Raw genomic sequence first — 120,747 nt, 5'->3', positions numbered from 1 at the left:
GTCAACCATGAATCCACTTCAGCATCATACACACAGTAAGAATATAAAATAACACAATGTTTATCAATGGCAGATGATGGGATTATGAATTTAATGTGATCTGATATACAGTACCAGTCAAAAGTTTGGACACACCTACTCATTCCATTGTAGAATAATAGTGAAGACATCAAAACTATAAAATAACAAGTGGAATCTTATAAAATATATTTTGATTTGGTTAACACTTTTTTGGTTACTCCATGTGTTATTTCATAGTTGCGATGTCTTCACTATTATTCTACAACATAGAAAATAGTAAAAATAAAGATGAACCCTTGAAGGAATAGGTGTGTCCAAACTTTTGACTGGTACTGTAGATTAGATTATAAATCAAACATGAATGTAATCACGGAGAGAATTTGCAGAGATGATCCCATGCACTTTTGACTAAATACTCCGGAGTCAGTTACCATGTGGAGGATGACAAGGAACACACACATGCTTATTACCAGTTGGCCAGATACTGGTTAGAGTAAGAGAGACCTATTGAACTTGCTCCATATGTGGATATGTTTGACTTGATAGAAGGCACCATCTAGTGGCTGTTACATAGCATTTATCCTTCTGCCCAGTCATGAGTTGTATGTAGGATCCACAGATCATTTTGCCATTAGGCCACACAAGCTATCACAATGGAGCTTATTTTTTGTCTCAGACTCGTATCTAGCCTAAGGATGACTCAAAATGTGAACACTAGGAAATGAATTCACAATCTATCACAATTTAGGAGGTCCTGTGTGGCTAAATTGGTAAGAGCATACTGCCAGCAGTGCCAAGGGGGTGGGTTTGATTTCCGCGAGGTGCTACACCCACCCATATGGAAAAAAATGATGCACTCAGTTGCTTTGGATAAAAGTGTATGCTAAATGGATTTCATATTAACAGAACTCTCAGCAAATCACTGGCTGTTGACAGACATGTTCAGCCTAACGAAACACATAAAACATACCAGTCAACAGTTTGGGCACACCTACTCATTCAAGGGTTTTTCTTTATTTTTACTATTTTCTACATTGTAGAATAATAGTGAAGACATCAACACTATGAAATAACACATATGGAATCATGTAGTAACCAAAAAAGTGTTAAATAAATCAAAATATATTTTATATTCTTCAAAGTAGCCTCCCTTTGCCTTGATGACAGCTTTGCACACTCTTGGCATTCTCTCAACCAGCTTCACCTGGAATGCTTTTCCAAAAGTCTTGAAGGAGTTCCCATATATGCTGAGCACTTGTTGGCTCAATACAAATTTGGCCCGCAGTTGAATCTAGTTGTTGATCTCTGATGTAAGCAAAAGAAAAGTGAAATTATAGGATGGGCAACTGGCGACTCCCTTTTGTAGGCCTGTGGATCACTCCCCCCCCCCCCCCCCCCCCCCCATCACAGCAGCCGCCTCCCCCTTCAGAGTTAGAATAGTAGAATACACAAGGTCCAATTTCGAAATTTGGTTGTGCATCAGCAGTGTTTCTCTTATGTCAGTCTGACAGTCACTCAATTAGCCCATCAGCTAAAATGTTTTAGATTGGCAAATTAGTCTAGCTATCGGCGCTTGTAGTAATCATGGTCGATTTACCGACCAGGATGACCCCATTCATCTTGTTAGTCACTCTCACTCAGATATCATATTAAAAAATGCAAACATTTCTCTCCACCCTATGGCAAAATGTGTAGAATTGCAGGAAAATAGCTGTAAAACTGCTAATCTTTCTTTCTGCCCCATGATTAAATTTGTAGAATTGCATGAAATTAGTTATACAATTGCAAAATATTCTATAAGTTTTTAGCAAAATGTGTCGAATTGCAGCACTTTCTTTAAAACTGCAACATTTTCTCTATGTCCCATGGCAAAATGTGTAGAATTGCAGCAAACTTGCTTTACTACTGCAACATTTTCTCTATGCTGTCAAGAGCAGGGCCGCTAAAATGTTTTACCATAAGGTGGGGGGGCCCCCAAACAAAATGTTGCTTAGGTCCCCTAAAAGGGTACTTACATTTTTTCTGACTATATGTGTTGGTATGGATGTGGATACGCAGACCCGTGAGCTACTGCGTCCCCTCAGGATGAGCTCAGATTTTTTGTGGCCCCCAACCCCATCCCAGTTGCCCATCCTGTTTTAAACTAAGACAACTGCTCAGAGAAAGAGATTTTGTTTAACAAGTAATACTTTTTTCAATTCAAAAAGGTAGGAGTCAAAATTATTGTCACCCATGTTTTCAATACCTCACCTTGCGAGGATAACGGCACTGACCTTTTTTTATCAAATGTTTTATGAGTTGGAGAACACATTGGGAGGGATTTTAGACCATCAGTGGTGGGTTTGGTGTCAAAATGAGAACGCAAAATAATTGCATATCTACTGTAAAATATGGTGGTGGATATTTGATGTTATGGGGCTATTTTGCTTCCACTGGTCCTAGGGCCCCCACTGGTCAATGGCATCATGAACTTTACTCAGTACCAGGACATTTTAACCAGGACATTTTAACACCTTGTTGCCTCTGCCAAGAGGCTGAAACTTGGCCACAGGTGGATCTTCCAGAAAGACAAAAACCCCAAGCGCACATCAAAATCCACAAAGAAATGGTTAATTGGCCACAAAATCAACAATTTGCAATGGCCATCCCAAAGAGCAAAAACCTGAGTATGCCCATGATAAATATACAAAATCGTATTTAAAAGTATATTGGGATTATTTTAGATACATTTAATGTGTTCAATGTCAATTGTATTGGTATTTTATGATGTATTTATTTTTTGTACTTAAGTACAGTTGAAGTCGGAAGTTTACATACACTTAGGTTGGAGTCATTTAAACAGCTTGGCCTTTAAACAGCTTGGAAAATTCCAGAAGATGATGTCATGGCTTTAGATGCTTCTGATAGGCCAATTGACATCATTTGAGTCAATTGGAGGTGTACCTGTGGATGTATTTGAAGGCCTACCTTAAAACTCAGTGCCTCTTTGCTTGACATCATGGGAAAATCAAAAGAAATCAGCCAAGATCTCAGAAAAACATTGTAGACCTCCACAAGTCTGGTTCATCCTTGGGAGCAATTTCCAAACACCTAAAGGGACCACGTTCATCTGTACAAACAATAGTACGCAAGAATAAACACCATGGGACCACACAGCCGTCATACCGCTCAGGAAGGAGACGTGTTCTGTCTTCTGGAGATGAACGTGCTTTGGTGCAAACAGTGCAAATCAATCTCAGAACAACAGCAAAGGTCCTTGTGAAGATGCTGGGGGAAACAGGTACAAAAGTATCTATATCCACAGTAAAACGAGTCCTATATCGACATAACCTGAAAGGCCGCTCAGCAAGGAAGAAGCCACTGCTCCAGAACCGCCATAAAAAAAAGCCAGACTACGGTTTGCAACTGCACATGGGGCCAAAGATCGTACTTTTTGGAGAAATGTCCTCTGGTCTGATGAAACAAATATATAACTGTTTGGCCATAATGACCATCGTTATGTTTGGAGCTAAAAGGGGGAGGCTTGCAAGCCGAAGAACACCATCCCAACCGTGAAGCACGGGGGTGGCATTTGGAAAGGCACACACCTGTCTGTATAAAGTCCATTTTAGAATAAGGCTGTAACGTAACAAAATGTGGAAAAAGTCAAGAGGTCTGAATACTTTCCGAATGCACTGTATATGATACCTGTGCACCAGTGGCATTACACACTTTAGTTGTTCACAGTACAGTAATAAATTAACATTTCATTGTAATGTGTAATTAAAAGTACAATATTATTCAATTTGAAAACTTACATCAAAATATTTGAATAAGCTAAATATTAGCACAATATAATATTTCAATATATCAAAACTTCAGCTGCAGAAAAGGATGCTGGGTAATATGCCCAAAACAATGCACATGCGTTTTTGAAAGTATACTTGAAATATATTTTGTGGATATTTAAGTTAAATATACTTTTTTATACTTTTTTCTTGAGATATAAAAAAGTATACTCTCAGGAAGCATGTTCCTCAGCTGTGGATGTTTCCTTGTGTTGAATAGACAATCGTTATAATTGTCAACTTTTTCTGCACTCTTCTGAACAGGAATTCAGAAAGAACTTCAAAACTCCTCATTGGCACTGAAACTACAGTGCCTTGCATACGTATTCATACCCCTCTTCACATTTTATTGTTACAAAGTGGGATTAAAATAGATTTAATTGTAAAACAAATTGTCAGCAATCTACACAAAATACTCTGTAGTTTCAAAGTGGAATATTTTTTACAAATATTTGGAAATATTGAATAGAAATTAAATAACTAAAATATAGTCGTTGCATAAGTATTCAGCTCCCTGAATGTTAGAAACACCTTTGGCAGCGATGACAGCGGTGAGTATTCTTGGGTAAGTCTATAAGAGCTTTACACACCTGGATTGTGCAGTATTAGCCAATTATTCTTTGATTAAACAGCAATTTTCAAGTCTTGCTATAGATTTTAAAGAGATTGAAGACAAAGCTGTTACTTGGCCACTCAGGAACATTCACTGTCTTCTTGGTAAGCAATTCCAGTGTAGATTTGGCCTTGTGTTGTAGGTTATTACCCAGCTGAAAAGTGAATTCCTCTATCAGTGTCTGATGTAAAGCAGACTAAAGCAAGTCTTCCCCTACGATTTTGCCTGTGCTTAGCTCCATCCCAATTATTTTAATTGTGAAAAACTCCCCAAATCTACACTGGAGTTGCTTATCAAGAATGTGAATGTTCCTTAGTGGCCAAGTAACAATTTTGACTTCAAGCTCTTTAAAATCTATAGCAAGACTTGAAAATTGCTGTCTAACCATGATCCCCAACAACTTGACAGAGCTTGAACAATTATGAAAAGAATAATGGGCTAATACTGCACAATCCAGGAGTGTAAAGCTCTTATAGCATACCCATACCATGATGCAGCCACCACCATGCTTGAAAATAAGTAGGCAATTACTCAGTGATGTGTAGGCCAGTAGCTTACCACCCTGCATCCCACTGCTGGCTTGCTTCTGAAGCTATGCAGGGTTGTCCTGGTCAGTCCCTGGATGGGAGACCAGTTGGTGTTGGAGGGCCAGTATGAGGCACCCTTTCCTCTGGTCTATAAACATATCCCACTGCTCCAGGGCAATGATAGGGGACATTGCCCTGTGTAGGGTGCTGTCTTTTGGATGGGATGTTAAATGGGTGTCCAGACTCTTTGTGGTCACTAAAGATCCCATGGCACTTATTGTAAGAGTAGGAGTGTTAACCCCGGTGTCCTGGCTAAATTCCCAATCTGTCTCTCATACCATCATGGTCACCTAATCATCTCCAGCTTACAATTGACTCATTCATCCTCCCTCCTCTCCCCTGTAACCATTCCCCAGGTTGTTGCTGTAAATGAGAATGTGTTCTCAGTTAACTTACCTGGTAAAATAAGGGTTAAATAAAATGTGTTGTGTTGGATTTGCCCCAAACATAAGACTTTGCATTTAGGCCAAAAAGTGTATTCATTTGTTGTGTTTTTTCCCCCAGTATTACTTTAGTGCCTTGTTGCATACAAGGTGTATGTTTTGGAATATTTGTATTCTGTATATTTGTATTCTTTTCACTCTATCATTTAAGTCATTATTGTAGAGACATTACAATGTTGTTGATCCATCCTCAGTTTTCTCCCATCACAGCCATTGTACTCTAACTGTTTTAAAATCACCAATGGCCTGATGATAACATCCCTGAGCAGTTTCATATCTTTGATGTGTCTGGGAGGTTTAATACATAATCCACAGCCTACTGTAATTATTAACTTGACAATGCTTAAAGAGATGCTCAATGTCTGATACAACAAATGTTGTATGAATGGGGTACAGAGGAAGGGTTAGTCATTCAAGAATGATGTCAACTACTATTATTTCACACAGAGTGAGTCCATGTAACATATTTCTTTTTACTTTTTCTTCCACTTTGACATTACAGAGTATTTGGAGTTCATTGTTGACAAAATATGACAATTAAATTAATTTGAATCCCACTTTCTAACACAATACAGTGTGAAGAAATCCAGGGGGAAAAATACTTCTGCAAGTTACTGTACACTTATAGTGTACTTGATCACTCTCAAGCAGTTTTTTGTTGTTGTTTTTTTTTGTTTTTTTTAAATCGACACTTCAACTTAAAAACAACTCCAAGTGTATTTTGAATGAATATATTAAATTACAATTAAAGTGTTTGAAATGAAGTACAGTTTTAATGAGTGTCTAAGTTTAATGATAGTGAACATATAGTATACTTAGACTGAAAAACAATTCATTTAAAGTACACTTTTAATAAGTGTATTGAAGTGTGATGATAGCATATTTATAGTGTACTAAAAGACTGAAATAACAATGAATATAAAGTACACTTTTAATAAGTGTGTTGAAGTGTAATGATAGTATATTTATAGTATACTTAAGATATAAAGTACATTTTGTATTTGAAGTACAGTATATTAATATAATTGTTTTATATATTTAAGTATACTTATAATTAAAATATTTCACTTGGGATCTCTGGACTTGAAACCCATTGAAAACCTATGGTTTGAATTGAAGAGGGCAGTCTATTTCTCGCAGACAAAGGAGATCAAGGATCTAGAAGGATTCTGTATGAAGGAATGCTGTTAAGATCCCTCCAGATGTGTTCTCCAACGTATAAAAGATTTTAGAAAAAAAGTATTGTTAAAAAAAATCTCTTACTTTGAGCAATTGTATTAGTTTAAAATAATATAATTTCCCCATTTATTTGAGCATAGCTCAGTATTTTAAGTATTTATTCCATACAGTCATTTTTGCTCATTTTTATCAAGGCTGTTAATAATGTCAGACCCCACTGTATATATACAAATTTAAAAACACTCACTGATAAAATTTCATTTGATTATTTTCCCGCCTCCTAAACAACTTAACTCTCCACCGAAAATGTTGAATACATAATTATTGATTTATTTTACTGAAAATGTGTTAATTATGGAATAGCACTGAATAACTTGAATTACTGTTTTGTGATTATGAAATACATCTACCACCATTTGTTCAAGACACCTGCTACCCTAGAAAAGGAAAGTGTTACATACTGTAGTGACTCATATGCATCACAGTGTGTGTTTGAAGCTGATTTTTGGACCACGGTCGGAGAATTACTGGGCAGTTTAAATTCAATGAACTGACAGTGGTTTTGGGAGTTCAATTGTAGTTTCAATAAAGATTTTAAAACCTTAACATCTGATGTTGTGAGAGATAATGTCATCTCAATTTAACATGAGAGCCCCAACTATACTTTTGTTCTTTTCTGTGTGAAATAACTACGTGAAACTTACTTTTACTGCATAGTGTGGGATCCTATTGCCAACCCATGTCCACTGTGGATGGTAGTGCAGTATTTTGAATTGAAACCCCTGTGTCATCAGTATTACTGTGCCTTACCCAGAGCTTTAATAGTTTTGTATTTTCAGCAGATTCCCTAAAACACAAAACTCATCCCATGTGATTGGTTGTGGCTCAGCATGCTCTATTGTGCCCCGGGGCCGTTTGTTCGCCTGGTTTCCGACACACAAACAAAACTTTCCTGCCAGCCTGGGCAATATTGGGCTCCGGAGTGCTTTGACGTCCCCCTTGTAATATTGGAATCTCTGACTTTTTCTCTAAAGGGATAATAAAGGTAAGTTATTACTTAGCCGAGTGGTGTGGGTAAAATGTGATGTCATGTGTTTTGATATAATGTACAGTAGGTGACTTATAGATCATATTTCTTCATAGAAAAACAGAGAGAACAGAAGAGAGAGGACAGAAAACAGATGACAGAAGAGAGAGGACAGAAGAGAAACAGATCAGTCATGTCAGGGTAAATACAGTATATCAAAGCTAAAACTACACTACCGTTCAAAAGTTTGGGGTCACTTAGAAATGTTCTTGTTTTTGAAAGAAAAGCAATTTTTTTTGTCCATTAAAATAACATCAAATTGATCAGAAATACAGTGTAGACATTGTTAATGTTGTAAATGACTATTGTAGCCGGAAACGGCAGATTTTGAATGGAATATCTACATAGGCGTACAGAGGCCCATTATCAGCAACCATCACTCCTGTGTTCCAATGGCACGTTGTGTTAGCTAATCCAAGTTTAAAAGCTAATTTATCATTAGAAAACCCTTTTGCAATTATGTTAGCACAGCTGAAAACTGTTGTTCTTATTAAACAAGCAATAAAACTGGTCTTCTTTAAACTGGCAGCTTCATTAAATAGTACCCGCAAAACACCAGTCTCAACGTCAACAGTGAAGAGGCGACTCCGGAATGCTGGCCTTCTAGGCAGAGTTGCTAAGAAAAAGCCATATCTCAGACTGGCCAATAAAAATAAAAGATTAAGATGGGCAAAAAAACACAAGACACTAGACAGAGGAACTCAGCCTAGAAGGTCAACATCCCGGAGTCGACTCTTCACTGTTGACGTTGAGACTTGCGTTTTGCGGGTACTATTTAATGAAGCTGCCAGTTGAGGACTTGTGAGGCGTCTGTTTCTCAAACTAGACACTCTAATGTACTTGTCCTCTTGCTCAGTTGTGCACCAGGGCCTCCCACTCCTCTTTCTATTCTGGTTAGAGCCAGTTTGTGCTGTTCTGTGAAGGGAGTAGCACACAGCGTTGTACGAGATCTTCAGTTTCTTGGCAATCAATTTCTCACATGGAATAGCCTTAATTTCTCAGAACAAGAATAAACTGATGAGTTTCAGAAGAAAGTTCTTTGTTTCTAGCCATTATGAGCCTGTAATCGAACCCACAAATGTTGATGCTCCAGGTACTCAACTAGTCTAAAGAAGGACAGTTTTATTGCTTCTTTAATAAGAACAACAGTTTTCAACTGTGCTATCATAATTGCAAAAGGGTTTTCTAATGATCAATTAGCCTTTTAAAATGATCAACTTGGATTAGCTAACACAACGGGCCATTGGAACGCAGGAGTGATGGTTGCTGATAATGGGCCTCTGTACACCTATGTAGATATTCCATAAAAAATCTGCCGTTTCCAGCTACAATAGTCATTTGCAACATTAACAATGTCTACACTGTATTTCTGATCAACTTGATGTTATCTTAAATGGACAAAAAAATTGCTTTTCTTTCAATAACAAGGATGTTTCTACGTGACCCCAAACTTTTGAACGATAGTGTATATAATGGCCATTTGAAAAGACCTTGCTCTAACAAACTGTCTAAAAGCAGTAGGCCTATGGTAAAACAAGTGGAATATGAATGTATACCTTGTAAGATTATTCTTTGAAAAAATATAATTGATTCAATGTTAAAACGGTCTGTAATGTCCATCCAGATCCTTTCAACTATTAGAAGCAAACAATGTACTTTATGTTGTGTTACTCTATGCTGTATTCACCAGCCATGAGATGTAATTGTATAGAGATGCTTCAATGTCCCTGACAATTGTGTTGTAGGCTAACTGTCTCCTCTGTGTATGTCAGTGTGCTTGGCAGGATGTACAGCTTCATGGGCGGTGGGTTGTTCTGCGCTGGAGTCGGGAACATACTCCTTATTATCTCCACAGCAACCGATTACTGGATGCAGTACCGTCAATCCAACAACTATATGCATCAGGGCCTGTGGCGCTACTGTGTGCCTGGGAAATGCATGACACACACAGATAGCATTGGTAAGCGCAACATGTCCCATTTGTCATCAAACGTACTGTAAGTGAACGAAAGGTCTTTATGAGGTCCTGTTCCATGCTGTGAATATCTAGAGTAAAAAGGTATTTCAACAAAGGAATCAGCTCCTTTTATTTGAGCAGGTTTAGTTGGGAGTAAATCACCATAATTCAACATTTGGTGCCAAATATAGAATATTGTGTACATTTACATTTAAGTCATTTAGCAGACGCTCTTATCCAGAGCGACTTACAAATTGGAGTGTAGTAAGTAAATGTTCAGTGATGTCACATCTGAGTAAAGTGTGAAATGTAATTCAGTACTATGGACAGGAATGCCACTAATAATAGTAGTAGTAGTGCTTATTGGGTAAGTAGTACCTGCACTGGGTCTCAGCCTTGTGCCCTCTGTCACCAGCGTACTGGGATGCCACCCGTGCCTTTATGATCCTCTCCCTGCTGGCCTGCTTCATTGGCATCGTGATCGGCGTCATGGCCTTCATACGCTCCTCCTCCTTCAGTGGGTTTGACAAGACTTTTGCTGCCGGCATCCTCTTCTTCATCTCCTGTAAGTATCTCCTCCTTGTCATTTGTCCCTGTAACTCTATCAAGCATAGAAATACAATAAATTACATATTTATATGCTATCAAGTCTCTGTTGATGGATGTGATGAAAGAAATAAGCAGCATTTGATTGACTACTCTCCACAGGCTTCTTTGTGCTGCTGGCGATGGCTGTGTACACTGGGGTGACGGTGAATTACTACGGGAAACGATACGGGAATTGGCGCTTCTCCTGGTCCTACATCATGGGTTGGGTAGCCGTGGTCCTCACCTTCTTCTCAGGTAGGATAATGTGGTTCTGCCTATAGAGCTAAAAGGGCTTAATTTACTATTGTACATCCCAAATGGCACCCTATTCCCATTAGTGCACTACTTTTGATCAAGGCCTGTTCAAAAGTAGTGCACTATATAAGGAGTAGGCTGCCATTTGAGATGCATCCTACGGCTCAGTCCAACAAGATTAATTTGAAGAAAAACATTTTTGACATCAGTGGATAATCCAGTGGACAGTATACAGTATGCCCAGGAACTGAATGTTAATCTCTTCCTATTTTCTTTTACAGGCATCTTCTACATGTGTGCCTACAGGATGCATGAATGCCCGAGAAACTCCAACTCCCGCTGATCTGACAAAAACACACACAGTTCACACCTGGGTTTACACACCTAACTACGTAATTCCCTGTTTACCAGGCCACTATTGAATAAGCATAATAAAAAGGGTCAAACCAATTGTCTGTTTATTCTCCTTTCTATTGAGTGGTATTCATCTGTTTGATAATAAAGAATATGCACCACATTTATAATTTTGAAAGTTTTTTTAAAGCTGCAATATGTAACTTTTTTGGGTGACCTGACCAAATTCAAATGGAAATGTGAGTTATAGATCAGTCATTATTGAAAGTTTAAGTGGTAAATATGTTCTATGTGCACCATTCTATGCTTCCCATTCTTAACCTTTCTAGGACACACGTTCCGCTAGCAGAACCCCCCCACAACATTCCGCTGAAAAGGCAGCGCGGGAAATTCAGAAATATATATTTTTGAAATATGTAGCTTTCACACATTAACAAGTCCAATACAGCAAATGAAAGATAAACATCTTGTTAATCTACCCATCGTGTCCGATTTAAAAAAAAAATGCTTTACAGCGAAAACACAACATACGATTATGTTAGATCACCACCAAGTTCAAAAAACACACAGCCATTTTCCCAGCCAAAGATAGGAGTCACAAAAACAGAAATAGATATAAAATTAATCACTAACCTTTGATGATCTTCATCAGATGATACTCATAGGATATCATGTTACACGATACATGTATTTTTTGTTCGATAATGTGCATATTTATATCCAAAAATCTTAGTTTACATTGGCGCCATGTTCAGAAATGCCTCCAAAATATCCGGAGAAATTGCAGAGAGCAACATCTAATAACAGAAATACTCATCATACACTTTGATGAAAGATACATGTTTTACATATAATTAAAGATACACTTGTTCTTAATGCAACCGCTGTGTCAGATTTCAAAAAAACTTTACGGAAAAAGCACACCATGCAATAATCTGAGACGGCGCTCAGATAAAAACAACATTTCTCCGCCATGTTGGAGTCAACAGATATACGAAATTACATCATAAATATTCCCTTACCTTTGATAATCTTCATCAGAATGCACTCCCAGGAATCCTCGTTCGACAATAAATTGTTGTTTTGTTCGATAATGTCAATTATATATGTCCAAGTAGCTACTTTTGCTAGCGCGTTTAGTACACATATCCAAACGCTCATGCAAGTCACGCATAACGTCGGACGAAAACTTCAAAAAGTTATATCACAGGTCGAATAAACTTGTCTAAGTAGAGAATCAATCTTCAGGATGTTGTTATCATATATATCCAATAACGTTCCAACCGGAGCATTCCTTCGTGTCTGTAGAAGTAATGGAACACAAGGCGACATCATGTGGAATGCGCATGACCAGGAACTGGCAATCTGCCAGACCACTGACTCATTCCCCTCTCATCCGGCCCCACAACACAGTATAAACTTCATTCAACGTTCTACCGACTGTTGACATCTAGTGGAAGGCGTAGGAAGTGCAAACAAATCCATATCTTTAAAAAAAAAGGAGGACCAAGGCACTCCTCATATAATTAATTAAAATGCCTTTATTAGTATGGCATGTTCAATAGAAACAAAGTTTTTTTTAAAACAAATCCATATCTTCCTGGGATTTGAATAGGCGAGGAGTTGAAAAACAACCAGCCTCAGAATTTCCACTTCCTGTTTGGAAGTTTGCCTGCCATATGAGTTCTATTATACTCAGACATAATTCAAGCGGTTTTAGAAACTTCAGAGTGTTTTCTATCCAATAGTAATAATAATATGCATATATTAGCATCTGGGACAGAGTAGGAGGCAGTTCAATTTGGGCACGCTATTCATCCAAAGTGAAAATGCTGCCCCCTAGCTTCATTTTTGTGTCTTTTACTTTCAGTTTTGTACACCAGCTTCAAAACAACTAAAAATACAATATTTGTGGTTATAGAAAATATATTTCACAGTGGTTTAGATTGTACAATGATTCTATACACTATACGTGCTTTTTTTACAAAATTAAATTAGGTGAACTATTATAATTTTTGCAACCAGGAAATGGCGGAGCTATTTCTGCATAGAGCAGCTTTAACATTTAAATTAAACCCTGATTGTCATCAAGACTGTCACAGGAGTCGAAATTAAAGAAGAGTCTGGTAGAAGAATGTGAATTCAAGAGATTTTATTTTTTAAGAGTTACCTTTAGCCAAGAGCGCAGTGCAAAGGCAAAAACATTTTGCAGTCACAGAATGCGACTGGTGAAAAACATGCTCTGTATAGTAACCATTCACTGGCTAAACTGAAAACGTTTTACAATAGGTAGAACAGTGCCCATGAAAAAGACTCAATCCATGGTTGCTTTCAGCATAAAAAGATGAATGACCAAAATAAACAAAAAGTAGTCAATGCAGATTCTGAAAATAAAGGTTTAGCCCATTCCAAGCCATAGAATGTGGACCACTATTTAGCAATATCCAATCAAGAGTAAAATAATACTAAATGGTTTAGTCGACTTCCTCAATTGTTGGTCCAGAGGATCCACCTCCTCCGGGTGCGGCACCACCAGCCCCGGGCATCCCCCCGGGCATCCCCCCGGGCATCCCCCCAGCACCCTGGTACAGCTTGGTGATGATGGGGTTACAGACCTTCTCCAGCTCCTTCTGGTGGTGCTCAAACTCCTCCTTCTCTGCAGACTACAAGGAGAAAGGAAGAGATAGCAAAGAGAGAGTGTTCCAACCTTGTTTAACCACCAGACATTTGTTTAATCAAATTACAATGAGGTGAGGGACTCAGAGTGCTATACTTGACTTTAGATATGAACATCAACCCACTCCATTCTGGTTGAAGGACCCAGAGCCCGTACTGTACCTGGTTCTTGTCCAGCCAGCTGATGACCTCATTGCATTTGTCCAGGATCTTCTGTTTGTCCTCGTCGCTGAGCTTGCCCTTGAGCTTCTCGTCCTCCACGGTGGACTTCATGTTGAAGGCGTATGACTCCAGGCCATTCTTGGACGCCACCTTGTCCCTCTGGACGTCGTCCGCAGCTTTGTACTGCTCAGCCTCCTGGACCATGCGCTCTATGTCCTCCTTACTCAGACGACCTGTGGAGAGAGGGGCAGACAATGAGATGGAAGCTTTGTTACCAAGCATTGTTAGAGAGGACATGCCTATTTAAAATGTTGTGCATACTTTACAATGGCATAGTGTTTAAAGCTACATTCTGGGATCCAGATGTTCAAGAATCAATGGGTAAATCAAGAATTGAAATGAACATTGAACAGATTTCCAGATCCCAGACCATAGCTTATGGTTGGACTTTTATATATAATATAAAAGTCCATATATATATATATTTAAATAAATGTATTAATAAATAAACAAAAAATAAGCTTGTTTAACTCCTTTTTTTGTAAACAATGTGATCGTAAACAAACACTGTATAGCCTCAAAACATGTTTAAAACTATATTTTAACATCATGGGATGGTCAGTCCTTGCATCCATAGCTATGTCTATACATTTGAGAGTGGTTGCATTTTTCCAGCCCCATCCCTCACCTTTTGCCCCAAAACAGTGTCAGGGTGCATGTTTTGTTATTGTTTGAACTGCCGATTTCCCCTTTAACTGTAAGAACTAGTAAGTGTACCTTTGTCATTGGTGATGGTGATCTTATTCTCCTTGCCGGTGCTCTTGTCAGCGGCGGACACGTTCATGATGCCGTTGGCGTCAATGTCAAAGGTCACCTCGATCTGAGGCACACCCCGGGGGGCTGGTGGAATCCCACACAACTCAAACTTCCCCAGTAGGTTGTTGTCTTTGGTCATGGCTCTTTCCCCCTCATATACCTGAGGACAGGACACAGACACACATTCAGGTCAACATTAAAGTGGATACATTCAAAGTCTCATCTTAAGTAAACACTAACAAATAAATGACCATGTAGGTCAAGACTGGTTCAGATCAGGATTCAGCACAAATTTAAAGTTAAATCTCAACTAGAGTATATGATAACATTTTGACACCGATGGACACAATCCATTGAGGTACCTAAGAATGAGTCATAGTACGTCCCCCTCACCTGAATGAGCACCCCAGGCTGGTTGTCTGAGTATGTGGTGAAGGTCTGCGTCTGCTTGGTGGGGATGGTGGTGTTCCTCTTGATGAGCACGGTCATGACCCCTCCAGCCGTCTCAATGCCCAGGGACAGTGGCGTGACGTCCAGCAGCAGCAGGTCCTGCACGTTCTCAGACTTGTCTCCGGACAAGATGGCTGCCTGGACAGCTGTCAACAGGCACAGGGGTTGTCACTCATTCTTAAACCATCAAAGCATTTACAATTCCCTTATCCATATTCGGGCCTCTCTGGATGAAGGTTTGGGAAGGCAAAACAGGAAAAGACACAGCTGACTCGAGGGGTTTACTGGGCAAAGATAGAAAAATAAAGAGCCTCACCTGCACCATAGGCAACAGCCTCATCAGGGTTGATGCTCTTGTTGAGCTCCTTCCCATTGAAGAAGTCCTGCAGCAACTTTTGGATCTTGGGGATGCGTGTGGAGCCTCCCACCAGGACGATGTCGTGAACCTGGGCCTTGTCCATCTTGGCATCCCTCAGAGACTTCTCCACGGGGTCCAGGGTGCCTCTGAACAGGTCAGCGTTCAGCTCCTCAAAGCGAGCCCTGGTGATGGAGGTGTAGAAGTCGACGCCCTCATACAGAGAGTCAATCTCAATGCTGGCCTGGGTACTGGAGGACAGAGTGCGCTTGGCACGTTCACAGGCGGTGCGCAGACGACGCACGGCCCTCTTGTTATCGCTGATATCCTTCTTGTATTTGCGCTTGAACTCAGAGATGAAGTGGTTGACCATGCGGTTGTCGAAGTCCTCTCCTCCAAGATGGGTGTCTCCGGCCGTGGACTTCACCTCAAAGATCCCGTCTTCGATGGTCAGGATAGACACATCAAATGTACCGCCGCCTAGGTCGAAGATTAGGACGTTTCTCTCCACTCCCACCTAAAATGATTATAAATGTTTTTAAACGCCTGTTAAATATGCATTTTTGTGAAATTTGTCTCCCAAAACATTTGGTCAACAGGCCTCAGGTATGCATTATAGTTCTAAGTATAGTTGTAGTGTTGATAAACATATATACATTAACCTTCTTGTCCAGGCCATAGGCGATAGCAGCAGCGGTTGGCTCATTGATGATGCGGAGTACGTTGAGACCTGAGATAGTCCCTGCGTCTTTGGTGGCCTGGCGCTGAGAGTCGTTGAAGTAAGCTGGCACAGTGACCACTGCATTGGTTATAGTCTGCAAGAGGAAAGATTCAGTATACACAAATTAGTAATGCTTCACTGGACAAGACAATCTTAATTTTTTGGAATGTGTTAGAAAAATGCATTTCTATTTTGTTAAACCATTAGGTAACACCCCAAACACCATAACATGCGTTGCTATGAAGACAGAGTGATAGGCATGCTCACCTTGCCCAGGTAGGCCTCTGCAATCTCCTTCATCTTGACCAGCACCATGGAGGAGATCTCCTCTGGATAGAAGGCCTTGGTCTCTCCCTTGTACTCCACTTGGACCTTGGGCCGTGTCGAGTCGTTGATCACTGTAAACGGCCAGAGTTTCATGTCTGCCTGGACGACACTGTCGTCAAACTTCCGCCCTATCAGCCGCTTAGCATCTGGGAGAAGATAAGGGGGTAAACATGAGTTAATGCCACAGATGGAGAGACTATGTAAAGTACATCTTATATACCGTACATGTTATTTAATCAATTTCTCTAAGTTAATTTCTTACCAAAAACTGTGTTTGTGGGGTTCATGGCCACTTGGTTTTTGGCTGCGTCCCCAATCAGCCTTTCTGTGTCTGTGAAGGCGACATAACTGGGTGTGGTCCTGTTTCCCTGGTCGTTGGCTATGATCTCCACTTTGCCATGCTGGAACACACCCACACAGGAGTAGGTGGTGCCCAGGTCAATGCCAACTGCTGGTCCCTTTGACATGGTGTCTGAAAATGAAGAGAGATAACAAAACAAACTGTGTGGTTGAAATAATATGAAACGATAGATGTTTTTCTGTCGTCACACGATATATATCGTCATATCGCCCAGCACTACTGTGTGGTATGAACTCGTTGACTTGAGTTATCCTGAGGGTAGACTGTAGGGGACAACTCTATACAAACTGGTCAAGTTGGGTCTATTTTAGTATAGACCCGTGACACACGATGCTATTTTCTGAAAAGTTCATACAATAGTAGCCACAACAGAGCCCCATCTGATTTGATCCCCACACCTGTCTTTTCTTTGGGTTGCCTGTTTTGCATGTTATTTTGGCATTAATATGTCACATATTAGTTTGCAGACAATGTAAAAAAAAAAAAAAAAAAATGAATAGAATAAAATCATTGAGTTAATAAAGCCTCAATACAAACATGGTCTCTTTTTTGCTTCCTTGAGTAAGGCAGCTCCAAAATGCAGGTGTATCAGCCTAGCTCAGTGCTTTCTGTGTTGGTGGGGCAGCCAGCGGAAAATACAGAGTATAGGGGTTGGTAATGTTCTCTAGTTGCGCTGTGATTGGCTCAGTGTTCTTTCACTCATGGGGACACTACAGTACATCACTGCCAAATCTAAGGGTAGAGCTAGAAAATTCAAGCCCCTTGGGTGCTGCCATAGAGTTACATTAGAAGTGCCCATCCAAGAAGGCTCAAGGTTATTGGCCACAGATAAATTTACTTCATGTTTTATCTGCAGTAGCTTTGATTCATGTCAACACCATACTTTCAAAATCTTAGCTAGCAGTCATATTCATGAATCAAGTCGACAATCTATTGGCAAATACTTTTAATTCCTTGTCATATGAAGAGAAATATTGAAGAGAAATTATAGATAAAACGTATCGGTGCTCATCGGCCATTGGACAAACATTACACAACAAGTTGGAAATTGCAAATTCAACAATGTGTGGTTTGGAAGGAATCAGTGGCTAACTGAAAGCATTGCAAAGCAATCCCTAGCCTGCTATTCAGTGGAGTGGGTGTGTGATCCATATTCTGTGTTTAAGGGTCTCTTTCCCAAGCTTAAAATGATAAACATCCAACATTGGCCATGCTGTTAGTGAAGCATGATTTGTGCCGTGCTCCAAACAACTTGACTTGGAACTGGGAAATCTGACTTCAGCGAGTTCAAGACAACTGGGAACTTGGGGAAAAAACAAGCTCCGACTGGGAAAATACATTTTGAACGGTCATCCAACGCGGAATTTTAAGCAGGGAACTCGGGCCTCTTTCTAGAGCTACATCCTGAAGATCACTGACGTCATCATGATTCAACCTTTTTTTTTTTCTGAGTTCCCAGTTGTCTTGAAAACACCATAAATCCAGAGAATGTCAGACTTTGATGACAAAATTTGCCCACAAAAGGACCGGAACGCCACCTTCCTGTACAAGTGAGCACAACAAGGGGAGTCGAAAAATGTCTTGTATGCTGCTGCATAAATGATGCAATATGCCAGGTAGATATGTATACTGTAGCCAATAAAGTAATATTTAGTGTATGTTGTGTAGTAAGCTGTTAGTAGCCCATGTGCCTCACCCTAATAATTTGGTATATTTTCCCCTCTTAATTTCACCTAATGTTCTGACTTGGTGAACATTTAGCCTATAAACTGTTTTAGAGAAATGTAATCATTGAATGTCGTAAGAGCTTTCATTGTCTGCTTATATGCCCGTTATTTATCCTACGGTTCTGACTTGGTGTACAGGGAGAACACTGTAAGAACAATTCTGTCACTGTACATTTCAAAAGTGCTGAACAAAATTATTGACTACATCCGTCCTAGCTCGCTCATTAATGTCTTAATCGAAATTACGGATTGTCGTCCCCTTATGCCATAGTTTGTACATCTCAATTGCCAGTAGAAACCACTTTTTTTTTTAAAGCAAGTCAGCCTTATCAGCTATGTTTTTTTATTTTTAAGGCAGTAAATGAGGCTAAATTAACTGTTTCGCTGCCAGACAAGGCTCCGCTGATAGCCAGGTGTAGCAGTGGTAAGGTGTTGGGACTGCTGTTGGGACAGCTTTATGTGGGCACTGCTATAGTACAATTCATGTATTGTTTAGTGTTGTGTAGTGGCTTTGCTGGCATGCATCCCCCACATTTTTGGGATTGACATACATAACTTTGTTACAAATAAAACAGGACAGGTTGTACAATTTAATGGTTATGATCTGATTTATTTCAGAAATTCTGACATTGATAAAATGTAGTGTATTTATTTCAACTGCTAGGAATATTTGGTGCATTTCATATTCAAATGCTAATGGTCTAATTCAAAACCTAACTTTTTTCACTTTATAAATTAATTTAAACAATATGGCACTACTTTAAGTGAAAAAACAAAATTCTAACTTGAATTCTTAATGAATACGTTTTGTTTGCTTAGCATCCCTGGCAATGTAAATAGTTTGTATGTATGCATGCATGCATGCATGCTTGTTTACATGTGACTATTAATCTTTTGTTTGTTGATATTCGTTTGTTAATAAATAAAATAACAAAAACATCTCTAGCTTAATTTTAACTGAATAGCTAAAGCAACTCCATGCTTATTATCACTTTAACCAAATGAACATGGATAGAACACGTCATGGAAGCCATTCCTCCCTATCACCTATTTAAATATAAAACAACATTTTGCCGGGAGTTTGTCACAGTGGACTCGCCCCTGCGCTACCGCGGTGTGTTGGGAAATTGCTGGAACATTCCGTTCAGCTTCATCATCATCATCCAGTATTGCCAGCCAACTCACGTAGTCTAGACTAGGTAGGGTTTCCATTAAAATAAGTTTCACACGCAATTATTAAAACTAACATTTAACCAGCGCATTAAGCAACATCGATCGAACAAGCCAATGGTTCAACTGTATAATGTTGGAAGGCAAACCCAGCTCTTCACACAACGTTAGCTAGCCTAACAAGAGAGCGTCCCTTTAAACAGCTAGCAAGCAAACTGATATATCCGATGATGTAATCGTTGAAACTATTGATTCATTAGAAAATAATGTAACCACTTTGAACCTGAATCTGGGTTTACAGGAGAAGTTGAATATGGCGATTATCCTACAGGAGACGTTGAATTTTGGAGAATAGCCTAACTTACTGTTCGTAATTTCCAACAACTATAATGCTGATATTCAACAACTTCCATTTCAAAATGCTTACCTTATTAAATATTACAAATCAGCCTGAAAATGTCGCTTCACCCTGATTAGTACAGAAGGACTCCTCGCAGAAGCTGACCGGGCTGGTGATTTCCGCCGAACAGTCTAGAACAAACGGAGCGATGTAGCTAGCCAATCAACTGCCAACAGTTGCTTCATCGCGAGCTCAAATGAACCAATTAAAATATTTCCACAGTAGATAAGTTAGTTGCTACAGTGTTTCCTATTTTTAGAGAAACAGTGTTGGACCGTTCCACAATTTGAGCAGTGTAACTTGTTGAGAAAACCCCCAGTTTTATTTCACCTAATTATAACATTCTGTCATTAAGTTCACATGTTCAACTTAATGAAAAAAAAAAATCCCTTCTCAAGAGCAATTTTTTATTATTATACTATAGCAAGTGCCTAATAAAGCAACAAGGTTGACTGTAAATCAGCCATAAATCCCCTTGTGACAGGGGGAATGGAAGCTTGTGTGTCACATGGAGGCGCAGTTAGTTGAATGCAAGCCCAATTCAGCTTTTTTCATCTAAAAATCAAATCATTTCTGGGTAACAATTAAGTACCCTACTGTGACTGTTTTCCATTTAAAAGGTCAAAAAGAAAATAGCTTTTTAGAAAAGAGCAATTTCTCAAGCAAGAATTTAGATGGGACTGTCTAGGAGTGGTCTGAGTGGGGAGGGGGAAACTGAAAAAAAACTGTTACTGGCAGAGAGGTTTGGAACCCTCTTTCTTATTGGTCTAACATCTAACTTACTGTCTGGTGACGTCAGGCAGGCCAAAACTTCATCCCACCTAAGCAATTTCATAGTGTTATTCCAACCTCATGGAGTGGATATACAGTACCAGTCAAAAGTTTGGACACACCTACTCATTCCAGGGTTATTTTTTATTGTTACTATTTTCTCCATTGTAGAATAATAGTGAAGACATCAAAACAATGTATGTAGTAACCAAAAAAGTGTCAAAAAAATCTAAATATATTTTATATTTGAGATCCTTCAAAGTAGCCACCTTTTGCCTTGATGATGGCAGGTAGCCTAGTGGTTGGGGCGGCAGGTAGCCTAGTAGTTATGAGCATTTGGCCAGTCACTGAAAGGTTGATAGATCGAATCCCTGAGCTGACAAGGTAAAAATCTGTTGTTCTGCCCCTGAACAAGGCAGTTAATCTTCTGTTCCTAGGCCATCATAGCCAGCCGCATACCACACTGCTGGCTTGCTTCTGAAGCTAAGCAGGGTTGGTCCTGGTCAGTCCCTGGATGGGAGACCAGATGCTGCTGGAAGTGGTGTTGGAGGGCCAGTAGGAGGCACTCTTTCCACTGGTCTAAAAAATATCCCAATGACCCAGGGCAGTGATTGGGAACACTGCCCTGTGTATGGTGCTGTCTTCTGGATGGGATGTTAAATGGGTGTCCTGACTCTCTGAGGTCATTAGAGAGTCAGGCACTTAGTGGGATTTTTTTGTGTCTGTGAAATGCTTTTATGTGCAAATATTGATATTGAAGTAAACTTGGAGTCACGCGATGACATGTTGTGTGGTCCTCCCACTACGACTAATCTGGAAAGCCTACAGCAGTTGTTTGTGCTTGGATGAAATTTAACAGGTGAACTAGAGTACACGAGATGAGAGCAGAGAACACGTTCTTGCTTTGTCTCCTCTCCTGCCATCTGCTTGTATCAAGTGTATATGTCCCTGCTCCCATGGGAGGTGTGAAGTATAGCTTACTGGCACAGGGGAGCTACAGCTCACAGTACAGTAGCCTAGGCATTGTTGTACTGTGGGAGAGATACGTTCCTTGATAAAGGACAGCTCAGCAGAAACCCTGACATAACCCTGTGAGTCAGATGGGGGAGCGAGACACACACACAGAGAGAGAGAGAGACTCACTTTATGAAAGAAGGTTGGGATTTAGCTAAAGAGGTTGCCTCACTGAACAATTACTGCCAATTGGCCTTTGTGTCTGGACTGGAACAGGTTGTTAGAGAAAGGGAAGAGTTCCATTATCAGAAAAATAATGTAAGATACATGATGGTGGCAGTCCTATATATGTGTTGTTGTTTATGGTTCTTATGTAATGGTAAAAGCATCTCTAGGCCTACAGTAAACAACACCAATGGTGTGCCTTGGAGAAAAATAGATGTTTAGACAGCAAAGGTGAGATCAAAACTGGCATTTATCGTTGGATACCACTAGAGTAATTTAGCATGCGTTTTTATTGGGCTGTACTAATACAGGTTGTAGTAGTGCTGTCTCTGGGGGATCCAGGAAACTCCCTTTCATGTTGGGGTGCCACACAAAATACCCTGGCTCTCTCTTCAATAGGTGTGTCTTTTATTCCTGAACAGGGAGAGAATTGAAAGATTTTCTACATCCAATTTAGATGCCTGGCTGAGGCGCCTAACAGCCAAACCTGATACATTATGAATGCCATGCTGACACGTTTATCACCGTACAAAAACAATGGCAACAGAATATCTGACGACATCACATTGTACACCCTCCGTCTGCTGATCCCAGGGATCAAGAGCATAATTATAGTAATCATTGTAGTGTCAAATGTACTTAATATATACTTGAATTGAATGTGCTTATTACATTATGTCTGAGACTATTCATTATGTAGTCCTTACATAACACCATTAATGGCTATTCACACCTTTATAATAACACCTTCCATCCCACCTACCTTCACGTCTCCCTATCCCAAGGACAGTATGTGCTTGGTGTGGACTTGATTGTAACTCAATTGAAACAGGTAGAAAATTACTTGAATTATGTCATCAAGTTGTTCCTCGAGCACTGATCTCATCCTGTGGTAGTCTATCTCAGATGCACAACTCTGTTGAAGTACATTTGCTATAATCAACACAAAATCATACAATTACTGTCAGAGGATATGTAATGAAATTGTCTTACTTTAAAGTGCATCTGTGTCCTTCACATCACCCCATGTTGATAAATCACTTTTAGTCTTGCATTCTAAAGCAACATTGTAGGTATGTCTACTGACAGAGATCATTGCTAAAATATAAAAAATGTATAAAAAATACTTGATAATTGAAGTATATAGCAATGTTGAAAATACAACAACATGCAGTACTGAGATGTTTCTGAACATCCATATCTCATGTTACTATGTCTTTTGTATGGGATATTCACTCTCACGCCCCTCTGCTCCTCAGGAGGCCAGTATAAATATAGGGAGCTGGAGACAGAGATAAAGACAAAGTAAGATGAACACCTACAGGTGAGTCTTTGACAACATCTTTTTTTAGCCATTTCACTGGAATGTCATCAACCAGAATACATATTTGCTTATTTTCTTAATAATAGATGCATACAAATGTGTGCTTTAATTAGTGCACAAATGTAAGAAGTGTGCTTGTCTTTAATCTATCAATGCAAGATTATTCCGTATAATCTATAATTTCCTGTTTATTTGTGATTTTGTAATTGGCTAGCTTTTTCAGAAGGGGATTGTGAGTTTATGGACAAAGTCATATCGATGTGTGATGTTTTTTCAGATAATGCCTTGGTCCTCATTGTGGTGTGTCTTGTACTTGCAGACTGAGAACAATGTGGCTGCCCCTGCTTGTGTGCCAGCTTTGCCTGTTTCTGCGGAGTGAGGCCCAGACACCCAGCACTTTTTGCAACATGCACTCAACATTCAGACCACCAGGTTAGTGAATACACTGCTCAGCTGGTACAAGTACTTCCATCCCCTCTTATTTCAACAGAGGTTAGGGTGATGATAAAACAACGTTTTCACACACATCAACGTCACCAAAATGTCAGGTAATTACTATTATAGTATTACAATATTACTATTGTACCACATTGTGCGCTATTCCTTTGTCTTATCTAATGGTTCATATCTCTGGTCTTTCCCAGTGAACTCGGACATCACAGTGACCTGTGGTACTGAGGTTATGGAGTTGATTATCTTGTTATGCCCAGTCTACTTTGGTGGATACAACAAAACCCTGATGGCCCTCAACACACAGTTTATCCTCCCCGAGTGCCATGGAACACCTGACTGGAATATTGACCCTCCAATCCTGAAATTCAATCTGTCAATAACTGCTGATGCTGTGGCTCTGCTCCAACACATTCAGGGTAAATCAATTACAGGAATGTATTTACCTGCTTGGTTAATTATGGTGAGAGAAAATTAGTATTTTATTCTTCGAATTGCCACCTATTGTTCTAAGCTGGGTATTTTGAATCTCTTTGTCTTGACTCCAGATAACCAATGAAGTTGGTACTGGGTTATTTTCTGACTTCTCAAATGTCCAGTTTGTTAATATATCTGGCACCATCAACTCGCTGGACACCAGTGCATCTATTGTCACCTACCGCCGGCAGATCATCTACATGTTCTCCTGTCGCTACCCTCTGCAGTATCTGGTCAACAGCAGTAAAGTCACAGTGTGAGTCTTTAAATGAATCACCTACTCTACTGTAACTCCCACTATAATTCTGCATAATTTTGTCTAATGTCTCAAACAGCCTGTTCATTACATGCTGACCAGACCGGACACGTCGCGTGCGCGAGTTGCAAAATAAATTTAGAAATCCATGTTATTCAATTATTGCACCCACACTGCTCGCGCGCGCCAACAAGTGTCTGCGATGCCAAGGGCTAAAATAGAAGTCAGTTCTATTTCTGACGCAGATCGCCCTGCAAGTCCTGCCTCTCCCATCTCCTCATTGGTTTATAGAAGCAGGTACCCACGTGCCATCTCCTCATTGGTTATACTCAAGTGGGAGATTGAAAGACTAAATGTTTTGCCGGTTGTCGTGGTAAAAGTGTAGATGCCAATCACCATATGAGTTCAAAGATGAAAAAGCCTGGAAGGAGGAGAGATGACTAGAAACCATTCGGTTGGCCGTTTTATGTGTGGATTAATTGTCGGAGTAGAAGACCTTGTGCATTTCAGGTAAAATAACAACTCAATGTTTATATCCCAGGACAAATTAGCTAGCAACAGCAAGCTAGCTAAATAGGACAAATTAGCTAGCAAGTGCAAGCTAACTAGCTAAATTGCCATACATGTTTAATTCTTTTCGACCTGTCCCCAAATTAATGTAATCGGTTCAGAGTTTGTTTTGATATTTTAACCTGTGTGTCGTGATCGCTTTTGGTGTAGGGGGACAAAATAAAATTATGCACAATAGCGCACGGGCGCAGCCAGTTTGGGTTCGGTGTTATTGAGTGTAAACCATGTAGGGTAAGTGTCACTGTAACATTCCCTGTAACATTCAGATCGGGTGTGAGTCTTGCAGTGAGGGACAATGACGGCAGCTTTGTCAGTACACTGAGCATGTGGCTCTACAGTGTAAGTGTCTACCTTCAGCACATTACTCCCAGAAGTACACAGTGCACTTCTATAGGATATGAAGCAATTGTGTTGTGCTTATAATAGACTGGTGTTTTGCTGTGAAACAGGACACTGACTACACTCAGCAACTCATTGTCCCAGAGAATGGAATAAATCTGAAGACCAGAATCTTTGTGGGGGTGAAAGCCACCAGTCTAACAGAGAGGTAGGACTATAGACGTTGAGCCTTTTGTAAAGTACCGTACTGCAAAACATACAATTTCTCACAAATAAAAAACAAATATATTTAAGAAAAAAAGTGCTGTAGCTATACTGCATTCTAGAATCTGTCCCTCTGTTCCTCTCTAAAGGTTCCACGTTCTGCTTGACCGATGCTATGCAACAACAAGTCCCGTTCCCAACAACAGCACCTACTATGACCTCTTTGTTGGGTGAGTCAGTATTATTCACCCAGTTTAATTTCTATAGATTTATAATAACTCTAACTGAAACTGAAGCATTTTTGGTTTCTGGTCACGCCTAATGTGTGTATGTGTACAGTATGTGTATGACTCATATCTCTTATCTCATCAAAGGTGTACACGTGATAGAAAAACCAGGGTTGAGTTGAACGGAGCGTCTCAGAATGCACACTTCTCCTTTGAGGCCTTCCGTTTCATTGAACACAAGAACATGACCATCTCCACTTTCTACCTGCACTGTGTCACCCGACTCTGTGAGGTGTCCTCCTGCTCGTCCTTACTGCCCGTAAGCATCAACAATTAGAAAATAACACACAGGTCACTGCCTTCACTCATAGAAACAAAACTAAACATTTTACAATAGTACACAGTGGCGGTCACATTCACAATATTGCCCTTGCTCTCTCTCGACATCCGGTTTGTCTACAACAACGTTCAAAGATTCCAGTTTAACACCTGTTTCCCAGACTATATTGCCCTCTGTTCTGAAGAACCCTAATTTATGAGACAACCCTATGATATTCTAAGCATATCCAACTGAATAGATAAATGTTTCAAACCAATAGGAAATGAAAAATGACTTCCTGTCTGAACTCTGCCTGTTTGATCCCAGAACTGTTCAGGTTCCTCCAGGAGAAAGAGAGAAGCCCAGGGATTGTGGCCAACGACCAGGCCACAATCTCCTCCGGACCCATCAAGACCAAAGTGGACGACGGTGCGGCCATACTGTACCAGTGGTGTGATATGATAGCAGACATTAATGATATATCAGATGTGAATTAATGACACTTGATGAGGGTGAAATTGATTAGTCATCTCATTGCTTATACAGAATGAGTAATTAAATGTATTGTAATGTAAGTCACTTCATTCTTGACCATCTTATTCTGTTTCCATCTCCTACAGGTCTTCCAACAGCTTCATAATGTAAGAAATTCTTCCAAGCTACCCTTGATAATCACAGTCATCAAAGCCTATGCCTTTCAATAAAATAAAAAAATGCACCCATTGGCTACAGTATGTTGATATATCCCTACTCTCTGCCCCTCCAACAGTCTCATTCCAGTCCCAGAGAAGCCCAATGGGCCATGTGGCTGTCAGTACTGCGGTGCTGGTTGTCATTTGTCTCTCCATGGCCCTGTTCATTGGTCTTTTGCTGAGGAGGAGAAGGTTATCCATCCTCCAATGAGATTTGGTCTAGGACCAGGGAAACACTCAGTGGGGTACTTTACATCCCCAGAGCATGTAGACAGCTGTTATGAAGACACAATACAGTGGCAGGTAAAATGGGAAAAGGATGGTTAGTTCTCAATTTATGAGTAAAGGATGGTTAGTTCTCAATTCATGAGTAAAGGATCGTTAGTTCTCAATTCATGAGTAAAGGATAGTTAGTTCTTAGTTCATAAGTAAATTATGGTTAGTTTTCAATTCATTTGTAAAGGATGGTTAGTTCTCAATTCATGAGTAAAGGATGGTTAGTTCTCAATTCATGAGTAAAGGATGGTTAGTTTTAAATTCATGAGTAAAGGATGGTTAGTTCTCAGTTCATAAGCAAAGAATGGTTAGTTCTCAGTTCATAAGTAAAGGATGGTTAGTTCTCAGTTCGTATGTAAAGAATGGTTAGTTCTCAGTTCGTAAGTAAAGGATGGTTAGTTCTCAGTTCATGAGTAAAGGATGGTTAGTTCTCAGTTCATGGATTACAATGTTATACACGTTAGTGAGAAAGTATTAAGCAACATTTCATGCATAATGTTACAGAAACATAGCATTTTATAATTGTAAGAAAGTGACAGCAGGGTACTAGAGGTAATCATCTTCTACACACCTAAATGTATAGTTCATAAATACGGCACGTACAGATTTTTTGTATGAATCTTTTGTATGATAGCTGACTAATTGTCAGAGTAAATTCTGTATGATAGCTAAAGGCCAGAGCAAATGTTGTATGCACTTGCTTGACAGATGTGTATTAAAGTACACAACAAAAATATAAACGCAACATGTAAAATGTTGGTCCCATGTTTCATGAGCTGAAATAGAAAATCCCAGAAATGTTCCATACGCACAAAAGCTTATTTCTCTCAAATGTTTTGTACAAATTTGTTTAAATCCCTGTTAATGAGCATTTCTCCTTTGCTAAAATAATCCATCCACCTGACAGGTGTGGTATATCAAGATGCTGATTAAACAGCATGATCATTACATAGGTGCACCTTGTGCTCGGGACAATAAAAAGTCACTCTAAAATATGCAGTTTTGTCACACAATACAATGCCACATATGTCTCAAGTTTTGAGGCAGCGTGCGATTGGCATGCTGACTGCAGGAATGTCCACTAGAGCTGTTTGCCAGAGAATTTAATTCATTTGCCAGAGAATTTGGTAGTACGTCCAACCAGCCTCACAACCGCAGACCATGTGTAACTGTAGCGTGGTTCGTTCTGCGTTGTGTACTTTTAACTAGGACGCTGCCACAACTGAAGGTCTGCTAGTTGAATTATTTTTATTTGCCCTGCACACGAAGAGACAACACACATTATGTTAACCCTTGGTGCAGTCCTAGCTCTCAGGCACCTTGCTAGCCGAAGGTCAGGCAAAAGAGTGCCAAAAGGAAATAACAGGTGCTGCGTGCACACATTCGATGCACAACAGCACACCATACAATGCAAGTAAAATGATACAGAACATAATTCGGACAAAATAAAAGACATACCTGCACACGAAGAGACAACACACATTATGTTAACCCTTGGTGCAGTCCTAGCTCTCAGGCACCTGCGCTAGCACATGGACACTCACTCAAACACTGTCCCAAGTACTCACAAGTTACAATAGATACCCTAGTTAGCGAGCTTTGTGAAACTTGTTAACATAAATCTTTATATTATCCACATTGTAACAAACTTATGGTTGCATAACAGTACATTGTGTAACATTATGACGGTTTTATATTAAACAATTTCGGAGCCAACGACAACATACCTTGCTAGCCGAAGTGTCACGAATCCCGTTTCCTGAGTCTGTTTTTTGCCTGTGTTCTGTTCTGGAGTGTTTTTTCCGGTGTCCTGGAACGCACCCTGTCTGGTTGCCGGGCGATTTAGCTAGTTGGGAGATCTCAGATTACCCGCACCTGTATCCCATCAGCTATCTGCACACCTGGTCTTGATCATCATCTCTCCTCTTCATAAGCCCGGACCTGACATCCATTCCCTGCCGGATCGTTAGCCATGAACAGTATGTTGTGCCAGCGTATCAGCCTCCAGCTTGATAGAATTTGTTTTGTTGTTTTGTACGTCTTGCTTGCCTTAAACTTACCTCCGTTTGTTCTGTCTTCAGTTATTCACCCGGATCACTTACCCCATTCCTGCCTGGTCGTCGGAGGCTTCCGCTACTCCCTTGGACCCACCTATTCACTCCCATCAACTCACCACTGCTGCCCGCTACGCCACCTGGATATTTCTACCCCTTCATATTCACTTGTAAATAAATACTCACCTTCTTCCTACTCTCCTTGTCCTGGTCTGCTTCTGGGTTCGATTTTGAAAGAACGTGACAGAACGATCCGGCCAAGGATGAACCCAGCGGACCTGGACTCCGTTTGCCATGCCGTTACCCAGCAGGGGAAGATATTGGAACAACACAACACGGCGCTACAGGAGATAGCGGGTTCAGTCCGGAACTTATCTGCTAGCTTGACGAATATCCAGGATCAGCTCAGTTTGCCGGCGGGACATCCACCACCTGTTTCACCCATCTCACCTGCCGATTCTGGAGAGGTTTCCTTCCGTGAGCCCAAGGTTCCGACGCCTGATAAGTACGAGGGGGATTTCGGAAGATGCCGTTCATTTCTTATGCAGTGTGGCTTAGTTTTTGATCTACAGCCCTACTCTTACGCCACAGATAAGGCTAGGATAGCTTTCGTGATTGAACTGCTGCGTGGTAGAGCTCTGGAATGGGTTTCAGCCGTTTGGGAACGACAGTACACCTGCATGGCTTCATACCAGGAGTTCACGGCGGAGATGAGAAAGCTTTTTGACCATCCAGTCCGAGGTAAGGACGCAGCTAAACGTTTGTTCACTCTTCGCCAAGGAGCTCGCAGTGTGGCAGACTTTATGATCGAATTCAGGACATTGGCTGTGGAGAGTGGTTGGAATGAGGAGTCACTACAAGCGGCTTTTTACCAGGGGTTGTCGGAGCAACTCAAGGACGAGCTGATATCCTATCCAGAGCCTAGTGACCTAGACAGCTTGGTCACTTTATCTATTCGGGTAGATAATAGAGTCCGAGAGAGGAGGGAGAAGCAGTGGGGCCCGTCCAATCAATCAGCAACTCGGTTACCATTCGGTTCAGGAAATGGACCAGAACGTGTTGATCATGATTCCCCACACGGGATTAGTGGAGGGGTCTTGCCACCAGATCCTGAACCAATGCAAGTGGGGCGACACGGGCTAACTAAGGAGGAGCGCCAACGTAGACGTGAGACCAACAGCTGCCTCTACTGTGGTAGCTCGGGACATTACATCTCCGCTTGTCCACAGCGCCCGTTAAACTGCCCGGCTCGCTAGTTTTGGGAGGAATTTTTGCGAGCCAGTTTCAACCTCTCAAGAACCCTGTCAGACCCTGTTTTCCTGCGACCCTTATGAATAAAGATCAGAGCTTAGAGATGAACGCTTTTATCGATTCAGGTGCCGATGGCAGCTTTATTGATGCCGACTTGGTGGAACAGCTGGGGCTTTCCAAGGAGCAATTGCCGGAAGCCATTGAAGCAACCACTCTGAACGGCAGTAGTCTGGCACGGATCACTATGAGGACTGAACCGGTTAAGATGTTGTTGTCGGGGAATCATTCAGAGTTTATCTCCTTCCTCATTCTGTCCTCGCCCCATGTTCCTCTGGTTCTTGGTTACCCCTGGCTGAAGGAACACAATCCCTCGTTTGATTGGGTGACGGGTAAGGTAACTAGTTGGAGCATTGAGTGTCATGCTAACTGCCTTAGGACTGCCTGTTCTCCTGCTGTTCCCAGTCAGGTCAGTGACTCTGCTCCTCCTGATTTGTCCCTGGTTCCAGAAACATATCACGAGTTGGGTGAAGTATTCAGTAAGCAGAAGGCTCTGTCCCTTCCTCCCCACCGACCTTATGACTGTGCGATTAATCTGTTCCCTGGAGCTGCCTTTCCCAAGGGACGGTTATACAGTATCTCTCGACCTGAACGTGAAGCCTTGGAGACCTACATCAAGGAATCTCTAGCTGCAGGTCTCATTCGCCCCTCGTCATCACCTCTGGGAGCAGGATTCTTTTTTGTGAGTAAGAAGGATGGCTCTCTTCGACCATGTATTGATTATCGGGGGTTGAATGATATTACGGTCAAGAACAAGTATCCCCTGCCCTTGATGAGCTCTGCTTTCGAGTCTTTACAGGGTGCTACGGTTTTTACGAAGCTTGACCTACGTAATGCTTATCATTTGGTTCGGATCAAAGAGGGGGACGAGTGGTTGACTGGGTTCAATACTCCTATGGGACATTTCGAGTACCAGGTGATGCCGTTTGGACTGACCAACGCTCCTGCTGTGTTCCAAAGTATGGTGAATGATGTTCTGAGAGATATGATTGGTATTTTTGTGTTCGTTTACCTGGATGATATCCTCATCTTCTCGAGGGAGCTTTCTAGCCACGTCCAGCATGTCAAGCAGGTCCTGCAGCGGTTATTGGAGAACCGTCTGTTCGTGAAGGCTGAGAAGTGTGATTTTCACGCCCACACGACGTCCTTCCTCGGGTACATCATCTCCAGGGGAGAGATCATGATGGACCAAGAGAAGGTTCGGGCGGTTCGGGATTGGGCCCAGCCCGGTACGAGATTGCAGCTCCAGAGATTCCTGGGGTTTGCGAACTTCTATCGGAGGTTTATCCGTGATTACAGCCGGGTGGCCGTCCCTTTAACTGCCCTGACGTCTTGCACCAGAGATTTCTGTTGGACTCCTGAGGCAGACCGAGCATTTCTGGACTTGAAGAGCCGATTCACCAACGCCCCGATTCTCTCTCAACCTGACACTTCCCGTCAGTTTGTTGTTGAGGTGGACGCGTCTGATGTGGGGGTGGGCGCCATCCTGTCCCAGCGTAGCTCCACTGACGGTAAACTCCATCCCTGCGCCTTCTACTCTTGTCGTCTTTCTCCAGCTGAAAGAAACTACGATGTGGGTAACCGGGAGCTTCTCGCTGTGAAGCTTGCCTTGGAGGAGTGGCGTCACTGGTTGGAGGGAGCGGAGCAACCGTTTGTGGTCTGGACTGACCACAAGAATCTGGCTTACGTGCAATCGGCTAAACGTCTCAACTCCCGTCAGGCCAGGTGGGCTTTGTTTTTTGGACGCTTCAATTTTTCCCTGACGTTCCGACCTGGGTCGAAGAACGGGAAGGCGGACGCCCTGTCCCGGATGTTCTCCAAGACGGAGGAGAGTGGGGCCAAGACTGAGACGATTCTTCCCCAGAATGTTGTCGTGGGAGCCGTTACATGGAGGATTGAGGAGGATGTGATGGCGGCCCTTCAGACGCAGCCCGGGCCCGGTAACGGTCCACCCGGTCGGTTGTTCGTGCCTGAGTCGGTCCGTTCTGCTGTCCTTCAGTGGGCCCACGCCAGCAAGATAGCTTGTCACCCTGGCGTTGCTCGGACTATGGCGCTACTGCGCAGACGATTTTGGTGGCCTGCCATGGGAGAAGATACCCGGGGGTTTGTTGCCGCTTGTCCTGTTTGTGCGCAGAATAAGAGTACCAATCGGCCCAGCTCTGGGCTTCTTCACCCCCTACCTATTCCCCGGCGACCTTGGTCGCATCTGGCCCTGGACTTTGTCACGGGGTTGCCCTCTTCTGTTGGTAACACGGTTATTCTGACCATTGTGGACAGATTCAGCAAGTTTTTGCTCACTTTGTCCCCCTCTCCAAGCTGCCTTCTGCCACTGAGATGTCCGAGATCCTGGTTAGGGAGGTTTTCAGGGTCCACGGGTTGCCCTGTGACATTGTTTCTGACCGTGGTCCTCAGTTTACCTCTGCTGTCTGGAGATCCTTCTGTTTGGCCATTGGAGCTACAGTCAGTCTCACTTCTGGATTTCACCCCCAATCTAATGGTCAGGCGGAGAGAGCCAACCAGAAGATGGAGTCCACGCTGCGCTGTCTTGTTTCCTCTGATCCCACCTCTTGGTCCTCTCAATTACCCTGGGTCGAGTATGCCCATAATACTCTCCCTTCATCTGCTACTGGGATGTCTCCCTTCCAGTGCCTGTACGGTTACCAACCTCCCTTGTTTCCTTCTCAGGAGAGGGATCTCTCGGTTCCCTCTGTCCAGACCCACATTCGTCGTTGCCACCGGACCTGGCATAGGGCCAGGAAGGCTCTCCTTAGAGTTTCTGACCGGTATCAGATCCAGGCGAATCGTCGCCGTATTCCTGCCCCCGCTTATACGGTCGGAGATAAGGTTTGGTTGGCTACACGGGATCTTCCTCTACGGACTGAGTCGAGGAAACTGTCACCGAAGTTCATTGGTCCGTTTGTAGTGGAGAGAATCATTAATCCTGTTGTGGTCCGACTCAAGTTGCCTGCAACACTTAGAGTACATCCCACCTTTCATGTCTCCTGCCTCAAGCCGGTTCTCCTCAGTCCTCTGTTGCCCCCTCCTCCTCGTCCTCCTCCTCCTCCTCGGATGATCGGAGGTGGTCCTGTCTACACGGTGCGCCGCATCATGGACTCAAGACGGCGGGGTCGAGGGTTCCAGTATCTAGTGGATTGGGAAGGATATGGTCCAGAGGAGAGGAGTTGGATTCCTCGGCGTCAGATCCTTGACGCTGACCTGCTTTGTGACTTCTACCGCCTCCACCCTGGCGCTCCGGGTAGTCCGCCCGGTGGCGTTCGTCGGAGGGGGGGTACTGTCACGAATCCCGTTTCCTGAGTCTGTTTTTTGCCTGTGTTCTGTTCTGGAGTGTTTTTTCCGGTGTCCTGGAACGCACCCTGTCTGGTTGCCGGGCGATTTAGCTAGTTGGGAGATCTCAGATTACCCGCACCTGTATCCCATCAGCTATCTGCACACCTGGTCTTGATCATCATCTCTCCTCTTCATAAGCCCGGACCTGACATCCATTCCCTGCCGGATCGTTAGCCATGAACAGTATGTTGTGCCAGCGTATCAGCCTCCAGCTTGATAGAATTTGTTTTGTTGTTTTGTACGTCTTGCTTGCCTTAAACTTACCTCCGTTTGTTCTGTCTTCAGTTATTCACCCGGATCACTTACCCCATTCCTGCCTGGTCGTCGGAGGCTTCCGCTACTCCCTTGGACCCACCTATTCACTCCCATCAACTCACCACCGCTGCCCGCTACGCCACCTGGATATTTCTACCCCTTCATATTCACTTGTAAATAAATACTCACCTTCTTCCTACTCTCCTTGTCCTGGTCTGCTTCTGGGTTCGATTTTGAAAGAACATGACACGAAGGTCAGGCAAAAGAGAGCAATAAGGGGGTACGGAAATACAGATAACCCGCGATGGGCCAAACCAAAATATACAAAACTTTTACAATCACATGTATGTACAATATTGATATGAAAAAGTGTTTGTACACCAAATAAAAACATTAGCTATGCAGCTGTAATTAAATAAAAAAATACACTGAATTATTATTATCAAATTATTAACATCCCCGACATGGCCTATTTGAATTGGTCCTTGTGTGCAACTTGGTGCATAATCTAGGGGAACAACATCACACTGCTACATAACCACGCCAGCCCAGGACCTCCACATCCAGCTTCCTCACCTTCGTTATCGTCAGGAGGGGTGGTGCTGAGTAATATTTCTGTCTGTAATAAAGCCCTTTTGTTGGGAAAAACTCATTCTGATTGGCTGGGCCTGGCTGCCAAGTGTGTGGGCCTATGCCATCCAAGGCCCACCCATGGCTGCACCCCTGCCCAGTCATGTGAAATCCATAGATTAGGGCCTAATGAATTTATTTCACTTGACTGATTTCCTTATATGAACTGTAACTCAGACAAATCTTTGAAATTGTGGCATGTTGCGTTTATAATTTTGTTCAGTATATTTTATTAATGAAATGGTTTCATACATTTTTTTGTGTGTGAAATAATTGTCTGTCCTCCATGTCATTTTGAGATGTTTGCTCTTGGGCCAACAAAACTGGCAACAATAGTCTAAGCCTTTACCTGAGAATAGTTTGATTCTCCTATCTTGTATTTTATGACATGTATTACTGGGAAAGCAGTCGTGAACTGTCACTGGGGAGAGTATCATGGATGTCTTGGTTGGGTGGTTATAGAGAAGTATCAAATACAAATGTTCAAGTGCAGCTTCAGCTTGGTTATAGAGAATGTTCTCCCTTTGTGCAATAAGAGAAAAGAGCAACATGTTGACAAGCTTTGTAGAGGACCTACACAGGTCATTATTTCAACTATTTGTCTAATTTAAGCAATTTCACCTGGCACCTATCTTTTGGTTTCTGTATATTCATTAGCCTAAATACAATATTAGTTCAGTCAAGGAACATGTGGAAAGTCAACAAAAAAACAAAACCAGACACATAGCTACAGTAAGTACTGTTTTGGTAACAGATTGAGGTACTAGCAGTCTAACTTCTCACATCCATCAGTAGTCTAAAACACACTTTTGGTTTTATATGTACAGACATGTTTGGATTCTCTTTGTTTGTGTGTACCTGGTTGACTGCCAGGGCTTGTCTTGGCTGGACTCCTGCTAGCTGTGGTCTGCCAAGAAATTGATAAAGATGTGGAAGAGACAAATTAACCTTCAAACCTACAAGAGAAAAAGGAGCTAATGGACTTTTTGGGCACAAAAAAAGGCAAGTTCATCAAAGCATTATCCCGTAGGTGGCAAACATGTAAAGCAATTCAAAATGTAGCAGGGGGTGGCATACAGTAATGTACGGAGATTGTATTGTGTTGTACTGTACAGTATTGCACTGTGGGAAACTTCTAGATAAGGACATGCATATAGCTCTACGGCTCTGCCACTAACAGTTTCATACAGTACTTATATTTACCCCTGACTCATGGGCTGCATCCCAAATGGCACCCTATTCTGTTTTTAGTGCACTATTTTTGACCAGGGCCCTGGTAATGCACTATATAGGGAATAGGATGCCATTTCGTATGCTGTTGATCTTTCTCTCCACTACCCTGGCTCAGGTGCACCTGTTCCTTGTACACTCTGGGAGCCAGACATGAGGCTAAGGTCCTTTGAGACGGTGAAGACGGACCGTCAGCTGCACTGCAGTGACACGCTGGCCCAGCTCTGTACCTCCCTCTGCTTCTCCAGTGTCATGGAGTTCATGAGCAACCAGCCCTGTCTCACTGACCACTTCTGTCATCACCGGGGAACAAGATTATAATTAACATACATTTTATATATATATATGTAGGTAATGAAACAAAAAATATAGCTTTTTTTATGTCTACCAAAAAGATCCCATTCCAGAATGTTACCAACAATTTGAAAATAATGAAAATCAGTCATAGGTTCCCAAACCCACCATTTGCTGACCATGTATGGTAAAATAATAGTGCCTGCTGTTTGTGTGTCTGTCCACCAGGTGGGGCTGGTTATCTGGAGTGCTCAGTGCTTTCTGCCCAAAGTGATCTTGCACACCAAGTACAAAGTCACATGTGAGGGCCATTATACAGGCAGTGATGTTTGAAGAGATGGGTACAGAGTAGACTGTACATCAACATCACACACAGACAGACCACGGATCTACTAAAACTCTTCACTTCTTCTGGACACTAATCAAAACTCTGAATACCCATCATTGCACATTCTTTAATTGTGGTTAATGTTAGGATGTACATTCATGTCATGGAAAATTGTCATATCAAATATAAATAATGGAGTGAGTAAACTTATTGTGATTGAGAATTAAACACAGAAAATAAGTGTGTTTTGGCTGATAATAAAAATAATATTTGGGTTGTATGATTATCATTAATATAACATTTGATCAACTTGTTCAGCAGATTTTTACAAAAGCTTCTTCATTCCTATATATTTCAATATAAAATGTCTTTGATTATTCTAGATTACACATCACATGTACAGTATATAACATAAAACGCAACAACGTTATTTGTACTGTGGCAGGTTGAAGACTTTCTCTCAGTCGTTCTCATTTCATCACAGTCTTTGCTGTGGTCAGCATTCTTAGTGGCAGTACATCCTCCACCCATTCATTTGGAGAGGTCATCATTCGTTCCCATAGAGCTACCTCGTCAGCATTCGAGTCCATCCAATTCACCAACGCCCCATAACTTCTGCCTGTAGGGAGAGATGGAGAGAACCTAGGCTTAGCCAATGAAGTCAATTGAATGAAATGAATGTACAGAACCTGTGTTTCTGTGGAGAAATCTATAATATAATATAAAATCATATAATAGAATAGTCCATTAGTACCTGTGCCAGGCCCCAGTCTTAGACCCCCTAGGAGGTTACTGGCCAGCTTGTCACGGTCCCACACAGTCAGCTCCACGCAGGCCTCCTTCAGGTCCTCCTGTCTGAAGCCATCGTACACCATGGTGTGGTTAAACACCGGCTCCACCGTACTCCTCAGCACCCGTGTTTTCTGTCGACTCTTTCTGCTCATGTCCGGGAGCACAAAGCTACAGAGGAATCAGGCAGTCTCACAAATCAAGCAATTGTTTCAGAAATATTACATATACCTACAACTACGACCATATCCCCCGTGCATCCCGCAAAGGCGGAGGTGTTGCTAACATTTACGATAGCAAATTTCAATTTACCCCCCAAAAAATGACGTTTTCGTCTTTTGAGCTTCTAGTCATGAAATCTATGCAGCCTACTCAATCACTTTTTATAGCTACTGTTTTACAGGCCTCCTGGGCCATATACAGCGTTCCTCACTGAGTTCCCTGAATTCCTATCGGACCTTGTAGTCATAGCAGATAATATTCTAATTTTTGGTGATTTTAATATTCACATGGAAAAGTCCACAGACCCACTCCAAAAGGCTTTTGGAGCCATCATCGACTCAGTGGGTTTTGTCCAACATGTCTCTGGACCTACTCACTGCCACAGTCATACTCTGGACCTAGTTTTGTCCCATGGAATAAATGTTGTAGATCTTAATGTTTTTCCTCATAATCCTGGACTATCGGACCACCATTTTATTACGTTTGCAATCGCAACAAATAATCTGCTCAGATTGATGACCAAGGAGCATCAAAAGTCGTGCTATAAATTCTCAGACAACACAAAGATTCCTTGATGCCCTTCCAGACTCCTTCTGCCTACCCAAGGACGTCAGAGGACAAAAATCAGTTAACCACCTAACTGAGGAACTCAATTTAACCTTGCGCAATACCCTAGATGCAGTTGCACCCCTAAAAACTAAAAACATTTGTCGTAAGAAACTAGCTCCCTGGTATACAGAAAATACCCGAGCTCTGAAGCAAGCTTCCAGAAAATTGGAACGGAAATGGCGCCACACCAAACTGGAAGTCTTCCGACTAGCTTGGAAAGACAGTACCATGCAGTATTGAAGAGCCCTCACTGCTGCTCGATCATCCTACTTTTCCAACTTAATTGAGGAAAATAAGAACAATCCAAAATTTATTTTTGATACTGTCGCAAAGCTAACTAAAAAGCAGCATTCCCCAAGTGAGGATGGCTTTCACTTCAGAAGTAATAAATTTCATGAACTTCTTTGAGGAAAAGATCATGATCATTAGAAAGCAAATTACGGACTCCTCTTTAAATCTGCGTGTTCCTCCAAAGCTCAGCTGTCCTGAGTCTGCACAACTCTGCCAGGACCTAGGATCAAGAGAGACACTTAAGTGTTTTAGTACTATATCTCTTGCTCAATGATGAAAATAATCATGGCCTCTAAACCTTCAAGCTGCATACTGGATCCTATTCCAACTAAACTACTGAAAGAGCTGCTTCATGTGCTTGGCCCTCCTATGTTGAACATAATAAACGGCTCTCTATCCACCAGATGTGTATCAAACTCACTAAAAGTGGCAGTAATAAAGCCTCTCTTGAAAAAGCCAAACCTTGACCCAGAAAATATAAAAAACTATCGGCCTATATCAAATCTTCCATTCCTCTCAAAAATTTTAGAAAAAGCTGTTGCAGCAACTCAGCAACTCACTGCCTTCCTGAAGACAAACAATGTATACGAAATCCTTCAGTCTGGTTTTAGACCCCATCATAGCACTGAGACTGCACTTGTGAAGGTGGTAAATGACCTTTTAATGGCGTCAGACCGAGGCTCTGCATCTGTCCTCGTGCTACTAGACCTTAGTGCTGCCTTTGATACCATCGATCACCCCATTCTTTTGGAGAGATTGGAAACCCAAATTGGTCTACACGGACAAGTTCTGGCCTGGTTTAGATCTTATCTGTCGGAAAGATATCAGTTTGTCTCTGTGAATGGTTTGTCCTCTGACAAATCAACTGTACATTTCGGTGTTCCTCAAGGTTCCGTTTTAGGACCACTATTGTTTTCACTATATATTTTACCTCTTGGGGATGTCATTCGAAAACATAATGTTAACTTTCACTGCTATGCGGATGACACACAGCTGTACATTTCAATGAAACATGGTGAAGCCCCAAAATTGCCCTCGCTAGAAGCCTGTGTTTCAGACATAAGGAAGTGGATGGCTGAAAACTTTCTACTTTTAAACTCGGACAAAACAGAGATGCTTGTTCTAGGTCCCAAGAAACAAAGAGATCTTCTGTTAAATCTGACAATTAATCTTGATGGTTGTAAAGTCGTCTCAAATAAAACTGAGAAGGACCTCGGCGTTACTCTGGACCCTGATCTCTCTTTTGACGAACATATCAAGACTGTTTCAAGGAGAGCTTATTTCCATCTACGTAACATTGCAAAAATCAGAAATTGTCTGTCCAAAAATGATGCAGAAAAATGTATCCATGCTTTTGTTACTTCTAGGTTAGACTACTGCAATGCTCTACTTTCCGGCTACCCGGATAAAGCACTAAATAAACTTCAGTTAGTGCTAAATACGGCTGCTAGAATCCTGACTAGAACCAAAAAATTTGATCATATTACTCTAGTGCTAGCTTCCCTACACTGGCTTCCTGTTAAGGCAAGGGTTGATTTCAAGGTTTTACTGTTAACCTACAAAGCGTTACATGGGCTTGCTCCTACCTATCTTTCCGAGTTGGTCCTGCCGTACATACCTACACGTACGCTACGGTCACAAGACACAGGCCTCCTAATTGTCCCTAGAATTTCTAAGCAAACAGCTGGAGGCAGGGCTTTCTCCTATAGATCTCCATTTTTATGGAACGGTCTGCCTACCCATGTGAGAGACGCAGACTCGGTCTCAACCTTTAAGTCTTTACTGAAGACTTATCTCTTCAGTAGGTCATATGATTGAGTGTAGTCTGGCCCAGGAGTGTGAAGGTGAACGGAAAGGCTCTGGAGCAACGAACCGCCCTTGCTGTCTCTGCCTGGCCGGTTCCCCTCTCTCCACTGGGATTCTCTGCCTCTAACCCTATTACAGGGGCTGAGTCACTGGCTTACTGGTGCTCTTTCATGCCGTCCCTAGGAGGGGTGCGTCACTTGAGTGGGTTGAGTCACTGACGTGATCTTCCTGTCTGGGTTGGAGCCCCCCCTTGGTTTGTGCCGTGGCGGAGATCTTTGTGGGCTATACTCGGCCTTGTCTCAGGATTGTAAGTTGGTGGTTGAAGATATCCCTCTAGTGGTGCGGGGGCTGTGCTTTGGCAAAGTGGGTGGGGTTATATCCTTCCTGTTTGGCCCTGTCCGGGGGTATCATCGGATGGGGCCACAGTGTCTCCTGACCCCTCCTGTCTCAGCCTCCAGTATTTATGCTGCAGTAGTTTATGTGTCGGGGGGCTAGGGTCAGTTTGTTATATCTGGAGTACTTCTCCTGTCTTATCCGGTGTCCTGTGTGAATTTAAGTATGCTCTCTCTAATTCTCTCCTTCTCTCTTTCTTTCTCTCTCTCGGAGGACCTGAGCCCTGGGACCATGCGTCAGGACTACCGGGCATGATGACTCCTTGCTGTCCCCAGTCCACCTGGCCTTGCTGATGTTCCAGTTTCAACTGTTCTGCCTGCGGCTATGGAACCCTGACCTGTCCACTGGACGTGCTACCTGTCCCAGGCCTGCTGTTTTCAACTCTCTAGAGACCGCAGGAGCGGTAGAGATACTCTTAATGACCGGCTATGAAAAGCCAACTGACATTTACTCCTGAGGTGCTGACTTGCTACACCCTCGATAACTTCTGTGATTATTATTATTTGACCATGCTGGTCATTTATGAAAATTTGAACATCTTGGCCATGACTGGCCACCCCTCATAGCCTGGTTCCTCTCTAGGTTTCTTCCTAGGTTTTGGCCTTTCTAGGGAGTTTTTCCTAGCCACCGTGCTTCTACACCTGCATTGCTTGCTGTTTGGGGTTTTAGGCTGGGTTTCTGTACAGCACTTCGAGATATTAGCTGATGTACGAAGGGCTATATAAAATAAATTTGATTTGATTTGATATCACGAGCAAAGTAAATGTGAAAGGCTGGAAATTGAGGCTAAGGGGATATGTCTTATGATAGGCCTCCACATTTTCTGTTCTCCCCAGATGCTGTAGTTGTCCTTGATCATATTGAGCAATTCATACATTTCAAATGTTGATATTATTTATGGCATGTGTTGTACGTACCACTTGACATATGGGTTGATGGTGGCCCCTCTGATGAGGGGAAGGTTCTTGCAGTCTTTCACCCAAATATGAACCTCACCTTTGTTAGAGGGGGGATCCTTTCCTGGGCCTAGTGTTTATAATCAAGCATGATTCAGTGAACTTGTGTACACTGTATATTTCTGTTGCACAAAAGTCATATTTGAATGTATGGTAACTAGTTACCGAAAGCAACACATTTTCTTCATAAAATATACCTTTTCTATTTAATAAATTGTTTATAGACACTGGTGATGGTTAAGACATGTGAGGCGTGCAGACTCTTACTGTGGGAGACTTGAGGCAGGAAGCGTATGGCCAGTTTCATCTCCCCTCTGTCATCGGAGGGCTGCAGACTGGAGGTAGGCTGAGGAGACCAGGGGGAGACCGCCAGCACAGAGAGTACAGTGAGAACACCCCAATTTACTAAATAGCACCACCACCTTACTGGACACACTCCAATCTACACTCACACCTCCACAACCCACGGTGTATAGCATGTCATGTCACACAATTGTATTTTATTTTATTTAACCTTATTTAATTAGGCAAGTCAGTTAAGAACAAAGTATTATTTACAATGACGGCCTACAATGCTAACAGGCACAGCCATGTAAAATAAATAGCAAAAGAATAGAGATGGATTTCAGTCTTGGATTAATGTTTTGGTACAGTACTGAGACCATTACACAGACAAAGCATGTGTGATGTTGTCTCACCCTGGATTTCAGAGCTAAGTAGTTCATCTGGGTGTGGTCAAAGTCCCATTTGGACAGGTCCACATCCACCTCACCCAGAAAACTGTTCCTGCCAAAGGTGTCGTGGTGCCAGACGGAGAGAATGAGGGTCTGAGTTCGGAGGTGCTCCATACGAAGCCGATACTGATAAAAGAACAGGAAATACTTTTTGTTAAAAGCACTTTATGTCAGACCTGATGTACATGTAATGATACATTTCTCTATTCAACTTAAATTATAGAGTTTTTAGAACCTCTCTTACTCTGAGGAGCTCGTTGAAAATGGGGTTGAGAGTCTTCTTCTTCACAGACGTTTTCCTCTTCCCTATTTTGGCTTTGTCAGGTACCAGGTAACTTTTAACATACCTACAACAAGAAACACAAGAATCATACACACAAAGTACCATCTTTCAGCAGTGTCCAATCAATCATGGAGTAGTAAATAAGAAAGCAAGGCTATATAAACTCAGCAAAAAAATAAACGTCCTCTCACTGTCAACTGAGTTTATTTTCAGCAAACGTAACATGTGTAAATATTTGTATGAACATAACAAGATTCAACAACTGAGACATAAACTGAACAAGTTCCACAGACATGTGACTAACAGAAATTGAATAATGTGTCCCTGAACAAAGGGGGGGTCAAAATCAAAAGTAACAGTCAGTATCTGGTGTGGCCACCAGCTGCATTAAGTACTGCAGTGCATCTCCTCCTAATGGAGGAAATATGCTTTTCAGCGAAAGCACCACAAACGATTATGTTAGGTCACCACCAAGCCACAGAATAAGCACAGCCATTTTTTCCAGCCAAAGATAGGAGTCACAAAAAGCACAAATAGAGATAAAATGTATCACTAACCTTTGATGATCTTCATCAGATGACACTCATTGGACTTCATGTTACACAATACATGTATGTTTTGTTTGATAAAGTTCATATTTAAATAAAAAAATCTGAGTTTACATTGGCGTGTTACGTTCACTAGTTCCAAAAACATCCAGTGATTTTGCATAGCCACATCTATTCAACAGAAATACTCATAATAAATGTCGATGATAATACAAGTTATACACATGGAATTATAGATATACCTCTCCTTAATGCAACCGCTGTGTCAGATTTCAAAAAAACTTTACGGAAAAAGCAAACCATGCAATAATCTGAGACGGCGCTCAGAACAAGTCAAATCAGCCGCCATGTTGGAGTCAAAAGAAACCAGAAATGACATGATAAATATTCCCTTACCTTTGATGATCTTCATCAGAATGCACACCCAGGAATCCCAGGTCCACAATAAATGCTTGATTTGTTCAATAATGTCCGTTATTTATGTCCAATTAGCTACTTTTGTTAGCGCGTTTGGTAAACAATTCCAAAGTCACGAAGCGCGTTCCCTAAAAGCTGACGAAATGTCCAAAAGTTCAGTAACAGTCAGTAGAAACATGTCAAACGATGTATTGAATCAATCTTTAGAATGTTGTTAACAAAAATCTTGAATAACGTTCCAACCGGAGAATTTCATTGACTTCAGATGAGCGATGGAACGGAGCTCACTCTCATGTGAACGCGCATGGTCAAAGACTGGTCACCTCATGGCAGTGGTGACTAATTCTTCTCTCATTCGGCCCCACTTCACAGTAGAGTCATCAGACAAAGTTCTACAGACGGTTGACATCTAGTGGAAGCCGTAGGAAGTGCAAACCCATTCATATCTCGCTGTAATTTCAATGGGATCTTGGTTGAAAATTTCCACTTCCTGTTTGGATTTTTTCTCAGGTTTTTGCCTGCCATATGAGTTCTGTTATACTCACAGACATAATTCAAACCGTTTTCAGAAACTTCAGAGTGTTTTCTATCCAATACTAATAATAATATGCATATATTTGCAACTATGACTAAGGAGCAGGGCGTTTACTCTGGGCACCTCTGTGCACCTTTCATCCAAGCTACTCAATACTGCCCCTGCAGCCATAAGAAGTTAACCCACTCTTCCACCAAGGCACCTGCAAGTACCCGGACATTTCTGGGGGGAATGACCCTAGTCCTCCCCTCCGATCCAACAGGTCCCAGACGTGCTCAATGGGATTGAGATCCGGGCTCTTCGCTGGCAATGGCAGAACACATTCCTGTCTTGCAGGAAATCACGCACAGAATGAGCAGTATGGCTGGTGGCACTGTCATGCTGGAGGGTAATGTCAGGATGAGCCTGCAGGAAGGGTACCACATGAGGGAGGAGGATGTCTTCCCTGTAACGCACAGCATTGAGATTGCCTGCAATAACAACAAGCTCAGTCCGATGATGCTGTGACCCTCCACCTCCAAATCGATCCCGCTCCAGAGTACAGGCCTCTGTGTAACGCTCATTCCTTCGACGATAAATGCAAATCCGACCATCACCCTTGGTGAGACAAAACCGTGACTCGTCAGTGAAGAGCACTTTTTGCCAGTCCTGTCTGGTCCAGCGATGGTGGGTTTGTGCCCATAGGCGACGTTGTTGCCGGTGATGTCTGGTGAGGACCTACCTTACAACAGGCCTACAAGCCCTCAGTCCAGCCTCTCTCAGCCTATTACGGACAGTCTGAGCACTGATGGAGGGATTGTGCGTTCCTGGTGTAACTTGGGCAGTTGTTGTTGCCATCCTGTACCTGTCCCACAGGTATGATGTTCGGATGTACCAATCCTGTGCAGGTGTTGTTACACATGGTCTGCCACTGTGAGGACGACCAGTTGTCCGTCTTGTCTCCCTGTAGCTCTGTCTTAGGCGTCTCACATTACGGACATTGCAATTTATTGCCCTGGCCACATTTGCAGTCCTCATGCTCCCTTGCAGCATGCCTAAGGCACGTTCACGCAGATGAGCAGGGACCCTGGGAATCTTTCTTTTGGTGTTTTTCAGAGTCAGTAGAAAGGCCTCTTTAGTGTCCTAAGTCTTCATAACTGTGACCTTAATTGCCTACCGTCTGTAAGCTGTTAGTGTCTTAACGACCGTTCCACAGGTGCATGTTCATGAATTGTTTATGGTTCATTGAACATGCATGGGAAACAGTGTTTAAACCCTTTACAATGAAGATCTGTGAAGTTATTTAGATTTTTACGAATTATCTTTGAAAGACAGGGTCCTGAAAAAGGGACGTTTCTTTTTTTGCTGAGTTTATTAGGAATTCCCTATATTCAGGGATCATAAGGAGTTCTATCAGGGGCCTAGTATAATAGTTGGCACTGTACTCACGGGTCAGAGCGGCCCCTCTTAGGGTCGACGGCGGCCAGGTCTCGGCATTGAGCCACGAAGATGTGGAACTCCCTGAGCTTCTGAACGTAGTTGATGGAGAACTGAATGTTCCCCTGCACCTCCACACCTCCATAGTCCCCACTGTACATGGTCATCACACTGCCACTCAGCTAACACACACACACACACACACACACACACACACACACACACACACACACACACACAGTTAAAACCTTCTAAACAGTTTACATAAAACCTTAGCCTTTCAGGCAGTTCTCATTAAAATCATGATGTGAAAAACTATAAAATGTGTGGTTAATGGGACAATTAAGAGATTTAATAAGACTGTTAATATTTTATAATCATGATAGTTGCCAATAGAAAATGCCAGCTAAGCTTGGTTAGGCAGAACATGTGCGTGCTTTGAATGTGAACAGTGGTTGCGTGTTAGCAGAGCATGCGTGAAGTGAACATACAGAGGACACAGATGCCATGCCAGAGGAGCTGCTGAAGTTAGTCATAGATCTGCCCGTCTTCTGCCTGCCTCCATGGTAACTCTCTTCAGAGGCGGAGTCAGTTTCTCTGCAATCACTCTAGAATACAGACAGCATCGCTAGAATGCCCAGTGCACATACAGACATACAGTGTTCTTTGACCTAAAGCGCTCGCATGGAATAAAGATGTTGTGGCTTTACCTCGTTCTGCAGGAACGAGGGAACAGATTTGCTCATCTTCTTCAAATGTTCAGGGTCAGAGTAGAGGGATGAGGAGGGAGAGGGGATGGTGGATGCTGAGGGAGGACAGAACAGAGAGAAGGATGAGAGGCTAAAGGTTCCATAATACCCTCATAACCTTATTACAGATCACTTACTGTAGCTATTGAATTACCCAGCAATGCTAGCATTCTACAACATAGAATAAAAAGCCAGTATTCTTTATTATATTTGGTATAAACTGTCTAACCCAATATCGACCCAAAGGCAAATTACATTTCCAAGAAAGGTACAAAACAATTCTTAACCATCACTGCTTCGCCTGAGGACATCAAGGGGAGCTAGTCTTCTTTCTTGTCCTGTAGGGAATTATGGAAAACATAGACAACATTACTTTTTCATCCCAACATGCATTAATCCTGGTATCTGGGCCATCCTGACAGCACCACTATAATGCCGGTATAGTGGTTGAGGAGACAAGGGACATTTCTCACGTGGTGGCATGGATGCTGTGATATCCTCAAGACTTTTGGCCAGATTTTGTGGGCGGGCCTGAGCTCTTTTCAATGCCTTCTGTACAGGGTCCTGATCCTCATCATCATTTTCACCTAAAACATCAGACATTAGAGAAAGAGTTGCTCATACTGTACATGTAGATGCCTTCAACAAAGACCACACATAGACGTGTTAAAAAAACATTACATGTGGCCTCTTTACACTGATCATTTACAAGGAGTATATAAAACATTAATAAGAGCACCTTCCTAATATTGAGTTACAACCCCTCCTGCCCCCCTCCCCCATTTTACCATCCGAACAGCCTCAATTTGTTGGGCATGGACTCTACAAAGGTGTCCATTCACCCTCCGAATGGCACACATACACAATTCATGTCAAAATTGTCTCAAGGCTTAAAAATCCTTATTTATCCTGCCTCATCTACACTGATTGAAGTGGATTTAACAAGTGACATCAATAAAGGATCATAGATTTCAACTGGATTCACCTGGTTAGTCTATGTCATGGAAAGTGTTTTGTACACTCAGTGCACTCAGTGTACACTAATGTTTTGTACACTCAGTGTATGTAGTCTGTTGTTTACAGATAGCGAAAGTGTCTCTAGAGTTAAGTTGGAAGAGAAAAATATGTTTGAAGTTGTAGAAAATAATTTGTTTTACTGGCTATATTATATCATTACTCATAAAAGTAAACTCCGGAATGTTGTAGGTGTATCCTGGAGAGGAATGCCTAACTCAAACAAAGAAAAACTTGGCTACTTAGTTGTTGGCTCTATCAGAGCAAGCACTATGTGATGTCTATAAAGTTACAAAAGAGTATCGTCCAACCCACAAATGAAACACAGGCAGCTGATTCCCTGCACACACTATTTACAATGACACAGATAGGACACTGCAACCTGGATGCTGCCTGATCTAGAAAAATATCTATCAGAAGATTACTTCACAGGGAACCCAGATAAACAAATAACTATTATATGTTTTCATGATATATCACAGGTTACATAACACTTGTACTAAAACAACAGGGCGCTACCGTATAGATCATCAAAACTCACGGTTTGAACTGGTCCTGGAGTTGGACCAAGTTTCAGACGCGCTGCTCGATGCTATTTCAGACGCACTGAATGATGAATCTCGTCCAGTGTCAGTGCTGCCCTGGTTTGACCAGAGGGCCAGGGGGCGCTGGGTTATCTTGCTGCTCCTCCTACTGTAACGCTCCTCTGAGTCCACTAGGGTGCTGGATCTGACAAGCCCACCACTCAGGTCAAGTTCAGCCCCAGGCGGGCCTGCTGCCGGGGCCAGAGCAGTGTGGACGCTGGTCTTCTCTGAAAACTCCAGGTAATGGGGGTAGTCTTTGGGAACAAAGACCCGAGTGCGAGGGGTCAGAGATTCAGACTCGTCCAATGATTTTGAGGACCTCCTTGGACCAGGAGGAGCGTGCTTGTCACCACTCTGTCGTCTACCCTGTGTCCTCTTGGGCTGGACATGACTAATATCCCGTGTCCTTTTAGGGTACAACATAGAAGTTTGGGCCTGTTCCTCATTCATGTCTAATGTGAACATACTGGTGGCGCGCTGAAGGGAACTTGCACGTCCACTTCCACTTGAGTTTCCAAAACTGTCTTTTCTAGCTTTATGAGACCGAGATTCCTTTCCTGAGGTGCTTTGGGGCTTCAGGGCCTTTTTATCTTTGGTTAAGTCCTGTTCTGAGCCCCTTGTTACCTGGGGGACACCAGGGGCTCTTTGCTGCTCTGACTCTATGGTGATTTGAGGTGAGAAGTTGGGTTTAGTGTCAATCATAGCTCCTGATCCCACCTCAACTGATCTAGACTTTGACTGGTGCTCTTTAGTGTCAATCATAGCTCCTGAACCCACTCCAATCGATTTAGACATTGACTGGTGCTCTCTGTCTTTGTTCCCCCTGACTAAAGATGGCAGGGGATATGGAGAAGATGGTGAAGAAGGTGAAGATGCTTTCTTGAGCCAGCTCTCATCCAAAGGTAGTGTAGCACTGACTTTTTGTGACTGGCTGGGAGCAGATTTGCTGTAGAAATCAGGGTCAACACATTGCTTTAACTCCAGCATTGAGTTCTGAGCATCCATTGGCTCCTTATTTTTGGGGCTTTTGAGTTCTTCAGAAGAGATCGGCCCTCTGTTATTCGAAGTGGCCTCACCCCAGAAGTTGCAGAGATTCTTAAACTGTGAGCGGTTTGCTCCGAGGCTTGGGGACGACTTCTCCAGTCTCTGATCCATCGTGAAGACTGTGAAATTCTGTATTTTTCTGTCAGAGGAAAGGTTGGAATCCCCTTCGTGGTCGCCGTCAGATTCGTTGCAGATTGACCTCAGGTCAAACTCAGACTTGGTGTACCTTTTATTCAGCTTTCCTATGGCCGATGATGGAATTTGAGTCACGCTGGAGTCCCCTGCTTCTTTTGATTTACCAGTGTAAAATATAGGCCTGTTCTTCTCCTGCTCCCAGAAGGACTTGAGCTGCTTTATATTGTCTGCTTTGCTGTCCTGTTGAGGGGGAACCTGTTTCAGGGTGTGTGGGCTATTTCCTTTATCTTTAATGGTGTGGTCTTGTTTTTTAGTGGACACACTCGACTGTACATTGACATTGCTTTGCTGAGTTTTGGGGGGAAACTGTTCACTTTCTTTTCCAACCTTGTGTCTAAACTTCTCAGAGTCTGGGCTGTTTGTAGGCTGGGAGAGTAGTTCAGGCAGTGGGTTGGGACAGGGCTTGGACCTGGCCCTGGATGGCATTTCAGGTTGGGGTTTTGGTATGGCAGGTGAGAACTTCACAGGCTGGGGGTTGACTGTGGGCTGGATGAGCAATTCAGGCTGAAGACTGAGTGTTGATGGGGAGAATCTCTGATGTTCTGGGCTGAGTCTGGACTGGGACAGCATGTCAGGCTGAGGATGGAGTCTACTTAGGTAGATTATTTCTGCCTGTGAGCTTCTTCTGTCTACTGTCATTGGGGATCTTCTGAGATCTTCTTCTGTTAAAGTCAAATTGTCCTCCTCACTTTGAGCCCCAGGAGTGTAGCTATCATCCCAGGTTGGCAGTGTACATATCTCTATAGAGGGAGCAATAACAACACTGTTTTGGGGTCTGTATACCTCCTGTTTGTAAGGGCTAACACTCGGCTGAACACTTCTCATATCTCGACTAGCAGTGCTTTGTTGAGTATCTAGGTTTAACCGTTCATCTCCTTTTTCATCCCTGAGATTCTTCCTCGAAGACCCCTCCATACCGTATGACTCTGGGACAGAAACAGTTCTATGAGACTTCTCTGCTAGTCCTCTCTCTTTCTCCATTGGTTTCTGTCTTTTGTCAATGATTGATCTACTGATGAGTATCTTGGGCCCAGTGTTGCCCTTCTCCCAGAAGGACTTCAGGTGGGTGATTTTAGGTGGTTGGTTCTCATCTTGGACCTCTTTCTGTTTGACTTCTTGTGTTGCGACCTGTAGTCCAACAGCTTTGGCTGGAGGGCCACTGGCCTTCTTCACATCCTCTTGCCTATCTGTCACATCCTCTTCTCTATCTAACATCACTTGCTTGAACTCCTTCCAATATGCTGCTCTCAGCCCCTCAGACTCAGACATGTGTCTCTTGGGCTGGTATGATCTTAATGTATTCAAAGGTGACTGGTCCGTAGGTTGATCTATAGAGGATTCAGACTGAGATCCATCCTTTACCTCTGGTGTTAAACACACTGACACTCCTCCTCCAGTACTTTGCATATCCAGGCTGGGGTCAACATGTAGGAGCTTTCTCTTCACCTCAGGAGCTTTCCTCTCCGTCTGCTGAGACCTGCTCTCAAAGGTAGGCCGATCATCTGTATCTGTTTTCACAGAGCCAATCATGTCTTCCTCCATGTCTGGTTGATCGCTCTCAGTCTCCAGCCAGTCGTTGCTGTCTGTGCTGCGGCTGAACCACTCTAAGACTTTAGAGATGGAGTCGCCCTGCTCCGCTGTGGGCTGGGGACTACGAGGGGCTGATTTAGAGGCAGGTTTTTTATGAACATGCTTATCAGGCTTATCCCCAGAGTTATGGAGATCATGATGTTTCCATTGATCTGAAGAAGAAAAAAGTTAATAAAAGTGTTATGATGCATGAAAAAATAAGCTGAAAAACTAAAGATAAGACATTTCAACAGTGGCCTAAAAATACCCTTCATCATTAGTAAAAATTCCATTGATTGATCACGTTCATGTATAACAATACCCTTGGGCCAAGAACTGTAAGGAATTTGAATTCATTTTCACACTGGTTTTAGATTGTAGTGTGGGCTCCATGAATTTTCACTTTCTGTCTTTGGACTTACCCACAGCGCTTGGAGGCAGACTAAGGTCCTCCTGTCTGATTGCGGTGTCCACATTGCGGGTTCTTATCATCTCCTTGTCCTGCATCTCAATGAGTTGAAAGGCCGCATGCTGAGAAGGCTGGTGGTGAGTAGGGGCTGTTAGTTCTGAGCTCGGAGAGAGTGGTATGGACAGAGGTTTTGAAAATGGACCATCAGACCTCTCTCTGCCCTGAGGAGGACCCACACTGACAAACTCTCTCTGGATGAGACCATCGCTACCTTCACTCTTCTGATGACCTGTGTAGGATTTATATGTGTGTCTGTCATTATCAGAGTGTGTGGCTGGTCTAAGGTTCAACAGTCTGAGAGGCTTTGGCTCACTCATGGGCCTCAATGGAACTTTGGAACTCTCAGTTTCACTAAGAGGAGAGGGGGTTCTCACTAGGTGTCTGACAAGTGAGTTATTTGAGGGCTCTGCTCTCCTCTCTCTTTCATGGGCCTCTTTCGCTCTCTCAAACTCAGTATTGGTGGAGACTAGGGTTAAATGCTTCAGTGGCTGATGGGAGTGGTGACTCAAAGTGTTCAGTTGCTGACTGGAGGGAGATACTGGAGTTGCATTGTTCTGTAACTCAGAGATGGGAGTTGGATACATTTTCTGTGACTGAACGTCCAAAGCCCCCTGGCTAGACTGGTTGGAGCCACAGCTGGAGCCATGTTGGAGACTTCCCTGAGAGGCAGGGGCGATGACCTTTGACCCAGCTGGATGACCCTGCAGCCCAGGGATGGAGACATCACTGCCCATGAGAGAGCTCTGTGGGTGCCGGGAGAGGATGGTTATTTTCTCGGGCACGGGCCTGAATCCTAGAGAGGACCCCTCGGAGGTGGCAGAGCCTGCTGAGTTGTGACTGGTGGAGTCTGCTGTCATGTGAATCTTCAGGGGAGATAAGGGCTCTGTGTGTGTGAGAACACAATGGTGGAACATGAGGAGATGTGATACTGTGATAAATTATTTCCATGTCACAGGCCTGGTTGGCATCAGTATCACCTTACTACAGATGTATGATCTTAATTTTACCTATATTGCCACATCAAAAATAATCCAGCAGCGACAGGATTTGAACGTTTAGTCCATAATGTTGCTTGGTCGTGATTATGCTATTAGCTAGCCAAAAGTAGGCTAAATGAAAACTGCAATACTGTTAATATAGCCATGTGTTTTTTGTGAATTTATGCAAAATTACAAAGCTAATCTGCAGTGCAGGAACATTCTCAGCAACAAAATAATGATCAAATTAAGATCCTACATCTGTAAAGCACTATTGTGAACCAGCCAAAAATTGTTCTCACACTATCCTGAAAGATCATGTTATTCAATTTGACTCAACCTCCTATTCTTCAATGTACCATAATGCTTGATTGTGTAAAAAGGTATATGCACTGCACTCTAACCTGCTTCAGATGCTTTCTCGGTCTCTTGATTTCCATTGGACTGTTTTTCTGTCTTCTCTACCTCTAGAATAAGGGATGCTCGATTGAAAGGATTGTGCCTTGGCTGGAATGAGAAGAGAAGAAAATATATATTTCACAATAGTCTAAAAGTCATACTGTGATATGATGATTGGAAAAACAGAAATAAATCAGAACAGCATGAAAATACTTTGTTTGTTTATTCTGTTCATGCTTCACATATATTCTCTGCAAATGAAATCTCACCTACCCTTCCCGGGGACTGCACCACTGAATTCAGTCTCTCTTTCTCAGCATCTGATACATTGAGGCTTTTGCTGCAAAGGAGACAGAATGATCACTATCAGAATAGAATAGGAATTGGGGTTTATACTATAGATGAGTAGCCCTCAGAGCACCAGGATTTAAAAAAAAATGTTTTTAATTAATCTTTATTTAACTAGGCAAGTCAGTTAAGAACAAATTCTTATTTACAATGACAGCCTACCCCAGCCAAACCCTCCCCTAACCCGGATAACGCTGGGCCAATTATGCGCCGCCCTATGGGACTCCCGATTACGGCCGGTTGTGATACAGCCCGGTATCAAACCATGGTCTGTAGTGACGGCTCTAGCACTGTAATGCAGTGCTTTAGACCGCTGTGCCACTCGGGAGCCCAGATACACTGAGCCCAGATCCACTGTACACTGGATGTCAAATCAGATGGACATTGGAGACCACTGTTACACCGTGGCCTTGTAAGGAAAGGGCTTAGTATCTGCACTTCCTCATTCAATTCCTGAGCACCTCTGTGACCGGCTGTTCAGTGAACAAGCCTCCTGCATAACTGATGCCTGCTCACACTTGATTCATTGTGACATCAAAGGGAGGCAGGGCTGTGGAAGAGTCGACTCACCTAGAGATCTGGCTGCTGCCCACTGGGAGTGAGGGAGGTCAACACAGCCCATATGACCTCATGCACAGCATGCCAAACACACCAAGCTTCACTACAAGACTTATAGAAAGCTTCACTTTGTATTTACTTTAGGAAGTGATGTAAGTTATAATACAAGTGACTGGGCAGAGAATAATACTGGCACGTTACCTGTACATTAACAGCCACACATAAAATTACAGGCCTCTCTAGTTGAATTACTTGCTTCTCAAAATAATAACTTTTTGTAGCATTCCCATAGTGACTGACTCCTAGCCTCGTGAGACCACATCCTGGAAATACAATAGAGCAGACAGATTCCATGTAAGCAGTGAGCACCACCTATGTTGACTCAAATTGAGATTGAGTCACGAGACACACCTAAGACACACACACGTGCATCCCTGCGCGCACACACACACACACACACACACACACCACAGGACTCAGGAACTGTTCAAACACCAGAGTATCTCACTCACTCTGTGCAGGCAAGCGCTATGATTGATCACTCATGCTGAACTTCTATACTGACCTAGCCTCAAGGCATGGTTATGAGACTGGGTAGAGTAATGGGGTACAGCAGAGAGAGGGATGGGTTAGGAAGGAGCACAGAGGGGTGGGAGGAGGAGTGCAGTGGAGCAGTGGATCACCTGTTCTTCTGGGGCTGTGTTGGCTGTGTTGGTGCCTCCAGGAGCCTGGCAGGTTTTGGAGGGGGGGTGATGTCTGAGACTTTACCGCTGACTGCTCTGGGTCTGGAAAGAAACCCATCTGCAGGACAGACAGACAGACAGACAGACAGACAGACAGACAGACAGACAGACAGACAGACAGACAGACAGACAGACAGACAGACAGACAGACAGAGATACAGAGAGACAGACAGACAGACAGACAGGGAATACAGTAAGTGCTTACAGTACCCTTTCTATAAACTCAATAACCCATATCTGCTGATGATCTGAACATACTGTACAAACCCGATAGCATAAACTTGACATATTAATGCAACGCTAAAGTATATATACACTTTAGCACTAAAGTATATATACAGTGGGGAGAACAAGTATTGGATAAACTGCCGATTTTGCAGGTTTTCCTACTTACAAAGCATGTAGAGGTCTGTAATTTTTATTATAGGTACACTTCAACTGTGAGAGACGGAATCTAAAACAAAAATCCAGAAAATCACATTGTATGATTTTTAAGTAATTAATTTGCATTTTATTGCATGACATAAGTATTTGATACATCAGAAAAGCAGAACTTAATATTTGGTACAGAAACCTTTGTTTGCAATTACAGAGATCATACGTTTCCTGTAGTTCTTGACCAGGTTTGCACACACTGCAGCAGGGATTTTGGCCCACTCCTCCATACAGACCTTCTCCAGATCCTTCAGGTTTCAGGGCTGTCGCTGGGCAATACGGACTTTCAGCTCCCTCCAAAGATTTTCTATTGGGTTCAGGTCTGGAGACTGGCTAGGCCACTCCAGGACCTTGAGATGCTTCTTACGGAGCCACTCCTTAGTTGCCCTGGCTGTGTGTTTCGGGTCGTTGTCATGCTGGAAGACCCAGCCACGACCCATCTTCAATGCTCTTACTGAGGGAAGGAGGTTGTTGCCCAAGATCTCGCGATACATGGCCCCATCCATCCTCCCCTCAATACGGTGCAGTCGTCCTGTCCCCTTTGCAGAAAAGCATCCCCAAAGAATGATGTTTCCACCTCCATGCTTCACGGTTGGGATGGTGTTCTTGGGGTTGTACTCATCCTTCTTCTTCCTCCAAACACGGCGAGTGGAGTTTAGACCAAAAAGCTCTATTTTTGTCTCATCAGACCACATGACCTTCTCCCATTCCTCCTCTGGATCATCCAGATGGTCATTGGCAAACTTCAGACGGGCCTGGACATGCGCTGGCTTGAGCAGGGGGACCTTGTGTGTGCTGCAGGATTTTAATCCATGACGGCGTAGTATGTTACTAATGGTTTTCTTTGAGACTGTGGTCCCAGCTCTCTTCAGGTCATTGACCAGGTCCTGCCGTGTAGTTCTGGGCTGATCCCTCACCTTCCTCATGATCATTGATGCCCCACGAGGTGAGATCTTGCATGGAGCCCCAGACCGAGGGGGTTTGACTGTCATCTTGAACTTGATTGACCGTCATCTTGAACTTCTTCCATTTTCTAATAATTGCGCCAACAGTTGTTGCCTTCTCACCAAACTGCTTGCCTATTGTCCTGTAGCCCATCCCAGCCTTGTGCAGGCTATTGTCCTGTAGCCCATCCCAGCCTTCTACAATTTTATCCCTGATGTCCTTACACAGCTCTCTGGTCTTGGCCATTGTGGAGAGGTTGGAGTCTGTTTGATTCAGTGTGTGGACAGGTGTCTTTTATACAGGTAACGAGTTCAAACAGGTGCAGTTAATACAGGTAATGAGTGGAGAACAGGAGGGCTTCTTAAAGAAAAACTAACAGGTCTGTGAGACCCGGAATTCTTACTGGTTGGTAGGTGATCAAATACTTATGTTATGCAATAAAATGTAAAAATGTATTACTTAAAAATCATACAATGTGATTTTCTGGATTTTTGTTTTACATTCCGTCTCTCACAGTTGAAGTGTACCTATGATAAAAATTACAGACCTCTACATGCTTTGTAAGTATCAAAACCTGCAAAATCGGCAGTGTATCAAATACTTGTTCTCCCCACTGTATATCTCCCTCTCTAACTTTAAGCATCAGCTGTCAGAGCAGTTTACCGATCACTGTACCTGTACACAGCCAATCTGTAAATAGCACACCTCATCCCCATATTATTACTTACCCTCTTGCACCTCAGTATCACTACTTGCACATCATCATCTGCACATATATCACTCCAGTATTAATGCTAAATTGTAATTATTTTCGCCTATTTATGGCCTTCCTCCCTACTCTTCTACATTTGCACACACTGTACATAGATCTTTCTATTTTTATTTTATTTAGTGTTATTGACTGTACGTTTGTTTATGTGTAACTCTGTGTTGTTGTTTTTGTCGCACTGCTATACTTTATCTTGGCTAGGTCGCAGTTGTAAATGAGAACTTGTTCTCAACTGGCCTACCTGGTTAAAAAAGGTGAAATAAATAAATACAATTTAAAAAAATGAAATATATTCTGCCCTCATGTATGGCTTTTTCATTATACGGCAGTATGTGTGAACTGCACACATACTTATCTTGCGTGAGAATGACTTACTGTATGCAGTGCTCAATTAGTGGTTGAACAGTGTTTTTGACCCACCTAAAGAACCTGCTTTCCTCTGCTTCATGGAGGCCAGGATGACTTCGGAGCCATGGATCTTTTCCCTGTGTCTCAGAGACTTGGCCTCGTAAAACCACTCCCCTGTCAGGTACTTGAGCCTGCTGTCCACTGGGGCACTGGTTTTCTGCAGCTGCCTGATGGGAAAAACACACCCAGGTACATCACAGTATACAGTGTACGGTACAGTTACCCATTAAACACATTACATAAGCACAAGAGGTGGAACACAGTTCAGTCAAGGATGTGATTCTGAATAATTACCTTTAGGTAATGCCATTGATTTATTCTGGTTGAGAGACACACTATAGGCTAGAAGTTGACGGCAAAGGTACATTTACCACCACATGAGTTAACAATCTAACCCAATAGACATTGGAACACAATGCAGCGCTTGTGCCAAATAGTTCACATTCTTTTTGAGGAGAAAACACCTATTTAATTCAATCAATATTAAATGAGGGAAAGCTCAACAATGAGTTCTGTTTGAATTAGTTGTTTGTGAGTAAGCAATATGTTTATTCCGGGGGATTATTTAAGATGCTCTTTGAAGAGATAGGGTTTCAGATGTTTTCGGAACATGGGCAGGGACTCTGCTGTCCTCGCTTCAGGAAGAAGCTGGTCCCATCATTGGGGTGCCAGGACAGAGAAGAGTGACTGGGATGAGTGAGAGCTGCCATCCTGTAGGGGTGGAGCATTCTGGATAAGTTGCAGGGGTTTGATGGCACAAGCGGGGAGCCCAGTCAACAGCGAGTTGCAGTAGTCCAAACGGGAAATTACAAGTGCCAGGATTAGGACCTGCGCCACTTCCTGTGTGAGGTAAGATCATACTCTACGGATGTTGTAGAGCATGAACCTGCCACCCACTCGACTCCTCTGATGTCAAAAACTACAACCGGTATCTCTTCTTTGAGGTGGCAGGTAGCCTAGTGGTTAGTTCGTTGGGCCAGTAACCGAAATGTTGCTAGATCAAATCCCCGAGCTGACAAGGTAAAAATGTGTCGTTCTGCCCCTGAACAAGGCAGTTAACCCACTGCTCCTAGGTCGTCATTGTACACAAGAATTTGTTCTTAACTGACTTGCCTAGTTAAATAAAATAAAAAACCTGCAGGAGTGAGTCACTGCTTTGATGTTTGCAGAGAACAACAGGGTGTTGTCCAGGGTCACACCAAGGTTCTTTGCACTCTGGGAGGGGGAAACCGTGGAGCTGTCAACTGTGATAGAGAGGTCTTTGAGCGGGTGGAGGAAGAGCTCGAGGTGGTGGGCTGACATCCAAGCTGCGATATCCGCCAGGCTCGCAGAGATGCATGTAGCCACCTGGGTGTCAGAATGGGGAGAGGAAAAAAGTAGTTGAGTGTCATCCGCATAGTAAAGATAGGAGAGATCTTGTGAGGATATGATGGAGCCGAGTGACTTGGTGTAGATAGAGAAGAGGGCCTAGAACTGAGCCCTGGGGGAAACTAGTAGTGAGAGATACGTGGTGTAGACAAAGATCCTCTCCACGTCACCTGGTAGGAGTGGCTGTCAGGTAGGATGATATACAAACGTGTGCAGAGCCTGAAACGCCCATCCTTGAGAGGAGGATCTGATTGTTTACGTTGTCGAAGGCAGCGGATAGATCTAGGAGGATGAGAACAGAGGAGAGAGAGTCAGATTTCGGACAGCCTACGTGACACAGAGAAGACCAGTCTGGTTGAGTGACCTGTCTTGAAGCCTGACTGGCTAGGGTAAAGAAGATCGTTCTGCGAGAGAATTGGTCAAAGACAGCACGGTCAAGTGTTTTGGAAAGAAAAGAAAGAAGTGATACCAGTTGTAGTTTTTGACATCAGAGGAGTCGAGTGTTGGTTTCTTGAGGAGGGGGAACGACTTGGGACATTTTGAAGTCAGAGTGGATGCAGCCAGTGGTCAAGGATGAGTTGATGAGGGAAGTGAGAAGTTCTCCAGAGATGGGGTCGAGGAGGCAGGTTGCAGGGCAGCCAAACCTCAATACTCGCAGGATTTCATCTTGAGAGAGAGGGGAGAAAGAGGTCAAGGCGTAGGGTAGTTCTGTGGGAATGGGACCAGTGGACTCAATAGGCTGAATGAATGAGGAGCTGATGTTGTCAACCTTCTTTTCAAAGTGATTGACAAAGTAGCCCACAGAAAGGGAGGAGGGAGTGTGTGGAGGATTAAGAAGGGAGGGGAGGTGGAAAAGTGAAGGTAAACAACCCTGGTCGTGTGAAAGAGGGGTAGCACATTAATACACACGATTGGCGTTAATCCTTTTACACTAAGGCCATGGCTGAACACAGACAAGTCGCCCATACAGAGTCAGTCTCCAGTCTTCTACTGTTAGAAATAGACTTGTCTGGCCAACTCCATTACAGAATCAAAGTGAATAGGCCTTTGTTTCTCAACTTTTTTCTCACTGTGGAACTGCTTTGACAAGAAGGCTTAAGACGAAGCTAATTTAAGACCCAGTTGTCCTTAGTTGGCACGTCTGAATGTGTAATGACATGACAAGAAATTCTAAGACTGTCTGAGTATACATCAACATGACGTTGTTTATGTAGTGGATGTGCCTCAGGATTCCATGGTTAAAGGCAGTGAGGTGTATATCTGTGTTCTACCTCTGAGGGTATCTATTTCCGACCATTGAGCCTGCATTTTTCTCTCCCACGTGGTTCTGTAAAGTTGAATCGGAGGGTTAATCTAATTGCTTATCTCACATTGAGGCCTCTGTGGTGGAGGCTGTGTCCATATCCGGCTGAGTTGTTATTATATTACAGACAGACAAACATCACCAGCCTTTTTACCTCTCCCACACAGGTGGGGGGAGGTTGACAGAGAAACCACTCACCTCATAGAATGAAAGGGAACGAATAGGCACTAAAAAATAAAACAATATTGAATACATTACATTATCTAAAACAATATAGCATATTTACATGCAATACACAAAGCATGTATTTGATTACATAACTATAATTTCAGCTAGAGGGTGGAGATGCTAAGTGGGTTAACACTAATGTTTTATCAAAATATGTGGAAACTAGGAAATACACTAATGACACAGTCGTGGTTCAGAGCTGTGAGAATAGGGCTATCACAAACTCACTTGATCCTCTCCTCCTCTGCTTTCTTCAGCTCTTCGTCTCTCTTCAGCACAGTCATGATCATCGACTGTTCCTCCTCCGTCAGATGGCTCAGGTCTATCATGGTGACTCAAGTTCTCTCTCGCCCGGGCTGGTGTGGAAAGGGCTTGGAGTTGTGCCCTGAGGCCTGTTGAGGCAGTCAGTGATGGGATGTGATGGGCAGCGTCTGTCTCTAAGCTCGGAGCTCCAGAGGCATCGCTCAGGTAGCTGGCACCTGCAGAGTTGATAAGAATATTCAAGGTGTGAGCTCCTGGAGGCTTTGTTTTCATCTTCCCACAATTCACACATTGCTCATCATAGTAAAACAGTGCCTCTAAGCAACAACAGACACATGACCAAAGGCTTGACTATGTGATCATAGCATGGCCTTGCTCTTGGGGAAAACATTTCAGAGCAGGTGCTTTTGAACTGATGCTACAGTACAGTATAGTACATTTTGTCATTAGGTAAGGTTGATAAAACTGTTCATGTCAAGATTAGGCTCTATATGGAGAACGTTGTGAAGACTGTAAATGAACAGTAAATCATGCTGGATCAAACACTAATTCAGTAAATCATGCTGGATCAAACACTAAGTAAATCGTGCTGGATCAAACACTAATTCAGTAAATCATGCTGGATCAAACACTAAGTAAATCGTGCTGGATCAAACACTAATTCAGTAAATCATGCTGGATCAACCTCTAATTCAGTAAATCAGGCTGGATCAAACACTAATTCAGTAAATCATGCTGGATCAAACACTAATTCAGTAAATCATGCTGGATCAAACACTAATTCAGTAAATCGTGCTGGATCAAACACTAATTCAGTAAATCATGCTGGATCAACCTCTAATTCAGTAAATCAGGCTGGATCAAACACTAATTCAGTAAATCATGCTGGATCAAACACTAATTCAGTAAATCATGCTGGATCAAACACTAATTCAGTAAATTATGCTGGATCAAACACTAATTCAGTAAATCATGCTGGATCAAACACTAATTCAGTAAATCATGCTGGATCAAACACTAATTCAGTAAATTATGCTGGATCACACACTAATTGGGGTAAATCATGCTGGATCAAACACTAGTTCAGTAAATAATTTTTTTATTTAACATTTAATTAAATAGGCAAGTCAGTTGATAAGAACAAATTCTTATTTACAATGACAGCCTACAATGGCCAAACCGGGACGACGCTGGGCCAATTGTGCACCACCCTACGGGACTCCCAATCACGGCCGGTTGTGATACAGCCTGGATTCGAACCAGGGTGTCTGTAGTGACGCCTCTAGCACTGAGATGCAGTGCCTTAGACCGCTGTGCCATTCGGGAGCACAAAATCATGTTGGATCAAACATTCTAATTCAGTAAATCATGCTGAATAAAACCTAATTCATTTAAGTTGACGTGATTTGTCTCTGAGGTCACATGGACTAAGTGTACTCTGTATTATTTTATCTCAACCTCAAAATACTCTGATGATGCAGTCAGTGGGTGGAGAGTTTAATTACTGTGCTTTAGATGTTTCTGAACACCGGGGTGATCAACGCCTTGTTAAATAAATCGCGTACAGTGAATGAAATAAGGTAGTAATAAATCATGATTTACAGTCATTGAGAAACAAAAGACTATGTTGAGTTGACAGTCAGCTGAAATCAGCATGAATATAATTTGCCATACCTATGCTGGGTATAATGAAGCCCCAAATAGATTAGGATTTGTTCCTGTGTAAACCATCTGACGAATAGGCTGCGTTCACACAGGCAGCCCAAGTCTGATATTTTTTTCGATTAACTGGTCTTTTGACCAAGCACATCAGATCTTTTTCAGAGCTGATCTGATTAGTCAAAAGTCAAATGATTGAAAACATTATCAGAATTGGGCTGCCTGTGTAAACGCAGCCACAGAATTCCATGTTGAAACCCCTTATTCAAAAGTTAATTTTTTCCTTCTCAATGAAATTCTGTTGACTTACCTTAGTTTGAATTTAGATGGGTTGCCTACTTTACTTAAATCAATCCATAAAAATCTCTATAAGATTAGGGTCAACTCTGATAGAAGTTATGAATAATTTGTCCTCCATTATCAACAGTTAACATATTGTAGTGTCCACTGCCTTAATACAAACCCAGCAACCTTGTGAAGACTTCTTAGTGAAAATGGCTTATAAATATTGGGCAAACAGCTAAAAAGCTTACAGCTAAACATTTGTCAGATAAAAAGATACATGAATATGGAAGCCTGATATGTGTGCTACCTGGGTTCTGTCCTGTCTCATGGATTTCGACATTGATGTTAGCTATTCACATCATAGTTGAATGTAAAACATTTCATAATTTCATATTGTGGGTGTGAACTGTCAGTAAATCAAAGAGATAGGCTCTTTTAAATATATTTTTTTATAGTAGCCTACAATAGTAGCAGAGAACAGTTGATGACCTATAAAATGGAATTGTTTTGTGCAATGTTATGTTTTTGCCTGCTTAATCTGTCTCATAACTAAGTTAGTGTAATTGGATAATTAAATTGCATAGACTCATGTCTTCTTCTCAGAAAGAGAAGCCCTAAAGCTGCAGTATCTTAGTCCTCTTTAAAATAAGTTTACATTTGTTGTATATAGGAAAACAATAAGATCAGCCTCGTAAAGAAAAATAACATTTTATTTATATATTTTAATAGGCACCTGCACATGATGCTGGCTTGAAAAACACCATCCTAAAAAGTAGCCCACATAAAGAATAAGAATGAATACACAAGTCTCTGAAGTCTAAATTCATTGTATGATATTTTCTGACTAACCTTAGGATATGAGGCAGCTCGTAATCATTTTCATTCACAAGTGTTGCCTTCAGGACAGTGGGGACAGCGAATAAAATGTCTGTGTTATGTCAATAACTTCAGTTTTATTGTTTCCCAAATGGCATTGTGGGTAAGGCTTCACAATGCCATTTGGGAAACAGAACAATAAATTGATATCTTACTTCGTAACTTTTTGGAGACAAATACAGACCAAACAAAAAATTGTAAATAAAAAGTTTTACCTTGTTTTGGAAACTACCTCTGTAGAGAAATTCGGACATCCACTGGAGGTAGGTGGGTCAGACTCAGGGAGGTGTGTGCTTCCCTCAAAAGGGTTAAGTGCTCATAATGACTAGTGGTCACTGTTCAATGCCAGCAGTCAACGTTGATAGCATCCTATACTGTAGCAACTTCAACAAGTGTATGAAGAGCTAACACCATTGAAAATACAGTTGTCCAATAAAAATAGTGTTGTCGTATTTTCATACGGGAATCTTAAACATAGGCTAATGTAATCGTATTACACTGCACCAATGGAAATATGTAAAATTGTGTAAAAGGAACACGAACAAGGTGCTAATTTATTATCCGTGTCATGTGGCATATTCCCTGCCAGTTGTGAAATTCTTAACCTCAAGATCCAACCCACAAAGTAAAGATGATTGTTGAGATTATGGTAGTGAGTCTGTTTGTCAAGGAGGAGTGTACACCTGAGACTTGATGGAGCACAGGTGTTTCAACACGCTGACGTGGACAAGTGCAAATGTTAATATTGATAAATACAACACTGTAAATAGACTCCAAGTGATTGCATACATTCTGTTGGAGTAAATTACCTTTCATCCAAATGCAGTATACAGATATACAGTAAACTAGAAAAACCACAATAGGTCTGTTTTATAGAAATTGGACACTGGGTGGCAGTCTTGTTCAGATAAAGTATACAAGGAAAGCTGCAAATAATTTTAGTGGAGGCTGAGGACATCAAATATTAAAATACAGAAGGCAAAAAGTCATCCAGAAGCTAAGAGAATTCACATATACTACATGACCAAAAGTATGTGGACACATGCTTGTCAACCATCTCATTCCAAAATCATGGGCATTGATATGGAGTTGGTCCCCCTTTGCTGCTATAACAGCCTCCACTCTCCTGGGAAGGCTTTCCCATAGATGTTGGAATGTTGCTGTGGGGACTTGCTTCCATTCAGCCACAAGGGCATTAGTGAGGTGGGGCACTGATGTTGGGCGATTAGGCCTAGCTCGCGTTCCAATTCATCCCAAAAGTGTTCGATGGGGTTGAAGTCAGGGCTCTGTGCAGGCCAGTCAAGTTCGTCCACACCAATCTGGACAAACCATTTCTGTATGGACCTTGTTTTGTGCACGGTGTAATTGTCTTGCTGAAACAGGAAAGGGCCTTCCCCAAACTGTTGCCACAAAGTTGGAAGCACAGAATCGTCTAGAATGTCATTGTATGCTGTAGCGTTAAGATTTCCCTTCACTGGAACTAAGGGGCCTAGCCCGAACCATGAAAAACAGCCCCAGACCATTATTCCTCTTTCACCAAATTTTACAGTTGGCACTAAGCATTCTCCTGGCATCCACCATCCCAGATTCATCAGTCGGACTGCCAGATGGGGAAGCGTGATTCATCACTCTAGAGAACACGTATCCACTGATCCAGAGTCCAATGGCGGCGAGTTTTACACCACTCCAAATGACGCTTGGCATTGCGCATGGTGATCTTAGGCTTGTGTGCAGCTGCTCGGCCATGGAAACCCATTTCATGAGGCTTCCAACAAAGTTATTTTGCTGATGTTGCTTCCAAGGGCAGTTTGGAACTCGGTAGTGAGTGTTGCAACCAAGGACAGATGATTTTTACACGCTACAGGCTTCTGCACTCAGCAGTCCCGTTCTGTGAGCTTGTGTGGCCTATCACTTCACGGCTGAGCCGTTGTTGCTCCTTGATGTTTCCACCTCGCACTTACAGTTGACTGGGCCAGATATTTGACAAACTGACTTGTTGGAAAGGTGCCATGTTGAAAGTCACTGAGCTCTTCAGTAAGGCCATTCTACTGTCAATGTTTGTCTACGGAGATTGCATGGCTTGGTGCTCAGTTTTATACACCTGTCAGCAACGGGTGTGGCTGAAATAGCCAAAACAACTAATTTTAAGGGGTGTCCACATACTGTGTGTATATACTAACCGTAGTGCCAAAGATGCCATCACTGTTGCAATATTCACCAACACATTGTAATAAAATGTTTAAGAACATCACTTTGTGGAAGCTGCTCTTTATTAAAAAAAAAAAACCTGTCAATGTCTGCTACACGTTTTAATTACATAAACAAAAATATAATCCACGCAAGACAAACGCAGAAAATATCCTGAATCAAACGTAGGTAGAGTCAGATTTTGATTGAATTGCTTTCATATTTCATACATCTTTCACTTCCCTCTCCGTTGAACAGTCAGTTTTATATACACAGAGCACCGATCAACAGTGCCCCTCTCTCACCCTGTTCCACTGGATCTTTATACAACTAATTTACATCAAAACTGGAACCCTTGTTTAGTATCTGCAACACCCAGACACACTCTCGTCTGGCTCACAGGGAGTCAGAGCTGAGGTGGTGCGGGTAGCATGGAAAGATATGTTCAACATGAAAGCAATTCTTTCACATTCAGAGTAAAGGCAGCCATTAAACGGTCATTGAGTCAATGGCATGCCAAGCTTAAAGCAAAATGGATTCCACCTCAGTGTGATGCTTCAGAATCGTGGATTAAGTGTTTTTCAACTAGACAGAAAAGTTGTTCCATTGCAAAAAACCCTAGGCACAGAATTGACTATATAGATTACTGACTCATACTGGAACCCCCTTCTCCACTTGCACAGGGGAGATCATGAGATTTGACCGAGTAAAACTGTTCTTATCACAAAACTTGAAGAATATTTAGTGCTCTATCATTCCGTTTATAGGTGTATTTTATATAATATCTATATTATTTTCTCTACATCTCCAATGAAACAATCCAACATCCATGTAAAATGCTGAGGCACTCCCACAGGTACTATAGATTTTCTTCCTCAGTTTTAAAACCATATCATAAATAAATAAATAAACAACACACGAGGAATGTCTACTGTAAACACAGTAAAAAAGACAAACTAAAACAGGTGTAAACGTCATTAGCATCACTACTCAGTGACAGTTAAATAACTAGGAAATGGATCACTGATGATCGAATCAAGAGAGGGAAGGATTCCTCTCGTCTTTTTCTTCTTGTCCCACCTCCCCCTCCCACTAGATTAGAACACCAAGCTGTTACACCCAACCACAGTAGTATTTCCAAATACATAATATCAAAGTTTCTCAGCACCCATAGCAGAGGATAAAATGGATGAGGAATCCCTATAGGTACTTTTTAAAAACAGCAGCATCACTTGACGTCTTGGACAAATGACAGAATAACGGGTGGTGAATTATTTTCTTCCCATCGTCATTTGGACATGGTTTCCATGGTTTTCCTCCAGTCATTGCACTGTTCGTTGTGTTCTTGACATGTCTGTATTTGGGTGGGGGAGGGGGGGGTGAACGTTTCTCTGAAGAGTTAGACTGGCAATGAGGACAAAGCTTTGCTGCTAAGTGCTTCATTTTCTGAGACACGTCATATTACATGAACTGCATCTGTGGATGGAAATCAACATACAAGGATTTATTAGAAAATAGTTTTACCAGCCCGCTCATGGTGGTGCTGAAATAGTCAACTGAATAAATGCAAAGGCATCACAATGTCCTCAGAGCAAAAGCAACTGTCACACAAGATACAGCTGATTAATCAAGATTTCAGCAATGGCAACCTATATCAGCAAAGACGTACTGGTTAGTGTAATTGAAAGTTTAAAAACATCCTGAAATGCATCTGCTGATTGTTTAAGCGAGCAAGACACAAACCAACTAATCAAGCCCATATAAAGCGCAAGAGATATAGCGAGAGGAAATAAACAGCAGTGGTTGATCAGATGGAAGAAGCAGTGTCTTTGCAAATGAAGGAAGAGATGATAACAGTAAGAGAAGAGAAAAAAAAGAGAAGCATTAGTGTGAAGCCACGCTGCGCATGCATGTACATCCGCAAGCACACAGCATGCTGTACCTAAGAGACGCTCTACAAGAAATCCTTGAGAGAGAGCTGTGCAAATGGGTCCTGTCCGGGGGCTCTGAGAGGACTCTGGCTGGAAGGACTAGAGGCTGCAGAGGGCTATTTCAGGGAGAGGGAAAAACACACAGGAGGAGCAGAGGTCAGAGAGAGGAAGAGATTGTGTGTGAGTGAGAGAGAGGGGGAGCATTCAGATTGAATGAGAGAGAGGAATGAAGGGTGAAAGAGAAGTTACACCAAGAGGGGAAAATAATTGGGGACTCTTGAGGAAACTGATGACAGACAGATGTCCCTCTCCTCCTGAGGAGGTAAGAGTAAACTAGAACACTGTTGTCATCACAGGGGGTAGTATACACACACAGAACGGCTAATGTAACTACACACCACTGAATACACCTGAACACTGAACACACAACCCTGCAATAGACATTTTCCATCACACACGTCTGATTATTGTACAAACACATACCTGGGCACTGGAAACAGAGCCGAAGGGGTTGGGCGGCCTCATGATGGGCTGGTTGTACATCATGGTGGGTTGGTTCATCATACCCATAGAGCCAAGCTGTTGAGGTGGCTAAAGACAATAGCATAGAGAAACATCAGGCATAATAGACATGCTACAGTAGATTGCATAGCACAGAAGGATGTATAGCACTTATTACTGTTACTCCTATTACTACTGCATGGCTATTATCTCTCAGTGCTAGCTATACCGTATGGCTATTAGCTCTTAGTGCTAGCTATACTGCATGGCTAATAGCTCTCTGTGCTAGCTATGCTGCAAGGCTATTAGCTCTCTGTGCTAGCTATGCTGCATGGCTATTAGCTCGCAGCGCTAGCTATGCTGCATGGATATTAGCTCTCAGTGCTAGCTTGCTGCATGGATATTAGCTCTCAGTGCTAGCTTACTGCATGGCTATCAGTTCTTAGTGCTAGCTATGGTGCATGGATATTAGCTCTCAGTGCTAGCTATACCGCATGGCTATTAGCTCTCAGTGCTAGCTATACCGCATGGCTATTAGCTCTCAGTGCTAGCTATACCGCATGGCTATTAGCTCTCAGTGCTAGCTATACCGCATGGCTATTAGCTCTCAGTGCTAGGTATACCGCATGGCTATTAGTTCTCAGTGCTAGCTATACTGTATGGCTATTAGTTCTCAGTGCTATCTATACTGTATGGCTATTAGTTCTCAGTGCTATCTATACTGTATGGCTATTAGTTCTCAGTGCTATATATACTGCATGGCTATTAGCTCTCAGTGCAGGCTATACTGCATGGCTATTAGCTCTCAGTGCTAGCTATACTGCATGGCTATTAGCTCTCAGTGCTAGCTATACTGCATGGCTATTATCTCTCAGTGCTAGCTATACTGTATGGCTATTAGCTCTCAGTGCAGGCTATACTGCATGGCTATAATGTTCTCATTGCTAGCTATGCTGTATGGCTATTCCCTCTGTAAATAATAATAATACATTTTATTTAGCGGACGCCTTTCAAGATACTTAAGGGCATCTTACATTAAAAGTAGGCCTACATAAAATACAGTACAGTACGTAAAATGCATCAATTAAAAGTGTGTGTGTGTGTGTGTGGGGGTAGATCAGAGTCAATCTCAAAGAGTTGTGTTTTGAGGAGTTTTTTTAATGACATGACTGTGTCTGCATGTTGCATGTGTGGGGGAGAGTGCTAACTACTGCATGGCTATGTTCCTCGGTGCTAGCTACTGCATGGCTATGTTCCTCGGTGCTAGCTACTGCATGGCTATGTCCCTCGGTGCTAGCTACTGCATGGCTATGTCCCTCGGTGCTAGCTACTGCATGGCTATGTCCCTCGGTGCTAGCTACTGCATGGCTATGTCCCTCGGTGCTAGCTACTGCATGGCTATGTCCCTCAGTGATAGCTACTGCATGGCTATGTCCGTCAGTGCATCCAGACATCCATCTGACAGATACTGACCATGCCATATCCCCCCACCATGCCTGTTGGTGTTGTGGCAGGGTAGGCCATGACTGGGGGGGTCTGTGGAGACACAAACACACCAATGAGGACACAACATCTTCTCTCACAGATAATCCAGCAGACCAATGTCAAGTCAAGACAACAACTTCTTAACATTGGTCTAAAACCAACACTAGAGTGATACAGTAGCTAAAACACTTACCACAGGCAGGTAAGAGCACCAGTACTGTAAGAGGCCAGTGTAGTGTGTATTACCATGGAGACGGGGTTCCAGGTGGTGTTTGGGGCTGCCTTGGGCTGCCAGTTGCTCCCGCCAGTCAGCCTCTTCTCCCCAGGCTGGCTCCAGTGGATGTCACTGTAGATTAAGACAGCTAATATTAGCACTGGCTCCTAACTGCTGCTGGCTATACAGAACAGTTCTTCATCTAGCACTGACCACAGCACGTTGAAGAGACTGAACAGCATGAACAGCTCACTTACTTTTTTGTTGTGCCATTTCCAATCCCGAGATCTACAAGAGGATAGTAATATAAATGTGAGATGTACACATCCAGAAACAGTTCATTATACTGCTATAGCTGTGTGACATATTGCGATCTAACATATGAGTCAAAATATAAATAGAATAGATTCACTCAGGCAAAGATGAGTGTTGATCTCTTTTAATCTGAATTAAATATCCTAGTGTGACGTTGTGACACTTACTGCCCACCAGGTTGGCCAGGGAGGAGTCCAGGTCAACTCCGACCAGTTTGTCTGACAGCTGATTGATGGAGCACAGGGCCTGATTGGAGCCGACCATGGTGGGTTTCAGGATGTCTAAGGAGGACAGAGAGGTGTACATTGGTTGGATGTGAAACACCATGTGCATCAAACAGTAAAATATTCAACACCTCACCATCAGAGTCAATGTTGTTAACGCCGATAGCTTTGGCTCCAAAGACTGACTCGAAATCCACCTGGAGTGCTCCTGGGGGAGGGGCCTGTGATGCTGTGGAGTACCCTGTAAAGAGGTCAAAGGGGAGGCTGCTCAGAACACGGCAGGTGCAGTGATGGATAAGCATTATCCATTGGTGTTAAAGTCAGACCTGTTACAGTACAGCTACAGGTTCTCTAGTACTCTACCTCTGAATAGACCTGCTACAGTACAGCTACAGGTTCTCTAGTACTCTACCTCTGAATAGACCTGCTACAGTACAGCTACAGGTTCTCTAGTACTCTACCTCTGAATAGACCTGCTACAGTACAGCTACAGGTTCTCTAGTACTCTACCTCTGAATAGACATGCTACAGTAGAGGGCTCAGTGGGGTAGGGAGCCTGGTGTGGAAGGTGCTGGGCCATGGACACTGGACCACTACAGAAGGAGTCTGACAACGCCAAAGGAGGAGCAGGAAGAAGAAGAGAGCAAAGGAAGGCATTTCAAGAAAGGCAGGCAAGGCAAAGTGACAGTACAGAGAGAGACAGTTAACAGAAAATACTTAGCAGTTGTATAGGGACACTAACAGGTAACAAGTAAAACTAATTCTAACAAAGTCAAAACAGGAACTGCAGAGTACAAGGAGATACAAATATCCTATTGACACTAAATTCCTCAAAATCGTCAGACTACCCTAACCATAGAGTTATTATTGGGCCACTAAACACATTACATGGGTTGAGGGGCTTATGTTTGCCTGTGGGCTCAGGAAACATAGGCTGGGATGGTGAGCCATCGTAGTACCTGAGATGGAGTGTTCTATCCGCACTGTGCGTTTGTAATTGCTTGAAACGGACGAGTTTGTGTCAGTAAAGGGATTATAACGATCTAGAGAATCAAAAATAATATTGGTAAGTGAAACAGATTTAAACTTATAGCTCTAAGAGGATACTACAACAGAAAATAATCAAATGATTGGTTTGTAATATCAGAATCTAGAAGCAATAGCCTATTTGAATACATTATGAAACAATATATATCAGCAGCAGGAAAACCATCATTTGAACATAACCAACTTGGTCAGAATTAACTTAGACATGGGTTTACTAGACTGTAAAATAAATTTGAGACCTCAATGGATGAAGCGTCATATTAGACTAAACTGGCATGGGAGCCTAACAAAAGAACATAACCAGTAACTCCACCGTCACAGTGTTAGCTTGTGGTTCTATCCTTAGCACAGTCCTATAATGGAAACATGGCAAGTGGAGGCCTTGCATTTTAAGGTACACAACAAACATTTAACTTTAGACAGCTATGAGATGATTTACATATAGACAGAAGTAACAACAGTACGGCTTATGGGAGACTTCCTTCAAACAGTCCCACAGAGAGACACATGAAGGGTATTTCAGGAGGAACAAAGAGTATCTTTACCACCGAACATTTCATGACCAGACGTCCTAGAGGAATAGCTAACACCGTCGGAGGACACGACAGGCAAGTGAGTGGCGGCATCGACAACAACTTTTGAGAGGAAAGGGTTAAGGTTTGGCATGGAATCATCTCCAGCTTCAGCAGAGGTGAAAGGATCTAAGCAGGCAGAGGAGAGAAAGAAAGAGAATAGATAGAGAAGAGAAGAACAGGAGGAAATCAGAGTCAGACGCAACAGGAAGAGAGGGAGAGCATGCAGAACAGGTCATGGTAGAAGACAGCAGACAATAGAGGGGTCCTGCGGTGGTGGCTGTTTCTCCTACCTGCCCATGCTGTGGCCACAGGAAGCCCTGTAGAACTGGCCTGCACTGAAGGGTTAAAGGTCTGCTGAATGTCAAACAGGTCACTCTCCATCTTCAGAGCACTGAGGAGAGAAGACAGCAGTGATGCGATACCTGAATCAACACTGGGAATGTAGCTGAACATCAGAATTACCAGATACACACAGACGTATTGAGGTATAGGTTCCCTCTAACCACAGATCTAGAATAAGAGCACTCTAAATCCTAAACTTAACCACTAGGAGGACAAAGAAATATCTGACCCTGTATCAGTGGTTATCAGCAACTTCTAAATAATCCACACTAACCTCTCTGGTCAACCACATGAGTGGGTAAGCTTCACAGCTCATAAGTGAAAGTTTACCCATTGGAGCAGCTGGGTGTGGAGAAGAGGTCGATTGCCGGGGCTGTGCTGATAGTGCCCCCGGTGGTGGAGACCGGAGACGTGTCTGTGGTGGTGAAGGAAGGCCTCTTAGAGAGCTCCTTCAGCCTCTGTTCCTGGGTGGAAAGAGTCCAAGTCAAATACAGACACTCTACAGATGTAGACTGGAGGTGATGGTTGTAGTTATGTTCAATACCAGTCAAAAGTTTAGACACAGCTACTCATTCAAGGGTTTTTATTTTTACCATTTTCTACATTACAGAATAATAGTGAAGACATCAAAACTATAAAATAACACATATGGAATCATGTAGTAACCAAAAAAGTGTTAAACAAATCAAAATATATTTTAGATTCTTCAAACTAGCCACCCTTTGCCTTGATGATAGCGTTGCACACTCTTCGCATTCTCTCAACCAGCTTCACCTGGAATGCTTTTCTTGAAGGAGTTCCCACATATGCTGTGCACTTGTTGGCTGCTTTTCCTTCACTCTGCGGTCCAACTCATCCCAAACCATCTCAATTGGGTTGAGGTTGGGCGATTATGGAAGCCAGGTCATCTGATGCAGCACATAATCACTCTCCTTCTTGGTCAAATAGCCCTTACACAGCCTGGAGGTGTGTTGGGTCATTGTCCTGTTGAAAAACAAAAGCGCAAACTAGATGTGATGGCGTATCGCTGCAGAATCCTGTGGTAGCCATGCTGGTTAAGTGTGCCTTGAATTCTAAATAAATCACAGACAGTGTCACCAGCAAAGCACCCTTACACTCCCTCCTCCATGCTTCACGGTGGGAACCACACATGCAGAAATCAGCCGTTCAGCTACTCTGCGTCTCACAAAGACATGGCGGTTAGAACCAAAAATCTCAAATTTGGACTCATTAGACCAAAGGACAGATTTCCACAGGTCTAATGTCCATTGCTCGTGTTTCTTGGTCCAAGCAAGTCTCTTCTTCTTATTGGTGTCCTTTAGTAGTGGTTTCTTTGCAGCAATTCAACCATGAAAGCCTGGTTCACGCAGTCTCCTCCGAAGAGTTGATGTTGAGATGTGTCTGTTACTTGAACTCTGTGAAGCATTGATTTGAGCTGCAATTTCTGAAGCTGGTTATCTAATGAACTTATCCTCTGCAGCAGAAGTAACTCTGGGTCTTCCTTTCCTGTGGCGGTCCTCATGAGAGCCAGTTTCATCATAGAGCTTGATGGTTTTTGCGACTGCACTTGAAGAAACTTTCAAAGTTCTTGAAATGTTCCGGATTGTCTGACCTTCTTAAAGTAATGATGGACTGTTGTTTGTCTTTGCTTATTTGAGCTGTTCTTGCCATAATATGGACTTGGTCTTTTACCAAATAGGGCTATCTTCTGTATACCACCCCTACCTTGTCACAACACAACTGATTGGCTAAAATGCATTAAGAAGGAAAGAAATTCCACAAATTAACAAGGCACACCTGTTAATTGAAATGCATTCCAGGTGACTTCCTCATGAAGCTGGTTAAAATAATGCCAAGAGTGTGCAAAGCTGTCATTAAGGCAAAGGGTGGGTACTTTGAAGAATCTAAAATATATTTTGATTTGTTTAAGACTTTTTTTTGGTTACTACATGATTCCATATGTGTTAATCCATAGTTTTGATGTCTTCACTATTATTCTACAATGTAGAAAATAGTGAAAACAAAGAAAAACCCTTGAATGAGTAGGTGTGTCCAAACTTTTAAATGATACTGTATGTGGGCCATACTGGATCAACCAAACGAGGCTTTGAATTGTTCAAATCATTGCCTGCATACTGCAACATATCAGTGTCCTTCACATGTAGATGGAACAGGCAACACAAAACCATGTCCATTCTCGTCAAATTCATGTTGTGATCCACGCATCATGACGGCTGTACCTTCAGTGCTTTGAGACGAGCCTGTTCCTCCTCCAGAGCAGCCTGCTTCTCCCGCTCGTCTACTTTAGTAAAAGACATCCCTGTACTGGCCAGCGAGGACACTGCGTTGGATAGAGTACTAGCCCTGAAACAACACACAACAGTGAACACCCCTAGGCAGAATACTACGGCAACCCTGGCTGAAAACATCAATAACCATTACCATCAATAATAATTTAAGCAATCTTGGCTTAAGAGCTTGGTGCACAAAGCAAATCAGTTATTATAGCGGCAGCCGCTTCTAGGCTACCTGCAGGGGGAGTAGTGGACTCAGTGCCAAAGACACTCCAGTGTGAGACGTAGGATACGTCCCAAATGGCACCCTGTTTCCTATGCACTACTTTCAAATGTAGTGTACTATGTAGAGAATAGGGTGCCATTTGGGACGTAGTCCATCCTGTACATACCTGCTGGCAGCAGTGGAGTCTTTGACTTTCTTCCCCTCTAGAGAGGCCAGGTGCTGCTCCAGAGCTTCCAGGAGGCTACTGGGAGCCTGTTGTAATGGAGAACAGCAGTTAGTATACGCCAGGGTTGGAAACATGCAGTTAGACAGTACTGTACAAACACAACCATCTAAGGCAGTGATGGGCAACCTGGTTACTGTACATACACTAGCTATAGGCCTTGAAGTTTTCCTGACAACATTTTCTGAAAACATTTAACTGGTCATGTCACGTGGTGAGGAAAAACTCAGGTCCCTAACTATACTGTCCCATATACCACTATACCTTAGTTACTGGATTCTAGCTAGCACTTAGTTTACTGGGAAGTGTTTAGCCCCTCAATATGGGACAAATACTAACTCGAGACTTCAGCTGAAAGCCACATTGGATGAGTGATATTGAAATGTGTGTAGATGACACACGCCACGGCACTTTCAACATCCTACAGTATGTGGTGTTGAATTGGCAATGTCTAAGCACACCTGGGCAGTATGTTGGATGGGCTATGTGACAAAGAGAACTGTGTATACAATTTGTTTCACTCCTATAAAACACAATATCAATGAGATACAGAGTCAGAGTAGAGGCATGCAAAGACAACATCAAAGCAAGTCAAAGACACAGAAGAAGAGTGAGATGAGAATACTTACACAAACTGTGAACTAAAGGTGGAAAGGGGAAATACAGAATATAAAGGTGGTGATGGTCAGAGATAAATATCTATATTGAACTGTAACTATAATGTATTTGTAGGGTATAACACTGTTGCAGGTGCCTCATAAAACATACAATAGGGGACATAACACACAATTAGTGTAATTGTACTTTCAAGGAAAAGTATGATCCTTGGTCGAGGAGGGATTTCCCATGAAAATACTGTAATATAACCAGTATCAATGCAAAGACTGACTGCCCCCCACACCTGTTGTGCTACAATCTATTAAATTTCCTGTACATTGTGTGAAATCTGAAGTACTGTAAGATACACAGTCAGTTTGGACTCTTAACAGCTTAACACCTTTATTTACTGTAGTTAGAGCCTAATCAAGAGGGGAAGAAGAAGAAAAAGTGAGAAATATGCCTCAATTGGCAACATGCGCTAGAGGACTTCATGCACTGAGCAGTGCCTTATCTCTGGGAGACGTGTGCAGGGTGGAGTAAATAGCGTGGAGGGACAACAGAGCTGATTAAATAAGAGGAGTTAATACTGAGATAGAGAGACACACAAAGAGAATACAGAATGAGAGAAGAAAATAGAAAGTGATAGCAAGAAATAAGGGAGAGAAAGTGAGAGCCAGAGAGAGAGAGATGGAGACAGAGAGTAGGAATCTAACTGTCTTTTCAGTACAGACAAATGGCTAGAGTAAGTTCGGTGTGTATGCTTTTTGTGCAGTGAATGTGTCTAATAGGTTATACCAGCAGAAGTAAATCCATCATTCAGTTTGGAGTGTAAAGTCTTACCTGGGAAAGGTCTGGAATGTCTCCTCGATCAATCCCCACCTGCTGTCAAATGATTATGTGCAAAGTTATAGTGGTGCTTCTAAATTAAAACATATTTTCTACCACTATCCAATTTCTGCCACCATAATTTTCTCACAAAAATTGTAATATATCAGAGGTTTTCCCCTTTAATGAATAGTATTGAATGAATGAATAGCATCAAACTCAAAGCAGGTAAAGAAGAAATCACCTCTGCCACTTTAAGGAACTCTGAGATTCGGGTCATTCGTGTCAGGAACTTCTTGTAGATATCCAGGCCCTCTTTACACTGGGTTTTCTTCATGTCAAAGTACTTCTCTGTGGTAAAAAAAAATTACAATTCAAAATAAGAGCGGGCATTAGCGCTGAAAATCTGTACACACACTAGGGATAAACTCTGTAGAGAATTTAGTCTCCATTAGTACAATTTAGTTCTGTACATATCAAAAGATCTACAGTACAAGGATCTACAAAGCACTTCTCCAGACTAAACATTTTAAAAGAGTATTGATCAGAAAATAGTGGAGTAAATCAAGTTAGAGTTGATGTTTTACCCAGCAGGTTGATGATGCCTTCGTTATATGCAGCAAAAAGCCTAATGGAATCTTTGAAGAGGAGCATGAACCCTGCATTGATCACTCCGTTTGTGAGCTCATTGGCATTAACCTGAAGAAGACACATCATTCAGTTTCACATAAGCCATAAGTTGCCCTTTTAACACAATGACTTTGGCATCGCTGACAAACAATAAAAGAGCAGGTCAGTGAGGAGGAAAATAGCCTGTATCCATCTCTGGTTTCAGCACTGTCCATTCAGTAATCAGTATGCCTGACAATATGTTAGCCCCAGGAACCCTCTCATATTACAGTACATGAGCAGCACGGTTCTGGGGCGGTTGACCTCAGACTCACATTGAAGTCGAGGAGGGCGTCCATCTGGCTTTGTATGATAGGGATGGTCTTCAGTAGCTTCTCTGTATTCATGGTCCTCATCACCCCATCCACCCTGTTGAGATGTGTGTGTAGTGTTAGATAGGTGTTAGAAGCACAAAGACAGAGAGGGAGGGAATCAGTGAGAATAGCCTCAGCCAGTCAATTTCTACTGCATGTTAACAAATCGTTCCCAGAGTTACAAAAATACTGTGATTACTTCATGGGATATAAAAAGCTTTGAAAAGTTTGAAAAAATGATGACATTCTGTTGTTAAAATTGACAGGAATCTTCTTAACTAAATATTTGAGCTGTCAAATATTTTAAGTATTTTTTTACACCAGCTAGCGGCTCTGCAAGGAGAAAGTGTTAATGTAAGAAATTGTTTGAGCCTTTGAACTCCATTGACATACATTCGGGTCAGTCAAAAACAAACATACCACTTTCTTCTGTTATATATTGGGAATTTCTTACCCTCGCTTTACTTTAGTGAAGTCAAAGGCAACCTGTCTGTATGACACAGCCTTTTCATTCAGATATCGACTGTACCTCCGGATAAATGTGGACATATCGTAGCCTGGGAGAGAGAGACCTGAGAAGTGATATAAATCTTACATTTGTCATGAAAACCTACTTGAGAATCATGCTATATTCGTTCAAAAGTTATATTGTTTCCTCTTATAAGTATTTGTCACTGTAACAGTTAAGGATGAGTTTGACAAAAGCATTTGAGAGCCAAGGCCTCATACTTTACCTTGTAAACCACTTTTGTCCAAAAAATTACTGAGGTTGAATAATGTGTTCCTTGAAGCCAAGTACTGCACAAAACGCTGTATCAAAGAAAAAGAGCGGTATCAATACATGTTCTTACATTTTCATTGATCTACAAAAATAGAATAGGACTGGAGTACCAGAGTCATTTCCAGATTTTTATTAAAATCGCCTGGTTAGCAATTGATTGCCTGGTTAGCAATTGATTGTCTTATTGTCTGACCTGAAAACTTCAACACTATAGCATTGCTATTATAGATATAATATATATTACAGCAAATAATGTAATGAGTGATGAATGTAGCCATAGACAATGTTTCATTGAGTGGTGATTGTAAGCCCAGCTCACCTCATTGCCGTAGACCATAAGGTGGTGTGTGGCGATGAGCGACTTGAAGACCACCACCCAGCTCGTGCTGGTGGTCCTCTCAAACAGTGAGTCAGCCAGCTGGGGAATGTTCACATTCATCTCATTGGTGCAATGGATCAGGTCTAAAGATGAGAGAGAGACAGACAGAGAGGGAGAAAATGTTAGCGATAGCTTGATGTCTAGGAAGACCATGGATAATTGATGTCAAGTAGTGACTTATGGCCACTGGCCAGTAGAGGTTAAAACAGCTGTGGATACAAGGCATTTCCCCTATGGGGGAGTTGATTTTGGGGTAAAGTTAGTTAATATTCTATGAATGACAATGTTTTGAAAATCTGTGTAAACAGGGACTCAGGCACTCTGCCCTCAGCTGCAATCTCATTCAATTAGCTTTAATTCAAGGTCTGGCTAATTGCCTAACTACACTCAAGACACTTAATTACTATGCTACAGTACTACAGGCTGCCTCTCTTTTTTGGCACGGTAATTCCTCAAGAGGGTCTACTGAAGTTCAATAGATGAAAGCCTGATGAATAAGTCACCATCTCTAAATCAAACAATATATTTTTGGTCAAATACACTATAGATACAAAAGTATGTGGACACCCCTTCAAATTAGTGGATTTGGCTATTTCAGCCACACCCGTTGCTGACAGGTGTTTAAAATCAAGCACAAAGATATGAAATCTCCATAGAAAAAACATTGGCAGTAGAATGGCCTTACTGAAGTGCTCAATGACTTTCAACGGGGCACCGTCATAGGATGCCACCTTTCCGACAAGTCAGTTCGTGAAATTGCTGCCCCGGTCAACTGTAAGTGCTGTTATTGTGAAGTGGAAACGAATTATTAGAATCAGGTGCGCTAGATTAGGGTAGGCTTGAAAACCTACAGGACAATAGCTTTCCAGGAACAGGGTTACAGGGCCCGGATGTAGAGATTGGGTGATGCCCGTCAAACCTGTGCAGTCTACCCATTCCCATTCAGAGTTAGACTGAGTGATGAACAGATTCACAGTATAATAACCAGGCCTGGCTTTCTGGCCTATATTCTCATGTTTTCAAAGAAGGGGGGTCTAAGTAGGACAGCATAACCTTCCAGAGCAGCAGTTAGCATGGCTAGTTGATTATCCAGGGAAGACTGGGACGGGGGATGACAGTGCTGTCATGTTATAGACACTAGACAGCCTGCTAAACATTCACCGTAGTTCGCATTGATGATAACACTTTTTTAACTGCACCTTGATGGTGTCATATGTTGCAACACCACTCTAAAAAGTAGGTCTAACACAAATCATACTGTATGCAACACTATACATGAAGACTGTAGCACAACAATTAACCATTTATGTGCAATTGTGTTGCAATCTCTAACAATATCTGGTATATTGTCAGGTAAAGCAGCCACACTGAGAACTCCTAAATATTACTGTGTGGACAGTGGGCCAGGAACGATGACAGTGTTATTTTAACAGCTCTTTATATAAGGCCTAGGCGGCCTACTGTTCTGTCTGTGTATGAGAGGCTGTGAGTGAGTCTAAGGTACAGTGCATTCATAAAGTATTCAGACCCCTTGACTTTTTCCACATTTTGTTGCGCTACAGCCTTATTCAAAAATGTATTAAATTGTTTTTTTCCCTCATCAATCTACACACAGTACCCCACAATGACAAAGCAAAAACAGGTTTAGAAATGTTTGCAAATGTATTCAAAATAAAAAACTGAAATATTACATTTACATAAGCATTGAAGACCCTTTACTCAGTACTTGAAGCACCTTTGGCAACGATTACAAACTTGAGTATTCTTAGGTATGACGCGACAAGCTTGGCACACCTGTATTTGGGGAGTTTCTCCCATTCTTCTCTGCAGATCTTCTCAACCTCAGGTTGGATGGGGAGCTATTTTCAGGTCTATCCACAGATGTTCGATCAGGTTCAAGTCCGGGCTCTGGCTGGGCCCCTCAAGGACATTAAGAGACTTGCCCCGAAGGCAATCCTACATTGTCTTGGCTTTGTGCTTAGGGTCGTTGTCCTGTTGGAAGGTGAACCTTCACCCCAGTCTGAGGTCCTGAGCGCTCTGGAGCAGGTTTTCATCGAGGATCTCTCTGTACTTTGCTCCGTTCATCTTTCCCGCGATCGTGACTAGTCTCCCAGTCCCTGGCACAGAAAAACATCCCCACAGCATGATGCTGCCACCACCATGCTTCATGGTGTCAGGTTTCCTCCAGACGTGGCGCTTGGCATTCAGGCCAAATGGTTCAATCTTGGATTCATCAAACAAGAGAATCTTGTTTCTCATGGTCTGAGAGTCCTTTACGTGCCTTTTGGCTTCCATCTGGCCACTCTACCATAAAGGCCTGATTGGTTGTCCATCTGAAAGGTTCTCCCATCTCCACAGAGGCACTCTGGAGCTTTATTAGAGTGACCATCGGGTTCTTGGTCACCTCCCTGTCCAAGGCCCTTCTCCCCCGATTGTTCAGTTTGGCCGGGCGGCCAGCTCTAGGAAGAGTCTTAGTGGTTCCAAACTTCTTCCATTTCAGAATGATGGAGTCCACTGGTTTCTTGGGGACCTTCAATGCTGCAGAAATGTTTTGGTACACTTCCCCAGATCTGTGCCTCGACACAATCCTGTCTGGGAGCTCTATGGACAATTCCTTCGACCTCATGGCTTGGTTTTTGATCTGAAATGCACTGTTAACTGTGGGACCTTATATAGACAGGTGTGTGCCTTTCCAAATCATGTCCAATCAATTAAATTAGATTTACCACAGGTAGACTAATCTAGTTCTAGAAACATCTCAAGGATGATCAATGGAAACAGGATGCACCTGAGCTCAATTTCGAGTCTCATAGGAAAGGGCCTGAATACTTATGTAAATAAGTTTCAAATTGTAATATCTAAAAACCTGTTTTCGCTTTGTCTTTATGGGGTATTGTGTGTAGATTGATGAGGGGGAAAAAATGATTTAATCAATTTTAGAATACGGCTGTAACGTAACAAAATGTGAAAAAAGTCAAGGGGTTTGAATACATTCCGAATGCCCTATATTTCACGTTGGACGGCTGATCGGGTTTGGGTGAGCCAACAGACTTCTGAGCCAACTTTCATTCATCCTGTCATATAATGGCTCCTGTACCTCAGGAGAGTACTGTAGGCCTAAGCTCAACTAACAGGTGTGAAACAATAGGCTGGCTGGCTGAATCAATTCACAACTTTAGCATAGTCCATAGGATTCAAATGTGATTAGAAGTGGGCACTTTCAGATCACACAGTTTTCCAGTTATTCCAGAGGTCAATGTCTGCAAAAGGAACGTAGGAAAAGCCATACAATATGTAGCTAGCCTACTACTTGCTTAAGTTGGGGTCTGAACCAGCAACTTCCATGTCATTGTACCTGTGTGTCATGCAATATGCTCCTATAATCATGATAACAATTACATTTGAACGGTAACCTATTATGCATAACCTGCTTGCAGAAGAGATACAAAATCCTTGAGATTTAATCACATATAATTAAATGAATTATAGTTGGAATGAATTAATGGCCATTTATTGCATTCACTGCTACTTTTGCAGTGGTAGGTGCTCTGCTTTGTGACGAGTAGCGTTTCTGAGGATGGTCACACAGATAAAAAAAAAAAAGTCTGACGTTGCCATCAGGGTTAAATATACAGTACCAGTCAAACGTTTGGACACCTACTCATTCAAGGGTTTTTCTTTATGTTTACTATTTTATAGAATAATAGTGAAGACATCAAAACTATGAAATAACACATATGGAATCATGTAGTAACCGAAAAAAAGTGTTCAAGAAATCCAAATATATTTTATATTTGATATTTTTCAAAGTAGCCACCCTTTGCCTTGATGACAGCATTGCACACTCTTCGCATTCTCTCAACCAGCTTCATGAGGTAGTCACCTGGAATGCATTTCAATTAACAGGATGTGCCTTGCTAAAAGTTGATCTGTGGAATTTCTTTCCTTCTTAATGCGTTTGAGACAATCAGTTGTGTTGTGAGAAAGTAGGGGTGGTATACAGAAGATAGCTCTATTTGATAAAAGACCAAGTCCATATTATGGCAAGAACAGCTCAAATAAGCAAAGAGAAACATCAGTCCATCATTACTTTCAGACATGAGGGCAAAATTTCAAGAACTTTGAACGTTTCTTCAAGTGCAGTCGCAAAAACCATTAAGCGCTATGATACAACTGGCTCTCATGAGGACCGCCACAGGAAAGGAAGACCCAGAGTTACCTTTATTTTTACCCTTTGCCTTGATGACAGCTTTGCACATTCTTGGCATTCTCTCAACCAGCTTCACCTGGAATGCTTTTCCAACAGTCTTGAAGCAGTTCCCACATATACTGAGCACTTGTTGCCTGCTTTTCCTTCACTCTGCGGTCCAACTCATCCCAAACCATCTCAATTGGGTTGAGGTTGGGGGATTGTGGAGGCCAGGTCATCTGATGCAGCACTCCATCACTTTCCTTCTTGGTCAAATAGCCCTTACACAGCCTGGAGATGTTTTGGGTCATTGTCCTGTTGAAAAATAAATGATAGTCCCACTAAGCGCAAACCAGATGGGATGGCGTATCGCTGCAGAATGTTGTGGTAGGCATGCCGGTTAAGTGTGCCTTGAATTCTAAATAAATCACAGACAGTGTCACCAGCAAAGCACCCTTACACCATCTCCTCCATGCTTCACGGTGGGAACCACACATGCGGAGATCATCTGTTCACCTACTCTGTGTCTCACAAAGACATGGCGGTTGGAACCAAAAATCTCAAATTTGAACTCATCAGACCAAAGGACAGATTTCCACCGGTCTAATGTCCATTGCTCGTGTTTCTTGGCGCACGCAAGTCTCTTCTCCTTATTAGTGTCCTTTAGTAGAGGTTTCTTTGCAGCAATACCACCTGATTCACACAGTCTCCTCTGAACAGTTGATGTTGAGATGTGTCTGTTACTTATGAAATATTTATTTGGGCTGCAATTTCTGAGGCTGGTTACTCTAGTGAACTTATCCTCTGCAGCAGAGGTACCTCCGGTCCTCATGAGAACTATTTTCATCATAGCACTTGATGGTTTTTGCGACTGCACTTGAAGAAACTTTCAAAGTTCTTGAAATTTTCAGGATTGACTGACCTTCATGTAAGATGGCGCCGGAGCAGAAGGCAGACGTTTTACATCTTAAAGTAATGATGGACTGTCGTTTCTCGTTGCTTATTTGAGCTGTTCTTGCCATAATATGGACTTGGTCTTTTACCAAATAGGGCTATCTTCTGTATACCACCCCTACCTAATGACAACACAACTTATTGGCTAAAATGCATTAAGGAAAGAAATTCCACAAATCAACTTTTAACATGACACACCTATTAATTGAAATACATTCCAGATGACTACCTCATGAGAGAATGCGAAGAGTGTGCAATGCTGTCATCAACGCAAAGGGTGGCTAGTTTGAAGAATCTCAAATATATTTTGTTTTGTTTAACACTTCTTTGGTTACTACATGATTCCATATGTGTTATTTCATAGTTTTGATGTCTTCACTATTATTTTACAAAAACATGTGGCAAAAAAGCATGTGGCAAAAAAGCATGTGGCAAAGAAATTTACTTTATGTCCTGAATACAAATAGTTATGTGGTGTGTTGGATTTGCCCCAAACACTGAGTACCACTCTTTATATTTTCATGCACGGTGATGGCTGCACCATGTTATGGGTATGCTTGTCATCGGCAAGGACTAGGGAGTTTAGGATAAAAGTACATGGAATAGAACACAGGCAAAATCCTATAGGAAAACCTTTCCAACAGACACTGGGAGAGAAATATTAACCTTCCAGCAGGACAATAACCTAAAACACAAGGCCAAATATACACTTGAGTTGCTTACCAAGACGACATTGAATGTTCATGAGTGGCCTAGTAACAGTTGACTTAAATGGCTTGAAAATCTATAGCAAGACTTGGAAAAATGTCTGTCAAGCAATTACCAACAACCAACTTGACAGAGCTTGAAGAATTTTAAAAGAAGAATAACGTGCAAATATTGGTCAATACAGGTGTGCAAAGCTCTTGGAGACTTACACAGAAAGACTCACAGCAAACGTAAACACAGTCAACGCTGCCAAATGTAATTCTAACATGTATTGACTTAGTGGTGTGAAATGTGAATACATATGTAAATGAGATATTTCTGTACTTCATTTAATACATTTGCTAAAATGCAGTGTTGTGTGTAGATGGGTAAGATTTTTTTTTTATTTAATCAATTTTGAATTCAGGCTGTCACACAACAAAATGTGGAATAAGTCAAGAGGTATGAATACTTTCAAAAGGCGCTGTACATGCATTTCCCTCAGCAGTGACAGACACACCTAGTAATGATGATAATATAGGCTACACTTTGCATATTTGACTGAAAGCATTATCCTTGATATTTCCTCTATGCCTACTGTGAAATATGAACAAGGTAGTTTCTACCTCTGAGCTGTTCAAAGGTGGTTGTTATACTCTTTCCTGTGGTAAATATATCAAATAGACCTACTGAATTTTTACTCCCTGGAACATATATTTTCGGGGGCATTTTTGTATAGCCAAAACGTTAATGTACTGTATTATGGAAAACTGGTCAATTGTAAGATAAGATACACTGACTGATAATTACATGATAACTGTTTAGCCCAGGGAGCCTAAAGCTATGCGAAATGAATTAAACCGCTATACAGATGGTTAGAAAGCTTGCTAATTTGACAGTAATGTTGATGATGAGTAGGAATACACTGAAATTATACAAAATATATCTGATATTAAAAGTACTGTTGTTAACGTCCAGTTAAATAATGTTACGAGAATTCTCATTGTGCGATCTCGTTTTGCTACAAAATATCCTTGATACATTTTGACAGGAACTAGCAACAACATTAGCCTATCCATTCAGCCTTTGGGCCTTGTGTAACCATCGCCATAATTCAAGAAATGCAGAACTCTGACTGGTTTTAATGAAGAATGACACATTATATCAGAAACTCTTGATTAATTCGATACTTACAATCCAAATGTTTCTTTTTCGGGCCCATTATTTCATGTGTGGTGGCCTTGCATACTGTTTTCGACACAGCAGATCCAGTTACACTGTGCTGGGCTGCAGTTATCCTGTCAGTAATGCTCTGCCCCGACATCTTCGTTTATTAATGCAACAAAGAATTAGAAAAATCACAATATGTCTATAAAGTTCCAAATTAATTGAATGATACAATCTCTACGGTTGACACCTCCTGTCCACCGCCTATTTAAAAATAAAATAAAGAAAGGGGGAAAACAAAGAAAAAGACAGGGCGACGAGGCGGAAGAAAAATGATACAAAGAAATTCAAACAACGTATCCAACGCTTGATTATTTCAGTCTTATGTTGATCCAACTGACGCCTTTGATCAAATAGATTTCATAAATAAAGATGCGGCGGTAGATTTGGTGGGTTCTCTCGCTGACTCATTCTCTGCCCATCTCTCATCCCGATCTCTCGCTCACTGGATCCCTGTGTGTCTCCTGTCTTCGTATTGACACTCCTGCTGCTGTGTTTAAAGGACTAGAAGCATTCAGGGAAATGGCGGGCCTGCTCTGCCCTCAGAAAGGTTAGGATGTATGACGTTATACGAAGCATGCCGACCTGGAATCAGATTTTACATCCATAATCCATAACATTTTATTCTGCGCAGGTGTCCACAATTGATTGTGGTCTTGGTGGGAAATTAATATGCCAGACCACAGCAATTAGGCCTAAATCAATCTTCTGCAATAATTTCATAATATTTTCAAATTTCTCAAGGTAAACTGGGTCGTTTGCCCACAAGTCGTTTTTTTTTTTTTGCAACACATTTGTCCAGGTCCCACTTCCTGCAGGCTGCTATTGAAGCTTTAGTGTTGATTAGGCCTAGGCTACACTGGCTGGGTTCTTCTTCTTCTTCTTTGAGATTAACTGGCAGACTACACTCATAAAGTGTATTGCCGCCACCTACTGTACGGGGTAGTAAAAAATACCCCAAAAACAAAATCTGTTTTGGATGAACAAATTCATACCATATACCGAAAATAAAAAACACGAACCAACGCTACTACCCTGAATTTCAAACCAAAACAAAAACTGTACTATTCAGATCCCTACACAGGCTCAGGAACCTGGGAGGGGCACCTCTTTATTCAGTACTCCCTGTAACATTTCGGCTGTAAAGTCCTGGAGATCCAGAAATATATTTGCCGCCTTCACAATGATGTCCAGCTTATTTGATTTTTTATTCGTTTGACTATTGCAGTTTATCACTTGCGCTATAAACGCAACAAAGTCCACCTTCTTCACAATTAGTGTGTCGGGATCCTTCTCCTGCATGGCATTCACTGCAGACTGTGGCACATCCACTACCATGTCCTCTCTACTCACTACTTCAGCTATTTTCACTTCCTCCACATAGAAGACCTGCTGTATGGCCCTGATCCTAGCTACTGCGACCTCCTTCATCCATGCAAGGCACTCTGGGAACATGATTCCCATCACAATTACAACAACATACTTCATCTTACTCTTCAACTACTACATATTTATTCCTTCGACAAACACTTGCCACGTGTCCACACTTTTTACAATTGTAGCACTGCAGCGGCTTCTGTACATAGGTCTCACCGCATATCTCACATACCCAAGTTTTACATAAGTTGGGAGAACCACTTCATGAAACAACAGTAAGACCGATAGGCTTTGCTCCTTCTTTCCGTTTTTCATTCAATTTAAGTGAAGTGCATCTACCACTCCTGGAATGTCCACACAGCCTCTATGTCCAACGATACATCGCAGCGCTAGCTGTGCCACCAGAGATTCTGGGTTCGCGCCCAGGCTCTGTCGCAGCCTGCCGCGACCGGGAGGTCCGTGGGGCGACACACAATTGGCCTAGCGTCGTCCGGGTTAGGGAGGGTTTGGCCGGTAGGGATATCCTTGTCCCATCGCGCACCAGCGACTCCTGTGGCGGGCCGGGTGCAGTGCGCGCTAACCAAGGTCGCCAGGTGCATGGTGTTTCCTCCGACACATTGGTGCGGCTGGCTTCCGGGTTGGATGCGCGCTGTGTTAAGAAGCAGTGCGGCTTGGTTGGGTTGTGTTTCGGTGGACGCATGGGGAGTTGTAGCGATGAGACAAGATAGTAATTACTAACAATTGGATGCCACGAAATTGGGGAGAAAAAGGGGGTAACATTTTTAAAAAATATTTAAAAAAGGTGGTTTTAACAATATATGCTTCTTATTAAAAGTCATGACTCAAGTGGAACACATGGCCATGTAGGACATGTGTTAGATGGTAATGGTTTCACTATATGTATAGATGTAGGATCTTAATATACTACAAGTTTCATTACCTGGAAAATTCTCTGCAACAAAAGTAATCAAATGAAGATCCTATATCTGTATACAGATGTAGGATCCATATACAGATGTAGGATCTTCATGTGATCACTCTTTTGTTGCTAAGAATCTTTAATTTCCACTTTAAAATTTTAGACTTGATTTGCCTTAAAGAAAAATTAATCAACCCCTACAAAAAGATGCCAATTAATTAAAATCCACATAATAATTCACAATTCCTGTTGCTGCAGGATTATTTTCCTGCTTTAGCAAACTGGCTCAAATTGAGATCCTACCTCTGTCCATTTATTGTGTACATGGCCATCTAATCCGATTTGTTCTCAATGGCAGTTGTGTTCTTGTGTGCGCTTCATATTTCATTACAGCCCAGGGTCATCATATGGACAGATGCTAATGAATAGCAGATTCCCCTTGTCTGAGGTGTGCAGAAGGTTTTGTGACCAGCAGTGGCCTGGCTTCGATCTAGCACATAGTGTGGCACTTGAGGGAAGCATGCTATCAATACACTGATGCTCTATTGTGGTGCACAAAGTATTATGGGGTATTGACAGACAAGCAAACACATGATAAACACACACACATAAGGACAATACACACATTCAGATCTATGGTCTTAATTTGGTCACCCTGTTGCAGGAGAACTTTCCCGCAATGCAGGAAATGTTAAACTTGTAGTGTATTTGTGGTTTAAAAAGGCTTCTGAAATGTGTAATTTCACACACACAAGAAAACATTGATCCAAGTCTGAAATACACCAAACATATTTCATGAGTAACCTACAACATGACACACTGCTCTTCATAAGTGAATCAATGCAAACACCAATGTTATCTTGCTAGTACCTTTAGATATTATGCTCTTTATATTGTATGCCATTACATAAGCATGTTATCTAACAAAAAAATTAAAAAGCTAAAATTATGTAACAAAAAGCCAAAAGCATGATATGTTACAAAAACATTATCTAAAGTTGCCATTTCCATTCTGTTCTAGGGGTGTTTCATGAGAGATGGGTTAATGGGTGAGGAACCAGAGAGCCCCTGACCCTACACTCACACTAGGCCCCAGCTTATCTGGAGAGAATCCCTTGAAGTAGCCCAATATTAGACCTCTGATTAGTTATTTCATTAATCACGGGTATAATATTGGGCTTTGAAGAAGCCTGTCAGATCAGGTTGAGAATCACAGTATGTTCACAAAAAGTATTCTGTCTGATGATAACACATAACAGCCGATGAAGCTGTTAGGGAGATGTGGTGTAAAAATGTATCAAAAACATAATATTGTAATAACTTCTAAATTGGGACCATTCTGGTCGCAAATGCTCTTAAATATTTTGCTTTGCGACCTGGAGTTTTGATTTCACCCACATAACACATTAATTGAATGGCAACATGATGGCTGTGTTTACACAGAAAGCCCAATTCTGATTGTTTGCCCAATTATTGGCAAAAGAGCTGGTCTGATTGGTCAAAAGACCAATTAGTGGGAAAATATAAGAATTGGGCTGGTTGTGTAAACTCAGCATATGTTTGTGTGGTTGGAAGCAAGCAAAGTTGTTCAATTGTATAATTTAGTGTCCTGTGCGCTTGTCACGTATCTGACCTTATTTCCTTTGTTTTGTCTTTGTTTAGTTGGTCAGGACGTGAGCTGGGTGGGCATTCTATGTTATTTGTTTCTATGTTTAGGGTTGTTAACTAGCCTGATATGGTTCTCAATCAGGGGCAGGTGTTTGACGTTTCCTCTGATTGAGAACCATATTTAGGTAGGCTGTTCACACTGTTTGTTTGTGGGTGATTGTTCCTGTGTCAGTGTTTGTGCCACACGGGACTGTGTTCGTTCGTTTCATTCGTGTGTTCCTTCCTGTTTGTGCGTTCATGTTATATGTTCACAAGTTCAGGTCTGTTAACGTCGTTTATTGTTTTGTAGTTTATCAAGTGTTTTTTCGTGTTCGTCTTTCTTTAATAAAACATTATGTATTCAATCCACGCTGCATATTGGTCCGATCCTTGCTCATCCTCAGACGAGGAGGAGGACGAGTGTTACAGCGCTCTTACATTTTATATTATTATATGAGTGGCACCACTGAAATTTTTCAATGGAGGCGAGAGAGGACGGAAGAGAGAGGAAGCAGGAGTTGAGCAAATCAAATTAAGAAAAGGGCATTGTATCATTTCACCTCACCCGTGAGAATTAAGAGGAAATTCTGCAATTTTCAGAGGACAGTAGAAGTTGATAAAAGTGCTTCAGTAAGTTATAAAGTAAAACTTTGGTCATCAGTATATAGACCATCTTTGCTTAATTGCTTTAGTTTTAAAGATTAAATGTATTCCCATTGTGATTGGTTCATTAACAGAGGCAATATATAGTTTTATATTTAAATCTTATCTATTCTGTTTGCTCCTCAATTCATGCACCTTGGTTGGATCTAGGAGAGTGAGGTAGCGGCAGTGTTAAATTCACTTCACTTACACCTGAGAACTACGAACACACTGCCAAGTCTCGTCTGATGATGCTTTGCTGTACCAAGAGTAGTATTCAAGACTGTTGTGGTTCCACCTCACCTTTACCATTTAGAAAACATCTTGTCTCTAGCCCAAACCGTTCAAAATGTAAAACTCATATTACCTGAGATGTATTTTTATTGTGGTCATTATAATTTCATATACCATGTTACATACTGTTTTAATCTACTTGCGGGTCGCTAACTATTTGTTTGATAGCAAAACAACCTTGTCCAGTCATGTTACCTTGCTGGCTAATAACCTGGTAACTTGACCTGTATGGTTTAAGATGGCACTGGAAAAAATAAAGAGGCTTCTGTTTTGCTTCAAAATAAGGATTCATATAGGCCTAGTGTAGGCCATATATAAATCAATTTAAATTCATCTATTTTCTGGTGATCCTAAATACTGTTTGGTGTGCTCCTAACTTTTGTTGGGAGCAGCAGTGCTAACAATGACAAAAGTTAATTTAGAGCTTAATTTAGAGTTTTTGTAATCAAAAGTCATATCATTTAATGTAAAAGACTTTCAAAATAAAACTTCCAAGTCTAAGTAGGTCCAAACTACACCATAAACTCTTCTGTTTAAATCATTGAATTAACTTTACCCTAAGTGATACCCTGTGCATCACAATGACCTACACACAGCCCTGCATTAGACCATGCAGACCAGACGTGAGTTGACTTTTATGTCCATGTGAATGTAGGCCGCGGCCTGCTCTCCTCAGCACCTGATGACAGCTTAATTCCCAGGCCGGGCCCCCTGCTGAGGAGGCCGTTTGTGTGGGATGACAGACGGAGATCAGGCCAAGGGGAGATGAGTGGGAACCCTGCGGGCCCGCTCAGGTTTCGTGCACCGTGAAAAGATTTGTCCAGGCCATTCACCTCTGATGGAGTTTCCCATGTTCTGCTGGGAAGCACTTTTTGTTGAAGTGTTTCCATAGCGAGTCCCCGTTTCTCTCTATCTCTGCGTGGGCACACACATATGCACTCACGCATGCACGTTGGCACGCACACATTTTGTGGAGAGAGCTGGCCCGTCCATTCGGTTGTTTGCTGCAGCCGAGACCACATGGAGCACCGGTGAGCTGGCCACTACACAAACCAAGGTAAGATGGGTTCAGGCGCAGAGCAAGGGGGCCAGAAAAATAAGGGAACAGGATAAAAAGGGGTTGGGTGGTCTTGGAAAGAGGGGACTTGTTAGAATAGTTAGGGGACTAGAGTAAAGGAAAAGAGGGGCAGTAAGGCGACCAGGGCAAGAGGGTTTATGTTATGAGGAGGTCTAGATGAGAGGTGTTGGAGGACTTTGGGGGCTTGAAAGGGCTTTTAAATAACTTGAAGGTACAGTACAGTTTCAGACATTCTTGCAACACAATAGACATTTTGAGGGTTATAAGTTGTGACATTCTGAAGGATGGAAATGTGTGAACCTCGCTCTCTAGGTGGTAAGATGGAGTGCTTATGTTTGATCCTCCTGCTGATGGGTAGGACCACTTCAGTCTTGGCACAGTTTAATGGATACAACTGTGATGCCAACTACCACAGTAGGTTTCCTGGTGAGCATGACAGTCATTTCATCTCTATGTAAATTATCCTCTCAAATCATTTTCACTTATTCTTAGGTCTGAGAATTGTTGTTAGAATTACTGCTTATCCTTTTTATCCCTCTCTCTTTAGCGGAGCGTGACATCAGTGTGTACTGCGGGGTTCAGACCATGACCTTGAAGATTAACTTCTGCCCAGTGCTGTTCTCCGGCTACACAGTTGCAGATCTTGCGCTCAACGGTCGCCATGGCGATACCCACTGCCGGGGCTTCATCAATAACAACACGTTCCCTACGGTAGTACTGTTCAGCATCAGCCTCAGCACACTGGAGGCCTGCGGCAACAGCCTGGTGGTGAGGAACACGCACACACACAGACGGACACACACAGACGGACACACTCGCGCACACACACATATACAGTTATGCTTTGTACTTACACAGCTTGTATTAGTATGACCAGCAGAATGTAATGTGTTTTATAATTTGGGAGCACGTCTTGCTTGAGGCTATGGTAGGTGTTGTACCAGATTGTGTATTTAGAGACAATGTCCCTGTCCTCAGGTGACAACAGCCTATGGGGCTAATGCCTACAGGAACATGTCACTGGTACAGATTGGGAATATCTCAGGGTACATTGACACTCCAGACCCGCCATCCATCATCAGCTATCTGCCCGGCCTGCTGTACAAATTCAGCTGCAGCTACCCTCTGGAATACCTGGTCAACAACTCACAGCTGGCATCGTAGGTGCCTGTCATAAACACCTGAAGAGCTTATTTTGAATAAAACTGAAGTATTGAATACATAAGTAGGGATATTTCAGTATTTTCATATTCAGTGCAGACTTCAATAAACAAAAATTCAAAAAACAAAAGCATGTTTACCTGTCTGAACTGTACTAAATAATTTGAACCTTTTCTAGATCATCTGCTGCAATATCAGTGAAGGACAGCAACGGTACCTTTGTGAGCACATTGAGTATGATCCTTTACAATGTGAGTACACAACATCAGTGTTTTTTTTAGGTCACACAAAGACTTCATAACAGGTCTCTCATAGTAGGAATCCAATGTCAAATAATAGCTAGAACATGCTCCCGTCAAAATACCAAACAAATGACGAGACATTTCTATTAGGTAGAAATAGACATATAATAAAAATAGGCAACTTTTTTTATTCATGGGCAAAATCATGTTTTTGCAGGACTCAACCTACAACCAACAACTCTCTATCCCAATGGCCGGACTGGCTTTGAAAACCAGAGTGTTTGCAGCAGTGAAAGCCACAAACCTGGACAAAAGGTGAGAGATAAGGAGATCTTCAGATATTAAAAAGTTATATTTTTGTTCTAGTTTCTATTATTCACAATACAGATGGGGATATGATTTGAGAAGCACAAAGATTTCCAACATGATGTGAACAGAAAGCTATGATTCCGCCATGATACGTGCTGTTTTCAAAGCTAATTGAATAGCTGCAACCTGCTGGGACTTTCTCTCACATAACCTGGATGGCATAGAACTCATATAGTAGTCAAGTACAACTGCACTATGTCATGCACAGTATGTCATACACATACGCTATAATTTAAGACCAATCCTCTATGCCCCATACCAATTCAGTTCTATCCTCTTTGGTTCATTGCCATTCAGCTGTCCTCTATGACTGTGTGAAGGCGCCAGTGGTGGTGCTAAGAATGTCTGATCTGTCCTGTTGTGTTGTGTGGTTAGATCTCTATCCTGTATCAGCCCTGTACTGTTTTGTCTCTCTCTAGATGGAATATCTTGATGGACTACTGTTACACCACTCCCTCAGGGAATCCCAATGATGAACTGCGCTATGACCTTTTCTTTGGGTAATCACACTTTTTCTCAAATGATGCCAGGATAAATGACAAAAGTGTCCCATTACCCATTCACCCTCAACCACTTATCATAGAGGCCCTACAATGGGTTCTCATGATGACTGATAGGACATTTTTCTCGTTGAGCAGTTAAAACAGGTCTAGACGTTTCAGTAGTTTCAGTGCATTTTGTGTGTGTTGGTGTGTGCGTGCATGCTTGCGTGCGATGCTCTTTCCAAACAGCTGCTATAAAGACCCACAGACCACTGTTTTTGAGAATGGGAAGAGTCAAATGGGTCGTTTTGCCTTCGAAGTGTTCCGTTTCGTCAAACACAGACACCAGAAGATGTCCACTGTGTTTCTGCACTGTGTCACCAAGCTGTGTCGGGTAGATGACTGTGTCCTGCTCATGCCGGTAAGAACATTTGACACCTTACCAAATGATGTGTTCAACATCAGCACAGTCAATAGGGTGAACTACAATGCTCTGAAAATATCAGAAAACATGTACCACCTATCTTGTCTTCTGATCAATATGAAGCTTCACATAGTCCAGTAATACCTGAGCACAATTTACTATTCCCTATTGAATACAGTATCTTATAAAGGAGTATATGTCTGTCATTTTATATTGATCTAATATTTCCAGATCTGTGGGCGTCGGCGTAGGAGAGATATAGAAGAGAGCCTGGAGTCTCGGCCGTCGTCTGGGGATGCCATCCTCACCGCTGGACCCATCATCACCAGGATTGGTACGCAGTACACCTCTTCATCCATAGCCACTTCAACTTAGACTATAGTTTTGTCTGACTTTAATTCGATTATTTTGATATCCATGATATAGTTGTAGAGTAAGTATTAAAACTGTACAGTATGATGTGATGTAGCCTATACACGATAATCCCTTTCGATTATATACTGTATAGTCTTGAAATATATTGATGGAGGGTGAGGTGGGATTTGACAGTATAATCAGTGGTTATTCAGTACATTTTATATTAAAATAAATGGTTGTTTTCCTCAATAATGTTGAAACTATGAAAGCATCAATGATTGATTTTGTTTCTTTTCAGATGAAACTCCAACAAATAACTCACAACTTGGTAAGCTCTCTCGCTTTGTCACTGCTTGTGCAATGCCTTGAGAGGTGATATATTTTTCTAATCTATAAACTCTATGACCTTTATACATTATTTTTACATTATTGATACATTCTCTAGCTTCAAAAGAACATTTTGACATCCATGGATTTACAGCGGAAGTGATTCATACAAGTTTTACCACTAACTGTGGTAATTTTAGCCTATATCAGTGAGTATTTGTGTCGGCCCATATTTACTCTTTGTGTGTTTGTGTGTGGTAATCCAGCTTCATCGAGTGGCCCCTCCCTGCCGTTGAACCCAGTGACCAGTGCTCTGCTGTCGGGTGTGGTCATTCTGGGCGTGTTCAGTCTGGGCTTCTTCCTGCTCTCGCTCCGCCTCCTCCGCAGACCCCCCCTCCCTACAGCCACACCCTCAGAAGCATGGAACCCGGGCTTCAAATAAATTTCTCATTCTCATTATAGCTCTCATTCTCCCCCTCACTTTTTTCTCTCTCTCTCTTATCCATCTAACTATAACTAATACCTACAGTATGTATTTGCATGGCAGTTAGAATAGGCAGGTGCATATAAACTCCCAGTAAAGATAACTGTGATCTAAAATAATTATTCTAGAGTAAGAGGAGGTTTAGCCATGAGCAATAGTTTCACTATGTAACTACCAAGTAAATAGATCAATACATAATAGGAACAGTTATTGTATTCAACCTGTATTTCCTGAAATGTATACTTAGCTACTCTATCTTTCCTGAACGTGTACTTACTCTCCGTTTCTTACTTACTCTTATCCGGCAGCTCTAACAGTCACTGTCATGCCAAACTCTCAATCACATACTCACGTGTACATACACATAGTCAAGCGCATATTGATACTGTAAATAGTTAATTCCTCCTTTGCGTACAAGGGTACAGTATATGTTCAATAACAATTTAATTAATTGTTTTCCTGTTCTTTATTTTGATTAATTGATAGACCAGTGTATTGTTTTTTTACAGGTTGTGTGTAATAAAACTGGCCCAGGTCAGTATGTAAGGCTCATTTCACATCTATTCAATACCTTAGTGTCTTTTTGTCATCAATTGCTTGGCACAGGATCAGTTACATTAAAGAAATGAAGGGTCATACAAATAACCCTGACACCCGGTGATGCCTGCTACTGTCCTCTACAAAGACCAACACCATAATGTTACTTGTTGTAGCTATTTGATTTCTATAACACACTACCTGTCTTAAGTATAGTACTAACACGTGAGGAGAATTGAAGAAGTGATACATTTTATATATATGATCATGATGAATATTTATATACCATATGTACTTATTGGTATTAATTATGGCTGAAATATTGACTTCCACATAACTTGAATATTGGTGACATCAATGCTTAATTAAAAAAAAAAAAATTCTTGCTCAAGTCAGGACTTCAGTCTATGTGCATTTTTTATTTGAGAATGATGTGTTTTTTCCCCTTTTTAGGGAATTTGCTATTTGACCTTCACTGATGTGGAAAGTTTAAAAAAGAAAGCAAAAAATGTACTGTAATTGCCTAACTTCGTATTATGTGTTTAAAGTTATAATCATGTTCAAAGGAGTTGCATGTGGGGGGTTATTTTTCAAATAAATCTTTTACATTTCAGTCTGCCTAATGATATTATTTACTGGCCTTATTTATAGTGTATCAGTATAATTTTTAACACTGATGTTGTGCCATGTTTTAGACTTCAAGCTAGAATTGAATCGAACCTGATTGTGTCTTTAACCCATGGTCAAATAAAATCACAGAAGGTTTCTGGCTATTGTAGAAAGTAGAGGTAGACCCCCTTATAGATGTTTCCAGTTTTCTGAATAAGTGCACAGGCAGTCTGTAAACAAAGATACAGCATACATATTGCTATTTTTGATTGTATTCCAGCAATTGCAATTAAATTCTATGATGATTGTGATCTATTTTCCTCCATATTAGAGGCATATGGTCCCAGTGGCCTGCTATCACATGTCTAACTCCATGCTAATTGTCGAAATGTAACCTACACAACAATCCTGTAATCTGGGCCTTTTATTGCGCTAATCCCATATTTCAGCAGCTATTATACATTATATTCTCTGTCCACAATGGCCGCCGATGACTGAGAGGAGAGAAATGAGAGCAGTCATCACCCTCTGGATTTACTATCTTTGATAAGCTACTATGCTTTTTTTTACATCAGCTGATATCTCAAAGTGCTGTACAGAAACCCAGCCTAAAACCCCATACAGCAAGCAATGCAGGTGTAGAAGCACGGTGGCTAGGAAAAACTCCCTAGAAAGGCCAAAACCTAGGAAGAAACCTAGAGAGGAACCAGGCTATGAGGGGTGGCCAGTCCTGTTCTAGCTGTGCCGGGTGGAGAATATAACAGAACATGGCCAAGATGTTCAAATGTTCATAAATTACCAGCATGGTCAAATAATAATAATCACAGTAGTTGTCGAGGGTGCAGCAAGTCAGCACCTCAGGAGTAAATGTCAGTTGGCTTTTCATAGCCGATCATTAAGATTATCTCTACCGCTCCTGCAAGTTCAGGTCACTGCCAGGTCCAAACCCAGGCTGTGTTTAAACAATAAGGCCTGAGTAGGTGTGGTATATGGCCAATATATCACGGCTAAGGGTTGTTGTTATGTACGACGCAACACGGAGTGCCTGCAAACAGCCATTAGCCGTGGTATATTGGCCATATATAACAAACCCCGAGGTGCCTTAATGCTATTATAAACTGTTTACCAACATAATGAGAATAGTAAAAATTACTTTTCTTCTGTAATGAAAAGCGCTATATAAATTGTATTTATTATTATTGTTTATTATTAATCAGAATAAATGTTTTCCCTTCCCAGGTGGCTCACCTGACAAGACAAGGTTACTACTGTCCTTCATGCAGTTCCGTTCAGTCCCACTTCTGATTCCATACCAAAGTAGAAGGGCCCCTAGATGTAGACACTCTTCGAAGTCACACAGGGCACATTTTTTGGTGACATTTCTTGGTGACATTTACATCATATTTGGTTTTATTTGCATTGGTGTCACATGATAGTATCCCCTCTGTCACATGCGTGAGTGAATCACAGTGGCATCATTCCATGTTGAATCATATTTGTGTACTTTCCCCAACACTGTCAGGAAGAATCGAATTTGTTCAAAATGTTTTTGATAACTGTAATCAGTACTTGCTCACTGTAATGTATTTGAAATTATCATATTAACAAAGGGATTCACTTGATTAGCATAGGGCATTTAATATGACGTTTTTAATCAGAGCATTGTAATGTGATGTAAATTACCCATCCACCATAAAAAAAATATGAACACAGATGAAAGCAGAGCCTTCAGATGATCCCTCGTTTATCAATTTATCTGTCACCCCCTGGCCTTAGTTATCTTTGTTTTCTTTATTATTTTAGTTAGGTCAGGGTGTGACATGGGGGATGTATGTGTTTTGTATTGTCTAGGGTTTTTTGTATGTTTATGGGTGCTGTGGCTTAGTTGGTTAAAGTGTCTAGTCTAGGTGTATGTATGTCTATGGTTGCCTAGATTGGTTCTCAATTAGAGACAGCTTTCTATCGTTGTCTCTCGTGCTTACCGTGGAGAGCGAGAGTACGGGCAGACACCGTGTTATGCGGAAGAGCGCACGGTGTCTCCCGTACGTGTACATAGCCCGGTGCGGTACATCCCAGCTCCTCATATCGGCCGGGCTAGAGTGGGCATCGAGCCAGGTGCCATGAAGCCGGCTCAACGCTTCTGGTCTCCAGTGCGTCTTCTTGGGCCGGTGTACATGGCACCAGCCTTACGCATGGTGTCCCCGGTTTGCCAGCACAGCCCAGTGCGGGTTATTCCACCTCCCCGGACTGGCCTGGCTATGGGGAGCATTCAACCAGGTAAGGTTGGGCAGGCTCGGTGCTCAAGAGCTCCAGTACGCCTTCACGGTCCGGTCTATCCGGTGCCACCTCCTCACCCCACCCCAGTACCACCAGTGCCAACACCACGCACCAAGCTTCCAGTGCGTCTCCAGAGCCCTGTTCCTCCTCCACGCACTCGCCCTGTGGTGCGTGTCTCCAGCCCAGTACCACCAGTTCCGGCACCACGCACCAAGCCTCCTGTGCGTCTCCAAAGCCCTGTACGTCCTGTTGCTGCTCCCCGCACTAGCCTTGAGGTGCGTGTCCTTAGCCCGGTACCACCAGTTCCGGCACCACGCACCAGGCCTACTGTGCGCCTCAGCAGGCCAGAATCTGCTGTCTGCCCAGCGCCGCCTGCGCTGCCCATCTGCCCAGCGCCGCCTGCGCTGTCCGTCTGCCCAGCGCCGCCAGAGCCGTCCGTCTGCCCTGCGCCGCCCGTCTTCCCAGCGCCGTCAGAGCCGCCCGTCTGTCCTGAGCCGTCAGAGCCGCCCGTCTGTCCTGAGCCGTCAGAGCGCCCGTCTGTCCTGAGCCATCAGAGGCGCCCGTCTGTCCTGAGCCGCTAGAACCGTCCGTCAGTCAGGAGCCGCCAGAGCCGCCCGCCAGTCAGGAGCCTCCAGAGCCGACCGCCAGTCAGGAGCCGCCAGAGCCGCCCGCCAGTCAGGAGCCACCAGAGCCGCCCGCCAGTCAGGAGCCGCCAGAGCCGCCCGCCAGTCAGGAGCCGCCAGAGCCGCCCGCCAGTCAGGAGCCGCCAGAGCCGCCCGCCAGTCAGGAGCCGCCAGAGCCGCCCGCCAGTCAGGAGCCGCCAGAGCCGCCCGCCAGTCAGGAGCCGCCAGAGCCGCCCGCCAGTCAGGAGCTGCCCCTCAGTCCGGCGCTGCCCCTCAGTCCGGCGCTGCCCCTCAGTCCGGCGCTGCCCCTCAGTCCGGCGCTGCCCCTCAGTCCGGCGCTGCCCCTCAGTCCGGAGCTGCCCCTCAGTCCGGAGCTGCCCCTCAGTCCGGAGCTGCCCCTCAGTCCGGTGGCGCCCTCTAGGATGGTCTTCAGTCCGGGACTCGCTGTAAGGGTCCCCGCTCCAGAGGCACCACCAAAGCAGGTATTGACTATGGTGGAGTGGGGTCCACGTCCCGCACCCGAGCCGCCGCCGTGAGAAGGCCCACCCGGACCCTCCCCTTCTGTGTCAGGTTTTGCGGCCGGAGTCCGCACCTTTGTGGGGGGGGGGGGGGGGGGGGGTACTGTCACGCCCTGGCCTTAGTTATCTTTGTTTTCTTTATTATTTTAGTTAGGTCAGGGTGTGACAGGGTGTATGTGTTTTGTATTGTCTAGGGGTTTTTGTATGTTTATGGGTGCTGTGGCTTAGTTGGTTAAAGTGTTTAGTCTAGGTGTATGTATGTCTATGGTTGCCTAGATTGGTTCTCAATTAGAGACAGCTTTCTATCGTTGTCTCTGATTGGGAACCATATTTAGGCAGCCATATTCATTAGGTAGTTCGTGGGTGATTGTCTATGTTTAGTGTTTAGTGTCAGCACTATTTGTTCAATAGCTTCACGGTCACCGTTTTATTGTTTTGTATAGTTTGTATAGTGTTCTTCGTTTCGTTTTCGTCTTCAATAAAAGAAGATGTATTGTTATCACGCTGCGCCTTGGTCCTCCTCTCTTCCACAATACGACGATCGTGACATTATCTCATTTTAATGACAATATACTATAGTGCTGAAGCTCCCTCCCTTAAAAGTGGATGAAAACACTTTACTGTGTCGACAGTAAACAATCATTATTCAGATAAGAGACTAAAGCTATTAGAAAAGACAAGGTACTACAGATTGCACACATCTAGGAATAAGGAGTCATCCCATAGTATTTTATGCTAGTCTTGAAACTGTATTTTACACCTTGGTTTAGATTTTTAAATGTTATACTTGACATTGAAATCTGTGTGTTTTGCTGCAGATCTTCAGCGAGACAGATTGGTGAGATGGCTTTATCCAGTTTCCTCATTCTGATATTGTGGGACATGATCAAGCCCTCACCCCTGCTGAATGTGGGTTTTGTAACTACCAGGCATAGTAACTATATTGACTCTCCATTTCAACTCTTGTTTACTGTAGCTAAGCCTCACCATCTCAGCTTCATATAAGACAGTGTTTATGATAAAAGGATTTGAGACGGTTAGGGTTAGAGTCTTGTTAAGTTGTTATTTGAATAATGTCTAAAACAGCTAGATTGCTTCAGAGCAGGGACACTTAAACTACAGTGGTTTATCTGTATGTATTGGCTCAGAAATCATTTGAATATCTTCAATCTCATTCAGTGTCTTCCTGCATCTATCAGAATACACAGCCATCTCTGTGGTCTGTGGGACCTCCTCCATTGACCTTGCTACTCAAATCTGCCCTGCCATCTACACTGAATGCAATGAGGGTCTGTTGATCCTGAACCACATCATGGATAACACAGTCTGGAAGGGAACTCTGGACACCAGAGTGAATCCTCCTGTCCTGAGATTCAGCTTTCCCGTTCGCCAAGGGGACGCATGTGGGAGTGTCTTCTTGATTATTAATAGGAGAATGTTTCTGTATGCTCTCCTTCTGCCCTGGAGGAGTGTTGTGTTAGAGCAGGCCTGCCCAACCTTATTCCTGGAGATCTACCATCCTGTGGGTTTTCAGTCCAACCCTGATATAACACACCTGATTCTACTAATTAGCTGCTCAACAAGACCTTAACTAGCTGAATCAGATATGCTAAATTAGGGTTGGACTGAAAACCTACAGGACAGTAGATCTCCAGGAAGAGGGTTGGGCAGCCCTGTGTTAGAGGGAACACTCGCAGCACCACTAACCTTGACTGAGAGGAATGGGGGAGCAAAGAATGTATGTTTCTCTGAGAGGTTTTGACCCCTGTGAATCTTTTAAAACTTTTGAAACGTACCTTATCATGAGCTAGAAAGTAACACTAAATTGAAAGTCCATTTAGACTAAAGTAGCTGAGTTGAAGAACAGGTGATGGCTTTCAGTCTAAAATAAACTTCAAGGGAATAAGAGATCTGATTTTCTGTTTTGCTTGTACACACTATTGCACACAGCAACCTTCAAAGCCATATAGTCAACATACCTCGTCAACAACACCCAGGTGGACATGTAAGTGAAAAGATTCACTGCATATATCGCTTACATTTGAAAATCAGACACTGCTCAGCAATTGAAATTGGGAGCCCAAACAGTTTTGTTTGCAGTATGATATTGCACAGTTCAAACACAGTTCAAAGCAGTTGATGTTTCTGTGGGGAGTGTGTGTTATCCTGGGTCCTGCTGTAGTAATCAGTCAGCTACACTGGAACCCATCTTCAGGTCGGCCTCCTCCATTGCTGTGAAGGACAACAATGGTAGCTTCATCAGTGCTTTGAGCATGGCCCTGTTCAGGGTAGGATAACACAACCACCACCTACATAACACCCCCATTCAAATACACTCAGCTTCGACATGGCAAAGTGCCAATTTTCCAATGTGCTGCCACCTTATAAAATAACTGTAATCCCATTCCAACATGTGTAAACCTGTCTGATCTTATGTAAGTGCGCTTTTATAATGGTGCCATCTTCCTTTCTTCCTTCACCAGGATGCAAACTATACCACACCCCTGGTTATCCCTCCTCTGGGTATTGAGCTGAGGACTAACGTCTACGTTCAGGTTTTAGCTGCCAACCTGACTTCCTAGTAAGAACCTTCTCGTTGTGTTCCCTCTTAGCCTTAGTAATAATTACTATCAGTTCTGTTCCAAACTGAAACTGTTAAATAATGTGTATAGAGGGTTCTACTTGTGATCTGAAGTGTTTGACTCTGTTCTGATGACCTCACTCTTTCTCTACAGATACCATGTGCTTCTGGACCGATACTACGTGTCCATCTTAACATTCTTTAATCTCTTTGTATTGTTAGACAATTTTTTTTTTTTAAACACTCTTCAATCAAATTTGGAAAAAGTGTTAGTAGCCAAGTTCATATCAAATTAGCAATCATTTTAAGACTGGGCTTGATTAAATGTCTTGCCTCCTTTGCATTCAGACACAGTGTACCTTCTCACTAAAGAATTTAACTATCTCCATCCAGGTTCATCTTTATCTAGTGAGCTCAATGCAAAACGGAGGAGTAGCCACTTTGTCTAGGCACCAAGGTGCCTTATAAATAACATTAATACAATTTTTAGATCAATCATTAATACTCTTTCTGTATCCATCGGTGTGTTGTCCTGCCTGTGTGTGGGCAATTGTGACGTGAGGTTCACCTTTTTTGTAAAGGTGCTCCATAGATCAGATGACCACCATGCTGGAGAATGGAGATAGCCATAAGGCCATTTTCTACTTCCCTGCTTTCTGCTTCATTGAGCCGGCAGCAGAACCAGACCGTCTCCACCTACTACTTGCACTGCATCACCCGCCTCTGTGATCGCACCACCTGCAGGACCTTCAAGGTACAGTACCATTGATCTGACCACACAACGTTATGCTCCATCCATCCATAACATGTCACAGCTTTGGTTGTTGGCAGCTTTACAAATTCAAATAAAATAAAAAAGGTTACAAAGAAAGTTAGAAAGTGACCCTTACTAGTGGGTTGCCTCCAGAAGTCACATTTGAGCTGTCTAAATTTGCAGCCTGGTCTCATAGACTAGATGTAACATGGTAAACAAAAAACCGGGACACTGAAATTATTGTGATATGTTACATTTGGTATGGTTACATGAGACAGAAGGTTATTTAAGGCAAAAATAAAAGGAGGGTGGTTGGTCGGGGTGGATAGGTAGGAGTATAATGCAAATGTCTAGCAACGAAAGTGTGCTATTTCTGTAACATATCATGCAAATAGTAATTTGTAGCATATCATATGAAATGGATGATGAACATCCACAAAATAATATATACATGTATCGTACATGTCAAACGTAACCTATCATACTAATTTGAGTGTCCCAGATTTTATTATACTATGTTACGTCTACCCTTGAGTCCAGGTTGCAGCATACAGTTTGTTGCTATATGTTAGGTATAGATAACTGTACACCTGGTGTTTCACTGTATAAACAATTTATTGAGGAATAGCATGGTCCCTATACCAGCACGATACTCACTTTTCTGTACTCTTTCTTTCTCTCCCACCACATAGCAATTCAACAGGAGGCGGAGGAGGGCTGCAGAAACCCTCATCGGCCAGGATGGGATTTCAGATGAAGCTCTCTTCACCTCAGGACCCATCAAGACCATGGCAGAGAGCTGTATGTCTACTCTCTATGTATCTATATGTTATATTATATGTACCAATATGCCCATATTAGGACCACATAGCTTTCCTAAAAGACATTTGTTAATGTAAAGATAATTTCACCATCATGTTCACTAGGCATATCTATTGTTTTCCATTTCCAATACTCACATGTAATGCCAATTTATTTGGAATAATCTTATGAATTCTGTTTCTCTCTTTTTCAGCCTCTCTTACTTCCAAAGAAGAGGGTATGTTTTTCTTTATCACATTAACTCTATCATATGACAGCAAACCTTTCACTTTTAAAGTGGTTAACATCATTCTAACAGGAAGGTCAGAGCTGCTCAGAAGCTCTTCCATTGGCTGTTGGTGTAATGTACTGTATCATGTTGCTCCCGCTCCCCTTTGTGAACAGCGCTTTCTGGTGGCGAAGGGAACGGCCGGGGTGCGTCTGTTGGCCTGGAGATTGCCATGGCAGTTCTCATTGTAGTTGGTGTGGCTGCTCTAATGATGGCTACAACCTTTTATTGCAAAAGGATGTGGTTAAGCTAATGCCAGTGCCAGACTGCCATGCCAAAGCCCTCATCAGGAGACAGAGACATGACATGAGTTCAACAGGGTTACATTTCAGTACTGGTGTATTTGATTTATTTATTTTTATTTAAGCTTTATTTAACTAGGCAAGTCAGTTAAGAACAAATTCTTATTTACAGTGACGGCCTACCAAAAGGCAAAAGGCCTCCTGCGGGGACGGGGGCTGGGATTACATTTATTTTATTTCATATAAATATAGAACAAAAGAGTAGTGTTCTCTTGTACTCACTCAACCTTGACTATTGTTTTGGCGTCGTTTATGTTTCTTTGGACCTCTTGAGAAACTGTTACAGGGTCGGTAACATGAACATTCTCATTGGTTTAAAACCTTATGGATATCCCAGGTAATAACTGTGCTAACAAGTAGGATGGACCGTGACCATTGTAAACACAGATAGTTGACTACTGACCCTGTGAGAAACCTAAGATTTAGTTGGATAGGCAACATGGACAGTGTAATATATGTACAATCCAGAGCTGCATTTTAAAGTTTTATTCAAAACTTTAGGTTATTGTAATCTTGATCTTTGTTGTGCATGTTATATGGAAAGATGGGACATGTTGAATTAAATATTTGTAGCAAATGAGTGTACCCTGCATTCAAGTGATATAAGATGCCATAAGGATGAGTAAAAGTGGCATGTGTATGTCTGTCTTTAAAAAAATCTATATTCCAGAAATATGAAGATGAAGATTAATTTAGCTATTTATTTCCAAGAAATTCATGCACGTGAAGTCATGACCTTTATATCCAAATGAAGTGAGACTAAGGACTGCAAACCTTCCTTTCTAAAATAGGACTCTTTCAAATAATCTTACATGTATGACGTCCTATAACTTTCAGGCTTGTGTGATTCTTGTATTATGGATACTCAGGTGGGTTTCTGTGGCTTTACTTTTGGATTGATGTTTAAAATGTATCTTGTGAAAACTGTTCTGTGAAACCTTTGCTTATTTCCAAGAAGGGAATGGTTTTAGTTATGTATATGTTTCTGCCATTTCTTCATGTTTGCATGCATTATATCAAAGCTTGCAGGATCAATATGGCTATGTTTCTAATTGTACCATCAGTAGAAACCTTCGCTATAGCATGATATCAACAAACATACGGACAAGAGTTCAGGTGGGCCTTCACATTTCAGCAAACAAAGGAATGACAAAAATCACCAGAATGGCTTACCAAGAAAAACTTCCAAAAGGACTAATTCGAGGTAAAAAGGAGTTGGAGCACTCAACACAAAAGGCAGAGATTGATTTCTTATTGCTCACTTTAATCCATTGTACAGGATGCCGACAGGTGACTAACGTTTTGACGTCAAGCGGACATTTTCCTCAGTGACCTGGCTATTGCCCTTAGCTCCTATTTATAGCGTAGTGGTTCATTGAGACACAACAATATAAAACAAATTATAATGATAAAAGGAAAATGGCAAATTATAGCTCAAGCATACGGACAACTTTAGATCTTACTCATTTTACAGCCGCTTGTAGAGCGAAGGCTACTATACTCGAAACCAGAGATCCTTGTCTCGTTGCAGAGTTGTGGTCAGTTCTATTTCATGTGAAAATCAGAAAATGATTGAAAATTCTGTTAATTTCAACTTTCAAAACTCACAGAAAATGATGGCCAATTACAAATTGATTGACTGGGTTGAAATGGAAGTGACCCTAATTCAACTTGTAATATAAAAATGTAGGGCTACAAATCTGGGTGAGAAATTAAGGAGCCTCTTTGATGGAACGCAAACACAGACTGCCTATTCACTATCATACAGTAAACATTTGGTATACAGTGGGGCAAAAAAGTATTTAGTCAGCCACCAATTGTGCAAGTTCTCCCACTTAAAAAGATGAGAGAGGCCTGTAATTTTCATCATAGGTACACTTCAACTATGACAGACAAAATGAGAAAAAAAATCCAGAAAATCACATTGTAGGATTTTTAATGAATTTATTTTCAAATGATGGTGGAAAATAAGTATTTGGTCACCTACAAACAAGCAAGATTTCTGGCTCTCACAGACCTGTAACTTCTTCTTTAAGAGGCTCCTCTGTCCTCCACTCGTTACCTGTATTAATGGCACCTGTTTGAACTTGTTATCAGTATAAAAGACACCTGTCCACAACCTCAAACAGTCACACTCCAAACTCCACTATGGCCAAGACCAAAGAGCTGTCAAAGGACACCAGAAACAAAATTGTAGACCTGCACCAGGCTGGGAAGACTGAATCTGCAATAGGTAAGCAGCTTGGTTTGAAGAAATCAACTGTGGGAGCAATTATTAGGAAATGGAAGACATACAAGACCACTGATAATCTCCCTCGCTCTGGGGCTCCACGCAAGATCTCACCCCGTGGGGTCAAAATGATCACAAGAACGGTGAGCAAAAATCCCAGAACCACACGGGGGGACCTAGTGAATGACCTGCAGAGAGCTGGGACCAAAGTAACAAAGCCTACCATTAGTAACACACTACGCCGCCACGGACTCAAATCCTGCAGTGCCAGTACATGTCCAGGCCCGTCTGAAGTTTGCTAGAGAGCATTTGGATGATCCAGAAGAAGATTGGGAGAATGTCATATGGTCAGATGAAACCAAAATAGAACTTTTTGGTAAAAACTCAACTCATCGTGTTTGGAGGACAAAGAATTCTGAGTTGCATCCAAAGAACACCATACCTACTGTGAAGCATAGGGGTGGAAACATCATGCTTTGGGGCTGTTTTTCTGCAAAGGGACCAGGACGACTGATCCGTGTAAAGGAAAGAATGAATGGGGCCATGTATCGTGAGATTTTGAGTGAAAACCTCCTTCCATCAGCAAGGGCATTGAAGATGAAACGTGGCTGGGTCTTTCAGCATGACAATGATCCCAAACACACCGCCCGGGCAAAGAAGGAGTGGCTTCGTAAGAAGCATTTCAAGGTCCTGGAGTGGCCTAGCCAGTCTCCAGATCTCAACCCCATAGAAAATCTTTGGAGGGAGTTGAAAGTCCGTGTTGCCCAGCAACAGCCCCAAAACATCACTGCTCTAGAGGAGATCTGCATGGAGGAATGGGCCAAAATACCAGCAACAGTGTGTGAAAACCTTGTGAAGACTTACAGAAAACGTTTGACCTCTGTCATTGCCAACAAAGGGTATATAACAAAGTATTGAGAAACTTTTGTTATTGACCAAATACTTATTTTCCACCATAATTTGCAAATAAATTCATTAAAAATCCTACAATGTGATTTTCTGGATTTTTTTTCTCATTTTGTCTGTCATAGTTGAAGTGTACCTATGATGAAAATTACAGGCCTCTCTCATCTTTTTAAGTGGGAGAACTTGCACAATTGGTGGCTGACTAAATACTTTTCCCCCCCACTGTATCTGTTCATAGCAGTATGTGCTGCTCTTCCAGCATCTTTCCACTAGGGGGTATCTAACCACCATTTTCAGTTTTTCAGCATAGGGTTGATGTTGGGGAGTCTCTTTGCTTACTCTAATTAACAAATGATACTGTGATAGGTAGGAATCCTCAAAGATAAGCATGTGCTGTCTGCAATGCAGTGGTATGGAGTGCCTTTATTGTTTAACTGGCATTTCAGTCCATAGCACCTTTAAATTAGAGCATGATTCACTAGGGATGTCTCTTTAAAGTAATCTTAGCACCATATTCTTCACAGGTAAAGTGAGTTGCCTGCCTTTGATAATGGTGTCCTAAAAAATACAAGGTGAATATGTGGTGTGACCCTATGAAAAGTGATCTGCCTGAAACGTGGCAAAAGTTGAGGAACTGTCCTCAGCCTTGTTAGAAAATAATCTAATTATGAATTCACACCCAGTAGGCCATCACAAACTCTGTGACAGGATGACCCATTTTAAAACAGCAGAGGATAAATCAGTTGGGTAAGTATCCTCCATAATGATTAGTGTAATTGTGTGTTAGGCATAAATCTCCCCTCTATAAGGGCCTCTTTATAAGTGAATTAAAACAACAAGGACAGGCGTGTGCTTCTCTAATAGCGTGGACATTAACCTTTAGCTACAGATGGGCTCTCTAAAATGTTAATGCTCTGGGAGGGAGGGATCTAGTCTGGAGTGTGGTTGGTTTGGAACTCTGTGTTCTGTTTGGTTGCTCTGCTCCTGTTGCTAATGTATTTGTCTGGGCCTAACTTGACAGGCCAGATGGAACACATGACCATTACAGTAACACAATAATGCATGCTCATGATGTGATTTGTGTTAGGTATGTGCCTGTTAGTATTGTTGGGGGAACCAGCTGCCTGCAACCAGTGCCTTGCCTTCCACAGATTCGCGTTGCTTTATATACAGTACAGAATAGAAAGAAATCATGCATTCAGGTGAGATTCAATTTTGCCAATGTGGGAGCTTTATAGGAAATCTTATGTGGTTATAGAGACACTCAAAACAGAATGAAAGAAACAAGAAATAATCACTATCTCATGTCCTGCACTATGCTCGCTGTAAATAAAGAGCAGTCCCACTGGGCACAGACGTCAATTCAACATCTATTCCACGTGGGTTACACGTCAACAACGTTGATTCAACCAGTGTGTGCCCAGTGGGGTGGTACAAATTATTCTATTGATCCGTCTGTAAGGATAATAATACACTAATTCAGCTGTACATTATTTGGGGGATTATATTACTGAGCAACCACTTGCATGGCACTGTGTTTGAATTGGTCAGACAGGACATGTATGAAGGATTGACAGACCTGGCCTGCTGTAATTCTGGTCAGCCGTATGAAAAGTTAGTCTATCATTTTCCCTTATGAAATTAACAAAGCCTTCTCTGTGTTTGCTTTCTTTATTTACAGACACATCGCCAAGGTCTCTGTCTGTCATAGAGCTCTGTATTCTTACAAATTTGAAAAGAGTGGTCATGTTGGCATGGATACCATGCAGGTAAAATTCATGGCCCTTAGATCAGATATGATCAGCTGAAGATGCATTAGATTACACATTAGATGTGGCCCCAGAGATACAAGTACACGAGATTTAGATGTTTGAAAGTTTTATAATAGAGGAAAAGAAGATTCTGTTTGTGTGTGTGCATTCGTGTGTGTGCGTTTGTGTGTGTGTTTGTGTGCATACAGTGCCTTCGGAAAGTATTCAGACCCCTTGACTTTTTTCACATTTGGTTACGTTACAGCCTTATTCTAAAATGGATTAAATAAAGAAAAATCCTCAGCAATCTACACACAATACCCCAATGACAAAACAAAAACAGGTTTTTAGAAATGTTTGCAAATTTATATAAAAAAAAAGAAAAGAAATACCTCATTTACATAAGTATTCAGACACTTTGCAATGAGACTCGAAATTGAGCTCTGGTGCATCCTGTTTCCATTGATCATCTTTGAGATGTTACTACAACTTGATTGGAGACCACCTGCGTTAAATTTGGAAAGGCACACAACTGTCTATAAAAGGTCCCACAGTTGACAGTGCATGTCACAGAAAAAACCAAGCCATAAGGTCGAAGGAATTGTCCGTAGAGCTCCGAGACAGGATTGTGTCGAGGCACAGATCTAGTGAAAGGTACAAAAAAATATCTGCAGCGTTGGATGTCCCCAATAACACTGTGCCCGCCATCATTCTTAAATGGAAGAAGTTTGGAACCATCAAGACTCTTCCTAGAGCTTGCTGCCCGGTCAAACTAAGCAATCGGGGGAGAAGGGCCTTGGTCAGGGAGGTGACCAAGAACCCGATTGTCACTCTGACAGAGCACTAGAGTTCCTCTGTGGAGATGGGAGAACTTTCCAGAAGGACAACCTTCTCTGCAGCTCTCCACCAATCAGGCCTTAGAGTGACCAGACGGAAGCAACTCCTCAGAAAAAGGCACATGACAGCCTGCTTGGAGTTTGCCAAAAGGCACCTAAAGACTCTCAGACCACGAGAAACAAGATTCACTGGTCTGATGAAACCAAGATTGAACTCTTTGACCTGAATAGAAAAGTGCCACGTCTGGAGGAAACCTGGCACCATCCCTACGGGGAAGCACGGTGGTGGCAGCATCATGCTGTGGGGATGTTTTTCAGCGGCAGGGACTGGGAGACTAGTCAGGATCAAGGGAAAGATGAACGGAGCAAATTACAGAGAAATCCTTGATGAAAACCTGATGCAGAGCGCTCAGGACCTCAGACTGGTTCACCTTCCAACAGGACAAAGACCATAATCACACTTCCAAGACAACGCAGGAGTGGCTTCAGGACAAGTCTCTGAATGTCCTTGAGTGGCCCAGCCAGAGCACGGACTTGAACCTGAACGAACATCTCTGGAGAGACCTGAAAATAGCTGTGCAGCAACACTCCCCATCCAACCTAACAGAGTGTGAGAGGATCTTCTGAGAAGAATGGGAGAAACTCCCCAAATATAGGTGTGCCAAGCTTGTAGCGACATACCCAAGAAGACTCGAGGCTGTGGTCGCTGCCAAAGGTGCTTCAACAAAGTACTGAGTAAAGCGTCTGAATACTTATGTAAATGTGATATTTCCGTTTTTTTGTATAAATTAGCAAACATTTCTAAAAACCTGTTTTTGTTTTGTCATTATGGTGTATTGTGTGTAGATTGATGAGGGGAAAAACAATTTAATCAATTTTAGAATAAGGCTGTAACATAACAAAATGGGGAAAAAGTCAAGGGGTCTGAATACTTTCCGAAGGCAATGAATGTGCGCACGCGAGGTGTGTGTGCCATGTGTGTGTGACTGACATCTCTTTCAAAGAGAAGCCTGACCAATAGCTCTGGAGGTCGCCGTTGGCATCTGTTTAGATACAGAGCCTAGACTCACAAATCCGTGTTTTAACCAGGAGAAGTGTGAGAAGGAAAAGGCTAAAGGTTTACGGTCACGCAAAGGGGATTTCTAATCTCATGACCCAAGCACCTGGTTTAGATTTGGAATTCCTCAAATTGTTCCCTATTTTCAGCAGGTATGTGGATTTGAGACAACAAGAGTTTGGTTTCTGGCTTTGTCTTTATGAAAACAGTACAGCAGACAAAGAAAGACAGAAAGAATATTAAATCCCAAAAGACGGAGTAATACTACTTTAGAGGAATAGCCATGTTTGTCTTCTTGACCGGTACACAAACTCTTAACACATATTTTAAGAGGTTACTAGAATATTATTAAACTATAGGTAACTACAGCAGAGTAGAGTGAAGAAAACCCCTGTGGAATTACTAGGTGAAGTGGTGGCCCAAGAAACAGGATTTGAGTGTCAGATTCACAACTCATCAGGAGTCCTCTACACTAAACCCCCTTTAAAGGATGGTGAGGCTCGTCTGTTGAGTCTGGTTGAGACTTTTACTTATTTCAGAATAAACCTGAGCAGCATTGATCTCTTCCTGTCTCTCTATTAAATACATTTTTATTCACAGCAATTCCCCTGTTCCATCTTGATATATTCCTTAGTCTTAAATACATCTTCTGAAATGGGAAAGGTCATCATCACCCTGTCCTGCTTCATCTTAACATATTTTTCAAGCTGTCCACCATTCTCTCAACATTGGGCTACTTGTTAATGATTGATGTGAACACCTCTTAATGTGATGGATGAAGCCCCCGCTGCATGCCGGGATAGAGGGCAGAAGGCTCCTCGACTACTCTGTGAGTGTGAATGAGGGGAACACGCCTTGTGTCTGTCTCTCATGGAACAAAGGCACATTTAATTTAAACTCCATCAATAATGCATAGCCAGGCAGACAGAAAGCAGGGAGGGGCTGAGGCAGGAAGGGGGCTGAGGGGCTGGGAGAGCATTGAAGAGCACCAACCTCCATTTGGTAGAGGCAATATTTTATTGAGAATTTATCTGTCAGAATTGTACACATTAAAGTCTTAGCTTTGGTTTTATCAACACGTATGGCTCATTGCTTTTACAAAATAAGATGTTTCCTTTTAAAATATTCTGGTGCATGCCCTACAACCTATATTGTCAGCAAAAGGGAAATATGTAGAACAGATAAAGTGCTGACAATGTCTAGCTAGTGCATATATTATGGCAGACCCCCTGATTTTGCAATCACCGAGTTAGTAGTCAACAGACTTGGAGGCAGAGAGGGGAGTAGGCAGGACAGGAGGGGGAGTGGTTGAAGTGAAAATGTTGTGTGGTGCAATCAGCAGAGAATTGAGACCGGGACTATTAGTGTGGAGTGTGTGGCTGGCTGGCTCTCTGCACCCACACCCTGTCTCCTATCTATTCTACTGGAGGAATGCATGCCCACCTAGCCCTGTTTGACCCAACACTAATGCAGTCTACAGGGGGGTGTAGGCGGAAGCAGGCCAGCCACGCCCACATGGCATTATCAGAGACACCCTTGGTGCACTCACACAACACAAATGCCCTCTGACACTCTGGCTGAGATGGGCCAACGTGCCCAAATCCCTGTGTAGGCTGCTGGGAGACCTGAGGAGCAGGATTACCTTTCATAATTCATAGAGGGAGCCAGACATCCCCAAACTGGGGGCAGACTGCCTGGGGCGAGGGCCTGCAAGGCTAAACCAACCTGTTTCATAATGCATGCAGTACACAGCATACTGTGACCCAAACTCACAGACAGACAGATAGGCAAACCCTCAGATATTCACAGGCCAGATATATGTATTTAGCTTAGCCATACCCTCATACTTGTACATTGGCACTTTAACCTGCCAGGCACAGCCACCAAGTTGATGGGGTCCATGTAATTGCATTTCCTCCATGGTGAAGAATGAAGAAGCCCCCCATTTGGTCTCACTCAGGTATTTTGAGTGATTAGGCATAAAGGCGGAACTGGCAAGCTGATCAGGCATAAAGCGCTGGCAAACAGCACGGCACTAAAGAGTTAGGAGAAATCCCCCCTCAGTGCAGTCAAGCGTCAACTCTCAAGGCAAAGTCCTGCTGAGCAAATTGTAATGAGTTAAGCGCAGTGGTGAAGCTAATTGCAAGGCAGAAACCCCTGCAAAAAAACACTTTCCTATTTCTCCTTTGGGTTTCTCAAATGATGGTCTCGACTCTTGAGATTGGTCTCAGGTTGTCCTGAAATGTCAGAACTGTCATTTATTGTAATTGCCATATTACGATTATTTGGATAAAATGAAAGAAATGCTGCCTGGTGCATGGCTACAATCCAATCTATGATATATGGGCCTACTCACTCAGTCTCAGACATTAGCACAAAATGTAACTGAGTTTCATTGTTTTCCCTTGTGCTGTTGTAGTTTTAATGTATTTGTTCATTATTTGCTAATAATGTCGGTCACACTTTAATGGATAGTCTGGATTTTCCATCTGTAGATTCTCTACAGATGGTCATACTATCAGCAAACTGTTGATAAGCAACAGCTTCCAAAGGGTAAGGGTTCAGTTTAGGGTTCGAATAAGGATTAAGGTTAGGGTTAAAGCTAGGGTTAGGGTAGCTAGATAGTTAGTTGACATGTTACTGATAGTCTGTAGATAGTCTGTTGAGCAGGGCTCTCCAACCATGTTCCTGGAGAGCTACCCTCCAATAGGTTTTCGCTCCAACCCCAGTTGTAACTAACCTGATTCATCCTATCAACAAGCTAATTATTAGAAGCAGGTGCACTAGATCAGGGTTGGAGCAAAAACCTACAGGACGGTCGCTCTCCATGAACAGGGTTGGAGCGAAAACCTACAGGACGGTCGCTTTCTAGGAACAGGTTTGGAGTTAAAACCTACAGGACGGTCGCTCTCCATGAACAGGTTTGAAGTTAAAACCTACAGGACGGTCGCTCTCCATGAACAGGTTTGAAGTTAAAACCTACAGGACGGTCGCTCTCCATGAACAGGTTTGGAGTTAAAACCTACAGGACGGTCGCTCTCCATGAACAGGGTTGGAGAGCCCTGCTGTAGAGCATCTACAGATGGACTATCGAAATACTGTAATTTTTGTTGTTATCAATGCCCTGTTCGTTTTCAATGCCCTGTGTAGTTTTCAATGCCCTGTGTAGTTTTCAATGCCCTGTGTAGTTTTCAAGGCCCTGTTGTTTGCACAGCCTTTGAAATGCAGCTCCATGTTTTCCCAGACCGACTCCTATTACTCCTTCTGATAGAACGTGAAAGAATTGAGGTGCTTAATGTGCCCTACCTCATTTCTGACTCCTCATTTCAGGTGAAAAAATAAATGCATGTGCTATTACTTATTTTCTTCGCAATCATTCTTCTGCCTGCGGGGGTGAGTTGCACATGCCGGGAGCACACTCTCACTACCTCTCGCTTATTTATCATTCACACAGCCTCTCACCGCCCACTCTCTGTCTGTCTTTCTTTTAACCTTTGATGAGTCCATCTAACAAGATATTTCTATTAATAAATGAAAGCTTAAGCATAATTTTACTTAACACACCCACCTGTAAGACAGAATTGTTCAAGACAATAAATGAGACATCTGTACAGCAAGGTTTTCATTGGTGAAAAAATGGTTCCAAAAGGGTTCTTCGGCTGCCCCATAGAACCCTTTTTGGTTACAGGTAGAAAGAACCCTTTCGTGTTCCAAAAGGGTTCTTAATAGAACCAAGAAGCATTCTTCAAAGGGTTATCCTATGGGGACAGCTGAATAATGCTTTTTTTCTATGAGTGTAAAGTCAGCTAAAGTAAATAAGGCTGCTGCCATTAAGCCCCAGAGATCTCTTATCGTTGTGTGAAGCTTCAGCAGACCTCTTGGATTAGCTACAGGTGGCTAAATGCCATATTTTAGTGGTACATGAGGGGAGTAAACTCGGACTCTCTCTTCTCCAACCAAATAATATTCTATAACCATTCAGTTCTTGTGAAGTATGGTGTTTTCTTTTTAGCATTTTCAAAAAATCTTCTAGGTTCAGGGAGCGCCATTTTTAGATGGTGATATCCCTCAAATCCCATGGTAAAACCACAAAAGCAACCTGCAAATAACTGAGTAAAACTACTCTCTGTCAAGATGTTTCTGAAAAGCATCAGAGAGATTGATGTGTGTTTCAGATCGTTAACTGGGGAGTAAAATTATTTAAAAATGTGCTTGTCTACCAACTGTTCTCCACCCTGTTTAGAATGCAGTGGAAAGATGAGATCCCTGTGGGAGCTGAGGAGCTGGAAGCCCAAAACACAGATAAACCTTTCCCATGACACATCCCTGAAAATATGGAGAAATATCTGAGCTCTCTGCATCATCCTTCAACCCGCATTTTCCTGTGAGTGCTGGAGGCAAGGCACATCACCACCGTTTGATTAAAGATTTATACCCTTTCAGACATGTTTTCTCTCATTTTCTGAGGGCCTTATATGAGATGGTCTGCTGGGAGACATAATTTAAGAGACGGGTGTGGCCTCGTCTCATTTGTTTTGCTGTGGTTGTTGTTGTGGTTGTGTACTTGTGGCTGGGTTGCCAAACAACAAAAGTAGTCGTGAATATATTCAGCGTGGCTCATTTGGTTACATGGGTTATGAAGGATTAAATGGCCAACATTAACAGAACCTGACTGCGGGTTCCTTCTGTAGGTGTCAGCCAGTCTTTTCCCTGAAGCACTGGGCAGCAGCCGTCAGAGACTTCTAATTGGTGTCTCTTTTTCTCTGAGAGTGGAAACATCAAGAATGTTTCAGCCTTTTCATTCTCCACTGAGCTGTGGTGATGGGAGTAGAAAAGTTAAAAAAGGGTCTCCTTTTTTCATGGTCATGAAATTAAAATGAATGAATAATGGGATGAAGGTGTGTTCTAGAAAATTCCACATTAAACATTCAATGGGTTTGGCTAATCCTTTGATGACGCACAAAGAGAGAAGGTGCAGAGAGAAATAATCTGTTCTTTAATTAGTTCATCAATGTTGTATCTAAGAAGAGAGAGAAAGGGCAGTATGATCCTTTCAAACTCAGGTGGATTAAGTAAATAGTGTGAGATTATTTTTAGAAGATCTAATGAACCTCAGTGTATTATTTCAATGTTTTATACTGTACAGTCAAGTGTTTGGGAGAATTTGAGGCCTATATCTTCCACTTTCTGTTTCATTTTGTTTACATGGTTGGGGTATGTGGGTGTGTGCGTATTTTGGTATGTGTGAGTGGGCTTGTGCGTACATGTGTGTGCATGCTCATGTGTTTGATTGTAGTAGATAGTCATGGCTGTAGAGACATGATGGACTGACTTACAAAAACAAAAACAGACCTCTGGACATGAGGTTTCATCTTTGAATAGAAAGTAGGTACCGGCTCGGGAGATTGTGGAAAGGTTGGAGGCCTGACCTCTGACCTTGTGGTGGAATGGGGCCGGTGCTGGCGGGATTAGAGCCCTGTTCTGTTAAAACGGAGAGAAAGTGCCAGAAGGCTTCATGGAGCCAGGAGTACGAGCCAGACACAGTCTGAGTAATACTAGAACTCAGTGGGTTTGTTATCGCAAGAAGCTGCAGTACCAACAAGGGAAATTAACCAGTTACAAGAGGTTTACTGGAGCTAATTTCCTGAGCTAGCACTGCTGTTGTGGCCTTGGGCATGGAATGCACATTGTAGCAGTTAGTAAATACGCTATTAACATATGTAATTGTTGTACTGTATGTGTGTCTATAGTTTTGTTCAATGTTGTGTTAGTGTATGTAAGTTGTTTTGTATGAAACTTTGTTCCCCCTGCTGCTGTTGGACCAGGTCTCTCTTGAAAAATAGATTTTATCTCAATAAGAAAAACCTGTATAAATGAAGATTTTTTTTTTTTAATGGAATCTTTATACTGAAAGATAATTATTGTTCATTGAGAGTGCTATGATACAGCTAAACATAGCCTGCTATGTAGTTCCACCTCCACTGTGATGTCTTACTCTGAGTAGAGACGGAAAAGAGACTTCCTCTATTTCAATGTTTTTTTGTCATCAGAGATGGGCCAACCCACTCATTATCAGTCCAGCAGATTCTCTGGGTGAGATGGCATCAATGAATAATGGTATTAACCCTCACCTCTGACTCCCTCATGTACCGAAGCAGCATTGTGCTGCCGTGCCGACAGATAATAAGAAGGACAATAAAATAAGCCTATCGTCTATTTTCACGGAAGAGAAGACAGTTTGGAAAGCAAGCATGCCTCAATGTAACAGACACACCTTGAAATCTGACAATGCCTCTTTGAGAGCTCTACAAGCTTTCATTTCATGCTCCTTTTCAATTCTCTTCTCTCCGTTTTTCAATTTCGATATTTCCAGTACCTCTCTTTATTTTGTACATCTTGGTGTTGTTGGATGTGGCCATGGACATGGTCCACAAAAACAGTTGTTCCTCAAGTAAAGAACCATTGCAATAGGAAGCAGATGGCATGCATGGTGGGGGCATGGTGGATCCATCCATTAACTGTTCCTTCCAGCTTGCACACAGACCTGAATGATGTCAGAGGGATTTGTGTATTCTTTGTCATTTGAATGTTTGTTCATAGCAGGAGGGAAATTGTGCAATATGGGGTCGTTTCCAGTGATCTAAGATAATGAAACAATAATACATTTAGAGTTCCATAATAAAAAGGGAATATTATGGTGTCTTGAATTGTTCATGTGTTATGAATGCAAGTGCAAACCCCCTTCAATTGTGTTACAGATAGGTTTGTCATTTTCACTCTTCAACTTAGCATTCTCAGAAGGTTTAATCAGCAGTGCCTTGTTGCAGGCCGTATAACATTATGTGACAAAACAAAAACACAGGCAAAATAGACAAGACCATTTGGATGAACCGATTTATTATGCACATAATAAATTGGCCTCTCAAGCTTGATGAAATTAATCTTCCTCTGAATTGCCTCTGAAATGTCATAATTGCCTAAGTTTGCCTCTCACACATCAGTTTGGTTATGCTGAGTCGATCTGCAACAGTTTCATTTATTGAGTAAAAAGTTGAACCCCACTATTTGGAATCTCAATAGATTGCCGATGAAATGCTAATTGTCTACCAGTGCAGACATCATTGTACATAATTCATCATACATCCATGTGTAGCCATCCACTAACACAAGACTGTTTTGTTACTGTAGTCTGTTGTGCCATTGGTGCGATTTCGACGTGTGGAGAACATGGAGCCCTTTCAATTTGGCCTTGAAGACTACACCTGATCCTCCATTATATTGATGTAAAGTCTTGGGTGGCAGGCACACAATGCATCAGTTTGAGCACTTTAAGTCACTATCATGGTGCTGGCCATGGCCTCTGCTGTTGTATAGCATAGGAATCCGATCCCCATGGGTAAAAATATATTCACAGTAGTACCACACTTTTCAACACATTTACCAAGACCTGAGTCAGAGAATTAAAGAGGGTTCAAATAGATTTAATTTACGTTGGGAAAAACATCACAGTGTTTGATATTGGAATTGATAGATTCAAGTTGTTTCATACAGCAAACATCCTCAAATAATCGTAATCGGGAGAATATATTGGATTCCATTTCTTTGTCAGCTATTTTAAAATCAGAACATATTTCCCTATGAATGAAACTCCCCCGTGTGAGATGAAACAAGATTGCACAAAATAACAGTTTAAAAAGAACATCAAATAAAATAAACTGTTTACCCATGTAGAATACTTACAGACAATACTTTATGTGACTACAGGCTACATGTAAATTAATTGATTATTTTCAGATGTCTTATATTGTCTGGATTCCTACAATAGGCCTAGATATCAAACATTTACATATCCTGCTTCAAAACCACTATACCATCACAAGGCTTATCAAAGGTATTGCTATGGGGAGGGAAATATTGCCAAGATGGGTTTTACTGTTACCTGCTACTTTTTCAGAGACAAATCATCTCTTCTAGAAACAGGTCATCAATTTCATAAAGACTATGTTTCACTAGAGCAGGTTAGGTTTGAATGGCACAGTTAGATAATCTACACATGAAATAAATGCAACAAAGTTTAAAAACTAGGCCCAAAGTTAAATAGTTTCAAATAGGCCATTGAGGGAGGCAGTGGAGAGTGTGACGAGTGAAACGGCACCAGAGCAGGGACACAGGGGCTTGCTCAGTCCAGTGCTGAATTACTTAGAACCCCCCCCTCCCATTTGTTCCTGCACTGAAACCTTTCCTACCAAAGGTAATTAAAATCCGCAGCAAGCACTTAACAAGATTAATGCCATCTTGATTTCCAAAATAAGCACCACATTCAGGATTTAATGAACTGCAGCTTCAACAATTTTTTTCTACGATGAATCAATAACCGAAAGGCAAGATGATGCAAGATGATTCATTCAAGTCAATAGGATCTTAGCTCTGTCTGCTGACATCACACACAGTTCTTCATCGGGGGGGGGGGGTTAACATATGTAGCTCAGGATCTCAAAATATGTTTGTGCTAGGAGGCACTGCACTCTAATAAATTCCCAGGTTTTCGAGAATAACACAAACAATGTTCATCAAAGTATATCTCCAGGCGTATGATGCTTAGTTTAAAAGTGTAACCTGCAGTTTGTGTTTACTCTTAAACATTAATATATCACCACACAGAACATTTGCTGTTTACACACATTATGTGCACATCACCTGCTGAACAGCCTCTTTTAGGCCATATAGCAATGCTTTGTCATGGGCTCTCCACATGAGTTTCCAAACGGTATTCATTGCCATGCTAATCTTAGTTTGTTTGGAGCAGAGGTGTGAAAGAGGCCCTCCAAATTGTGTTCTCGTAGGTTGTATAAGATGGCAGTCAGAGCACGAAGGTACTGGTCATCATGTTGTTATTCAGCACCCAGGGCAGTCAGAGCACGAAGGTACTGGTCATCATGTTGTTATTCAGCACCCAGGGCAGTCAGAGCACGAAGGTACTGGTCATCATGTTGTTATTCAGCACCCAGGGCAGTCAGAGCACGAAGCTACTGGTCATCATGTTGTTATTCAGCACCCAGGGCAGTCAGAGCACGAAGGTACTGGTCATCATGTTGTTATTCAGCACCCAGGGCAGTCAGAGCACGAAGGTACTGGTCATCATGTTGTTATTCAGCACCCAGGGCAGTCAGAGCACGAAGGTACTGGTCATCATGTTGTTATTCAGCGCCCAGGGAGAAAGAGATAACATCAGCCTGGCCAGGGCCATCTTTAAAACCAAACACACTCTGGCTCCTCACTTCCACACGACCGTTGTAGAAAAACAAAACTGGTATTTCTCCTAGTAACAGGCCATGAGGCTTAAGCCACACAAATCCCCCAGATTCAAATGTCACTGGGCTTACGTTCTCTGCTGTTCTGCTCTGCCCCTTAGACCAACCATCAGTGGCGTGTATTCATGGATGCCAAGGGAAGCCAGGCTTCCCCAATAAATTGGCAAAAAAAGAAATGTTTGCATCTCTATTTTCCTAATCTTCATTCAATTGCCAAAAGGCTGAATGTATCTCACCTGAGAAAGCATCCGAGCGAGCGAAACAGCAACCCCCTGGGCCTCTACGTGTAGGCCATCTATCTGATGCTGTCTGGTTATAAAGAGTATGACATTGTTACCGCCCGTAACATTGAACGCAAGGGAAGCCAGAGAGCATTTGGCCTCCCTTGATACATTTTTTTGTAAAATAATAGACAATCAGCAGTGAATTTAACTGAGTGAACTCATCTGTGAAGAGAAGTCCGTTTTGATTTTGGCTTCACTCCAATCACATCGCATCAAGAGAAATACGTCATTGACAGAAACAACTTGAATTGTTGCATCTCGTTGTGTTGTTGTCCTCCAGTGGCTCGCTAGCTAGCT

At 42.3% G+C, this 120,747-nt stretch overlaps 6 protein-coding genes, 1 long non-coding RNA gene and 1 pseudogene across 14 annotated transcripts; 4 read left to right on the top strand and 4 right to left on the bottom strand.

The window, feature by feature from the left end:
* The first annotated feature begins 9,542 nt into the window (after window positions 1-9,542).
* On the top strand, window positions 9,543-10,900 carry LOC120018017 (lens fiber membrane intrinsic protein-like). Its single transcript, XM_038960970.1, has 4 exons — window positions 9,543-9,717; window positions 10,130-10,279; window positions 10,423-10,557; window positions 10,839-10,900. The coding sequence occupies exons 1-4, from the start codon at window positions 9,543-9,545 to the stop codon at window positions 10,898-10,900; spliced, it is 522 nt and encodes a 173-aa protein (XP_038816898.1).
* Window positions 10,901-13,046: 2,146 nt separating this feature from the next.
* On the bottom strand, window positions 13,047-20,237 carry LOC120018166 (heat shock cognate 70 kDa protein-like). The gene is made up of 9 exons (XM_038961211.1): window positions 20,104-20,237; window positions 16,681-16,890; window positions 16,359-16,564; window positions 16,033-16,185; window positions 15,332-15,887; window positions 14,959-15,161; window positions 14,527-14,725; window positions 13,750-13,982; window positions 13,047-13,574 (listed from the first exon to the last, which is right to left on the bottom strand). Exons 2-9 carry the CDS (start codon window positions 16,883-16,885, stop codon window positions 13,386-13,388), a joined length of 1,944 nt encoding a protein of 647 aa, XP_038817139.1. The 5' UTR covers window positions 16,886-16,890; window positions 20,104-20,237; the 3' UTR covers window positions 13,047-13,385.
* Window positions 20,238-23,336: 3,099 nt separating this feature from the next.
* LOC120018527 (zona pellucida-like domain-containing protein 1) lies at window positions 23,337-36,306 on the top strand. Its single transcript, XM_038961751.1, has 10 exons — window positions 23,337-23,350; window positions 23,670-23,782; window positions 23,995-24,029; window positions 24,349-24,533; window positions 25,370-25,442; window positions 25,553-25,650; window positions 25,796-25,876; window positions 26,021-26,192; window positions 26,520-26,643; window positions 36,104-36,306. The coding sequence occupies exons 1-10, from the start codon at window positions 23,337-23,339 to the stop codon at window positions 36,304-36,306; spliced, it is 1,098 nt and encodes a 365-aa protein (XP_038817679.1).
* Window positions 36,307-36,748: 442 nt separating this feature from the next.
* Window positions 36,749-46,403, bottom strand: LOC120018751 (synaptotagmin-like protein 2). The gene is made up of 8 exons (XM_038961957.1): window positions 46,317-46,403; window positions 45,619-45,788; window positions 42,652-42,754; window positions 42,372-42,533; window positions 41,941-42,019; window positions 41,635-41,743; window positions 37,362-37,567; window positions 36,749-37,226 (listed from the first exon to the last, which is right to left on the bottom strand). Exons 1-8 carry the CDS (start codon window positions 46,350-46,352, stop codon window positions 37,078-37,080), a joined length of 1,014 nt encoding a protein of 337 aa, XP_038817885.1. The 5' UTR covers window positions 46,353-46,403; the 3' UTR covers window positions 36,749-37,077.
* A 239-nt stretch (window positions 46,404-46,642) lies between these two features.
* LOC120018752 lies at window positions 46,643-47,984 on the bottom strand. Its single transcript, XR_005472249.1, has 3 exons — window positions 47,911-47,984; window positions 46,829-46,942; window positions 46,643-46,693 (listed from the first exon to the last, which is right to left on the bottom strand). It is a non-coding gene; the product is annotated as an uncharacterized LOC120018752 (long non-coding RNA).
* Window positions 47,985-65,048: 17,064 nt separating this feature from the next.
* On the bottom strand, window positions 65,049-85,594 carry LOC120018164 (phosphatidylinositol-binding clathrin assembly protein-like). Of its 8 annotated transcripts, none has more exons than XM_038961203.1 (20): window positions 84,949-85,592; window positions 77,865-78,007; window positions 77,499-77,574; window positions 77,219-77,336; window positions 76,726-76,819; window positions 76,369-76,480; window positions 76,026-76,132; window positions 75,797-75,835; window positions 74,300-74,385; window positions 73,854-73,977; window positions 71,944-72,077; window positions 71,562-71,662; window positions 69,786-69,890; window positions 69,593-69,706; window positions 69,368-69,398; window positions 69,143-69,242; window positions 68,885-68,947; window positions 67,394-67,501; window positions 66,922-67,026; window positions 65,049-66,455 (listed from the first exon to the last, which is right to left on the bottom strand). In XM_038961203.1, exons 1-19 carry the CDS (start codon window positions 85,076-85,078, stop codon window positions 66,934-66,936), a joined length of 1,878 nt encoding a protein of 625 aa, XP_038817131.1. In that variant the 5' UTR covers window positions 85,079-85,592; the 3' UTR covers window positions 65,049-66,455; window positions 66,922-66,933. The 8 variants fall into 8 exon arrangements, with proteins under 8 accessions (XP_038817131.1, XP_038817132.1, XP_038817130.1 ...); XM_038961204.1 differs by having other exon boundaries at window positions 71,944-72,071; window positions 75,797-75,838; window positions 84,949-85,591; XM_038961202.1 differs by having other exon boundaries at window positions 75,797-75,838; window positions 84,949-85,590.
* A 5,664-nt stretch (window positions 85,595-91,258) lies between these two features.
* LOC120018526 (zona pellucida-like domain-containing protein 1) lies at window positions 91,259-94,742 on the top strand. The gene is made up of 10 exons (XM_038961750.1): window positions 91,259-91,364; window positions 91,486-91,706; window positions 91,917-92,098; window positions 92,278-92,350; window positions 92,559-92,656; window positions 93,130-93,210; window positions 93,442-93,613; window positions 93,848-93,950; window positions 94,272-94,301; window positions 94,567-94,742. The coding sequence occupies exons 1-10, from the start codon at window positions 91,259-91,261 to the stop codon at window positions 94,740-94,742; spliced, it is 1,242 nt and encodes a 413-aa protein (XP_038817678.1).
* Window positions 94,743-100,230: 5,488 nt separating this feature from the next.
* On the top strand, window positions 100,231-103,964 carry LOC120018525 (annotated as a pseudogene).
* The last annotated feature ends 16,783 nt before the right edge of the window (window positions 103,965-120,747 follow it).

The sequence above is a fragment of the Salvelinus namaycush genome, chromosome 23, assembly GCF_016432855.1.
Source record: "Salvelinus namaycush isolate Seneca chromosome 23, SaNama_1.0, whole genome shotgun sequence".
Classification (NCBI taxonomy): Eukaryota; Metazoa; Chordata; class Actinopteri; order Salmoniformes; family Salmonidae; genus Salvelinus; species Salvelinus namaycush.
Note: the sequence above shows the minus strand (reverse complement) of the source record. Positions and strands in the feature narration are given on the sequence as shown.

Excerpts from the sequence above, each read along its gene's own strand:
- LOC120018017 (XM_038960970.1), top strand. The coding sequence starts at position 9,543 with ATGTACAGCTTCATGGGCGGTGGGTTGTTCTGCGCTGGAGTCGGGAAC. Across the intron at positions 9,718-10,129 it reads GACACACACAGATAGCATTG|CGTACTGGGATGCCACCCGT; the intron begins GTAAGCGCAACA and ends CTCTGTCACCAG. Across the intron at positions 10,558-10,838 it reads GGTCCTCACCTTCTTCTCAG|GCATCTTCTACATGTGTGCC; the intron begins GTAGGATAATGT and ends TTTCTTTTACAG.
- LOC120018527 (XM_038961751.1), top strand. Across the intron at positions 25,443-25,552 it reads TGAGCATGTGGCTCTACAGT|GACACTGACTACACTCAGCA; the intron begins GTAAGTGTCTAC and ends GCTGTGAAACAG. Across the intron at positions 26,193-26,519 it reads CCTGCTCGTCCTTACTGCCC|AACTGTTCAGGTTCCTCCAG; the intron begins GTAAGCATCAAC and ends GTTTGATCCCAG.
- LOC120018526 (XM_038961750.1), top strand. The coding sequence starts at position 91,259 with ATGGAGTGCTTATGTTTGATCCTCCTGCTGATGGGTAGGACCACTTCA. Across the intron at positions 91,707-91,916 it reads CCTGCGGCAACAGCCTGGTG|GTGACAACAGCCTATGGGGC; the intron begins GTGAGGAACACG and ends CCCTGTCCTCAG. Across the intron at positions 92,657-93,129 it reads GCCACAAACCTGGACAAAAG|ATGGAATATCTTGATGGACT; the intron begins GTGAGAGATAAG and ends GTCTCTCTCTAG.
- LOC120018166 (XM_038961211.1), bottom strand. The coding sequence starts at position 16,885 with ATGTCAAAGGGACCAGCAGTTGGCATTGACCTGGGCACCACCTACTCC. Across the intron at positions 16,565-16,680 it reads CCCCACAAACACAGTTTTTG|ATGCTAAGCGGCTGATAGGG; the intron begins GTAAGAAATTAA and ends ATCTTCTCCCAG. Across the intron at positions 16,186-16,358 it reads CAGAGGCCTACCTGGGCAAG|ACTATAACCAATGCAGTGGT; the intron begins GTGAGCATGCCT and ends TTCCTCTTGCAG.
- LOC120018751 (XM_038961957.1), bottom strand. The coding sequence starts at position 46,352 with ATGAGCAAATCTGTTCCCTCGTTCCTGCAGAACGAG. Across the intron at positions 42,020-42,371 it reads ACTTAGCTCTGAAATCCAGG|CCTACCTCCAGTCTGCAGCC; the intron begins GTGAGACAACAT and ends TGGTCTCCTCAG. Across the intron at positions 37,568-41,634 it reads ATCAACCCATATGTCAAGTG|CTTTGTGCTCCCGGACATGA; the intron begins GTACGTACAACA and ends ATTCCTCTGTAG.
- LOC120018164 (XM_038961202.1), bottom strand. The coding sequence starts at position 85,078 with ATGTCGGGGCAGAGCATTACTGACAGGATAACTGCAGCCCAGCACAGT. Across the intron at positions 76,133-76,368 it reads AGGCATCATCAACCTGCTGG|AGAAGTACTTTGACATGAAG; the intron begins GTAAAACATCAA and ends TTTTTACCACAG. Across the intron at positions 75,839-76,025 it reads AGTTCCTTAAAGTGGCAGAG|CAGGTGGGGATTGATCGAGG; the intron begins GTGATTTCTTCT and ends ATCATTTGACAG.